The sequence below is a fragment of the Apus apus genome, chromosome 4 (assembly GCF_020740795.1).
Source record: "Apus apus isolate bApuApu2 chromosome 4, bApuApu2.pri.cur, whole genome shotgun sequence".
NCBI lineage: Eukaryota > Metazoa > Chordata > Aves > Apodiformes > Apodidae > Apus > Apus apus.
The window spans coordinates 98384790-98528968 of record NC_067285.1 but is presented as its reverse complement, the minus strand read 5'-3'; the positions used below and the strand labels follow the sequence as shown (position 1 = coordinate 98528968).

At 36.5% G+C, this 144179-nt stretch overlaps 1 long non-coding RNA gene across 6 annotated transcripts; it reads right to left on the bottom strand.

Moving 5' to 3' along the window:
- Nucleotides 1–65685: 65685 nt before the first annotated feature.
- Nucleotides 65686–109110, bottom strand: LOC127383728 (uncharacterized). Of its 6 annotated transcripts, XR_007889265.1 has the most exons (8): nucleotides 108762–109110; nucleotides 99602–99748; nucleotides 89395–89489; nucleotides 84774–86492; nucleotides 82736–82792; nucleotides 79514–79634; nucleotides 71876–71960; nucleotides 65686–66844 (listed from the first exon to the last, which is right to left on the bottom strand). It is a non-coding gene; the product is annotated as an uncharacterized LOC127383728 (long non-coding RNA). The 6 variants fall into 6 exon arrangements; XR_007889263.1 differs by having other exon boundaries at nucleotides 82736–86492; XR_007889262.1 differs by lacking the exons at nucleotides 65686–66844; nucleotides 71876–71960; nucleotides 79514–79634 and having other exon boundaries at nucleotides 80617–86492.
- Between the last annotated feature and the right edge of the window lie 35069 nt (nucleotides 109111–144179).

The window sequence follows — 144179 nt, the reverse complement described above, 5'->3', positions numbered from 1 at the left end:
TTGTAATATGACAGCTTTACTTTCTTCCATTTCTCCATGTGGTTTTTCAATCCCAAAACTAATTTGCTAATTTTAGTAAATTTCAGCCAAGAGGTAAAATTCTCACTTGTTGGAAAAGCACTTTTTATAACTTTGGGATGTCTGACAAGTACTGAAAGAAGTTGAATAAATGACACGGTGGCCTCACAGAAAAAGAAAAAAACTAAACAAAACAAAACCACGACAAAAGCTAGACAAGATCAGAAACATGTTTGAAACTGATAAGGTTTTGTTATTATGGAAATCAATCATATGAAATCAGGCATCTTCAAATCAGTTGCTTTTTTAATGCCATACATGAGCTTCCCTACGTATCTCTTCCTAGATGGGGCACATTCCTCTTCCTTCAATGCTGACAGTTTTTTATAAAACTGTTTTCTCTTCTTGTTCTAGACTTTCTGTTATGTTCATGTGATCTCTAGGCCAAGATTCCTGCAATGCCTATATTTATGCCTTGCAGAAACCACTTTATAACAAACACATGCCCAACAGAAACATCAGAATTATGAGCCAAGTACTTCAATATTTAGAGAGCGAATTAAATTTTAATATTTTAAAAGTAAAAAATATTAGTTGTTGTTGTTTTAGGAGCTGCGAAATTTATCTTTGCAAGCAATTATTTGTCAAGTAAGAGCATTAAAAATAAAAACTGAGCTCAGATAATCTTATGAGTTCAGAATTTGAAGTCTTAAATACAAAAAAACAACCTTCTAAACTCTTCTACATGTAAAAGGTAGGCAATATTACATTAATTCTCTCTTGAATTAGCCTTTTTCTTTTCAATTAGATTCTATAAAAATGGAAATGTTCTATAATTAAAGTATTTTGCATATCAAAGCTAGATAAAATGGTAGAAAAATTACAAGAGAAAAAGATTTTCCAATTTCCAGCTTCTTAAAGACAGATGAGTCATGAACAGTTTCAGCAGAAGGCAAGTATGGGTTCTCAGTATGCATCATCAGAAAAAAAAAAAAAAAGAATCTGAGTATTTCTTCTTTATTCGGGCTGGTTATAGAGACTAAACAATAATATTTTTAATTGCAGGAGTGAAATAATTGGCTTTTCCACATATTAAAGTTAGACATTACTTAAAATTAGTCATGTAGGCTGCCTGTAAGTCAGTTAATACGTAGGACATTCATAATTATAACATTGTGTTAATCTGTCAAGCAGATACCCACAAGATGTGTTTGAAATACCTTGTTAATAAAATAAAGTAAATGGAAAGTAGTGAGGAAAAGGCTTGTTTCTGTATGCAGATTTAAAATACAGAAGTAATAGAGAAGAGTTTTGAATGTGCCACATATGTCTTGACCAATGACCACATCTTGCTTTGCTAAGTGTGAGGTGGTATAGGACAATTCTTGTATTAGGCAGTTGATAGTTCTTTCAGGCTCTGAATTACCAACATGTTTAAGAGCACATTGCATTCTGCAGAGTTAGGAGTCACTAAAAGAGGAGGAAATGAGAGAAACTCAAATTTTGACCATGATCACTGTTGAATGTCACAGTTCTTGGAGATGTTCTTTATACAGTTGTAAACTTGGAGGCAGAGGGACTTGTGCAGTAACCCTGTCTCAATCTGGCATTACACACATAATAGAAACTCTCTCAGTAAACATAAAATTCAAGCTATCTCTGTGAGATAGCTTATCTTTTGGAAAGATACTTAGTCTTGAAAGGCTTTCAGGTGATATAACTGTGACTTTCCTATCTAAGCCATTCCAAAGGATAAGTACTACTGGGACTTTCAAAAAAGAAACACTTATTTTGAATTTGCTTAGCTTCAACATACACTTCCAGTACAACTTCTTCTACAAGATCAAAGCTGGTTGCTGTCAGAGATCTCCTCCTGATGTTTAAGCTTGGGAGTTCTTTGCAAAACTTCACAAATTTGAGTGGAAATCACAGAATGAAGTTTATGTTCAGAAAATACTGATATTGGCTCTGTCTAGACTGCAAAGCAAGTACTTTCTGCACTTAGGCCGTGTTCCAAATACAAATAGAAAATGGAAGTTGTGTACATAGCCAAAGAGAACCCAAAGAGAAACTTGCAGTGTGCTTCAATATGTCCTCAAGACAGGATCACTCAAAACTAAGACAGCTGGTCACACTGCAAGGCATATTTAACCTGTGCAATGGTTGCAATCAATAAAACCTATGCCTTGCATTTAGCATTTACTGGGGAGGAACAGCTTAAGAAGGCTAATTTGTTCCTTCATGGAATATTAGAGTTGCATGATGAAAAAACATACTGGGATGTTTACTTCTGCAATTTCTCAGCCTTACTTTAGTCAAAATGCTTATGCCTTTGTTTTCTTTACTGAAGTGTTCCATCTCATATATACTACATACCTACCAAACATGATTTCTGAACAGAATTGGTGTCTGTTTTCATATTCAGTATCTCTTATGTTGTCTAGACCGTAGGCAGACTTAAATCCTGTGTCAGTAAACTCAGATATAAGTTACCTAGCTGTCTCTGTCCTGGGAAGATTTTGATATGTCATTGTAATTTTAAGGGATTTGATAACCATCTAATTTCAAAATACATTTAATCTGTTTAATAGAAGCTACAATTTTCAATTCATGATAAATAATGAAAAAATAATTCTTTTGGGATAAAAGGTACAGATTTAATGTTTTGCGAGAGGGAATACAGCTTTAAGATACAGGTAGATGAAACAATAGTTTTGCCTAGAGAGAGACATAAATAAACATTTCTAAAATATTAAGCAGGGTCTGTCTCCATATAATATTTTAAATCTTTATTTAGTTTTCTATGAAAGATTCAAAATATGTTCGGAAGTAGTACCCAGTCCAGAAAAGGTACATACTCTTCAGCTTTTCTGAAAATCAGACCTAGCAACTTAACTTTAAATACTGGCTATGTTGTTGTTGTCGTGGGTTTTTTGGGGGGTTTGTTGGTTGGTTGGCTTGGATAAACTCATAATATTTTCTTATTCTGAGGCACTATTAATACTCTAAGCATGAGCATCTGAGACATTATGTTGGCATATGGCATGAAAGCTGAACTCTGTGCTGAGTACCAGAGGATTTGTTTGACAACTCCTGGGGATGTTAACAGTGTAAAACATTCACCCTTTTATCCATCAATAGTCAATTACAAGTTTATTAAAAAAAAAAAAAGTAAAAAAAAAAAAGAAGAAAAAACACTCAGAAAACAGGTTTTAGTTGCCGATAACTTTCAGAACAAACCTACAGACTAAGCTGCTTCTTTTTAGAAAAGAAAGATTACCAGCTTCCCTTTGTCTTCCAGCACAGCTCCCATGACTCCCCTTTACTCAGGAATGTCAAATGATTACCCTGTGAATTTAATTTCTTTCTGATCTTGTACTGTGAAAGCACAAGAATGGTCATAAGGCTCATCTTTAGAAACCCTTTTGGCGAATATTATTTACTTTCCTTAGCTGCACACTTCCCTAGCTGCACACTTGGATAGTAGATACTGGTAACAACTTTTATCTGAGTAAATATTAAGTGTAGTATTTGCAAGTTGATGTAACAGCCTTAATACAATTTATAGATGAAATGCATTAATCTTGGGCAAAAAGAGCCATGGGCAACCATACAGTTGGTTGGAATTCAGTACTTAAAAAGAGGAAATAATTCTATTTGAATATGGCCAGGACACAGGGACTATTGGATTAAGTTTTTGAGCAGAGCTGTTAGGGAAATTAAATGCCTTTAAATATTCATGGCCTCAGTTTAATATTATATCAAGGATGGAAGACAGTGGCTGATTTACCTACCCAGAAGTACAGACATTGCCAAGGTTAAAACAAATTTAGTTCTTTCTTATTCATTTGCTAACTGAAAAGTATGTGACTTTGATGCTAATGCAGTGTAATAAAAATGAAATCTGTGACAGTTTCCTATTGCCAAATGGACTACTCGGCAAACGCTTTGGAACCATCAACCAGGATAAAAAAAATAAGTTTCTTAATTTTAGGAAAAATACATTGACCTTGTTGAGTCTTTGTAACAACTAAATGATGTATGAAATGCTTATAATGCACAGACAGAATATACACAATGCATCTCTCTGTTATTTGCCATAATATTGTTCTCAGAAGTGGCTAGAAAACCTCTCAAGCATGGAAATGCCAGCTAAAAGAAGTGATGGACCATACATATGAGGGAATTGGATTAGAAATCGCATACGATTCTTTTACTTTTTTTTCATTCCCTATCCCCTAGACTGCCCAAATGCCCACACCAGACAATGTAGTCAGTTTTCAGGGTCATTAAAAGGACTTTGAAAAATCTTCCTGAAATAACAAGATAAACAAAGACAGCGCTGATTCTAAAAATTGCTGAAGTCCTTGTTAATGTAGTAGTAGAAATCTCTCTTTTCAAATAAAATATTGCCAAATTAAAATATTTTTCAATATTTTGTATAAGACTAGGACCAAACTAGGAGTAAAAAGTTGAGGTCAGGATAAAAGAACTTCTGGGTTTCAGGAAAGGTGAGTTCCGAGTAATGAACTGTATTGGATGCACTGCAATATCAGGCTTATGGAATGAGGCAGAAATAGGTAGGAGTTATCTGCTATGTGTATATGTGGCCCCACACAGAGATTGAGTGGAAAGCTGCAGTAATCATCTGGAAAGATAATTAACAAACAAGGAGTCTGACAGCAAGAGGAAAAAAAATGCATCCAGTGAGCATAGAAAATCAAGGTGAGGGCCCTGATCCGACAATATTATGTGCATGTTTAAATATACTCTTGGGACTTGTTGGATTTATAAGAAGTACCCACATAAATAAGGTGAACCGTCTGCAGAGTTGAGGCAAAGGGCCAAAGCATCTGTCCTCAATCTTATAATACAGTGATGCAAAATAAATTACCTGAAAAATAATGGAACCTTTAATTCCAGTACTCTGAGCCTTTAATTCCTCAGTGTATTATATGTGGATTCATTACAGGGTATGCACTGAGTCTATTTAAACAGCTAATACAGCATGTAAAATAAACTTTTCTGATGTAGGAAATACATTTGCATCTAAGTGAAAGCTGAACTCATTTTATTTCATAATCTGGTTTATGTCTTCCACATGACCCAAATGATTAAGGCCAAGTGGAATATATTTTTTTGGTAATACTTGCTGTAATAGTCATAGTTTTGGTTTGTATAAACCTGAAATGTCATTACTAATGAAGAAAAAGAATTTTCTTTTTAAGCAGAAGTTGTCCTTTTAAGCTAAGGTTGAAGAAACTGTGCAATAATTTTTGTGTGGTGATAATAACTAATCTTGATTTCTCTTTTTGTTCTATAGTGTTTCATATATAAAACATTGGGGATAATATCTGTGTCTGACAAAGACGGTGTTATTTATTATAGCTTATTAATGTAGAGATAATGTCTAGTATCAGTGCAAATCTACTTGAAGGTCAAGCCTGGGACAATATTTAAGGGGGGTTATCTGTGAGAAATCCATTGATTAACTTTTGATTAATCATTTAGGAAGGATTCAAAACATGATTCCTGGAAAAAAGCAGAAGTTGAATGCTAGACAGATACCTCACTCAGTTATAATAATGCATATTGTGACTGACTTTTTCAATGAAAGTTAGAACTTTAGAAATCAGAACAATGATCAGAAAAATGACATTTATTTTCTGGAACAGCATCTGCAAAAGGGGCATGAGCTGTCTGGGTATCTTAAAGCGGGCTAAACTCCCAAATATAGCAGAAGGCATTTGAAAAATCAGCAGATTATTCCAGTGTATGTGCTGTTCCATTGTTGTTTGATATAATGGAAAATTCTGGTCCAGAGAGAAAGTGGGGTATAATGGGCTAAGCTTAATAGTCTTTGTTTACAATAAATCATCCCTGTTAAACAGATTTTGATGGTGTGGCTGCTACTGTCATCAACGTGCAAGGTTAAAACCCTTCAATAATGTCTGAGATAAAAATGTGAGCATTTCAGTTCTCTTTACCCTTTGTTTTTCTGGACCTCTGAGGCTTCCATTTTCTGCTGACTTCTTTATTTTTATTGCTTTTTAAAATGTGTATTAAGCTAGAGTTATTGCTGGTTTACTCCCTCACCTCACTGCTCACCTCAGGCCTTTGCAATTCTTACCATCTTTTACAATTTCATTTCCATTTTCATCAGGTGCTGGCTTTTCTCCATACTCTGGCACAAAAACAACAGCTTAATACTTTGCTTCCAGAGCCTGATGTTAGAGCTTGCAAGGACATGAACTGTTTACATTAATTTTTAGCAAAGGCTGATTGTTAGTATCTGCTCTCTGTTAACTGGCAAGAAAATGGATACTTTACATTTCCCTTCCTAATTTTTATCCCAAATCCCAAGGGCTGTGCTTTATGTCCTGGGTGAATAATCCTTCAAAATTTTAATTTAAAAGTTATCTGGGCATTTGGACAGAAACCTGGCATAATTTATTGTGAGCTGGCATGCCTCATACAGCAGAATGTCTGCTCTACCCTAGAAATGTCCTGCAATACACCCTACCAGGTCCCACAATTCAGAACGTGATGATGCTCAGCACAGAGGGAAGAGCAGGAGACTCTCATGAAGATATTTGTGAGATCTTGAGGTAAGTTTTACCTCAAGAATAAGCTTGAAGTGAAGACAGTGAAGACTGTGGCTTAGGCCAGATTTGACCTGTGTTGTGTGTTAACTGTGGCTAGCAGCTCAGCCCCACACAGCCACGTTTACTTCACACCTCCACCAGTGGGATGGGGAAGAGAATTAGAAAGGTAAAAGTGAGAAAACTCATGGCTTTAGATATGGAAAGTTTAATAGGTAAAGCAAAATCAGTACATGCAAGCAAAGCAAAACAAGGTGTGAGGGACCAGCCCTCCAGAGCTACATTTGGGAAATGGTATCAAAACCCCATTGTAGCCCCTACTCATATGCATGCCAAAAAGCCTGCCTGGGAGGATGGAGACTGCAGTAAGGGCCTGCATACAGCCTGCAGAGATGAGATAACAACAATGATCGAGGGGCGGAGGGGGCGGAGGTCCACTCCAGCTGCTCACACATGTATGGCTCAGTCACATGTACTAGTTGTGAAATCAAGATTCTAGGCCTATAAAATAGGGGGCTGCCATGGTGGGCTTTGGGAGTTTCATCAACACTGACCATGGACACCGACCCTCCTGTTGGCTGGACCAACATCGCTGGATCCAGGACCGGTGATTTTCCTGTCCTCTATATCTCTCTCTTTATCCCTCTCTCTCTCTCTCTCATCTCTCTCGCCCCCCCTCCACCCCTTTTTCTTCTCATCCCCTTTTCCTTACTTAATATATATATGCAGGTGGTTTTGTTTAGGTTGTTCAATATTAACTCCTACTAGTGTAATAAATGTGTTATTTGTTCTAAACAGACCTTGTGTGTTGCTGCACCTTAATCTGATCAAGGGGTATTGGACGGTTGAGCTTTTACTCAGACCATAATACATTTACTCTCTCTGAGAAAAGACCAGGTCTGAGAGAAGGATTTTGATCCGAGCTGCACCTCAGCTCCTCTCTGAATGAAGTCCAGAAAGCAATCTAATCTCCCTGGGCTGCCCAGTCTGAGTTGTGACACGTACGGGACTGGATCCAGCCACACCCAGGCTGTTCTATTGCAGCAGGAGCTTAGAAAGCAAGGGGGTCCAGTTCTAACCTTCCTGGGTTATTGAATCTGCGCCATGTCACAAGGAATTCATTCAATACTTTGCATTGGCAGGGAAGTGTTCAGCCATCCCTAGAGAAGCAGGGCTATGTAAGTTCTGCTCAGCAATAGCTAAAACATCCCTCTGTTGTCAACGATGTTTTGGTCATCAATTCAAAACATAGCACCATACGAACTACTGTGATGAAAATTAACTGTCCCAGTGAAACCAGTAAAACCTGTCATTAGAAGATTTAGCATGAACTTTGCATTAATTAGATGAAACATATTGCTATGATGACTGATAGTCTCATCATGACAATTAACTTTCCTTATGTCAGTCTTGCACAGTAGGAAAATCTGTTTTCCTTATTTAACATGCTAAGGACACACCGATTAAAGGTCACTCTAACCTGAGGTTCATAGTTGGCTTTGGGCAAGTCACTTGTATTGTGTTTAGCAAGGTACATTTAAAGGCTCCTATGCTAGCACAGAGATCAGAAGCAGGGTGCTGACTTCACTGCAGCATTCTACCCAAGCTTGTTTGAATTGAACTAGCTCCTTCTGAGTCAGATTTTGATATCTAAATGAATCGTAAGGCTTTTGAGAACTGTCATTCACCAAGTCTCTGGCAAATGAAAACTTAAATCTAGGTCCTGTCAGTCTTCTCACTTACGACTGAAAAAAATATCACTGATTTTCTTATTTGAATATTTCACAAATTAGGTGTAATATCTTTTCCCCCACCTCTACCTGAGGCTAAGAAGAGGGTCTTATCTGAGTAAAAGGTATTAGCCTTTTAATTTCACACAATGAAAAATTCTCCCTGTGAGGTATTCTTTTATCAGATTCTGGGCAGCTCTGATAGACCCTGGACATTAGCATATGAATTCCCTTAAACTTCACTACTACTGCCAAGCAGTTTAAAAACATTGTTGATACAGAAGCTTATTAATTACTAGTAGAGTCTTTGTAATTGCCTAGTCTAGAAATTGATGAACAAAGTCATTTCAGAAAGCAATCAATTTGAAATCTAATTTGTTGGCGAAATGAACCATATAAACAAAATGCCACTTGCAGTTTGACTAAAATGAGATGTGCTTAACGAGCCTATCATCATCTGTGATATTCATCATGATGGGTCACAGTTACATAAAATGTTATAAATCTGAACCAATGCATATAGAGCTGAAATATAATATTGTATTCTGAAAAGAATAAAACATAAAACAGATGGCTACCCCATGGAAACATCTTTAAATCTCACATGTTCTACTCATTGACTTTTGGGCAAATGAACAGCAACTGAGTGTGGGGGGGAAGAAGGTGTCCTTTTTGCATTGTATTTTATCTTATTATCCACATTATATCTTACCTTATTACCCACATTGGAAGCTGGGACCAGGGAGGAAGAGGTTCTAAATTTTAGCAGCCAAACATGGGCACTTTAGGAGTAAAGTGATTAATAACTTTCCTTCTTTATCTTGCATAGCTCCAGAGCCAATGGTTTGAGGCAAGAAATAGATTACTGCAGGCAACATGGTGGAAGCTTTAGAACTTGCCAGAATGTTGTGGGTTTTTTGGTGTGGTGTGGGTTTTGTGGCTTTTGTTTTGTGGTTGTTGGGGTTTTTTTGCTTTTGTTTTTAATTAGTAGTGATGAATAAGAGTTATAACTTAAGTTGTAAGTGAAATAATGAGATGGTTGGGTACTAAATAGACACTGAAGGGCCTAAGGAACTGACCTGCCTGAGATAATATGAAGTCTAGTTTCTGTTTTTTCAGTGCTTAGTTAACCAGACAGCCTGTCTCTTCCCTTCTGACTCATGACTCTATTTTTCTTTGGATTGTGTAAACCAAGAAATCATCACTTATATCTTTCTCATTTAATATCAGATGATAGGATATTTCCCAGAAATCTTTTTTTAGAGAATTATTTGTTAAAAGGTACCTGGAAGTCTAGGAAAAGAAGGGATTTGCTTAAATATGAAACTGCTCTCTTGCAAATAGTAAGGGAGCAAAGTCTTACTTAGAAATACATTTTTAAACTTTACATGGAGCTCCAGAAGAGGGAAAAAATATTTAAAAAGGTGGAGGGAAATAAGAGAGGAGCAAACATATTTGCTGCCTTCTACAATAGATATTTCTATGGGGATATTTATATATCTATGGATGATGTATGCTTATGTGTATATGTTCATAATATGTGTGTGTAGACTTACCTGTATACATGTAGAATGTCCTATATACTTACATATGCACGCATGTGTGGAAAGACAGCTGAGATTACTCTGCTGAAGCTCTTTGCAGCTCTTTGTTCTGTGAAAAAACACACTCTCCTGGTGTACAAACTAAATAAAACATGTACAATGCTGATGACACACAGTAGCTGCTAAAAAAAATCTTAAAATCAATGTGTTCAAAAGACAAAAGTGATAATTTTTGAGATACTTTTGTCTCACCCTCTGCTCCTACCCCCCCCCCTTTTTTTTTCCTCCCTCTTTCTTTCTTATTATAGCATTGGGAAGCAAAGGAAATAATCTTAGGTAGGAGACCGGATTGTGATCTCAGAACATTACATATTCACTGGTTTCAGTTCAAGTATTCCACATTGACAACAACACAACTGAGAGCAGAATCAGTCCCCTAATCACTGAAGTGTTACCTGATGGTTTTTAAGATATCAAGAGTCTATTGATCTCTGCTGTCAGAGGACAGTATCTCAAAGTAGTGTGTGTATATAAGTGAGAGAGACAGAATAGCAGATTAAAATCAGTATTGGAAAATGATCTTTCCTTTTGCCCAGACAAATGCTTTTTAATGAGAAAATAAATACCAAAGTATAGAGGATTTTTTTTCTTTTTGGCTGAAATTATAATTTTCTCCAGTCTTCACTGACAAAGAAGACAAACAGCCCCCCCCAAAAAAAACATACAAAACCCCCCCCACCAAACCACCACCAAAAACCACAACAAAACCCGCCTATTGAGTAATATGTGTCCTAACACAGCAAAGAAGGAACAACTCCCATCAGACTAATTCTGGTAGAATTAGACTGAAAGAGTGATGTCATCCTGCCTCTGGTCCTCTAGCTAGCCAAGGGGTGATGGAGGTATCATCTTGGTCCTCTTGGGGAACCATAGAATGGAAACTGCTTGAGTCTGCCCACTTAGGAGATGGATTTGTTACAGGTCCTGGTGAACTTCCCAAGCCCTGGCAGTTGAGACTAATTAGGATCTTTCAACAGAGATAGTCTTTAGGTTACTGTGTGGGGACAGCAGCAGGGCACTTGTAGGTGACACATTAGCTCACAGACCCCTGCCATGTCTTGTCAGAAGAAAGTGTTAGTTTTCTGACATCCAAGGGACACTGCCAGCCTTACTTATATAGCTGGATTTATTTGAAGGAAGCAGTGTGATTAGCTCAGATCCCTGTTTAATTTGGAGGAGAATTCTTGAGGAGACAGCTTTGTAAATTGTTTAATCAATTAGCTTTTCATAGGAAAATTGTGTTTTATAAATTAAATTAAATCAATGACCAGCTATAATGATTCTTTTTCCAAAAATTGTGTTTTTTTCTAAGCAGAACTACAGAAATGTCTAAAAATCATGCCTAGTTAATATTCCAATAAGAGACATGTAACTCTGAAATTGTCCTCTATGTCCCTTGGCTACTTGATCATCTAGAGGAGTGCAGGGAAAGGTTTTCCTTTACTTTGCTTAGGGTTTCTGCCTCACATCTTCTAAAATGGAGTCACAGATGAGGGAGAAATTTGTTTTCCAAAGGAAAAAATAGTAAGAATGTAACACTCTGCCTAGTAGGGTTGGAGCCAAAGAACATCCTGCTTGAAAAGCTGTGTTAACATCTTGGACAGGAAATCTTAGAAGTGAGTTGATAAAAATCACCTGCCTTAAAAGCTGTGTTCCTTCACTATCACATCCCTATGACCTGTGTGTTTTCTGCAGGTACAGCTAGCTTCTCAGCTTCAAATCCTCAAGGAAGCAGCTGGAAGCTCAGCTGAAGCCCAACCATAAATACGCACAGCTTTAAATGGTTCGAGCAGCATTGTCTCTCCTGTTGTGTTGATTGCATGCTTTAAGCAGCACTGCCTGGCTAAGCCTGCAGATACTAAATGGAAAAACAGAACTGGGCACTACTGTATTTTGATATTTTCTGCTGAAACCGAGGAGGTTTTATAATGAGGGTATAGTAATATAACACTGGAGCAGAACTCATCATTTTATATTCTTCAAATTATTCTACTAAGGGAAGACTAAATAAAGGAATTTCCTGCCTTAAGAGTAGGAACTTAGTTAGACTCCTTGTTGTATTTAGCTTTCTTGAGCGAGTTCTCTAATTTTCTAGTAATTAATGATGCTGAAATTATTTCTTGCATGGGCTGGTTCATAATTATAGCAACTATGGGAATAAACAGTTCTGTTTAATTTATGCTAAGAGCAAGGGCATCAGTGGCAGGTAGACAGATACCAGAATAACACCATCACCCTGGTATGGGCAATTAATGTTTTTCCTAAAGTACACAAGAGCAATTTATGTGCATTAGTCCATCCTTCCCTAATTTAAGGTTTATGATCCTTGTAATATCAAGATATATGAATTTCAAGGATGCATGTCCTTGGATCAAATTTCTCAATAGTCAATGAAGTGTAACAATTAATTATAATAAATAATGCAAGTAGAACTCATGAAAAAGCTGTGTCAGTAACTGAACAAGGCTTCTATTCAGCTTATTTAATATACAGAAATACACAAAGAATTTACTGCAAAGAGAATGAGGAAAAAAACCTTTTATTTTCACAAGGTCCTCACTTAGATATTGAGAAGGCTATGCAGCATGTCTGAGAGGATTCTGTTCTTTGCCCTCTTCCAGGGAGTGTTCAAGGCCAGGTTGGATGGGTCTTTCAGCAACCTGGTCTAGTGGGAGGTGTCCCTGCCCACGGCAGGGGCGTTGGAACTAGATGATCTTTAAGGTCCCTTCCAACACAAACCATTCTGTGATTATGACTAGCTCCTGCTCTAGCATCTCATGCATCAAATGACTGCATAACCCTTGATCTACTGCTTGCTATTACTAGCTATGAACTGAACTTTAACATCTACTTGCAGTGTATGATCTGTGTAAGCCTTGAGGTTCAGTTACTAGTCATTTAGCTTGCATCAAGAATAAGGCATTCAGAGACAAAATCAACTAGTTCAGTATATACAGATGTATTATGTCACTTTCCTTCTCCAAGCACTGTACTCTGAAGAGTTCAGAAGGGAAACCTTCGCAGGAAGACTAAACCTCATGGAAGCCCCTGTACTCTGGCAGCGTTAGAGTGCCTGCTTGTGTCCTTTTTAATTGAGAAGGTTTATTAGCCTGTAGTGTCCTGTGAAGAAGACATGTCCTGAAGACAAGACTTCTTGCATACAGCAGTGCTGTGTGATGGGTGGAGTTTGCACCTAGCACCTGGAATTTGTCGATCCTTATTCTGGTTTATCTTGTGTTACATCTCTGGACACTAAAATTGGATAAATCATGGTTATTTCTCTGCTCCTCCCTGTGTCCCTTATTTAATTATTATTATGCTATTCCCTGTTTTGATGCTATGGGTTTCCATGAGAACAAACCTTTGTATGGAATTTTTTTCTCTAGGGATGCAAAACCCTCTGTATTATTTCACTATAGCACATCACCAACATGATACTAATCCATACAGACATACATTATATTTAATGGTTTTAAAGTTGGCAGTATCATAAATATGCATAAATGTTTTAAGCATAAAGAAAATAAAGCTTGGGAGTTCTATCTAAAGACATATATTGTCCTTCTGGGACTAATATTCCAGGCTTTGTCTACAAAATAGCAGTCTATTGATCTTCTGTCCTTCTTGAAATCTGATTTTTCACTTGCCAAAGCTGAGCCACTCTTCTGTTTTATTTATAGACTCCAGGGACGGCCACAAAAATATAACTTGGGAAAAAAAAAAGAAAAAAAGAAAAACCTCTCTTCTTGCAGATTCGATTTGGTTAACTTTTCCCTGGTTCACATGCAAATCAGTGTCAGTATTTCTTCATTGAAAATTAAAGCAACAAATTACTGTGCTTTGAAATCTTGATTTCAAAGTAAGATTTCTGTGAGTCTCTCTGTAAACACACACACATGGACATGATACTCCATAAACTGCGAAACAAGAAACTGAATTTTCAAACTGTGTTTGTATAGATAAAAAAGTACCCAGAAATGACATTAGCTTATAGCTGTTAAAATCTCTAACTTTGGTATGAACAAACAAAAAATGTGCTAACTTTCATGCTTGTGAGGTCCATGTCTAAAGAAATCTAGCCATGCTGTCTCCAGTTCACAGCCAATCTATTATTTACCTGTTGCCTTAGTGCATTCAGGATTCATAAAATATTTGGGAGCTGGGTAAATTAATTCCTTTGAGGCTATTTCAGTATGCAGTATAATGCAGTGCACAAGTTTTGTAGACTTTTAAGCACCAATATGCTCCATAAGATAGTGTGGTGAGAAAAAAAGTAACTGGTAGGCAGTGTTTTGTATTCCTTGAAGTGCATTGTGCTTCAGGTTCCATTCTGTAAGGGTTTTAAAAGAGCATTCTAAAGATAAGTGTTCACATTTTCACACTTGGCCTTCACATTTTGCACAAACACATGCATCTACACCTATACACATATGTATACATATACATAGATATATATGTATATGTATATTATTTGCTGAAGCTCAAAGATTGACTCAGTAGCAAAACCAGGAAAAGGACTGATCTCTCCTAATTTTAATGGCACTTCTCTCCTCAGTGAAGTACACATAATAACCTCTGACTTAGCTTCAATTCTGATATTAAGCAGACAGCATTGAACAAGATTAGTCAGTCTAAATTAAATCTGATTCCCTAACATGTCCTGTCATTAGATACTATAGCATAAATAGCCAGTTGCACTTTTACCCACAAAGATGATTCAAAGTATACAGTTATTAAATGTTCATGAACAATTCATAATGGAGAGAAGAGACAAATCTTCTATTAAAAAACATATCATAGTGAAGAGGTGATTTTTTTTCTCACTTGTTCTCTTAATCTTTTCTATTCCAGGATACATTTCTGGCTTGTTTGCTGTAAGGCAAAGTATTGATTCAATGCATTAGCTCATAGATTCTGCTAGCTCTCTTATTTTCTTTCAAAACATGTTCCAAGGTTTCTGAAGTGGTTTGGCTGATGTACCTATTCTGTTATTTTGAAATCTGTTCTTCACCCCACTGCAGTATCTAAAGCATAGGAGTGAATACATTTACTCTAATAGGCACGTTTAGGAGATAAAAGGCTTACACAACAGCCTTAAGTAGAAGATGTTTGGAGTTGGCTATTCAACAACATGACCTCATAAGACAGAATTCAAAAGCAACATTTTTACTCCAGTTGAGCATGCAGTCATAATTTAGCTTGCTTTTCGTACAAATGTTAACACTAGTTTTAATAATCGGAAATTGTAAGAATATTTAGTCTCTGAATTGCTCTGCATATATATTAGAGCTAACCCGTAGGTTGGAATTTTTAGTAATCCTTCTGGAAACCATTTTATAAATATTAGTTTTAGAAAACTGATTTTCCATAAAGTAATTTATAACCAATTGCCAATAATTTTTCACTATCATGTAAACAAGGAAAAATATCCATTTCTCAGTTTATTCTTTATTTTAATTTAAGCTTACGTGTAGAACTTTCTGCCACTTTCTGCCACTTCCTTCAATGCCAATGCAGGGTTTTTATTGAATGGTTTGTCTATCCACATGACAAATTGATGAGTAATCCATCAAGACCTGTAGAAGGTTAGGGTGTACTGTAATCAAACCTTGTTATTTCAGCATTTTTCTAACACCCAATTGGAATAATAATTTGGTTAAATTATTTGCCTTTCTTAAAATGGATTTTGTTTTGAAAGAAACCTGGGAAGCATGTCCTTGTCCTAGGCACATATTAATTACAGCATGTGTAGAAGATATCTATATTGTTCTCAGCTAGCATGAATGATGATGGCAGAGCAGTTACACAGGTATTGAATAATTACCCAAAGGTCATGGGCAGGATTGTGCAGACTTTTTTTAAGCCTTGTGGCACTTTGTTATCATGATACTATTGGAGATAACTGGTAGGAACCTATGATAGCAAAGTAGAAAAATGTTTGCAGTCACCAGATTTTCTCTATGTGTATGTGAGTCTGTGGATGTACATCCAAATTTATCTAGTGATTCCCATTTAGTGAGGAAAAAAATGTTAGCTTTTTACTGTTTACTGTCTCTGTTCACAGATAAAGGTATAAAAAACAGAAAATAAGTCTTATCTGGGCTTTCTTTATACTTCATTTTCCTGTCAGTTTGAAGCAAAGTGTAAATTCTTCCTTTAACAATTGCATTAAAAACAATGGAAAAACTGCAAGAATATAAGGATTCAAAACCAGCATCTGCCTAACAGAAAACTGATTATTTTGCCTCATAAATGAGGAGGAAGGAACACCTAGGACTTAGCTGAAAGAAATGGTGTTTGAACAATTGAAAGAGATGTGCTGAAGTGACCAGATTTTCAAACTAATAATAATGATACATACCAAGAATGGACTTAGTCTGTGGTGTAGGGTTTATTTTGAAGTAGATTGAAAGGTTCATGTGAGTGGTGTGAGCAGCAGAGTTATGAAATGAGTGATGAAAAGGCTTCTGTCAGTTTCCTGAACCAAGACCTCATTCCTATTTGACTTCTTGCCTTTTAATTTAGAAATTAAATTATTTAAAAGAAAGGAGTGAACATGTAATTCATCTTCCACTTTCCTTTTTCAATATTATATTTATATGGTTTGTAATACTGAAGTATTTCCTAGTTCAAGCCCTTTGCTATTATTTTTATTAGGCCCCAGTGCCTTCTTGTGTTTTAAAAGCTTTTATTCCAGTTGCTTTGAAATTCCTCTCTTCCCTTTCCCAAGTTTTCCATCAACACCTTCCTGAGTAGGTCTATTTCCTCACAGTGATCATTAATTGCTCTTTGCTTCTCTCCTTCAGTTTAGCTTCGATTGTTCATTTCTCATCCACCCACTTACCCTCTTTACTCCTGATATTAACAATTGCCCATGTACATGATTTTACTTCATTCATCACTCTGTCTCTTTCCTGTTTGACTCAGTCACCTTCATGCCTCATTCTGCCTCACACTTGCAGGTGCTCATTCACTTTGTTTTAGGAATCTGAGGGAAATGTGAAGAGAGTAAATTTAAAAAGGAGGCTTAAGGAACAATAAAAAAGACATAGGCTTTGAAAAGGTTGGAAGTGAACTGCTAAAAAAGAGACAAAGTGATAGAAAAGCAAATCTGCTGGAGTGAGAAATTCTTGGGGTGTCAGGAAAGCAGTTACCTTTGGGGTGAGCATGTTTGGGGGAGCAGATGGTGGACAGTTTTGGAGAATTTATAGATTGAGTGGAAAATTGCTATTCCAAAGAACATCCCGGTCTTGTTTGGGATGCACTTGAAGTGTGAATTCTGTTGGCTAAACATGTTCTAAAGCCTTTATTTTAAAGGTGATGACTGACTTATAGCTTTTTAATTCAGAAATTCACATGGTCATTTTAATAAAAAACAGTAACAACTGTCACAAGACTATAATGGTGAACACCAGAAGAGTCACCAGGTATTTTTGTTCATCATCCTATGTAGACTTCACGTATGAGTGCGTGTTCCCCTGGAGCAGTACTGAAACATATTGCACTATATCAAAACAGTGAATGGTAATTCTCAAATCTTACTGCAATTTGAACTCATAGGCTATAATGATCATAACTTATTCTATCTCAAAAAAGAGCTGCCTTCTCACAGAGAAGCAGGATTGGAATTTTGTATCTTGCATGCTAGCAAGTTACGTATAATGACCAAATATACATAAAGCTGAGATGTATCTCATGGAACACACACAAGTGCAGTGAAAGACTTTCAAGTAGAAAACATTAAATAAATAAAAAAATACATATATCTTCTTTTAGTATAGTTCTATCATTTAAATATGCAGAAGAAGCAGGCAAGAGGGATAAAATTATCTTTATAGGTAACACTCTGCAATATTTCACTGAGCTGAAGGGCATTAGTATGCCTAGGTAATATTTCAAATTTATCCATAAATCCTACAACTGCTAAAGCATAAATTATTTTCAGTGAGTCTTTGCAAAGCTATGTATATTTATATTCAACATTAATTTACCAAATGGACAGTATTGTAGGAAAAGCTGTGACCACGAGATGGCAGAATTCCCATACAAACCTGTGAAGTTTTTCAGAGAATTGCACATAGACTTAAAAAAAGCTTACCCTGAACTTAATTTCCGAAGCTATAATATGGCACTGATGATCCAAATTTCCATTTAATTTTGCCATGGGAATTCTTGAGAAGTCTGTTTTTGTGTTTCAGCTGTCTTATGTATTTTTGAATCATTCTACCCTACATCATTGGTAATAATGCCATTTTTCTTATGCATGTATTAATCTATTGAAAATGCTGTTTTAAAACATAAATAAATATCTTCAGAATAACTGGAATCTGCCCACGTTGTTTTACTCAACTGAGAAATGAGAAGAAGTCACATAAGTTTTCTAAAATTAACAAGAAATGTTAATGAAAATATTTCCCATGGATGCTGTCCTCCAGACAGTTTGATGGGTAGTAAAGAACTTCCATTTTCACACACAACTGGACCTTGCCTTCTGCACAGTGGAGAATCCAAGATACTTTTGTTTGTCACTTTTCATACCATCTTTTCTTTTAGGTTCTACTTTATCAAAGTGGGATTTTTATAAAAGATTGGTGTTGGCTAACCTCTCTGTCCCTGGAGGCAAGGTTAGCAAGTCTATATTTTTGGGATGCAAATCATAATATTGTATGTATTCATTATGATTCATCTCCTTGCTTTACACAAATATTCAGAAATCTCAGGTTTTGTTTAAAATAAATTTTTCTAGCCCTGAGGACTATGGGGGAAAACATTTGGATAGCAGATTGGTAAATGATCTAAGACACAAAACAAAAACATCCACCCATCTATTATTTAAATAAATAACTAACTTAAAGGCAGTCTATTTTTCTGTGGCCAGACTCGTAGCTTTTCTCTTTTTTAATAGCATGACTTAAAGCTGTCATTTACATCAGTGAGTTTTGCCATTGACATTCAATGAACTTAGCAAAAACCCAAAGTTGAGGGTTTTTGAAACCTCCCCAAGCATGTTTTTAGAGCAAACAGAAATCTTCCTGCCTCATCTTAAACTTCAAGAATAACTACAAGTGCTAATGTACTGATTGCAGGTGAAAGAAAATACTTTTTCTGTGAATAGAGAGGATACATTTTGCCTTGCAAGAAGGAAACACACTCGCTTATACAACAAAAAATACAGAGAAAATGACTTTGAAAAGCCATTGTCTGGACAGTTTTAAAATAGTGAAATTTTAAGAATTTACACTACATTTTTAACTTATTGTATGATGATATTGATGCCAAGTTTCTAAGATCGTGGACATTTATATCACCATATAGTTCTAGCCATAATAATATGAAGACTAATATTAAGTTCTTTGAGCAGTGCATCACTTGTCTCTAGTATCATCTATACCATGTAAATGACATCTCTGTTCTGAGAACATTCCATGGCTGATATCTTGATGTATTGTTTTCATGTATCAGGAGTACATGGTTATTGCATTTTAATTAATCACAGTGAAAGAGAGCGACATGCCAGGATAATTACCTTAAATGACACACCAGTGCTTTTATAAAGGCAAATCCCTCAGTGTGAAATAATAAAACTGAATAGAGTGTCCTTTGATGCACTAAAGAATAGCAAACTCTACTGGGTAAATATTTGTAAGACAGTGGGCTGGATATTAGAAAAGTGACCATATCTGTATCTGCTTTTCACTTTGTTTTTTCCAGGAAATATCATTTTAAGCTTCATATCCGCAAAATGTGACGCATTTTGGGAAAATACAAAAAAGGATCTAGTAACAAGTTGCACGTTAACACCACTTTCATGGTTCTGACCAGTCATTAGAAACCTAGCATATATCCAAGAACAGAACCCTAACTGTACTAAAATCTTAGCTTAGATTTTAAATCCAGACAATGATACTGGACTCGGAACCTCACTAAGCAACAGTTATATTTTTGTCCCATTAGTCCTTTCCGTGAAAACTGTGTTTCCATTAGCACTCAGCTAGCAAATGAGTGTCAAGGAACACAAAACACGGCTGAGTTCTCCTGTAGCCACTGCTGACTAATCTTTTTTGTACCTTCATTGTAATGTCATCATTCGTTTCAGGTCTTTGTCAGTAGCAGTGTTAGTTCCTCTACAGATGCCAGTGTTTACCAGAATAGTATTTAAGCTACTGTATTTTTTTCATAGTGTTAAGAATGCAAAATAATTTCACCAGAGACATCTCTTAAAAAAAAGCTGCATGCAACGAGAACAATAAACTCATTGAACTGTGGTTGATGAATTAATCTTCACAGTTTTTCATGGTTTAAAAAAATGCTTGAATAATTTAGTACAGGAATTTCTGTAACTGGTATATGTTAAGAGTCATCAGTAAACTAGGAACTGAGCTGCAACAGGCAAGAAAATTATTTTACTCAGTATCTTCTATAAAATATTCTCTTTTGTGATGTAGGCCTTTTTCTTTCAGCCACAGAAATACGAAACTACATTCAGAAACAGTCACAGATATTCACATATATATGTGTACATGTCCAGGCTACCTTTGAATTATAGTTTTCTTCGTGGTACTTCTCAGGATTTCCAATCAAATCATAAAACAATAGGAAAGTGACTGTTAGAGGTACACAAACATCCTCACAATAATTTACATTGTGAGATTTTAAAACTAGCTTCGCTTCTTCCAAACTGATAATCCAAAGTATGGTTAGTCAGAAAAAGAAGCTGATGTGAGATGTTTCTCAAGGAACTAGTTAAATTCCTAAGGAAACAAATAGTATGGGCAACTGCTTTGAAATAATGTTAATTCTTGATACAGGTATCTGCTAAAGAAAATCATATGTGATTTAATTTGATATGTGGAAATCAAAAGTTTATGAGTCTATGTAGGTCATTCTTCTTGGTAACCTTGTTTATTTGTTTTCTCAGTAGAATAAATATTTACATAATGTCTTCTTTCTGGGAACAGTAAAATTTCAGGAACACTTGGAAGATGAAGCTTACATTACACTTCATGATTTAAAACATTTTTCCAAAAGCTGGTCCAGAAAAGTATCCACAGTTTTCATATGATAGCTAAGATAAAATATAATTCTCAGTGATGGCAGTTGCTACATTTTTATCAAAGTATGCAAGGATATGGGAAAGATTTCACCAGTTAGCTGGTCATACATGTGAAGATATCTATCTTGTCTCTTTCAAACAGCAGGAAGAAGGTACAGGAAGATCAGGGACAAAAGCTTTAAGTGCACAAGAGGAGCCATTCCAGAAGATACTAACAGCTTTTTATGCAGTTATTCCATCTCACGATGGCTGTTACCAGATGCTTTAAATGCTGTAAGAAACCCTGTAGTGAGCACTTATGAAATATTCTGCCCATAGAGGAAATTTCTTGTTAATCTCTGTCAGTGATGATTGGTTTATATCCCAGAGCATGATGGCTTGAAGGTTAAGTATAAAATAACTGTAGGACTAGTACAACTCATACTGTCAATAAAAGAAGCTGTTTTTTTCCTGAGATACTTTAGTTTTATAATGTGATAACAGGCACTGGCCAAATGATGTTAGTCAAATTCCTTAGAATGTTTTGCCATTTATTGTACAAGTTGGCTAATGAAGGAGATCTGGGATAACAGCAAGAAATTAAGTCTAAGTGATTTTCAAAGAATTAATGAAAACAAGCATGTATTTTTTAAATGACTTTTCTTGTTTTAAAAAGAGAGAAAAGTAAAATCTTCAAGATTTCTTTTCATAGTATGAAGAGACAAAAGTCACACATCCAAACATCTTTGCCCCACTTTAAAATATGGTTAAATAAAGAAAAAGTGACACTTTTTCTTTTTTAATAATTTGCTGGCTTTTTTGTAGTTTTGTTGGTGTTTTTTTTTTTTTTTTGGGGGGGAGAGGGAGTTTGTGGTGAAAAAAATAAAGCTTCTATATAATTTAGAATGTCTAATCTAAACAGGGTCACAAGAAGACCCTTTCCAGATCTAACAGTGCTGAATGAGGATGTTACTATACTCAGCTCTGCAAACCCATCTTTCGCCAGCTGGAAGTTGCCATTCCCACAGCTCTGCCAGACAAAGGAGTCTGAGAGCTTTGCCTCACTCACTTCAGGCAAAGTCAGTTCACTTTTCAAACTGCCTCCATCAGCTGATTAATACTACTGTGACTCCATATGGAGTTCTCATATGACCCATTCTGCCAAAAAGCTGCAGAGCTGGCAGCCTCTTGGGAAGAGACAGGAAGAAACTCTTGGGGTTGCTAATATCTTCAATTGTCACTTCCCTTTGCTAGATGAACATTTGTCTGCAGCCTACAAATGAGCTCTGTATGAGCACTCTGCTAAGAACATTGCTATTATTATGCCTTTGTTTTTGTACACTGCTTCTGAACTTTTCATCTCCCTGCTAGCATGGCTATCTTAATCTTACTGGATATCTTGAAATTAACCCACTGTTGTATAGCTCAGGTTTTGCATATCCTCAGTGCAGGTTTTCAGCCTAAAAATTGCCCTGCATGTCACAGGGGAAAGAGAGAGAAGATGAACTAGTTGCTAATGAACTAAACAATGAAAAATTGCTCAGGATTGCAAAATAGTCAAAGCTACAGACAATATTCTTTTTACTTACTTTTGATCCAGGCTTTCCTTGAGGTAGCATAGCAATAGGAACTAGAACAGGAATTAAAAGTTCTCTGTCTTTTAAGTTATAGAGGGTTCGGGTTTTTTTTTTTATCTGCTTTATAATACTTTAATATAACTTTACAATGCTTCATATGTGAAAAGATTGTAGAGGAAGCTGAAAGTTAGGTAAGGCAATGTCTGAAATAATAAAACTGTTTCCCCAAGGATATTCAGTATTCAGTAAGACTTCCTAGAAATTTTGCTGTATGTAGTAATCCTACTGCAGGTTATTTGTAGAAGGCTTATATCTGTGGGAAGATCAGCTATCCAAGTATCCAGAAGTACTTCTTAAAAAGTTGATGTGCATAAGCGTGCACACATGGTGTGTAAAACAGTGATATCTATTCCCATCTTATGGGAGTGAGAGGAAAGGAGAGATGTTAAATCAGACATAGACATCAACAGGCAGTTGGTGTGCTGCTCTGCCTGCTGCTCTTCCAAGGGGAGTTTTGTAACTGAAGGAATGCCGACTCGGGTACTTGCTGGATCAAGCATGATCCTGCTGCTATTCCCATGGAAATGCTGACTTTAATTTGCAATCTGAAGAGAGTCCTACATTGAAAAAAAATCAGATGGCCACTTAACAAAAACTAGAGAGAGCAACCTGTCAAGGCTGAGCTGTTCTTACCGGAATATCCAACCTGTTCTAAGACTTAGTATTTTTAATTGCTGGTTTCTCTTTGACCTCCTCATTGACACCTTTGCCTCATTCATTTGGTTTACTTTTTCATTATATGTAGTACTTTAAAAGTATTGCTCATCAGTAGGAAAATGGACTTGGACAAGCATTTGCAGGATCAAAACTAAAGGCAAATCTCTGATGTTATATAAAGACTTCTAGCTGGACTGATTCTTAGATATAAATCTGAGTGTAAGGATGGTCTTTATATATATACATATATCTGGGAGACGTATATACATAATTTATAGTAAGAAGTAATAATTATTTTATATATATATATATTTAAAAATACACATAACTTCAAATGCAACACGAATTTGATAAAAAGTAATATTCACATCTGCTTAAAATTGCATGTTATTATACATAGAAATGTGTTTTTCAACAAGAAAATAAATAAATGTAAGTAGTAAAATTTCAAATGAAATTGAAAAATGTTGAAGTAGACCTCCAAAGTGTTATTAAGTTGAAAATACATTCTACTATAGTTATTTTTTTAATTTAATTTTATTTTTTTTTCTGAATGTGGATTCTATAGAGAAAAGAACTTGGGGAATGTAGAACAAATTAGCATTAATACATTGGAAGCATGCCAGCTACTACCTGCTGAAGTTCTGCTCCCAGTTTTATTTTGATACCATATGGCTAGATGGAATGAGATTTTTGCCTTTTTCCTACTAATTGCAATCAATCTAACTAGACCGGAACATCTATAGTATTTGCATTTTTCTTTAATGGCTAGGTGTCCTGGTTTGAGCCAGGATGAAGCCAATTTCCCTTTTTACTGATTTTTTTTTTTTTTTCAGTGAGCTTTCTTTTAACTATCAACATTCTGTTCTAGCTAGGCTGATAAGACATTGGAATGTTTTTCTGACTGCTGGGTCTTCAAGGTCGCACCTTCACTGCCGGCTCAGACACTATGGGGAGATCTATGACCCCCTCGTAGGAGGCTGAGTTAGACAGACAGCAAAATTGGCCAGAGATATTCCATTCCATGTATCTACGTAAGCTCAGAGGAAGGTCAGAGATCACAGAAGACAACTTCCTTCCTACTTCTTCTTCCCTTCTCTTCCGTCCATGGCCAGCATCTGGGGAGGACTCCGTCCATCCATCACCGTCAACCCTTAGGCTCGAGCTCCCCTGACCCTCATAACTCTGTGCTTTCTCCAGCAGCAGCTCCGGGATTTCTCAGGACTGTTCCAGCTCAGGGGAGTGCGGTGGGAGTTGCTGGGGGTGGGGAGGCGAGAGGTCCTTGCACATACCTGAACACATTTGTATATAATTGTATATATTTTCTTATATCATTAGTGTTTAATTAAAGCTGTGTAGTTTAGTTTTCAAACCAGTCAAGTCTTTCTTTTTCTCTCTCTCCTTCCCTACCTGGGTGGGAGGGGGAGGGGATCAAGAGCATTGTTGTTGGACCTGAGTCAAATGGTGACACTAGGGAAAGTCATCAGAAACAGTGACTGGAGAGAAATTCATTCCAAGGTAGGGTCTGGCTCCCAACAGGCTTTTTCGTGTTAATCACAACAGTAATTTGCTAGCATACTCAGGTGTAGACGAATTTAATATCTAGGTGGATTTTCAGTTTTAGCAGGTCATAATTAGATCTTCTAAGTGGGAGAAGTTTGTCTAACATCTGGCATGAATCAGACTTTTTTTCTCAAGTTCATTCCCATAGTAGAACATGCTCTGAATCCCATTTCTGCTTACATGAGACCAGGAATGCTCTTCCAGTGTCAGTGGTCTGTGCTGTGCATAGATCAGACTATAGACATTGATATCAGCTATACTGCATTTGTACTTTTTGCTGCTGATTTTATGCTGTTTAGTTTTAAGGGACATGAAGTGCTTTTTAGAGGCATTGCTTTCTGAAGATGATGCATTAAATTATAGCCTCTTATATATTCATGTGCATAAACAAACTGGCATACATAAATTCTGCCAACTGATATACCTCTGCATTGGACCCTGCCCTTGGCAATCTATTTGTGTAGGTTATAGCTGTTCTAGTAAAGATCAGCAAACACTACAATTAGAAACTAATAGCAAAGATGGCAGTGGGTTTCACTCGCATGTCATTTATACACATATATCATTGCTTAAAATTCAGTTGCTTTCAAGGGGTATGGGCTCTGGATTATTCTTATTGCCTCCACTTAGCAGTCTTGAAATTGAAAGATCACCGAGGCCTCTTTGGACCCCAAGGCCCAAAGTCCAGAAAATTAAAATTTAACATAAATAACATTTTATTTCTAGAATGGATAGAAGCGATTAAAGTAATAAAAAGGAGTCAAGACTGTAAATAAATAAATACCAGTGCACTACAGAAAGTCGTAGCAACTTAAATCAATACAAAATGGCACCAGAAACAGTTTTCAGGTCAGCATAGATAACAGAGCAGTGCTGCATAGTGCTCTTTGAATGTATTGCTAAACAAGCAAAGTTTGCAAAGTCACTGAGTGCAATAGTATAAACTAGATTTCCTGAAATAATTTACTCGGGAACAAACCAGGTAAACAACCTGAGTTTTCTTTCTGGTCAGTGCCTCAGTGCTACTTGGACTAGCAACTTCCTTCAAATATCCCACATTGTGACATTTGTGTGGATTTAAGAGCGACTACTGGCGAGCTACTCAAGCAAGTGGTGTTATTACAGCCTGTGGAGAACTGGCCTCCACAAAAGATATTTCTCTAACCAAATTGACTGATAGAGAGACTTAAACAGAAGAAAAGGAAAAAAATATATAAAGAGACAAACAGAGGCAACGCTGTGGGGAGGGGGGCTGCGGGAGGGGGCTCACACACACACAGAGCCCTTGTTTGTGTTGATGCGCGCACATCTGGACAGAGTTTTGTGCTCTAAGAGACAACCAGTGTAGCCCTCCGGTCCCAAGTTAGAGATGAACCCACTGGGAAAGTAAAACCAGCCAATTTGGAGCTATTCCTCCTCTAATCGAGGAAAAAAGAAGGGATGATCCGTGACTCAACCCGAGTTTTTCTAGCCTGGGTGGAACTCGGACCACAACACAGCCTTCTGCAAAGAAATAGCCTCAAAGCATCTGGGTAACAATAGCTTTATTAATCATGTGATCAAATACAAAAGGATTGATTTTAGCATGTATTGTCAGACTAATGACTGAGAGCTACATCCACTCTAAGTCCAAATGATGCAGTTCTGTAATCTGAATTATTCCTGATTTGTATCAACTGAGTACTGGCCCATTCTTATATAATGCTACCCTGAAACGAGATAGCTTTGGTCTTACTTCTGAGAAAAGCCTTAAGAACCTTACTTTTTATAATGGTCATTGCTAAACAAGTAGTTTGAAATTTGTACTAAAAGTGGCCTTTTGTGAAAAGCATGCAAATTAACTGGGAATTTAATTAACTGTAACCTCTCTTGGGAAAGCTGTGGAAGCCTAACAAAACCAGGTGACATTAACTGCTTCTTTAAAGGCCAGCCCTAGAGCTTTAGAGCTTTATTTTTTTAATGCAAAAAAGGCAATTCATTGAGCTCCAGAGTGAAACACCTAATAAGGTCCTAATAAGGCTCAACTGTTTACTGTCAGCTCAGAAGGCAGGTGGATACAGTATTCCTGAAAGTTCTTAAGGAGTTGGGGGGCTGATCCCTCAGAGCAGCTGACTTTGCACTGAAGCTTATCATCTGGAGTGTCCAGGCTGATTGGAACTGTTCTGTTGTAAAACAAGGAATCAGTGTCTGGAGATTAACCTAAAAGCAGGTAGCAGAAAAATGCACTCTACAGGTACAGTAACCCCTATTTGGTACAGACTGTTGGATGAAGTTGTTTTGAGACTGCCACAAATGATAATGGTGTTCCCTGCAAATTAGGATAGACATTTAATTTGGGTAAAAGACTGATTTGCCAAGCAACTATAGGAAAAATACATTTGCAGAGTAACTTATTTCAGCAAGTTTACTTCTTATCAAGTTTTTATCTCCAAGGTCAAAGGCAACCCCCTTCTGAAGTAAAGTGATGAGCATAAATATAATAACACATTGAAAAAAGTAGACCAGTATTCTGATAGTGGCCAGTAGCTAAAGCTTTGGAGGAGAACAGCAAAAGAAAGCAAGCAGAAAGTAAAACTTTTCCTGCTATTGCTTCTAGCTTCTGCCAGACCATAGCTCATGCACTTAGTGAGTGGGAAATTCTTTGCGCATGTGTTAAATAATAGCCTTTGATGAATTTTTTCTTCCGTATTTTTTCTAATTGTTTGTTAACACACATAAGCTTTTGACATCTCCAATGTTCTGTAGCTGAGTTCTACAGTTTAATTATGTGCTTTGTGAAAAGTGTTTCCTTTTGTTTGCTTTAAGCCTGCCACTTGATAACTAAGTCTCCTAAGTTTCTTCATGGTGGGAACCATGAAACAGTTCTCTGTGTACTTTCTTCATTTCAGTCAATATTGTATCTGATTTCATCATATTAAACTCATGGGTATTTTTTTTTTCCTAGTAATTTTTCATCTCTCCCTGTTAAATAACAACTTCTTAATATCTTAGGCACATTTTTGTGTATCATCTTTGGTTTTCCCTAGTCCATTTTCAGATGTGTAGAATTAGTACTGCTTTCAATATTAAGTATATTTATTCTGTATTCCTTTTCCAACTATGTCTACCACTTTGCTGCTTTCATGACCTCTTGTGAGTATTGAGCTGAAGCTTGTATAGATGTGGTCATAGAGACTCCCTAAACTCTTTTTTGAGTGGACATAGCTAATGTATAGTCTTCATAGTAATAGTTGTTTTGTATGAATGGATTTTGGAATTTGTTAGATAGTTTCTTGTCCAGACACTCGTTAGTATGACCAAAAAAAAAAAAAAAATTGAAGTTAATTTTTAAAAAATTGGTAGGTCAGATAACCTTGGTGAGGAACTTTGTTAAAAGCTTTCTGAAAATTCAGGTACACTATATCAGCCACATCTCCAATGCTACTATGCTCTTGAATTTTTCAAAGAGCTTCGATAGGCTTGTAAGACATAAGAATACACTACCAAAGCTGAGCTAACTTTTCTCATTATACTACATTTATCTGGCCTACCAATTAAAAAAAAAATTAGAATCAATTTTTATTTATTTTTTTTTCTTCCTGATAAAGAAGTCAGGCTTACTTATGCATATTTTCTTCTACTCTAGCTGAAACCCATGGTACAGCTGGCTTATTTTTGTTACCATTGATTCAACACTAAGACCACTTTCATCAGTATTAATTTCATATTTGACTTTCTTTGACTAGTAGGTGAATGTTGTTGTGATTTGTTACTATTCGTTTTATTGATTTGTTCTAAGAATTTTTTGACTGAGAGTCCAATTACAGACAATTCCCGCAATTCTCCCTCAATAAAAAAGGCTCCTGGGTGGAAACCAGTCTAATCTCATCTATAGAGAACACCAATATGAAGGATTAATTTAACTGTTCAGCTCTGGCCTTATCTTCTTTTATAGCTAATCAATCATCTATTTGCCCCACAGAATCTTTGGCAGACTGCCTGCTTTTGATGCTGGAAAGATTTTATTCTTAGTTTTTATAACTTCATAAAAAGTGCCTTTTTTTTTTTTTTAATGGCATTTTATTTCCCTTTCTAGATTTATATTCTTTTCTACTCTCCCCATTTGCACAAACATTTTAATTTCTGAAAATGGCCTTTATACTAGACACACTTCAATAAAATTCTTTTAAAAACTTGTTCAGGATGAGGAGGTTGATTAAGCCTTTTACAGGCAGCTGAAAGTAGCCTCACAATCACAGGCCCTGGTTCTCATGGGGGACTTCAACTACCTTGATATTTGCTGGAAGGGCAACACAGCCAGGCACACACAGTCCAGGACGTTCCTGCAGAGCATTGGTGACAAGTTTCTGATGCAGCTGGTTGAGGAACCTGTGAGGGGATATGCACTGTTGGACCTGGTATTAACAAAGAAGGTCTTGTTGGGGATGTGAAGGCTGTGGGCAACCTTGGGTGTAGTGACCACGAAATGGTGGAGTTTACTATTTTGTGTGGAAGATGTAGAGAAATGGGTAAGACTACAGCACTGGACTTCAGGAATGCAATCTTCAAAGCATCTTCAAAGATCTACTTGGTGAAAAACCATGGGACAGGGCCCTGTAAGGTATGGATGTCTATGAGAGCTGGGCAACTTTCAAACACTACTTGCTCCAAGCTCAAGACTGGTGCATCCCTATGAGGAAATCAAGCAGAGGAGGTACGAGACCTGCGTGGATGAGTAAGGGTCTTCTGAAAAATATTAAATGGAAGAAGGAAATTTACAGAATGTGGAAAACAGAACTGACCACTTGGGAAGAATATAAGAACATAGAGAATGTAGGGATGCAATGAGGAGAGCTAAGGCTTGCTGAGGAATGAGGCAGGTACCCTAATGGTGGAAGACACAGAGAAGGCAGAGTTATTGAATGCCATCTCTGTTTCAGTCATCACTGCAAAAGCTGATCCTCTTGAATCCCAGACCCTGAAAGTAAGAGACAAAGTCTGGAGAGAGGAAGAATTTCCCTCAGTAAAGGAGGACCAGGTTAGTGGCCACCTAGCGAATCTGGAAATCCATAAATCCATGGCCCCTGATGGGATTCATCCATGAATTCTGAGAGAACCAACAGGTGTTATTGCTATGCCACTCTACATCATCTTTGGGAAGTCATGGAGAACAGGAGATGTGCCTGAGGACTGGAGGAGGGCTAATGTCACTCCAGTCTTCAAAAAGGGCAAAAAGGATGACCCAGGGACCTACAGACCAGTTATTTTCATCTCTGTCCCTGGTAGGGTGTTGGAAAAAAATCATTCTGGATGTCATCACAAAAACAAGTGAAAGCAAAGAATGTTCCTGGGAAAAGTCAGTATGGATTCACAAAAGGGAAATCATGCTTGACCAATCTGATTGCATTCTACAGTGTTGTAACTGGCTACATGAGGGAAGAGTAGTGAATGTTATCTACCTTGGCTTCGGCAAAGCTTTTGACACTATCTCCCATAACATCCTCAGGATATGTGAGCTAGGTGAGTGGACAGTGAGGTAGATTGAGAGCTGGCTGTGTGACAGAACTCAGAGGGTTTTGATCAGTGGACCAGGGTTCAGCTGGAGGCCTGTAACCAGTGGTGTGCCCCAGGGATCAATACTCAGTCCACTCTTGTTCAACCTATTCATCAATGACCTGTATGAGGGGACAGAGTGTATCTTCAGCAAGTTCATTGATGATACCAAACTGGGAGTGGTGGCTGATACTCCACAGGGCTGTGCTGCCATCCAGCATGACCTAGACAGGCTAGAGAGCTGGGCAGAGAAGAGCCTAATGAGATTCAACACGGGCAAGTGTAGGGTCCTGCACCTTGGGAGGAAGAACACGATGCACCAATATAGCTTAGGGGTGGACCTGCTGGAAAGCAGTTCTGAGGAGAAGGATCTGGGAGTCCTGGTAGATAGTAAATTATCCATGAGCCAGCAGTGTGCCCTTGCTGCCAAGAAGGCCAATGGAATCCTGGGTAGTAGGTCAAGAGAAGTAATTCTCCTCCTCTACTCTGCCCTGGTGAGGCCACATCTGGAACACCGTGTCCATTTCTGGTCTCCCCAGTTTAAGAGAGACAAGAAACTACTAGAGAGAGTCCAGTGGAGGGCAACAAACATGATTAGGGGTTTGGAGCATCTCACTTACAAGGAAAGACTAAGAGAGCTGGGACTTTAGCCTGGAGAAGAGAAGGCTGAGGGGAGACCTTATGAATGCCTATAAATATCTGAAGAGTGGGTGCAGGGAGGGTGGAGCCAGACTTTTTCCAGTAGTTCCCAGCGACAGGACGAGGGGCAAAGGGCACAAGTTGGAACATAGGAAATTCCATTTAAATATGAGGAAAAACTTCTTTATGGTGAGGGTGACAAAGCACTGGAACAGGCTGCCCAGGGAGGTTGTAGAGACTCCTTCTCTAGATATTCAAGACCTGCCTGGCTGCAGTCCTGAGAAATGTGCTCTAGGGGATCCTGCCTTAGCAGGGGAGTTGGACTGGGTGGTCTCTAGGGATCCCTTCCAACTCTGACAATTCTGCAATTCTGTGAAGCTCCAGAGTGCTGCCTACTTACAGCAGGAATTTCTTCCATCTTTACTAACCCCTGCTTTCCTCCATACAATACTTTAGAAGCAAGAGTGGGTTTGATGAACAATAGATCAAGTAATTCGCTGAGAAAATGGCACAAATAATGAGAAAAGGGAGATGCAAGTCCCATTTCTTCCCAGGGTGATATTGCACCTTAGACTAGTACTAACACAGCTATTACTGCAGGCTGAATGAGAATTTGTCTGCTTTCAGATCATCTAGGCTGATACCTGCACTATGCAAAGTATTATCTGTTTGTATATCAAAAAAGCTGAAATTTACTTGTTGGGGGGTGTTTCTTCCTTTTTTATCCCTTGTTATCTGCTTACATAAATAGAATTTTAGTTTCCTGTCTACCTTCTCTTAAATTTATCATCAGTGTCTGCCATTTTACAGCAAAATACCTTCTGTTCAGATAAGGGTATACAATTTTTTAAATTGGTTCATAAGATGAAGTGGAATTTCCAAGGTGAGGAAGGGAGGTGCTGCTTTCTTCTAGTTCTTTTTCCATCCACTATAAAAAAAAATGAGAGGATGCTTTTAGTCTTCTTACCTAAAATATCTTGGAGAATTCAAATCATAGTGAAGCCAAAAACTACTGATAAGCCTCTCTGTATATATTTCAGGTCCCTCCTACTTCATCTCCAATCTGCCTAACCTGACTGTGTTACTTCACTCTTGAAGAGGAAGATACATGGTGATGCTTAAATCAAACAGCTAATACTGCAACACAATTATTTAAAGTGTACCATATGTTTCTAATAAAAGCTTGAAGCATTTGTATCTGTCATTGTACTATCACATCTATATCATTTTGGTTATAGGGCCTAAAGAAATTTAGTTCAGTTAGATGAAGAAAGAAGTGAGAAGGTTTTTCTGTATTTACAAATAATAAACCTTCATAAACATGGTATAGAGGAGCTCAGGATTTTTAGTGACCTGATGGTAATTAGCCTCTATACAAGTTCTTTGAGCCAAACCCTTGCCTGTGCTGAAATATGACCCAAACTTATTTTTCTAGGCCTCAAAACCCTAGTTTTGAAGCTGAGTTTCCCAGGTCTATTTTCTATTTTACAATTTATTAACTACCTTAAAACTCTTCCTTATAGGGTTGGGAGTTTTCTCCTATATGGGAGAAGATAGAGGGCTAAAAAAGAAACAACAAAGGAATGAATACTGTGGTATCTCCTGGTAAAAAGCTGCCATGTGTTTTATGCTGCCACATTTACCCCTTTTCCTTACAGGTCATTACACACATTGTGAAACTTGGTGTATTTCAGTAAGGATTTACCTGAAAATCTGAGCTGGTTAACAAAACAGTTGTTTTTAAATTTTGTAGTTCCCTTGGGCTTTCCAGCAGGGTTTGGGGGAAAATTCCCAGTGCCATTAGAATACTTTACTGCAATATTCCATTTTCTGTCCTTCTGAAGTGATCTCTCCTCCAGACCGCCAAGAAAGTATCTTATTCCTATGAATCTTTCAATCATTCCTTCTTGTGTTTTTTCCCTTGGAAGTTTGGAAAAATCTCCATATCATCACATTTCTCCTTCACTTTTCCCATTAGCAAGCATTCAGCTGTTGAGAATAATCATCAGCAGAGATGCTGGGGTATGTCTAATGTTAATGGCATGTTTAAAATATGAAAACAGAGGTTTCAAAATTGCCTAGAAAGTTGGAATTTTTATATATAATTTCATCAGTCAGTAGAATAGTGTAGAAATCCTCATTGGAAAACTGCTGATTTTTATGTAGTTTATTGCAATACTAGGCCTAACTATGCCTTCTTTTGATATTAATTTCAGTATGATATTTAGGTTCTCAGCTAACACTCCAAACAGTACACAAGTAATTATATTGTCCTGCCAAAGAACCATGTAAGCATATTTTCTTCCAGCCTTATTTAGAGATTGTGTATGTAGGCTTGGAGTTGACTCGGTGTTTGTTCATACTCCAGCTATTTTAATTTGTCATCCCACACAGTTGTATCCATTTCTGATTCCTGCTGAACAGCCCTTCAGACTTCGACAAGTTTTATGGCAACCATGAATTTTGACTCACTTCTAGATCTTAACTTGGCAGTTTATCTTACTGTATGTGAAGGCTGATCCCCCAGAAAGCTGATGTGTTTAAAAAGACCTTTACACCACTTTTCACCATAAACTGACAAAGGGGAGAAAAGGCCCATACCTATTTAAGATCTGTGTAGAAGGTCTTGAGAACAATAAATCGATCCTTCAAATTTTGTGTGGCTTTCAGATCTTCACAGGTGAAGCAGGAGAGCTAGCACAAACAAAGAGAAGCTCTACACATAATTCTGAGCTATGCAATGACCAGGCATGCCAGAGGATCTGAGCCAGTACTTTAACAAGTATTTCTCTAGGGTACTGTTTTTCAGTATATGAATGCCATAAATAATCAGTCATAAAAGAAAATTACTGTTGTAAGCTAGTTTTTTTTTTTTTTTTTCTTAATGAATTGAGAATAACATCAGATGAATTCTTGTGAAGATTGCCACCACAGATATTTTCATTTACACAAAGCGGTTTTTTAATACAGAAAACCTTAATTACTGCTGAAGTCTTAGGAGTACAGAAACATGATTTTTCCTAATATAGTGTTTGTTCATTCAGATATTTAGTGAATAATATGATAAAAGCTTTGCCTCAATACTATAGAATGTTCTTGTAGTTTTGCCAAAAATGCCACAAGTTTTCTTTGGAAATTTATTATGTGTTGGAAGTATAACTTTTCCCCTTCTTTCATGTACAGTTAAAGTAGTAAGTCACTATGGAAGACAAAATAATTTTAAACTTTGAGTGAAATCCCACCCCTTTCTGTCTATAGTTACTGTGATATTTTTGCTTTTGATACAGAGTTATGCAGAAGCATCTCACAAATATGATTATTGTGTTTATCAGTGTGGTAAAGATAGTTAACTTTCAATGGCCAGCACATTTTTAACAACTTTTCCTCCAGATTTAGCTGTTTTAAACTTTTAAAGTCTGTAATCTAATAATATCTTAATATTTGTTTCATTTTGCTGGTGTTGGTGGATTTACTATCACTGAGAAGCAAATGTGACATAAATGTATTATATACTAACATAAAGCATTTACTAATATTACTGTCTATTGATATTTTCCATGATTGTTGGATTAAATTTGAAAAATAAAGCTCTTTGCAGGAAGGATAAGGCCTAAACAGCTGTGGTTGTGTTAAGTGTTTCTAAAAATGACCAAAGTGCATTGTGCACTGTTATTTCTTTTGTGTTTAAAATTGTGTTAGCTCTATAAAACTCAGTATGCCAAATTTGTCATGAAATAGTTTGGAACTTGAGGGGCTGTGCAGCTCAGGTTTATGTGTTAGAGAAATGACCATTTTATTAACATTGGAAAATGGCCACACTGATTCATGAAAGCTATATTGTCTTTCTTAGTTTGAAATGACAGGAAATATTTTGCTAGGATTTCACTTCAAAGTGTTCAGGACGTACAACATCAGCCTGGCATGCAGTCCCTGCATGTGTGGGCACAAGCAGGAAAGTGTCTGGCTCCAAAGATGACGGACTTGGATATCATTGCATTTGCTTGGTGCTCTGTGACTTAAGAAAATGTTGATCAGAATGAAGACATATTGCAGATGGGTTAAGATCTCTCAATCTTTTCCCGGTGCTTTATATGTATAAATGCTTATATAAATGATTTTTGAAAGTAATGGTTGCATGCTGTGGAGTTTTATATCTCTGTGTGCACAGAAGAAAGAGGAGGAGAAATTTAACTGAACAGCTTTTAAAATTGTTATTATTACTATAAAAAAAGATTACAATGGGCAGCATACAAAGTTTAAATGCATACTTACTACAAGCTGGTACAAAAAAAAAAAAGAGAAGTGCACCATCCTGTCATGGAAGTGGACAATGACATGACATTGGAACGTACATAATGATGACAATGTCAAAACATATTTCCATTAGTGCAGATTTAATTGAGAATTTTCTGTAAATACCAGTGGTGCTCTTGACTAGAAAAACGTTTTTTTTTTTCTGCAGCCTTTACTTGTCTCCAAGCAAATGATTAAATATTTTTCTTATTTAATACTACTGAAAAATTTTATTTAGGATGCTATTCTGCAGTTATGTGCACTGAGGGTTGCATGCTCCTGCAATGCTAATGGCTTGGCTGTTCAGCTTGGGAGAGTGTTCAGCTGTGCTCCTCTTTCTGGCTTTCATGCCCAGGCCTCATCCTAACACAGAGCTGGCTCATGGCTGAGTGTGCAAAATGGCTGAGAGTTTAGAAACAATCTGTGATCCCGTAGGGTTAGTATGCTCTGGTTTGCAACATTTTTGATCACTTTGATTTTAAAATGTGTTCTAAAGAGTAGCTGTAAGTTACTTTTTTTTTTTTTTTTTTTTTTTTTCCAAGTGTGGCTCAAAATTATTTCAGGCTAAAGCAGTTTAATCTTCTAGTAAGATACAGGCACATACTTTCGACATAGTTAATAAAAAAGCTTTTAAACCAAAGTTGAAACCTTCTTCTGGGCTCAGAATTAAATACCTCTCAAGTGCAGTTTTCTCTCATCCATAATGGCTAGTTAACCATTGTTAAGCTCATTTTATTCTGAAGACACCTCTTGTTTTAATATATCTGGCCTGCAGTATTGGTCAGAAAGCAACTGCTGTTGGCAGTTATTTAATATCTAATGTGCAATAACACAGCAGAAGCAATTCAGTGAAACACAGAAGTAGCTTTAGGGAGCTCATAGGCCATAGAACTAATTTCAGCCTGTGAGTAAATAAAAGATGTGAAAATACAGTTCCTGCTTTCTCAGTGGAATCAGAATGACAAGGTCAATAGACACGGATTACTGAACTGTACATGTTTACAATATTGGTACTTGTACCACATAGTGTATGAATATACAAATACTTCCTACTCTGTCAGTCTAATGAGAATTATGTTGTTTACAAAACACTGGTACAATACTTCAGAGAAAAACAACATAATTTGCTTTTGGTTCAATATGCAAATAATTTCCATGGTTAAAATGAATTAATTTTGGAAAATATCCTGCTAATGGGCACAGAGATTGCTTTTTATTTTCTGATTCAGCCAGAGCAAAATACTGGGATTTGAGGTAAAGTTGTCAGTATGAAAGTAAGAAATAAAATATTCCACCCATTTCCCCATTTTTTACTATGTTTCAATGTTAGTTTATTTATAAAAAATATTTCACAACATTATGAACAAATTAAAAAAAAACAACAAAACCCCCCCAATAAGTTAAATGAGCACTGGGACAGGCTGCCCTGAGAGGTTGTGGAGCCTCCTTCACTGGAGACATTCAAAACCCGCCTGGACATGTTCCTGTGTGATGTGCTCTACGTGATGCTGCTCTGGCAGGTGAGTTGGACTAGATGATCTTTCCAGGTCCCTTCCAACCCCTAAGATTCTGTGATTCTGTGAAAAAAATCAGTTATGTGGAATTCTGGTGCCAGTTGTTGTCTGAGTTATGAGAGTTAGCTGCTGGGGTGTGTAGTAATATTGTCTGCAGCCATTGTCCAGGTGTATAAAATTAGGATATAATTATTTTTTCTTGCAACCTAAGAATTTAAATATTCTGGGAATGTGATTCGTAACAATGCATCTAATATAGCTGGAGCTACTGTATTTGCAATTGCTCTGAATTTTGTCCTGGATTATTTTGTTCTGTTCTTACCTCAACGAGTCTTTTTTCCTAGCTGAGAGAGCAGTCCTTTCCTTCTCTTCACAGCTCCTAAACAAAGAGAAAATCTTTCTGCCCAGCAAATGGAACAACCAAAAGCCAATTAATTAATAAAAGCCCTGAACGTTGGGAGTGATCAGTGGCAGTGATTTCCTTTTCTAATTTATCTAGGCAATTAATAGACTACTATACCCTCTCTTGCCCCACCTATCTTGCTGACTGTTTAGACACTGAAACCTTTGCAAAGTCAGACAACAATGAAAACAAGAAATTAGACTGCAAGAAGTTAGGACCTCTACACTTGACTTACGTTGCCTAAGTGCTTGATAATGCCATTTAATTGCATTTCTCTCATGAAATCTTATGACAGGGCTACTTATTAACATTTACTATCTTGGAAATCTATCCTTAGTGCTTGTGAGACACTTTTTTGATGGATTTGAAATTAAAATCTCTGCCATTACAGTATATATAACATAGAGAACTCCTCTTAATTGTCTAAACCTTTACATGTCATACACTTTGTATCCTCGTCAATTGACTCAGTAATTAATATTTTCCTCCTGCCTTGCTGAATAAAGAGTCTCTGCATCTTAGCAGAACTCATGAAGTGAGAAGAGCTATTGTTTGTGTACTGTCTGCCTGATTTACTGCAGAAATAGGTAGATTTGCCATGACTGAAGGAGAAACCCAGTGGAACAGAAAATAAATCTTCACAGTTGAAGCAAACGAATATGCTCCTCTGAAAAAAATGAATTCTCACTATGTCTGGATTTCTGCAATGGCAAATGAACCAGTTAAACCAAAATTTTCATCTATTCATTTTCATTTTCTTGAACATGTTGTGTTTGTTTTGAAAATGTTCTATCTTGTAATCTCAGCTATAGCTAAATCCAAAGGGCTTCTGTCCTCAAAGTATGTGGTGCTAAGGTTCAGTTCCTTGAGAAAATCAGGTGTATTAGGACTGGCATTTGATGTAATGGATGCTTTTACCTTACATTTTTTTTTACTTCTCTATTTGTTAATTGGAGAGTATAATCCTCTTTTCTCACAGGACTGTGCAACAATACTTTAATTAAGGTTTGGAAAGTATTCAGATTCTAGAGTAGTGAGAGCCAGACTGAAAAGCCCCTGAGAAAATGAGTCATTCTGTCCACAAGGAGGATTTGAATACTGTCCAATAAATAAGGCCTATAGATACATATTGAAAGGCACAGAGAAAGTATTGAAGAATTGCATGTCAAGTAACGACTGTCTCTCTGCTGTTCTGTGCAAAGGTGGAGTATGATCCAAGGTGGTGGATTTGCAGCTTGCAAACAGGGATGTGTGTGTGGGCGTTTGTGTGAAAATGTGAACTTGCCACAATTGGACCATCAGTTTAAAGAATTTTTTGAAATCAAACAAAACAGGAACTTTAACTGAACTATTAGAGCTAGAAAGGCAGAAACCAATTGAAATATTGTCAGTATTGAACAATGAACAAAAAATAAATCAACAAGTTTGCTCTGGAATTATCTTCCTAGATTTTTATGGTTATATGGTGATGATTACTTTCTGCTTTCAGTGGGTTTTTTGTTGCTGTGGTAGGGGGTTTTTGTTGCTGTTATTTTTTTCCTTTCCCCCCCCCCCTTTTCTTTTTTCTTTTTTCTTTTTTCTTTTTTCTTTTTTCTTTTTTCTTTTTTCTTTTTTCTTTTTTCTTTTTTCTATTTAATTTTTTCTTTTCTTTTTTCTTTTTTCTCCTTTTTTTCTTTTTTCTTTTTTCTTTTTTCTTTTTTCTTTTTTCTTTTTTCTTTTTTCTTTTTTCTTTTTTCTTTTTTCTTTTTTCTTTTTTCTTTTTTCTTTTTTCTTTTTTCTTCTATATATGTGTGGAAAACCATCAGAAATAAAAAAGGAAATGCATTATTTTGGCTTCCCTCTGACAAAGCTATTAGGCAGTTACTTAAGTTTAAGCATGTGAGTAATATATGCTTAAGGCTAAACATATGTTTGGGTGTTTTAGTGTTGCCTTGTAGATGACATCCAGGAAAACCCAAATGCACAGATGAAGAATTGTTTAAGCGAATATGATATTCCACAAAGTGGTGGGAGTTTCCTTGTATGGCCCTTATGGAGGAAAAGATACTATAGCTATGTTTCTAAGAGCTGCTTTGCACAGGTAGAGAAAGGCAGTTCCCAAACTATTAGCTCAGGCAGTGCAATAACCTTCCTCTCAGTTTCCATCGCAGCTCAGAGAAATGTCACCTTAATTTCACACAAAAATAGAAATGCTTTACAACTGTGTTATACACAGGACACTGCAGTTGTTCTTTTATTCATTAATTAAATAAGTGATCTCCAGTTTATCAGGTGTACTGTGTGCTGACACCTATGTTGTGGTTTTGTATATTAGATTAACTACGTTAATTTTAAAATATACTGAACTCTATTCTGTTTTATTTGACTTTGATATACAAATGTCCAAAATTATAAAGATTATAGTGAGGCTTGAAAAAGTTCTCTGCTAACTTTTCCATAACAAATAGGATAGTGTCAAATGCATTTATGGTGTATGTGGTTCAATTGTATTTCATTCAGTCATTGATTATCTACTCTGTGGGAAGTGGTAGCTGTATTATCAGTAGTAGTATTGACCATTTACAGTTATTTGAGAAATTATAGGATACTGGGTTTGTAAAGAAGAGGTACCAGAAAGCAATTGCCTAACAATTGATTCCATCGTTGACTGATCATTTGATTAATTCAGTAAACTTAACTTCTACCTATCAATGTCAAATGTGAAATCAAGGCTTGTAAGATGATAATGAGCCTTATATTGTTGTTTACACATGTAAGTGTGTAAACACTAGTCAGAAAAGCCAGATCTTTAGTTAAAGATGAAGTTCATAGTGGTTTTGATTTTTATTTTTTTCAGCCATTCTTGTACTCTTAAGAGGTAACAGTGGTCTCAGTACAGTAACTGGAGTGACAAGATGGATTTTCAATGCATCATATTTAAAAAACAAAAACCAAAATGCATTTGTAGATGAAGATACATCCAAAGTCTTGCAGAGGTTCCTCAAGATGATAGAATAATAATAAAAAAAGGTCTCTATTAAAGGAGGTTGTCCCCTGCCCTTAAGCAGAAAGTGTCAGCTCACATTCTGCCTTCTCTGTGACTCCAGATATTGAACAGCAGCACTGTGGCTAGGCTTTCAGTTTCTGTTTTTATAAAAGTGTCAACTTCTGTTTCAAATACACCAGTTCTTATTTTTGCTTTCCCATTCAGCCATGATAGTTCACCAGTCAGCTCAAGAAAAAACAGTTTTAAGAATTCATGCCTTGGTGATATGAACACCTGAGCTCCCTTGTGTGTTTCAGTGCAGGAGCTAACTAGTGAAGACGGGTGATTTGTAGTGTGGATAATACACAGTTGGGTACCCCAGACCTGTGTCTGTTCCTTTGTCAATGATGTTAACAAAAGGCAGGCATGCTGAGTAGTCAACCAGTAATAATAAATATTTTTCAATTTTATATGTTGGAAAGAAAATATTGGTTTTTGCTCTACTAATATGTTAGTAAAATGAATAGATAAATAAAAATCACAGCTGACTGGCACCTTTGCTATGAAATTTAATAATTAATTGGTTTTAACTGAAAACAGAAGACCCAATCTTTCTTCCGTGTTTTTCTGTTTAGCTTGCTCTAAAAATGTCTGTGGGTCTGAATTTGCCAAAAATGTGTTTGTGTTTTTAATGTGAGTGAGACTAAAGCCCAGAGTTTTGGAGATTAGTGGATACAGGTGGAAAATATGTTTTTATCTTAGTATCTGCAGAGTATATTGATAGGTCATACTTTCATGTGGTGGTATTTCTCAGTTATAGCACAATGAAAACATTAGTATAATAATACATTTGACAAGTAAACATGTACTTCAGAAGTATATATTGTTAAAAAATGCTGAGGACATAATTTCAAATTACTTCTAGCTTACCTTTAATTTCTTTCAAAGTTTAATAAATAGTATATAACAAAGCCTGTGTCCTTCGAACTGTTACAGAGAAGAGAACAAAAGGAAATCAAGGAATGCTGTAAAAATACTGCTGTAAGGAGAGCGAGAACCCCTAAATTTTTTATTTATAATATTTGTGATAGTATTTTTCTTCTTGCCTTCAGCAGAAGATTTTTCTAACACAGAACACGATGCATTACTCATACTGCCTTTCCAGTTTTATACACTAATTGTAATCATCATGTGATGAGAGTGCAGGTATTGTTAGGGTCTCATGAGGGTAGAGGAAAGAAAACAGTTACAAGAACCAATTTAGAAGGCTGATAGGCCTATGTCTAGGTAGGAATGATTTTCCACTCTCACACAGTTGGAAGCCATATATAAAGAAGAGACACTGGGGGGGTGTGTGTGTGTGTGTGTGTGTAAAGACTGACAATTCCATAGCAAATTTGACTGCATCTATCACCACTATTTCATTCATACTGCTTGTTTGCAGTTCAGGAAAAGCATACTATATCAAGTAGAAAAGGAAAGACATAATTACAAATGTTCCTAAAGTCTGACTGCATTGCTTTGAAGTGGTAACTACTTTTGGCTAAAATAACAGTAGACCACTTAGGAAAACATTTGTGATATTTACATATACCTTTAATAGATGAATGCATTATTCATGAATGTAGCTCTGCTAGTGAATTCCTCATGGTGAGTTATTGAAACTACCTTAAAAATGGCTCCAGTCAGGAAACTGATGATATACATAAGACAAAGGGGAACTGGATGTGGGGTTTTCTCAGTACATGAGCTCTTTCCCTTCTCTTTTCTGTGGTACTCTGTGCTAACACAGCTGCTACCATGTCAGGAACATCCTATAAATGATTTCTTTAAAATACAGCAAATTTTGAAAGGTGGCACATGTGCTGTATGGGAAATAACTGGGCATTTCCTAACTAATCTTTTCACTTTCTGACTAGATGTCTGCAAGGCTTTGTATTTCCTGGATGCTTGAGATCTCTTCTAGTCTTCAGGCTTCTGGACAGCTTGGTGGACTTTGTAAAAGAAATGAAAAAGTATTTTATTCCAATCCAGGCTGCCATCTGTGGCATCATTCACTGTAGACGGATCACCCAAGAAAACATCAGGAATGAAAGAGGATCAATTTATTACTTACATTATTAGAAAAGGGTCGAGGGCACCTAATTAATGAACATTTTGTAGCAATGAACTTTCATGTGTGTAAACAGAGTTTGCTATGCTGCCAAGCTGTTGACAGCAATGTCCATTCTGCAAGGGCCATTACAACTGGACTCTGTAAAACTGTTGTGTTGAAGATTGTCTGGGTCACAGGTCTTTACAGGGTGTACATTTTTGTAATAGTTTATGCCTAACAAGCCAGATTGCATTCACAACAACAAAAAAGAAGAGCATACTAGAGAAGCAATATAAACAAGATTAATACATGGGACTCAATCTCCAGCATAAACTGTACTATTTTTTTGTAAAAAAACATGTCTAAAAATAGCTTGGGTAGAAATATAGTGGTTCTACTACAGAATAGCTACTAGTACCAGCAGATCGCTGGATTTAAGGAAACTCACATTTTATGTTTTTTGTAAAACAACTGTGTCTTCAGACTTGTGCATCATGGATGGAGTCCCACCAGATACACATGAAATCAGTTCTTTAATCTGGAAAAGCATTTGCCCTCCTTTGTTCTTGCTAGTAACTTGTTCCTTCCCTGTCATCTCCCAGATTTTTAAAACTATACCATTAGGGAGGAGGACTAGCCACAGATTTTGATTCACATGGAAGTTGGAAGACAGGATTCTTGACAGTACCCCTAGCACCATGCTGGGCTATGGTGTCTTCAGCCCAGCACTGACTTGGAGGGAAGCATGTCAATTGTTAAGTCACCAACACCACCTCCTTCACCATATGGTTTTGCTTTGAAGAGTTCTTCTCTTCAATGTCTGGCATGGCTCACCTTATGAAATCTGACAGGATCATAGCCTAAGAGAGTACAGCTATGGGCCTCTTTTGCATTACTTAAACAGTGCACTGGACTTAAAGTTTCCTGTCACAGGGGGTGATTTTCAAAGGCAATTTAAACTCTACTCTCATGGAAATTCAAGAGAAAGACTGACCAGTATGAACGCATTGCAGTAATTTAATTTACATAATGCAAATAAGTGCTGTTTCTGCAACTAAGTGTGGTCTTAAAATACTTACAGAGAGAGGATTTTTTTGAAACCTTGCTTACATCAGTGCTGCATCATGAGCAAATCTCCTGAACTACTGTCTGGTTATGACTTTGCTGGATTCGTTCTATTCCTTGCTGTTCTTTGGGTTCCAAATTTATCTGGAGATAACATCTAATTGCAAGGTTGATTGCCTCAGGTAACAAAGCTTCCCAAATTCATCTTCTTCTGTGGCAGCATTGCTACGGGTACGATTTTGTCAAAGTGTTCATGCCTCATCAGAGTGTAAACTCTTAAACAGTATTATGTTGTCTAGAAAAAAGGCAAAGTAATGCTTATAGATTGTTGTAGGCAATTTGATTCAGGAAGATGTAAAGAAGAAACATTTTAAAGTACTGAATTCCAAAATGTCGTAGAATGTACTGATGATTCAGTATCACTATATGTATTTCAAGTGCCAGAATTGCACACTGCTGATGATTGCAATACCTCTTTTGGAATGCTAAGATATGATTTAAAAAACTTAAGACTTAAAAGATTAAGTTCATAAGGTATATTAATTTTTCATCTTTATTAGTTAGTAAACTCAGAGAGCCATGATTCTACTGGTCATGGCACTACAGATTCAGAACATCTCATTAGAAGTTTGTGAAATATATATAGTTAGAAGGCCAGACAGTACATTTGTGTCACAGTTGTGTGTCCAAGATGTACAAGCACACATTTGATATACGTACATTTGCAAATAGGATGTGTGAGCACATGTTTAAAACAGAATAAAATGTAACTTTGAACTCTTTATTCTCAGTGTCTGTAGTTGCACTCTGTTCTTGAATTTGAAGATTTGATGTGGTGCTTAATCAAGCCAGAGGTTGCTAGCCATGCCTTCAGTTTTCATTTCAACGAGTAGCACTTGACAAGTCTACTGCAAAGGATTATAAGTTTTTACCAATTCCTGAATACTGCTAAGTGTGTTGACATAAAAAATGTCTTATACAACTGCATGGATACTGACAAGTGACAGCTCTAGGTCAATACTGAGGGAAGGGGGAAGGTCACTTGCCTTAGTTATTGTCCTGTAAAAGTAAATAGCAGGCAGAGAACCTTTGAAAATGGTCATTTTGTATTGCATTTGTTTGTATTATTGCAAAGCATTATAAAGGGACTGCCATATAACTTCACTGTGTTATAATTTTAAGTTCTTTATTCTCCAGCCTGCCTTTAACTGATTATTTTTGTGCTCTGTTTGGCACTGGATTTCTTCACCTGTGTTGTCGAGATATCTGTCTCTTTGCTGCAAATGTTCACTAATATGAACCAGAATTTTCTGGGTGCTGTCACTGTACTAGCATGAAGCAAGAAGGCTAATGAAAGTCAACATTACCACCCTTTATACTCAGCTGCATCTTTAGTTTGCTGTTTTAGACACTCACAGATTTTTTTGCCAAAAATAGGATTGAAAAATGTTTTGAATTTTCTAGATATCTTCTCAATAAAGTGACCACTTCACCAGTAGCCAGAACAGAAAGCAGATAATTAGATTAGCAAAAAAATTAAAATAAATAAAATACAAAAATCGTAGTTAAGGTTGGAGAAATGATCATTATGTAGAAGACAATCTAAAATGCACAATCAGAAAGGAAAATCAAAGATGCAGTCACTTGAAAAGCACATAAAGCTGATAGAAGTTACCAATGTAAACTTCTCTAGCTTTTTTAAATGAGAAGTTTTGTCATATATGTATGAGCTGTCTTCATAAATTGCACTAGCATATTTTCTGTAATTCTGGTCTCCACATAGTGTTGCTAGGTAGGAAATCCTAAACTGGTGTAGTTTACTTTACCTTTAAAAAAATACCTGTGCACTTTCACACACACTATATATATCTGTATATACACACAGGCATGTACATATATGTCTTACTAATATTTAGGTCATTTATCCAGAAGTAGAAATCTTGGACAGATTTTCTGACTCATCGTCAGGGGTTTGCTGTTGGTGTTTCTCTTCACAGTAAACTAATCATCAAACTATAAAACGGTCAAAAGGAAAGCAGCCTCCAACAAAAGAGTTGTTAACCCAGTAGTCTGTCTCCATCTAGACCAATAACAGCAACAGAGAGTAGTCTTCCCATGGTGTACTTCTAGCACTCTGGAAGATTGCATTTCAAAGGTTGTGTTTAACAACCACCAGTAAGTGTAAAATAATCCACAACTTTGACTAACCCTTTTTGAACCAGTTTGCCCTTTTGGCCTCTACAACATCTTGTTACAAAGAGTTCTACAACTGAGCTATAGGGATTATGATTTGATTGATACACATACGGTTGTGCTCCCTCTTAAAGGGTCTTTTAATGCAAGAAATAAAATACACAGAAACATTTTTTTTTTTTTCTTATTCTCTGCACTATAATATTCTCTACTTAATCTCTGTCAATGTACTTTGCTCCTGCTGTTCTCTCTCTTCCAAATTAACATGTCCAGACTACTTAGTCCTTCTCTGGACAGAATGCAAAACAACCCCAGGAATATGTGCACATCCAGGCATGTAATTTAGATGTTTAGGGAGTTTCTAGGCAGGTGCCAACTGGATTTTGAGTTTTCCTAAGACTGGTCATCACGGAAGTAGATAGTACTGGGGTCATTTTCTAAGTCTTAGTTAAAGAGCAGCCAGTTAAGTTTAGAATTGACACAGACCTCCCCTACATAAAGACATAAAGCAATTAAAAGGAGAAAATACTATATGTTTTATGCTATTTCTACTGTTTTGGGCATATAATTTTCTGTAAGAGAAGATAAATTCCATCTTTTCTTGAGCTTTGTCAGCTTATCTTTCTCAGGTTTTTTGCTAAGCATTTCAAATGAAAGCTAGAATGGTTGTTTACTGTTCTAGCAGTGAGGTTGTTTTCCTACAGTTTTCTACATATTGTCTCAAGATATTTTCCCTTCCTTTCTCTGTTTTATCCAACTATTTTTATCTTTTGCTAGTGCTGCAAGTCTTCATCATACTCTTTAGGTCTTCATTCGTTCTACAGTGCTGCTTTTGTTATGTTATTTATAATGGGTCAAAATGTTTTCTGGCACAAAGCCACAGTACTAAACCAGGAATTAATATGAACCAGTATTGTCAGACTGAAAAAATGCTTACAGTTATTTGAAGACCAAAGATAAGAGAGAGAGGCGTATTTTGAAAATCTTTGCAAATGAAGGGGACAGGACTGCTGTTTAATGGAGTTTCAGCTGAGCACAGAAACAAACTGAATGCAATCAATCAAAAAAGATTTTTTCAAGAGTCATAAATTAGGCTCTACCTTAGATTCCTTCAGTCTCCCTTTCTTATATATCATCTCTTGTCCTGACATTCAGTCTGAAGTATTTCCTCCAGCCAGTAAAGAAAGATTTTCCAAACTCAAGAGTCCAATTAGGAAAACTGTTCCCCTGCCTTTCAGCATTGCATTATCTGAACCAGTTCCCTCCAGAGCACTGTCTACAATGGAGGCATTTATAGTGGAAAGTATCTCAGTAGGAAGGGGTACTCATATATTGTATGAAAAATTGAAAACTAGAGACTGAAAACAGGCACAGCTTGAGTGCTGCAGTATACCTGCTTTGTGTCTGTTTTATGACTGAAGCAGTATTCAACAATTGTGAGGAAAAGACAGGGTGAAGATGGGCTGAAAAGTTTGATAAAAAGTAAGAAGAGTGGTTGCAGACCAGCTGCTATGAGAAGGGTCCATGGTTACAAGCACTCAATCCAGTTTTCAGTAGGGAATTACTTTGGCAGCCTTTGTCTTAAGCATTCCCTCAACTTTTGAAACTGCATCTTTCGTGGCTACTCTCAATTCCTGCAACAGCTCCTGTTCTGTGAGTTAGCTAGCATCTGCTGGCCTGTAAGGGGAAGATTTTTAAAATAACAAACTTTAGCATCTTTGCCTCCATTGTCGAGGGTTTTTCAACAATCACAAGAGGTAAAACCGTTCTCAATTGCTTGTTCATCGTGCTGTGATGAATGGGTCTCTTAGCTGCATTGGCACAAATGTCTGTGCACCCACACTGTCAGCTTGCAGGGAACTGATTTGGCTCCAAAACCCTCCTTTCTCTCTCTCTCTTTCCCCAAGTAAACTTGAAGCTGGAGCAATCTCCCAGATTTGCATGCAGCAAAGGCATAGAAGTGATTCTGCTGGAAGGGCTGAAAGGTTAATATGATGCACAGACAGGAGTTTGTAACTCAGAGAAGCCAATATTGCTACTGAAATCACAGCCTGAGATACCAAAAGTGCTTTGTAAATGACATCAAGGGTTGGAAACACAGAGCCCACATATTTTAATTACATGACATATAATTTAACTGTCTGTTGGATGTTGCAAGCGTATGTTGGGGAAATATCACTGTATATTTACCCTGTTTTCAGAGACAGCTTTCTAGGCTTGATAGACATATGCTGTAGTTATTCCTGAGTGCCTTTTACGCCCTTCTTTAAACATGGTATTTCTGTCTAATCATCAATTAAAATAACTAGGCAAGGTCTGACTCTGTTATTTCCTTTGAGTTTGTCTGCGCTATTGGTATTCTCCACCGTTCCCATCTCTGTAAGTTCATTTGCTTTCTTTTGTGACAGCTGATGTTAAGCTGATCTGTATTTATCATCTCACCTTCAACATTTGCTGGGATGTGCCACAATTAGAGCAACTGACATTTTGCTGTAGGCAGAACCAGAGTTACACTGTGTGCTTTCTCTGTGGGTTACTTGTCTGGTTACCCTTTACAAACACACAGAGTCATTGCTAGGCAGTTCTGTATTCTGTGCTGACAAAATACACCACACATTTTGGCTCCTGGGTTTGGTTCCTGCTACTCTGTACTACAAAGTGATAATGTGGCTGAAGCAGTAGAGAGAGAGTGGTGATGGAACTTAGAAGGGGCAAGATAATAGAAATCTCAACCTGAACCTGAGCAATGACTAAGCCCATTTTTGGCTGGTCAAAATGTTGTGATACGCAGCTCTCTGAATTGGTGGGAGGTTGAAGGTTGCAGCAATGTGTGAGCAATGCATCCCTGATCCAGGCAGACTCTGAAGATCTGAGTACAGTAGCTGGGCTGAATGTCAAATAATACTGCACCTGCTGAGGACACATTGCTGAGGAGTGTATCAGCAAACTGCCCTTCAGGGAAGGAAAAAATGGCTTAGATGAGAAAGGTGAATAGGTGAAAGTGCAAACCTATTTTAATTTCACAGAAATAATTTGCAAGTGATTTCTATGGCTTCAGTATAAGAATTTGACTATTTTGGAGACTAATTTAAAAGAAATATTGCTGACCTGGAATCTGAAGAAGGAGCACAAAACCAATATCATGTTTTTATAACTTCCAGGTAGCATTGGATAAGCATCTGAACATAAAATTCCCCATAACTTTTAGCATTAACCTTTCACTGGTTTAAACACACCACTGTGTTTGCAATGCTGTGAGATCCACTGTCCAGTTGCATAGTGTCACATGGAGTTTCATGCCACTGGACATGATAGACAGAGAGCTATGCCATGTCAATGGCCGATGGAAGCTGGCAGAATGTGGTACAGTAAGTACACAGTAAGTGTACGGACAGTAAGTAACATACAGCAAGTTTCTTACAAGAGATGTCTCTTGTCGAAGAAGCAGATATCCTTCCATGTTTCTTTTCTTTAAAATGTATTTGGAAGCAGCTCTTTTGTTCAAACTGTTACACTGGTTGTCTAATGATGATTTAATGAGGTGGTAGAGGATCAATTGGCATAATGGCTGCTAGGAAAGTGGCTTTTAGCAAAGTCCTACTCAGCAGTTAGAGAATAGAGTCCACAACCTCAACTATCAAAAATTGGTTACCATAATAAAATTATGGTTGCTCCAGCCTTCAGGGTGCAATGCTCTCTTAGCCTCTGGACATTCTACTCACCTTTGCATTGTTATTAGTATTTAGTATTATTTCTTTTTCAGAAAACATATAAAGACTCTAAATTTCCTTCAGAAATTTCTCTTTTCAAGAAAAGTTGTGTTGCTTGCATGAAATGAATAATTTCAAGCATTTATTCTATGTATATACTGTGCAGGGAGTATAAAAATAACACATGAAACCCATTTATGTACATGGGCAACATCTCCAGAAAGCAGACTCAAGTCTTGAACTCTGTCTGAGTTAGACACTAATATTTACTGTTTGAAATTATATTTATATCTTGTTTTCTTTGAAAAAATGAAGTCCAGGTGCCAAGCAAAAATGCTGTAATCTATTGGTAGCCACAGTCAGAGATAAGTTAGGGACAGACAATGAAGTCAATGGTTAGACATAACAACTCTTGTTTTCATCTGTCTCTTAGTATTTAGAACTCTGGAGGGGTTTTTTTTGCCTTTTGTTGTTGTTGGGTTTTTTTGTTTGTTTTTAATTAAAGCAAGCAAGAGCTTATAGCGAGAAAAAAATTTTCTCTTGGAGTAATTGTTCAAATTATCAAAATGAATAAAGCTTGAGAACAATTGCTCTGAATTTATCCTAATAGTAATAACTTGCTGTTTTGTTTGTATTTAGTGCTTAAGGTGACATTTAAAAGCTTGTTACACGGCAAATAAGCAGAGGTAAATTTGAAGCTGTATTGAGCCATTGTGAAACAGGACAAATCAAGACTAGTGCATCCTTCAAGTTCCTCACAAAGAGATTAGATGAACTAGAGTATCTGGGGATAGTTATTTTAGTACATTCTCACTGCAGATAGACTTAGTCTTAACCTGAGTGTCTCACTTCATTGAGTCTAGAAGGGCAGGCAGATTTCAGTGGGTTCAAATGGACTGAAGCTCCAGATTTGGCCATCAGCTTAGCATTAATGGTAAACGTTATATATCATGCTTTTAACCTAACCTAAGAGATAAATACCTAGTTTTCCTTTCATAGTGCACATTTTTATGGACTTCTAATTAGCGACCTTTGGCATGTAACTCCTTGTATGTTTTAGCCTTTCTCATTGGTGGGCTTTGCTGGTTGTCTTGTTCATTTTCTGCTTCAACAATCAACAAAAAATTGGTTGTATTTGCTGACTATTTCAGATTTGTTGGTACATGTTCAGAAAATAAGAATTTTTTTTCCTCAAACAAAATATAAGATTTTAACAATTGCTCCATTTATTATCAAGGCAAAAACTAGATTTCTTGAGAAAAAGAATCATTCCATGATAGTCAATGTGTTAATACCTAATAGTGTTCTGAAAGTACGTCCAAGACTCAAATCAGTAATAGGAAACATATATACATGGGGCAAGGTTTGTCAGGAGAACTCCTAGCTTGAGAAGAACTTGGCTGATACACTTACAGTAGCAGACACTCATCACAACATCACTCCTATTTGTCCACCATCTAACCCCAAGCTGCAAGGTCACACCCATCCCTAGGCAATGAGCCATGCATCCCTGCTGCTCTGTCACATAAGGGACAGCTGCCCATCCTTGCCATTCTGCCCTGGAAAGTTCCTGTATCTGTGAGCCATCTCACCATGTCTCTGTGATCTCCAAAAGACTGTAGCCATGCAATCACATGTAGAACTCTGATTCCTCCTATTCATTGTCCATTCAGTGTGTGCATTATTGTCCAGGTATTTCAGGTGGGCTCCACTCATGCTGGTTTCCCACCAAAAGTGTGAGCACATTCCTGTGCATCCTGTGCATTTCCTTATTTGTGTGTATATTCTGGGGGTGACTTCCTTTCAGTCCTGGGTCTCTCTTGTCCACAGGACAAGGAGCAAGGAGCAAGGCATGCTTTGCTAGCCAACCTATTTCCTTGTGTGTTTTTTAATGAAAGTTTTTACCAATCCTGGTCACTGTGGGTGCAAACTGACATCAGAGCACCCACACTTGTGGGTGCAAAGTGACACCAGGACTAAAACTGACATCCATTTATGCAGTTCATAACTTGCAGCATAGGCGAAGTAACTGTGCTTATGTTATTAGACAAAAAATACAGGATTTTAAAGACCAGTAATGGTCATCTTTCAAGGCTATCTTGCTTATTTCATGGAAGCTTTCCCACCACCCTATCCAACAGGACATGATAAACAAGTACAGTATTTTTAAATGGGAGGATTTAATAACTTATTCTATATGAATTTACAAAGAAAATGAGTTACTATATGTTCCTTTGAGGTAATAATTTAGTTTTATTTAATTTTTATCTAGCAGTCTTAATTCAGATTGTAACACTGGGCTTGTCTCATATGTGTGCCCTGCAGACTTCATTACCTTTTAATTCATTACCTGAGTGGTTTATGATGTTGGACGATACTTTAAATCTTTGGACCATGTTTATCTTTGATTGCATGTTCTTCCCTGCAGTCAAGGCATGGGGTGATCTTGAATACCAGAAATTTAGAGCTGTCTTCAAGACAGATGTTATGACTAGATACTAAAAAAATGCTATGCAATTCATCATGGTTGAATATGCATATTAGATGTAAAACTCTGTCCATTCAAATGAGTTATCTGAGTTCCAAATAATATACCAGTCAAAAATAGTGATGAAATAGATGAGCCACTCCCTTTGTTTGGGGTTTGGGGTTTTTCTTTTGTTTGTGTGTGGGTTTTTTGTTTTCTTGGTTTTGGTTTTGTTTGTTTTCCTACTGTTGATTAAAATAGCCTGCTGGCACTTACTTCATTTCTAGCTTTTAAGAAATCTAAGATGGCTGGTTAATATCAGACACCCACTGAAGTTTTAGTCGTCATTTGAAGAATATTCTCTTTGTACTTTTCCAATATTTATTCATCATTTGATAAAAAGGGATACTAGTTAGGTTTTATTCTCTTGTAGGTATTTTCTGCCGTACATGTTTCCACCTTTGCCATTATGTAGTGAGATGAGACAGAAGGTAAAAAAGAGGTAACTAGAAGAGGGCTGTTGAGAGTCTGAAAGAACTTTAAATGTTTCCTTCCAGTGTTTCAATATACATGTTACACATACATAACTTTTACATTGTGCACTTACATCTAATGGCCTATTTGGTTCCCCAGATTACAGGGCATTTAGACCAGGAAGGAGACAATGAGAAATGCTTCTATTTCAGAGCAGCCTCATGCTTCAAAGGAACCAGAAAAGTTTGCCACAGCAACTTTGGAAGATGACTTTTTTTGTTTTGAAAAAGCATGTATGATTTGCATGCTATCTTGTTGACTAACCCTAGAACAGGAAAAGTGCAAGCTAAGTATTTTCTTCATTCCAGAGAAAAAAGAATAAAGGGTATCTTTTCACTGCTATGTGGATTACAGCCTTTGACAGCATTGTTTTTCAAGTTTGGCAAGTATCTAAGTAGTGATAAACCTAGGTAGCAAGGAGGCTAAGAGGTGATCTGAGAGCATACAGCAGTCACAAAGCTGACACAGTCATACTCTTCTCAGTAGCACCAAATGACATAATAAGGGACAACAGCTGCAAACTGCACTTTGAGATATTTAAGTTACCTTGCTCTGAGCAAGAGGGCACCAGTGGTGCCTTCCAACAAACATTTCTTTCCTTCTAAGAAGAGGAAATGCACTATACCAAATTAATTATTACACAGCTAAATAGAATAGAGTTTTGCCTTCTTGCTATATTTTATCAGATAGCTGCATTAAACCTGAGCTTTAACCTCCTAATGACAATTTTTGTGTCTTCTCTATATTTCACATAGAAATTTTGTGACATAAACCCCAAAACTTCTCATTTGTTGTCAAGGAAAGCTCTACAAATATGAAGAAATAACTATACTAGAGATTCGTAGATTGTAATGTCAACACCTAATTTAATCTCCTGATGTGAAGGCTTTTTCAAATTACTATTTGTGTGAGCTAGACACATAATTTAGGAAAAACTTTCAAATGTGATATGGCACTTCTGGTGGAATTCTAAGACTGGTAACTGCAACAGTGACCGTGTTTCTTCAGTCTTTGTATTTCCTCATTCATTAATTTTTCCAGACATTAATGCCACTGATGTGATGTTTCTTTGTATTGTTCAATGATAAATATACCAATTAACTTAAATCTGAGTTCCTATCCCATACAGTCCTCATATGAAACATAACATTTTGATTATAATTCACTATTCACAACTCTATATAGATCTATCCATTAAGATTTTAAAATGTTATCTTTTTGATTTTTTTCCCCCCTAAGTAAGTGATTTCTTTTAGAGCTTCTCCTCCTTCCTTTTTGATCTCCTAAAAAAAAGTGGGGCATGAGCTCCAGGTCAGCCATGAGATCATCCTCCCATCTCTCCCCATGCTGATGAATGTAGTTAAATCTGATGCCCTTTGAGCTCACATCAAGTCTCAGACTTATTTTTGTCTGCAGCTTTTCTCAGTATATCTTTTTTATTTGAAAAAATACATTCAAGTTCCATTTCTATTAATAAAAAAGACACCAAAGCCCCTACAGATTACAGCTTTAAAAGCTATAAAGAAATTTGAAGGGAGCTTAAGGAAACAAAGGCAGATTTTACAAATGAAGATACACTTAGCTATGAAAAAAGTTAGTGTAGAGCCAGCTTAAGGAAATACTTTCAGATAGTTGTGCAAATCAGATTCTGGTTTCTTTTATTTAATATTTTATTTTCTCCTGAAACATCACTCCTAGTTTCTATTTGCAATGTGTAATTCTTAACTGTCATGGAAAGTTTTTGATTATCTATGACTTCGTCTTCTAAAGTGTGACCAAATGATGGGTTGTGAATTTAAAAAGAAAAAACTGTCCTGATGTCTCACTGCAGTAACTTCAAGTGATGGAGCTTCTCCTTAAAGATGCCTTAAGATATTTGCTGACAGAGATTTATCTTGATTTTTTTCAAGCTTGTTTTTTTTAAATGGAAAAAAAGATATCCAGGAATGTTTTAACTTATTCCTAATTACATTTTCATACTGTTCTAATATATTTCTCCTGAGAATATGAGGAAAAAGTCCAGATATGGATCTCAACTGTACTGTGAAATGCAAGTAAATCAATGCAATGGGTGTAATCATTCTACATTTGTATTGCTTGGCTAAAAATAGAAAGTTCTATTCTTTTTGGCTGGTAATTTTTAAAATCATGCCCAACTCTTAATCTTGTGTTAACTTTTTCTTGAAGTTTGAGACCTCTGATGCAGTGATTTAGAAAATACTGCATGAAGGAAGCATCACGTGATTATCCTTTATTGCTGCATCACATAATGCCAAGTCATTAATCATTAGTAGAAAGAGTAAAGGTCCCTATTTACTGCCCTGGGGAGACATCTCTATTAATCACTTGCCAATTGGAGGGGACACAATTGACTTTAACTTGCTGGCTATGGTCCATAGGAAAAGCTCTGACCCATTTAATCAGCCTGGAATGTGTTCCATAACCTTTCAAGTTGGATCATCGAATGTCAAGTTCTGTTGAAGGCTTTATTTAGTCAACCATGAGTGGTAACCCCCTTATCTTCTGCTTTTCGTGTCAGAAGTACAATAGTTCTATGAACACATGTGTGGCTATTTTCTTTTAAAGTTGCCAAACTGTGTTCTGTCCAAATGGTTATCAAAGATTTACGATAACTGTGCTGGTGGTATTTTATGCATGAGCTCAATGAAAAGTGAAATTAGGAATTGCTTTCTTTTTCTGTCCTTTAGTCTGCACTATGAATAATAAACATATTTAGTGAGCTTGAGTCAACAGTAATTTCTTCAGACTTGAAAAATATTAATAAAAGACCCTCCTAGTTTCTGATATGTCACATGTACTTTCTTTTTCTCTTTTAACCATAGCATATGGTGCCATCATTACTGCACTTTATGCCACTGCTAACAAGGAATAAATGAATTCAGAACTTCTGATGGCACTGAAGGACACAGTGGATCATGATGTTGCTGTTGTTCTTTGTTGTTTTGTTTTGTTTTGTTTTCATTTTATTTTTGTGCACTCGCTTCATCTGCTGGTTTAGGTCACCTAAACAATTTTGTGGTGTTTTATGAAAATATCCAGTAATATCTGCTGTTCTGGAAAGAGTAAATCACAGTCTCTTCTGAGGGATGCACTGACTTTGGATATTGGCTTATTCAGAAGGAGCAAGCCAAATGCAACTGCGGAATAGTGGCAGTCCCAACAATAAAACCTCTGTTTATTCTGTCTGATGAAACAGCTATCTGACATCTACAGCTACCTCATAAAATGGGACCAGATTGATGAGCTTAAGTTATTAAAAGTTTCTTGGTTCTGTGAGCATTTTGTTGCTTACAGCCGCGTAGGCAGTTTTCTTTCTCTCTTTTGCTGTTTCTCTCATTCTCAACTTTTGTTGGGAAAGAATGCGTTATGTTTTCAATGTTTTCATTTCACAAATTGGTCTTTAAAACACCTAGCTACCTGACTGATAAAAACAGTGTAATAATTTCTGTCTAACTGTAGGTGCATTCATGAGCCTTGCAGAGTGAGAGCAAGGAGCAAACTGTACATTTAATTAGTGGAATTTAATTTAATATCATTTTCTGACTTAGGATCAGCATCAGTCTGTCATTAAGTCAAAAAATATGTGTTTAAGAAATAGGATTGCATTTCCTTTAAAACATCCTTACTAGATTTGAATATAACAGCCTAAAAACACATTAATAATAACTAGTATGCAAAATGTTCTGTACAGAAAGAGATCTGACAAGCATGAATGGTGACAGATGATGACTGGAATTCTCAAAATTTATGTTCATTACAATGTGAAAAGTAATTATGAATAATAAAAATCTGTTGCATTAATTATCTATAATGAATGCTCATAGCAAGGTAAATGAACTGGAAAAATATAAGGCAATAACACAAGATTTGCATTTTATACTGTGTCAGAACATTTTATCAGTAGACAAGTCAGCAATATACTCTTATATAATCAGGATTTTCAACATTTTAGCCATGCACCTCATCTTCAAGTGTCAGTGTGTATTTTAAGAGACATCTGTGACGACCTTGTGAAATTTTCTATGTATATTAATTCACGCTGTTCATTCTGAAAGCAAGACCAGTTTGAAATGGTCAGGTTCCACTTCTTTGAAACTGCGTTTTAACATGTGAGAATGTGCAAGTGCTCAGGGACCCCAGAGCCAGGGGATATATTTGGAAGTACTTTAAAGTTTGTAGCTCTGTCTCTTTCAAATTCTTTCCAGCAGCAAACCATGAATTTCAGGATGATAAGGTTACAACAGACTGGCTCTCACTGTTGGATCAGAGCAGTCACTCCCGGGTGGACTGTCATCACTAGCATTCAAGGTCACTTTTTTCATTACAGTGGACCTTTCCAAAGGGCTGTAATTCATCATTCTATAGACGTGTGATGTATCAGATCTAGGGACATCTCTATGATTTACTTCAGTTCTAAGTCTTCTTCACTGTGCCATCATTCTACCAAAAATAAAATAAGAGAGCTTGCTGAAGCCCACAAGGCAAACTGGCTCTTTTTCCTGTTCTGCTATTTGAAGAAAATGATTCTGAGATCACTGAACTTCTAATACTTCTTAAACATGGCTAATGGCTGGTTTGTCAGAAATACTGTTCATTCTTGCATAGGAAAACTGGTTTTTGAAAAGTTTATTGCTAGTACCCTGCTATGAATCTAGGTGCCATCAGTTTTATCCTTAAAAAAAAAAATAAATAAAAATTTTTATACCTAAGTTTTGCTGTATCTTGGTATAGCACTTGTAACACTCTCATTTCTGAAGAAGTTTATGGTAGAATAAGCATACTTATGATATAAATGTCACAGCAAGTGACTTTTTTTAGTAAAGTTGTTACCCAGCTGATGTTAAAGTCAGTGGAAATCTGTCTGCTAACTATAAAGAGAACTGAATTAGGAATTCCAGAAACATGTGGCAAAAAAGTTCTCTCCTTACCCTCCACTGGACACAGAAACTGTCCTGGAAGCTGCACTGAATTTTGCTATTGAGCTGTCTGCTTTTTCAGTAAGTATTCTGAAGGTGAATGAAGAATTCCTGAACTTGCATTTTGTAAGGTGTCTTTGGAGCAAGAACACTTGCCAAAGGCTTAAGAGTAGTTTAAAATAAGTATTTTTTAAAGTGCAAGTAAGAACTCTAATTTATTAAAAGAGAAATGAGAAATAATATAATTTAGGGAGGCTGGTACCATCACATTTGATGCAATCTCTTCCTGTTATTTCAATTGAGTATGAATGGGTATGTTTTCATACAGAAGAAATACAGGCTGATTTTGCCCTCAGGCCACTTCTACCCTCCATTAAAAAAACAGGTTTCCAGATATACTGTCACCTATGAAGCTTGTGCCATATGAATCAACCCCCAGGTAGGGACATGAAGAAACCCATTCAAGACATCTGGAAGTTAGAATCCTTTGTTTTTTTCCTGTGGTTTTTTTGTTTGTTTTGTTTTGGTTTTTTTATTAGGTTTGGGTTTGTTTGTTTGTTTGTATTTGGTTTTGTTACAGAAGTGCTTGGGTAGTAGCATGGTACAAATGGGACACATTTTAATTATTCACTGCTGTTTCTTCTTAATTCACTTCAAACAGACAGTGCAATGTAATACCGAGCATATCACAGTCCTAGTCCTTGTTTTGTGTGTGGGTTTTTTTCCCCGTTAGCTCTGAACAATTTGTTTTTTCTGGGTCAAATGAATTTCTAGATAGACCAAATACTTTCATGTGTGACAAGGACAGTAGAACATCAAAAAATATATACCCCAGGGAATGGCTTTAAACTTCTCCTTTTGATAATACTCTTCCTGACATGTTCAATGCATCCATCACATCAAAGCTTTAACTTTTTTTTTTCCTTAAAGAAACAGCTTAAGTCTGTTTTTCTTAGAAAATACATGGAGGTTGTTTAAATAATAAAAAAAAGAATTATATACTTTCAGCACAGAAATGGCAATGTGCTTGAGCAGAGACATCTGCTATTTTTATTTCCAATTCCCCAGAAATAGAATTTTGTTGTAGAATATGGTAATTTAATGTGAAAGTCTACAGAATACTGAACATTTAAACCAGTGGGTATAGACATAATAAAAACATTAAATAGTTCTGAGCCTGTAGCTCCGCTCTGGATTAGAGCATGCAAGAACCTGGAACAAGTTTACTCAGAACTAAGCTTTGAAGTGGTGCTTATTTGGGTGTCCTGTCTGCACTGTGTATGACACTAGACATACTTTGCCCTTCTCATGACTTCACTTTCAGCTATGCAGAAATCCTCATTTATGACTGAATAGAATTTATATGTATACACTGCTCAAAGTGCAAAGAAGGATTGCAAATAAAAGGATAGCTATTTTGTGAAGGAGCTTATAACTTCCTCAGGATTGCCTTTTCTACACTCTGAGTTGCCACACACCTGCTTTTGCAAGCTGGGTGACAACCTACGAAACCACTGAGGGCTGCTGTGCAGGTGCAGTAACTCTGTAATATGCCAAAGCACTTGTAAAAAGAAATGCATTGGGAAACTTGTAATGATGACATTTTTTCCCCTGTTTTTCAGTGTTTAACAACTAAATATACTCTTGTTGATATTGTCTTGATAATGAATACCTTACCCTGATTCTTATTTTTTTCTCTGATGCCCCTGGTTGCCTTGTACTGTGTCTGCATGTTACTGTTAAGAGACAACAACAAAGAAAGTTTTTAGTCAGGGTTGTAAACCTCCCATGGGAATGGACCCCTTTGTTCCCAGGGTTAGAGTCAGCCCTGCCAACAGGAACGTCAGTAAGATCCACTTCTTCAGCTGAGTCACTTGGGCATTTCCCCCAGAGGAATCTGCTACCAGCCTCCAGGCTTCTTCAGGCATGATAGTAGTGCTGCCTACTCTGAGAAGCAGGAGGACCAGCTTTTAGTGAGCTCCCACCTCAGCCAGCGGACAGATACCCTTGCACGTAGGGATGCGTGGCTTTCTTCCTATCCATACTGGGGTCTTGCAGGTTCTGCTGCATCAAACACCTGGCAGGGGTGAAGAAGAGAAGCAGGTTGCCTCACCTCTCATGGGAGGGATTGCATGACCTTTGGGAGAAGCAGCTGCTGCTGGATTGCAGCCTCTGCCAAGTTCAGCAGTAGCTCCTGATTTCAGAGCTGAGAATTGTACAGCCGTGCTTTCCCATCGCCTGTGCTGGACATGGTCAAGAGCGCATTGGCTGGTAAAAAAGAGGCCAAGGAACACTGCAAGTAGTAGTTGCCTGTGCAGGTTTCACACAGTATTGATTACAAGTGATCAGTGACTGCGACAAAATTAGGAAAATTAGGCTGATCAATGTTATAAATAAATTACCCCATTTGAGCAATTGATGTTGAGAACTCTTGTTCCATGGTTACTTAAGGGTATCTTCATGGAACCCGTGCTGCCATATTTGTAAATGCTGTTTGAATAATTTAAGAGAATAAGATTGTAACAGTTTGATCCAGATTCAGAAACGCAAACTCAGTTATCAGCTTCAATCTGATATATTTAATTTGCAATCTACAGAATCCCAGTGTTTGACTCTCATTTCTCTTTGTGTTATGTTGCTTATATTGTCATATTCTCTGCAGTTGGCAAATTGTATTGCATAAAGTCAATGTTATTTAAAGTAATGATATACATGAGAATACAGAATTTAAACAAATTTCATACTGTTTAGGACAGAAATGCAATTTGACTAAACAAAGGACTTCTGCCACATGTATCTCTGTGCTGTTTTTCTCTTACTGCAGTTTTCTGACTGGACGAAAGAAGAGACAAACTTCATTAAATATTTAGATGTAATCTTTAGTTCTATGGGATGACTCTGATTTGTGTGATCATTTGTCCTTTGGTCACACCTTTTTTTCAGTAATGTTCCGTGGGCTGTGTTGTGAGGATGGCTGGTGTTATGATGTGCATTATGGTATATATATTATGGTATGCAACTGCTCTATAAGCACTGAAACATGAAGACTCACATTCTCAATTAAATCTTATCTAGCTGATAGATTTTATTGACATTTCCTGACATAATGTTTAAAGTTTTGATTAATCAGTTTAGGTGAAGTAGCAGCTCTCCAAGTTGCTTTGTTAAGAGAGGCAGGAATGGGAGGGGGAGAACTGACTCAGTACCAGCAGTCTGTGTAGGACAGTATATAAACCAGCAACTTAGTAGCACTTTAAAACATGAGCAGAATTCCGAGTCCCTGCAGGCTTATGTGGGATTTATGGCCTCCTGTAGACGAAAGGAAAATAATCTGCTTTTATGCAAGATTGTGATTCATGCCAAGTGTTGTGGCTTTGATGAGAACAGCTGAAAGGCGATACTTTGCCTCCGCAGGTGGCAGGAGTGCCCACCTTGGTCTTTTTGGTCTGCCTTGCAAGCTGTAGTCTTCATTTCTATGAATTAGGATACTTTTGTATGCCATACCATTGTTCCTGCTGTCCCCTTACATGCCAAAACTCTCCTCTGTTGATAAAGATAATGAGTTCACAGCTCCCAGATATCAGAACATCTATTTTGTTTGCTAACTGGGACAAATAATGTATTTGCAGAAATGCATTAAGAAAGGGAATTATATCAATGTTTTGCCACTGTTTGATGCTTCTTAACAGTGCTGGTGATGGTGGAGCACTTCTTTTGATGAGCAAAATTCATTTAAGTACAAAGCAGTAAGAATCTTCCTACCATAGATTATCAGATTTTTTTTACAATATGTGTGACTGTGGGAGCCAGTCTGGTCATATGTTAATTCTGCAAGACTTTCAGGCATTCACTCAGCTCTTCAAAATGTCCAGCAGTGCTTTCTCTCTGCCTTCCTTGGACATATATAGGCATTTAAAAATGGATATATCCTCACCTTTCCATCCACAACAGATTCGAATACATGAGAGAGGGAGAAAAAAAGGAAATGCATGCTGGTAGTGTTTTGCTTCATAAAACACTGGTAATACATATGACACTAAGGCTCTCTCAGTGAACTTGAGTCCTTATTCCTGCAAGCCTGGAGCCCAGGGATTCTGTGAGAGTGCTGGGCCTGACTGCATGCAACAGCTTTGCAAGGGACTTTCTGTTTCCTTTATGCTATTCACTATTAAATCCATGGGAAGCCAAAGAGATCCAGAATCCCATTGGCACAGAAGTACTGTATTTCTCAGTTTAACCTGTGCTTTTAATCCGCATAACGCCTCGTTAGTCAGGCTTTATGGGTGTAATCCAGAGCCCATTGATCTCAGTGGAAAATTGCCCTCTGATTCCACTGGGCTTTCCATCACTGCCTGTACATGTGGTGTTAATTTCACCTTTAAATCTTGTGTAAACCTACCAGGTTTGTGAGTGGCCTAATTTTTCAAGGTTATACATAACTGAAAGTTAAGTGAAAAACATGCTTCCCCCCATGTACCTGAGATGAAATCCTGCCAATTCCAGCCCAAAGTGGGAAGAAAAGCAGGAATTTCTGGATGTGAATCTTCCCCTCACGCCGCTTCAGTTTCGAGGCTGGAGGACCTCTGTGCAATGGAGGTTCACAGACTTGGCTTCGACACCTGGCCATGCTGTCTAGCTCCAAACTTGGCCTGGCCTCAGAAGTATTTTTCTTCAGAACCATGGGTGCCTCCCACAGAGAGCTGAAGGGGATGGAAGGCTTAAGCAGTCCCACGGGGAACTTAAATCCTAATTGAGGAGTACCAAAAATTGATTCTTTGCAGCTGTGGAACAATTTTTTCTTTCCTGAATTGAGAGAAGAAAAGCTCAAGGAGCTCCAATATATTTCTAGGAGCCAATTTTTTATTGTACTTGGAAATTTTTATTTGATCAGCAGCCTTGAGATTTGAAAAGGATTATTCACCTCCCTTCCTTGTTTTGAGAACTAGCATAAATAATCCATTTAGTGGTAATGCTGTGCCTCTGAGTGTTCTTGTTTATCATTAGAGTTCTTCAGCTTTCAGTGGGCTAGTGTGCTCTGATTCCTGGCTGGATTTATGATGCACATGTCAGGCAGGAACTCCATCCGTCTGTTTTCAAGCCAAATCTGTTTCCTCTTTATTTTTACATTGGATTTGAATTACACCTTTATGGAATCATTGGGAAATATTTTAAAATATTAAAATTCTCTTGACATTTAAGACCAGGTTGGAAGATAGCTCCAACCTGAAAGCTAAAAATACATCCATAAGAGTATCATTTATGTATTGTTACTTTCACAAAACTCGATCTAAGGGTCAGCATGTGGATTTTCAGCATGTATATCAAACACATGGCCATTCTTTCCTCACTTCACAGTTTTTTCACTTATTTTACTTATATATATATATTCCTTCTCAAGGAGAATCTGAGACTTTTTTACAAGTTCTTTGTAGGTAACAAGGCCCATTTACAGGAGTAAGTTTATCAAAATAAGGATCAATCAATGAAAAAGATTGCAGTGACCAGAAGAAAAAAGCTGTCTTCAGTAGTAAGATCTATGAAATTAACTGTAGGAAGAACTTATTTCAAAAAACTTTCACACACTGCTCAGTGTGGTATGACTGGCATGATCAAAATCAACATGGAAGACACTGAACAGATTACCAACTATCAACCTGATAGGTCTTCAAATGTAGTTGTTGCTGGGGATACAAAAGCAACTGTGTGATTTCAGGACTTCAGTGAAATGCAGGCTTCCATTGTAGAATGGTAACTGAAGAGGAGGTACTATCCTTGGAAGCAGTTTAGTAGCTTAAATCATTGAACTAAACTATTTAGTTTTAACTATTATTTACTGTTGTTGAAAACTATAATTTAAACCAAATAGTTCCATCTAATAGAAAAAACATTAAGTAGGGTTATATTGCTTCTAGTTAGTACTGAAGTATCACCTCTACCAGAATTATTATCCAGTCTCAGTCTGATAAATATCTTCTTAAATTAGACATCTACAAGGTAAGATCTACAAGAATGACACAAAATTTGAAAATGTACCTGGCAGTAAGAATTATGAGAAGCTAAATCTATTTAGCTCAGACAGTGACAGTTAAGGAAGACCCTGATGGTAACTAGGGGTAAAAGTACTTGTGACCCAAGTGCAGGAGGGGCATAAACACTATTACAAAGCAGAAGATGAATCTGTGCACCCTATCTGCAGTGCTAATATAGGAGATAAAGTCTTCCTAGCTTCTTCAGTAAAGGAGAGCACAGACTTGACAAAAGGCAGCTGTATTCTTTAACAACTAAGATGGAAAGAGTAGTTAGAAAGAATATTGTAGACATTGCAACTAGATAAATTCAGACCAGAAATGAATCATTGGAGAGTAGCCCACTGAAACAATTTAACAGATCTTGCTGTGTGTTTTCCATTACTGCAGGGTTTTCTTTTCTTCATCATCAATTTGGATATTTTTAAGAGTTGTCTCTACTTCTCAAGAGCTAGTTTGAAAAAGCCCAGCATTCAAGACATCACACTGGAGGAGAGTAACAGACATCTGGATTCATGTTTCTTACAAGTCTGTTTTCAGAAGCCTTGATTTAACAAGTAGTTCACTTTCTGTCAGAAGTAAGCATTGTGCCTACAAGGCATAGGTACAGATAGAAAAGACTCAAACTCAGACTTTTAATTTTTGTATGGCAGCTTGATTTTTCATAGGTAGAATATTAGGGTTTCCTTAGCCTTTATGTGGGCAGGCTGTTCTGAAGTACCATTAATTTCAATGACAGTTGTAACAGTTCAATGTTACTAAATTTGAATTGGGGATTGATTTGTCTTTTGTCTCATTATATATATCTGTAGAGACCAAATCTTCATCTGAGCTCTTTGCAAACTTTCAGTTGGTACTTGAAAGTAAAGCAGAAGAGTGATCTGGTGCTTAAACAGAATATGTCCAAAGTTAAATTTATGTCATCTTGTATACTTAAATCTGTCACCAGTTACCATGATGATGTGTAATCAGAATTACATGTGTCATTGTACCTGAATAATAGTGTTGTACAAGTAAGTGAATGCAGAAGTTTCAAGACAAGAAGACCATGGCCCTTGGGCACATCCTGTAACCCCTTATATATATATATATATATATATATATATATCAGCAAAAAGATTACAATACTCTAAGAAAGGTATCTGAGCAACAGCACAGAAATTTACCATTGATTTAAGAAATGTCAAAGTTTTTGAATGTTATGTAAAGTAAAGATACGTAATAGGATGAGGTAGGATAAATTAAAGTAATTGGAAGGCTTTTTGTCTGAAACAACACATACTTGGCAACAGAATAAAAGTTCTTAGCTGATGATTTTTCATGTTTTGTACCACTCTTATTTTCTAGTTTGTAATTTATGTGGAAGTTGAAAAATCCCTGGGAAAGCCTATTCTTATGAAATATCAAGCCTGGGAAAAAGTGAGAAGGTGAAATCCTCTCAAGAACAATTGAGTGAATATTTTCTCTCCAGTTGTGCAGAAGCCCGTCAGTTTGAAAAGAAATTAAGGCATGTATCCAAAGTCAAATTGGTATAATCATGTACACCTAAATCTGTCCCCAGTTTCCATGATGAAATCTGTAATCAGAATTACATAAAAACATCTGAATGGGTCCTTTCTATAACTAAAGATGTTCCCAACTACTTCTGAAAGTGAAAACCTGAAATTTTTATTTTCAGTCCTTGTCTATCAATCTTTTGATTTTTAAGCATCATCAAGAATGAAGGTAGGGAATTATACATGTGACATTTAAATTCATGCTTAGATAGGCAGTATTAAGAACAGTATAATCTTTGCAAATAACACCTGTGGACAGATAATCACCAGTTACATTGATATTCCTGCTCAGGATATTAGTCACTGGCATTAGTTAGAGCTTTATAAAGGAATAAACACTTCTTGATCAATAGATTCTGTAGATTTTAATAGAAAAATTTCATTTTAGAGTAAAGGGAAGTTAGACTGCATTGTGCTTCTATGTTCTTTGCATGAAAACTTTACTTACATTGCTTATTTCAATCCTGAAGTAAATGACAAACGCTGTTTAAGTATTGGATCACTTTTCTGTTTTCCCTTCAAGTACTAACTAAAAGTTTGCAAGGAGCTCAGATGAAGATTTAGTCTCCACATATCTTCATGTACAATTTTCACCTTGGGGATCCAAATCCTTTGGCATTTATAGCACCTCCACTGAGGCTCTGAGCACTCTTGGCCATGTGTATATGTATAGTTACAGTAAGGTGATTGGTGCTTACTTCCATGAAAAAGACACTGGGAATGGTTTGAGAAACTACTTCTCCAGTGACCTCAGCTGAGCTGGATTCAGGCCTCAAAGGGAGGTATAGTTTGCTCTGCCCTGAGAAGCTCTACATGGCTGAGAGCAGTCTAAATACACTCAGGAGCTGTTTTCAGGAATGAGATTTGAAAATATGACTCCTTTGTGGAGGCAGTTCATTGCTGAAGGACAATATGATGCTATAAAAATTTATTAGTTATTAGGTGTCATTACAGCTGTCCATTTCAGTGCAGGAAATGGCATTTGTACATAGGGGATAAGACCCAACTGAAAAGATGAAGAGTTATGTAATGTCCTTGTCCTGAAACAAATTAGCAATGCCATCAGGAAATTTCCTTTCCAGTCTCTACTATATACTTAGGACAGATAGGGATGTCACTCCAGGTCTCTCAAAGACTGTTTCTTCCTCCTTTTGTGTGCTGAGCTGAGGTTCAGCGACCACTGTGCACTTGAAAGTCTTGTTAAGAAAAGGTCTCTTCTCAAATAACCTCTTCTGGGTAGACTGCATTCCTTATAAACAGGTTAAACAAAGCCAACACACCTTAACACCCCTGGTAAGCAACAAGAATTTGAGACTTTTTTGCCTGAAGGCTCTTTTTACTGAAAGCTTGCATTTAGTGTTTTGCTGGGGTTTTTTGGTGTGTTTTTTTTTTTTTTTACCTTCAATTTACATTATTTACCCCAAATCTGCATATGTTTATCTTTGATGGCTTTAGTTCTAGGACTTTGGAATCTTCTTCCTCTTGTTGAGGCAAATGAGTTTGCACCGAGGTCTAAAGTGTTTGAGCTTCATAAAAATCTAAGCCACTTACAGCATTATAACTCTGTCTCAATTAATTTTATTTAAGTATTTTAGCATGCCTCTTATTAGAAGAGAAGGTATAGCCTTTCTTCGTTAACACAAGCTGCATTGCAAGCACAGCTTTGATGCAACTTAAATCCATGTAAAGTCAATACTTTCATAACAACAGATACTGAGTTGAAATGTCATGGTCCCTTACTATATGAGGTCAGTCAAAAGAGAATCAGAGAGACATGTAAAAATGGAAAACATTGTTTTAAATTCAGAAATAAATTTTCTAAAATTTTATTTTCCAAAATACAAAATTAATTACAAATATATTAAATTGAAATGCTGAAATAAAGATGGATGACTAATCAACTGTCTTATCCAATACATTGTTTGTTGGGAAGAGCTTCCCCACCTGCAGTAATTTTTTACTTCTGTTGACAGATGGAGTGCAGCAAATTCTGATCTAGAATGAGACACTCTCAGCTTCACATCACCCAGCAAATGTCTGTAATTCTTCTTATACATGGCCTTTCTAGTGACCTGAAATACAGGTTGTTGCCTGATCACTACATCTTCACTACAAATCAGCTTGCTATTAATCTTCTTTAGCATAGAGTTGCAAGCGAATATTGGGGAGCATGTAAGGAAGTGTTTGGAAGTATTATTTCCTTGAAAACCTGTTATTAAATACAGCTGAAATGTTGTGATATAGGTCATAAGAGAAATACTTGCCTTTGATTAAGTCAGGACATTTGAGGACCAGAGGACTAAGGCATAAATCCTAGAGATGTTAATTTATTTATTTTTTTTTCCTCCATTCTTATTTTAACTCCTTGTCACTGATTGAAATATTCAAGTATATTGTAATGTTCCATACACAGGGAATTTGTGTACTTCTGGTGCTTTTACGTGGACCAGCATTCCAGCTCTACAGTAACATGAAAAGATGAGGTAAGGTTTATCACCAAGGAATACTTAGCCTTGCCTCAAAGTCTTATCACACAAACCAACAAATCTTTCACATCCCAAAGGAGATGGTGGATAAGATGAAACACTGCAGATGAGGAAAAAAACTAAATAGTATAATTAAAGAAAACATTTTTCTATTTCACCATACCCTTCTGCCAGGGTTACTAGCTTGTTCCAACCATATCTAAGTTTTGATTTCCAAGTGAGGGAAGTAGGAACATAGATTTCATATACAAATATTAAATAAATGCATATTTTTATACATTTCTCACAATTTATGCTGAAGAGATTAATATGGTCTGTGATATAAACATGGCTATATAAGTGGTAATGCAATGCATGCACCAGCTGTGGAGCAGAACTTTCTGAACATGTTAATTTTTTACTCTATCCATCAGTTAATAATTTTAAATCAACAACTGAAGCAACATCTGTTGACATGCAGTTTTATCCAGAACACAGAATTTCTTGATCAATGTCATTTACAATATTTAATTTCTAAGTAGATGAATACTTTCAATGAGAATGACATACAGACAGAAAATAAAATAAATAAAAAAATAAAAATAATGAAACAGGTAATCTCCTATTTGGGTTAAAGAACTGTTCTTTTACAGCAAGGGCCCCAAGGCAATGGGACCTGAAGAGCCCAAGTGAGAAAGAAATGGCAGCACGGTTGCATAGTACTGCATAGTTTTCCTTTCCAGGGGGAAACAAAAGAAGTCACAGTGATGAGGTGTGGGGAAGAAAGTTGCACGTTACAATACTATGTAGGGTGAAATTAAAACAAACTCAGGTCATGAATAAAATAAAAATATCAAGATTAGCCACAGGAAATACCCATTTAGAACTCGTATTAGCTGCATGGTCAGACTGTCAAGTGCAGTCTTCACATTTTGTAGCTGCAGCAAAGGATGGACTATGTGGATTAAGTAATCTTTTATTACTTCTGGCCCATTGAGAAATTAAAAAGGAAACATATGATTTCTCCAGAAACATCCAGACTCTGTTAAGTTAGGAAAGATGCCTATGCAGAATGCTGGTGATGTGCAGTGTTAGAACAGTCATGAGGAAAAAAAATATTTCACTAACAACTAAAGTAATTTTATTTCCCCACTCCCCTCCTGATGTTTATCACAGTAGCCTCCAGCTGTTTTCCTTGGGATACAACCCTGCTCCTCTGGGTCATCTAACCTCCAGGGTATCAATCTCCAACACCTGCATGAGGGAGGGAGCTTTGGTCCTCAATACCATTTAGTCATTAACTTCCCTGAAAATAGGATTGAGTCATAATATGCCCCTGGACAGCTAGGAGACATTAGGGGCTAATAAGTCTTATGATATATGCACACTATTGATTTACCATTCTAGCTTTTAAAATCTGAATACCAATGGCGTTTAACCCAGGGATACATGTTAATCAGGTCCATATGGAAATATTTTCCATGCATCAAAATCATGTACTTAGAGTTTTTGCATTGCACAGTTCATAAAAATCACTCAGATTTTTCTCAGATTTATATATAAATAGATAAAAATATATGTTGGGCTAAAAAGCTTTAAATAAAAAACAAGTGTTCATAGCCCTTTGTTAATTTTTCAAAGTGAAAATTCTCTTTGTCCTTTACATATAGGTTTAGCAGATAAGGGAACTGAAGATCTGATCTTCATCTGATAAATGTCTCCTTGGTGCTGCACTTGAAAAGACGGGCCTCTGCCCATTCAGAAGTTAAACCTGAGGAAAGACTGTCAGTGACATGAAATCTAGAACTTCCTGTTGAGATTGTATGCATTATGCTATCCCAACAGAGCAGTTTTGTTAACAATTACAGCCAAGGCATGCAGCTTACTATTTCCTAATGTGCATTTTAATTTCCGTTGAAAAGACTTGCACTTTAGGATGTGGTCCTGCTGCCATATCCTGTCAAACCTATACATTATACTAATTTAAAAGCTTTGCTTTAATTTCCAAACCTGTCTTACAACAGCAGAAAATTACATTAAGGTGCTGTCCTTGGGAACATTAAAGCCAGTAACATATAAGGAGAAGGAGTGAAGATAATAGCTTTTAGTGAAAAAACTCTCCAATGCCTAGGCACAGATCCAGTCAAAGAAGAACATTCCACCACCTGCCCCCTTCCTCCCTGTTAAATGTTAGTCTGCTCCTACTGGTATTAAGGACTTCTTAATAATAAAAGATATATCCCAGCAGAGAATACCCAGCTAACTATCTGATGTTAGAAGAAAAAATTTTATATGATCAGATTAGTTAAACAGACTTTTCTGCAAGGGAAAAAACTATTAAAATATGTAATTTTTATAACTGACAATCAGCCAGCCAAATGAGTGTTTCATATAAAATCTATTTTCCTTTTGGGACACAATTTGTTCCTGATCTTTCTTCCTAGCAGACTGGTTTCCAAGGAAGCTAAAAATAAATAGTCTCCTTTAAAAACAAAACGGTGACTGCATTAGTATGCTCCTGTGAAACAGCAATTATTTCTGACAGGTGAAAAGGCCATTAGACATGAATTGATTTTCAGAGGTACTGTGAACTCTTCGTCTAGTCGACAGGAGCTGCATGCGCTCAGCACCTCTGAAAATCAGGGTCAGCCTTGCAAGGTGCTGAATGACCTCAACCCGCTGAAAGTTTTCCACATATTTCAGAAACCGGCCTTTGGAAGTGAGACAAGAAATCTGTAAGCCCAAATACATACTGTGAAAATTCTGAAACACAATCCCTGAGCTGTCATGTTCTCTGCTTTAAGTGGCATTGAACTTGGAACCATGAGATTCTAAGAAAACCACTTAACTTCCCTGTACTGTTTCCATTTTTACTCCTTCTGTGTCTCATCTGTCTAGATCCTACCATGACCTCGATTGTCATCTGCTCGTGAATCACAGATTCGTAAAATGGTTTGGGTTGGAAGGGACCTTTAAGATCATCTAGTCCAACCCTCCTGCATCAGCAGGGACACTTTCCACTAGAACAGGTTGCTCAAAGCCCCATACAACCTGGCCTTGAACACTTCCAGGGAGGGGACATCTACAACCTTCCTGGGCAACCTGTTCCAATGTCTCACCACCCTTACACTAGAGCACTTCTTCTAATGTCTAACCTAAATCTCCCCTTTTCTAGCTTAAAACCTTTAGCCCTCATCCTAACACTACTCACCCTAATAAAAAGTACCTCCCCAGCTTTCCTATAGACCCTCTTCAGGTACTGGAAGGCCCCTAGAAGGTCTCTTGGGAACCTTTTCTTCTCCAGGTTGAAGAGCCACAACTCTCTCAGCCTGTTTGCATAGCAGAGGTGCTTCAGACCTCTGATCATCTTCGTGGCCCTCCTCTGGACTTGCTCCAAGAGCTTTGTGTCCTTCCAGCGTTGAGGGGTCCAGAACAGGACACAGTACTCTAGGTGTGGTCTCACAAACATGGAATAGAGGGGCAGAATCACCTCCCTCGACCTGCTGGTCATGCTTCTTTTGATGCAGCCCAGGTGTTAAACAGCACCAGTCCCAGTACCGACCCCTGAGGAATGCCGCTCTCCCTGGTCTCCATCTGGACAGCAAGCACTCTCTGAGTGCAACCATCCAGCTAATTCCTTATCCACACAGTGGTCCATCCATCAAATCCACATTGTTCCAATTTTGAAACCAGGATGTCATGCGGGACATTTATTGATTGTCCCAATGCGATTTGCCCTTTCAAGCCCATTGTCTGAATGCAGGGCCTAACACTGCTGGGCTCTAGTATGAGTCAGACCCACTTACTACTATGAAATGGTTGTTCATAAATACAAAAATTATGAAATACAACTGTTTAGAGAAGGGGTTGCAACTTCGTTAAAGCTATGCAGTCTCACAGTGGGAATCCAGGTATGTTGGGCTCTTAGCCCTCCACATTATTTTAAAGTAAAAATAAATTCTGAAACTGTGATCCACTCAAAACATTGTAACCTAATTAATATATTAAAAAGTCAATACAAAACAGGAGAACAGCAATTTGAATGAAAGAGAACAACTAACACAGATTATATACATCAAGAGTCATGCACAGGCTAGTGTGTAATTAATAAGGTTTTTTTCCAATGTTGTAATTTTCTTTGTCTTCCTGCAGAATTGGATTAGATCCACCTGTCAAAGATCAGTGAACCCTGGAGTCCAAATCTGTCTGCTTTTTGGGGAAGCTCAGACAGAGACATGATTCCAGAACTTTGAGTTGTGAGCATCCCTCATTATCTCATGATCACCTTTTCTTTCATCCTTTCCATACATCACCACATATGTTGCATGAGCTGTCACCAGTTAATTTTCTAGTAGCAAAAAAAAGCTACGCAGGCAATATCAATATGCTTGTATGGGTCAAGTTTTAAACTACAAAGGCCTTATAATACTGACTCTCTTCTGACTGCTGCCAAAGATTTTCTAGTCACATCCTTCATTCCTTTCCTATATAAGGGGAGGTTTACAGCATTTTATTAAGTATATATATATTTATATATATATATGTATATATATGGTGAGACAGAGTAAAAGTTTGTAGACACTTTTGGTATTCCCAGGCAGCAGATAGTTTAAACAATAATATGCACTGCTTACTTACCTGTCTGCATCTTCAGGAATTTTTATGTGTAGTTTTCCAGTGATGCTCACTGACTTTTTTTGGTGTTCTGAAACCATAAATGTATCTGAAAGACAGCAATGTATATGATTATGATTGCAATAGTAAGGATTTTGTTTGGTAAAGTGTATTAGATTTTACTCTTTCTTCCATCAGATGGGTAAGGAGGATATTTAAATTTCTGGTAAGGTACTTAATAAAACAAGGACCAGAAAGAAATTGTTAAAAAGATGAAATTTTCTTAGATTTATGTTTCCTGGATTATAAGGGAAAAACTTGTTGCTATGTTTGTGCCTTGGTTCTTGCAACATTCCTCTGTAGTCTAGACTAGAAGTATGTCTTCACCCAGGTACCAATATTTGGAAATAGACCTAAAAATAAACTCCTTTATCAAATCCTTTACGCTACAGCCCCCAGACAGGAAATACCAACATGGAAAACCTTAATCTAAAAACTTTGAAAAGCTTGACTAAATTAATACTTTGACTCTTTGAAAAGGACCCTTGAGAGCTCAAATGTATGCATTGAACATTTAAGACCTATAGTTCATGAAATGAAACTTGACTCCAGACAGGTTTCATTAATTGGGAGAAGTTATGATGATAAACATGGCTTTACTTTTCTTTCTTCCTAGCAATAAAGTTTGCTAAGATTACAATGTGCTCTGTCTTAACTGTTGAAGTAGAGAGACTTCATGTCACTAAAGTTTTCACTTTGTATAATCATGATGAAAGTGTACTAAATAATTCCTGTGAGTGCTCTGAGCATTCTCATGACTTCCACACAGTGTAACAGGTCATATGAAGAAGTTAAGGCCTGAGACCAGTGCAGCAACTGGTATACCTTCACCCAAGTTCCTGTCAACCTATGCAGAGCTAGTCTTTTTCAATGAAATGAGGCCTCCATTCATGAAGGGTAATGCCACAGTGACAGTTATAGTATTTTAATCTATGATCACAGAATCACAGAAAGTCCCTGGCTAGAAGAGGCCTCCAAGGTCATCCAGCCCAGCCTTAAACCTAACACTGCAAGTTCACCACTAAACCATGTCCCTAAGCACCACCATATGCTGTTTAAATGCTTCCAGAGATGGTGACTCCACCACCACCCTGGGCAATCTATTCCAATGCCTGACAACCCTTTCAGTGAAAAAATGCTTTCTAATATCTAACCTAAACCTCCCCTGGCACAGCTTGCCTCCATTCCCTCTGGTCCTATCACACGTCAGCAGGGAGAAGAGGCTGTCCCCCTCATTGCTCCAGCCTCCTTTCAGGTAGTTGTGAAGAGCAATGAGGTCTACTCTCAGCCTCCTCTCCTCCAGACTAAACAACCCCAGCTCCCTCAGCCGCTCCTCATAGGACTTGTGCTCTAGGCCCTTCACAAGCCTCGTTGCCCTTTTCTGGACAAGCTCCAGCACTTCTATGTCCTGCTTATAGTGAGGGGCCAAGAACTGAGCACAATATTCAAGGTGTGGCCTCACCAGCACCGAATACAGGGGGATGATCACTGCCCTATTCCTGCTGGCCACACTGTTCCCAATACCAGCCAGGGTGCCATTGGCCTTCTTAGCCACCTGTGTGCACTGACTGTCAATCAATACCACCAGGTCCTTTTCCAACCTGCAGCTTTTTAACCACACATCTCCAAGTCTGTAGCTAACCATGGGGCTGTTATGGCCCAAGTGCAGGACCTGGACTTGTTGAACCCCATGATGCGCAAGTTTCATCCACAAGGTGTCTTTATAATGAATCACATTTTTTTAAAAGTACACATTATACTTTAAGGATTTGGGACAAAATTTCACCTAGCTCTAACCCTAATGAGATGCTTACTTACACAGTCATTCAAAAGTGCAAGAACTGTAATTTTTTTTTTTTTAAGTGAAGTAGACAGGAGTAATTTACAGAAATTTCAGCCTAATAGATTATTTTCTTTATGAATAAGTTTGATGTAAGTTTAGATACTGCAAGAAGCATTTTGTTTCTGGTTAATACAATTAGGAGGGTTGATGGACTAATTTATATGGTTGCATTTTGCTTTCATCTATAGGAAATTAAAGGAATAGAAATAAGGTAGTATTTTATGTAACAAATGCTTTGCAATATTAAAAAAATATACAATTAAGCAAAAACTGTCTGATACATTCTGTCCTTCGTAATTCAGTTACTTTTTTCCTGGTCTGATTTTGCAAAATGAATGCCTTTGTGTGCACAGCAGTTTTCTTAGTATTGCCTGATGGATAGGTCAAAAGTTTCAACTATGACCAAAGCCAGAACCCAAGTTTCAAAGAATTTTTCCTCACACTCATCAGAGGAAATGTCAGGATACACTTCCCAGTGACTGAAGAGCAAAGGTCCTTTTTTTTTTTTTTTTCTCCTCAAAAAAACAGGTTACATGTTACATTAGAGGAAATTCAGAGAATAAAATTCTCAATATAAGTAAAATAAGTAAACAGGTTACCATTAGGGCATTTCTTTAATTTGAAGTAGGAAACTCATCCCAGCAGACAAGAAAGGTTAATTGTCACAGAGATCAGAGTAGTACTGAAGATAAATTTCTGTGGTAGCCATTACAGTATTTTCTTCCTTTCATCATCTCCCCAGAAAATAACTCATCGAATACACATGGAATTGTACAACTAGTAATGTCAAACTCAATATATGTTTTAAGCAATAAAACCTTATAATTGTTTGGTCTTAATCTTGCTTATTTTGACCAAATTAATTTTGTACCTGGGAATATAAAGGATCTTTATGAGAGGAGAAAAATGCCCACTGAATGCTTACTGCACAAAGGTACTCCCTGGCTGAACGGGAGTATTGACTTGACAAATGCTTTTAATAGGAAAACTTCTGCTCCCCTGAGTGACTGGGAAAAATAAGAATGTGTCATAGATGGGGTGAGACAGACTACACTGCATTCCAGTTATTGCCTACTGGGCAGGACCTATAAGAGGCCCCAGGAACTAAAATATAAGTAGAAGCAACTACAAGATCCTGACCTGAATGTATTTTAAAAATGCTTCAAAATAGGTTGGATTCTTCTTTCCAACCTTAGGCCAAACATAGGAATAATTGGAAGTCAAGATTCTTATATTTCATGTTGGGTTTTCTGAAGTTCAGTCTTTAAAATGGAAAAGGTGGTATTCTATAAGAGCTTTTATTCTGTGTATCTGCCTCCCTGCATTGATCATGCCCCTTCTGTAGAACTAGGGAGAGTGGCACATGGAAAGAGAGATGTTTCTTTTGAGGTGAATTAGGCAGGGGAAGACAGAAGGACATGATTATTAAATCAGGGTTCGTTTGAAACTGGGTTGAAAATGTGGAAGCATAGTAAAAAAAATTACACAGAGTGTGTATATGAGGTGAAGTACTAGATGTGAAGAAAAAGCACAATTCTGTGATTTGCTGCAGGGAAATAAAGCAAAGACCTAGATCCACATGAAGATCTACTTGAACCTGGTTGACTAATTGAGAAAAGGTGGTTAAGGAATCCTATTTTCCAGATGAAACATCACACAAGTAATGTGACTAGTATTACCCGTGTCTACTCTTAATTAGCAAACTATAGTGGCCAGGTGCCCTCTTACATCTGGGTGGGTAGTTTGTTACCAGCCTTGGCTGGTGGGCCCACTCTCATCAGTGTCCCAGCAACTCCCACAGCATCTCCTGAGCTATGAAGAGTCCTGAAAAGTTCCAGACTGCTGCCAAAGAGAGAGCAGAGTGATGAGGGTCAGCTTAAGGGTAGATGGTGATGGACGGACAGAGTCCTCCCGGGACACTGGCCATGGATGGAAGAGAAGGGAAGAAGAAGCAGGAAGGAAGTTGTCTTCCGTGATCTCTGACCTTCCTCTGAGCTTACATAGATATATGGAATGGAATATCTCTGGCCACTTTTGCTGTCTGTCTAATTCAGCCTCCTATTGGGGGGTCATAGATTTCTCTGGAGTGCCTAAGCCAGCAGAGTAAAGGTGTGACCTTGAAGACCCAGCAGGTAGAAAAACATTCCACCATTATCAGTCTTAGCTGGAACACTCTGCTACTAGTTAAAAGAAACCTTATTGAGGGAAAAAAAAAAAAAAAAGTAAAATGAAAATTGGCTTCATCCTGGGTTAAATCAGGACAAAGACATATTTATGAAAAATCTGATTAAATTATCTCTCTATTAGTTTTTCTTCTCAGCTTTACTAGTGAGAGATACAGTATCTCTTGACAGTTGTTCAAATTCACTGACACTAGCAGAAATATGAAGACAGGCTGAGAGAGTTGGGGCTGTTCATCCTAGGGAAGAGAAGGCTCCAGGGAGACCTTAGAGCGGCCTTCCAGTACTTGAAAGCTGGGGAGGGGCTTTTCATCAGAGAAGATAGTGATAGGACAAGGGGTAATGGTTTTTAACTGAGAGAGGGGAGATTTAGGTTAGATATTAGGAAGAAATTCTTCACTATAAGGGTGGTGAGGAACTGGAATGGGTTGCCCAGGGAGGTTGTTGATGCCACATCCCTAGAGGTTTTTAAGACCAGGCTGGATGAGGTTTTGAGCAACCTAATCTAGCGGCAGGGTTCCCTGCTCATGTCGGGGGGGTTGGAACTTGATGATCTTTAAGGTCCCTTCCAACCTTAATGATTCTATGATTCTATAATAATATTTAGGATTTCAGTGGATGTATAATCAAGGTCTTAAGAGTGTCCATTGTATTTTATTGTGTGTATTCTGGTATATGCGGTTATTTTGCCTTCTTTGTTGTTTCCCTGACAACACTTTTCTATTTGTATGTTGCTATTAGGAGGTTTTATTTAGAAGGCAAATATCTCTGCAACACAAATGTATCACAAGAAAGTGCTCACGCAGCACACTTTATCCTACCCAAAGTACAGGATAAATAGATAAGTCATAACACATAGCAGAAATAATTGCTAGTGAGATGCAATTTTAAGGATATTACAAATTTAGCCTTCACTACAAATGGATATAATATTGTAGCAAAATTTATTGTGAATTAAGATGGTAAGTTCTCTCTGAAGCCAGAGTACTGATATCTACCATGCTGCTTTGAACATTTACCATGTAACACATACTATTTTAGGTTTTCAAGAATGTATTTTAGCTTTCATGTGGTACAGGGAACAAGGGGATTGGAAGAGAATAGAATATCAATAATTTATAACAGGATTTTCTATTTCTATGTAATAGAAATTAATTCCTAGAATAAACTTGATAAATACATAAACACAGTTTCGCTGCATTTCATCACATTGAGATACAAGCAATTAATGCTGATGTTGTGCCCTACACAAAAGGAGAAATTGATTAGTGTTTTTATTAATTCCTGCAACAACAACAAAAAACATGTCTCTCCTTCTCTCTAGTATTCTTGGGTGATTTAAGGAAACAGTACATCAGAAAAAAAAAGACAAAAATGTAAGTAATGTATAAGTTATTTGGATAAGACTGACGTTTGCTCATACAATAATAAAGTAATACTTTGTCTAATCTACTTATCTACCGTGTTATCTGACACTTTTCAATAATAGACTAGTATGACCTTAGAGGTTAGCAATGACATTGCTTTTTGAACATGATTGTCCTTACCATGCCTTTCCAAGCCTGTCTGAAATGTTTTCATTTACATAATCATGTGGACACAGTGATTGCAGTATGACAAAATGAAGCTTGCCAGTCTTTAGAACCCTGAAATCTTATCTGCCATCTGAAACAGAACGTGTCTGCTCTGCTTGCTATGAAGAGCTTGCCTACAGGACTCCAAAATTTCCCTTTTATGGCTGACACATGGCAGTTATACCAATAAAGGATGCAAGAAAAAAAAGAACACTCTTACCATGTCAAAATCCATTGCTTAAAGCTATTTTCAGTAAATAAACTTCTTTGTTATTCTTTCTTGAAGAAAACTTTTCTATGGTGAAAAACTTGGAAAAAATCAAATATCAAACTAAATTTTTACCTTTATTGCTGTGAATATCTATTTTGTTTTCCTCACCATTAGATGTGTGACTAGAGATGACTCTAAGAACATGTTTTTCAAAAGCAGGTAAATAAAAATTTTAAAGTACAGTGGAAATTGATTTAATAGTTTCATGGACAGTTACTGACCAAAACATACATATTTCAAGATTTTCAAATGGACAAATTTCTTAAGATCAGTAAGTTTTGGTTGTCTAACCTTATTAAAGGCCTTTCGACAACCCTACTAGATACTTATTCACAACCTTCTGCAGTTGAAAACATTTGAAATGTGATTTTTAGACATGTGGAAGTTTTAAAAGTGGAACTTGGTTTCTAAGGTGCTTATTTTATTCCTATTGATTGAAGATAAAACATCTGGTAGATCAAAATGCTATATACTGTAAGCTAATGCTTAAAAATTCTCATGCATTTTATTTAGGGAACATAATTTTTTTTACCGAAACTCTATCTGACTTTTATTTTTACAACCCGTTAAGTTTCTAAAGCATTCAGAATTTCAGTTATATTTGAGGGAACAATTTTAACAATATTTGAACATTTTAACAGTAATTATTTATAATACTTCTCTCTCTTTCACTGTTGGTGTAGACAATGCTGGATCTATGCTTCTTTCTTTGTATCTTGCTAAATACTCACTTCAGTTCAGTTTTTGACTTTCAGATCTCAGGACAAGACCCTCATACTAAGGATCCTATCACTACTGCCAAAATATTTGGTTACTTGTAGTCAGTTTTGCATACAATTCAACATTTCTCTAGAAGTTTGCAAAACACATAACTTATTAATTTATTTTATCTGACATTTCTGGTTTTATTTCTCATTTACTTTTCTGGATGGCTCAGCCATCATCAATTTATCATTTTTTTCTCTTATAATACTTAAAAAAAATACTTACATTTTAAAGACTAGCCACTGAATTCCAGCTGTGTCATATAAAAAGGTTTTATTCTTTTTATTTTGACATTAGGTCTTAGCTAATCCTATTATTTCTCATCCTATAATTATACCTCCCTCTTCTTCTCTTACTATAACTCTTCTATCTGAGTATTAAAGTATCCATAGTGCCAGCCCTTGTCTCCTGTAGGAGTGGTATGGGAAGCAAATGGGCTCATGGTAGCTTTTCTGGTGAGAGATCCTCAATTGGAGCAAGTGTTCTGGGTCTGAGAGAGGAAAAGTCTTGTGTTTCGCATCCAGATTAGTTTTCTGGAGGGTGGCATATTGTAAGAGTAGTGACCCTTCCATGGTAAAAACTAGGAAGGGAGTATTTAGAAGTCTCTGTTGCAATGTACTACGGACAAGATGTTTACTGACTTGCAAAATCAGCTGCAAGATCTGATCCCTGTTCTGACAGATTTTCAGGTGTCTAGTTTGAGACATCCTCGAAAACAAACTTGCATTGCTTCAGCTCTGCAGTTATGCTCTTTGGCTCTCTTGAGACTACCTGCTGGGGCACTGCCAGGCTTGTTTCTGGGGTCTAAAGAAGGCACTGTGTGTCTGCTTTATCCAGCCACCTCCTGGCAAATCAGTCTTGCTCATCTTTAGGGGAATTTCAGTTTCATCTTCTACAGCTGCTGGAGTGATTCAACTTGGCATTCTTTATCCAGAAGGGCAACTAAAATGTCATGAAAACTTTTCTCACCAAGGCACCGTATGTGATGTCCAATGGACAGGGAAGATAGAACCACTGAGAAGAGGAGCTCTCTGTCTCAAATGTTGTCCTTTGTGCACAGATGTGATAGAAGTGATACTGGTGGAAATATCTGGAAATTAAATGATTAATTATGAATTCACAGTATGAATTGATTAATATTTGTAACTAAATTTTTTCTGTGCCTTATTCTCACTTCCTTTTCTTTTCCTGTAGACCATCCAATTTTTAATGTACTATAGGATTATACTTCAGTGATACATAGTTCTGGGAAGCAATATATAACCAACTCACCTTGATCCAGCTTTGATCGAGTTACATAAGCTTTAGTTTGAGATACATGAGGTACAAGTGGCCTGAATTTCTTCCAAAGCAATTACATTTATAATACCACAGTGCAACAGGTTTCATAGAATGTACACTCTTAGGGGAAACAAAGTAATTTTGTTATGTTTCAAGAGGTTTATTGGAACGTAAACTGTTTATAAATGGTATGGGCTAGGTTGTCCATGTATATCAAAATAGTTGTATTGAATCAGTGAAGCTACATTATTTGATACTGTTAAAGAAATGGTTCTATAATTCCATTTGTTAACGGAGGTACTGCTCTGACTGATTATAACAATTTTATGGCAATATCGTTTCAAACTATAGTTCCTTTTCACAGAAGACTGATTTATCATGTTCAGCCCTGAGTGAGTTGCAAATCTAGGTGCTTTTCAGAGAAGGTTCAGCTGCTTCCCGTACTGCTTTGTCTTGGCTGGGAGCAGATGTACAGTTGTTGAAAACTATTCGAAAGAAAATATTGGATTTTTTCACTCTTACATCTAGCAAGTGTTGACCAGAGTTATTTGGTGTGTGAAAGTCAAAACATCTCAGGCTTCTTGCTTCATTTTGAACGTGTTTTGCTCTGATTGTGCATTGATTACTTTTGTCAAACATTCTTTTTAAATGTGTTTTGATTTTTTTAGGCCAAATCTAATCAGTACATTTAATTGTATATCTTTTCATACATTCCCCACCCCACCCCCCCACACCCCCCCCCAAATTATAGAAGTATTTTAACCCCATTCTGCAATAAAACCAACTCAAAATTTTTGAAAGAAAATTATTTATTTTTTAAAAAAATCCCATGGAATAGTATCGGTGCTCATTTAGGCTGGCATCCTATCCTGAGGTTTTACATTATATTACGTGTAGAAATCTGGAGTTTCTGAGTGACAGAGTGGGTAGAATATTTTTCATCTCTCTGTAACCCTTTCTGTCTCTTAGAGCTTGGTGCACATATCCCCACAGAATCATAGAATCACAGAATGCTAGGTGTTGGAAGGGACCTCTAGAGATCAGATTAATAATGATTCTGCCTAATAAATGTAATAGATTAAACTGTTTATAAATGTCCTTAATGGAGAATTTGAAGAGGATTAATTAGAAAAACCAAGAGAAAAATGGATGAAAGTGGAATCGGTTTTGTGCTTTTTACGAGCATTTGTTTTAACATAAAACTAAATAGACATGAGGAGGGTGACATGGCCTCCACCTTCCCTTGAGGGAAACCCTGATCTGCTTAGAGAATGAAAATCTCTTCAACATGGCTGACCCTTTTCCTGAGCTGGTCATTCATCCATGGAGCTGAGTGCAGTAACTTTCCATGGATCATTAAGATTAGATATAGCCAATAATGATTAGCTAAATCATTTTTTCTCTGAGCCTAATGATCTGTGAGATAAAAAGTGTAGAGCTCTGGCTAGAAGAAGGAAAATTAGACGGAGTGTTTGGACTTTGAAATGAAAAAGGCTTTGTACATTTCTGAGGATTTTTAAATATGTGACTGTGGTAAACAGTCTCAAACAAAAATAAAAATAAATGTTTGATGGATTGAGTATTAGATGTATAAAATAGCAGAGTTTTTTAGAGTAGCGTAGTCTTAATCCTAGAATTAATGAAAGTAAGAGAGCTCAGTATGTTAGGAAATTGTGTAGATCAGCAAGTTTTAGTTTCCTTGGAGTTTGTTATATATTGGGAAATTGGTACCCTAATCTTAGTATTAAATCTTCAGTAAGATATGGCTGCAGATCTCTTATGGACTCTCAGGCTTTGGATCACGTTAGAAATAATACTACTGAAGAGATGCAATATTTCTTGTGCAGAGTTATTTGAAATATTTCAAAAGCTCCTGGACATAGGTTGGGAAACAGTAGGAATAATTCAAGTCCTTACATATTCCTAGCGATAACTGCTGAAGTGTTATGAAATAACTGTCAAACTAACAAACTTTGTTCATTTGTGTGCATGCTGAAGAAGATTTTAAATTTCTTTGTAAACAACCCTCTCCCCCATTGGACTTGAACTGAGCGATCCAAGGACAACTCAGCTGAAATTAGATGGAAATCTAAAAAAACCCAGCACTTCACAATTTTATAGGACTGAGTTTGACAATGTGAAAAATTACTGAAGTCAGTTCATTGGAGAAGCTTGGGGCAAAAATTACTGAAAACCTGAAAATTTTCTTTATGTAGAAATACATAGGTTATCTCAAATGTGGACTCCAAAGAAAAGGAAAAAAAAGAATATGAGATCCAGATCTCCTTGGATGAACTGATACTCTCAGAAAGGATATTGAGGCTATAAAAAATGGAAAAAGATTGGACTGATCAGCAAAAATATATCTATTTTAGGGGATTGGAGATAAAATGAAGAAACTCCACAAGAATTCAATCTGAGGTAGACCTTGCAAAGTATATTAAAACTGCTATTCAGAGGCTCTATGAACACATAGATAAGAGAAAAAGAGAAAAGAGAAAAAGAAAGAAGAAATGGATTATGAAAGAGAAAGGACAGGTTGTGCCAAAAGAAAAAAAAAGAAAAAAAAAAAAAAGAAAAAAATCTTATTTGGATAAGATCGTAATCTAGACAGAGAAAATACACCAGTGCTAATTTGTCTGGATATCCATGAAGCATTTGATATGGCCTTACACAGGAAATTCACAGTCAACTGTGTCATGTTCCAGAGGCTTAAAGCAAGTAGTAATCGTTTTAGGACAATCTAGTTTCATTAATCACCTTGACAGAAAAGGAAGGAGAATTCTACTAAAATATGTTGTGACAAGTAGTTTGGAATCTATGTAGAAAAGAATTTGAGAAGACCTGAATGTGCTTGCATATCAGAACAATAGTAATAAATTGAATGCATGAAATACAAATGAAGGATACATTTAGGCTTTGAGTTTATCCCAGGTGTTCCACTTCCTTCTGAAGGGAGTCTGGATTCTGAAATAAAATTCATGAACAAAACAACATTACTGTTAGAGACTAAGATGGATAATTGCACCTATGGGACACAGGAGAAGGATTTCAATGTTAGTGAATCGTGTGCTGCTGCAGCAGAGAAAGCCAACAGAATGCTGGGCTGCATCAACAAGTGCATCACCAGCAGAGAATTCTGTGAAGTGTGGTCTTTGAGTTTGCTGCACTTGGAAAGTAATTGTCTCACTTCAGCTGAGAAATGGACTGAATAAGTCCTGAGGGTCTTTTATTAGTTGCTATTTGTAAGTAAATTCAAATTGAAAAGAGGAGGCCAAATAATTGAAGAGAGGAAAATCCCCTTGATTCCATGCTCCCAGATATGTGTATGTGAAATGAAATCCCTAAGCCGCTGTGTCTCTGTAAAGTTTAAGCACTGAGACACAATAAATATATCCATTTACAGTTTCAAATGAACAGCCACAGAAAATCAATAATCTACAGTTTAGGTATGAATTCCTGGGTTTGCTACAGCTATAAATACAATTTTTTTCTGAACAATTTGAACTCTCAGCACTGATCCAGTCTATATAAACTACGCAAGATATTTTAATCTTGAATTCTTCTAATTAACATCAATTACTTCCCTCATTGCTTGGAAATATACAGCTATACTTTCAATGTAGATATATGCTATCATACACAAAATACTGGAAAAATGATAAAAAGTGGAACCACTTTTTCAAAGACAAGACACCCCAGCTGAAATATGTTGTATTTATTCACAGTTTGGGTGCCAGACTCTCTGTCGTGTCACCTGAACTCTGACCTAGAATGACCAAACACTAGTCATGCAAGAAAGTCTTTTATCATCCCAGCTTCTCCAGTCCTTTGAACAAATGTTGTCAATTATGTCATTTAAATATGTTGGGCATGGTGAATAATTGCCTGCTAAGGCTAGTCTTAAAGGTGAGAAATAGTTGTCTCTGAACTCAGAAAATGAGACTCCCAGTCCCAATCTCCTCTAATTTACAATGTTCTTTTTTTTTCCCCATTCCTGCCTTCATTAGGGCTTTCAGCTACATTATCAGGACAGGCACATTTCTCGTAGTGAAAAGTTAATTCATTTTACAACATTCTACAACATTCTACAACACAGTGCTTTGTGAACTTTTCAGATGTAAATTCTGTTGTTACGCTTATTAGAGAACGTAACTAGAAAACATAAGCCTGTTCCATCCTAAACCATCAATGTAAAAAGAAAAAAACAAGGATTCTTTCAAGAAACATCACTAATTAGGCAAATGGAATTAATCAGGAAAGGGTCTGATCTGCAAAGTTGCTTTGTAATATGCTGAAGTGCTTCTACTCAGTGGTTCTCGGAGAATCATGTTTTTCTAAGTACAAGAATTATAACTTATGCTTGTAATGAGGATTCTTTGGGTTTTATGAAAAGAAAACAAAGAAAAAACTGACAGAAAAATTTACCAATGAAAACTAACAGGTGTAACTATACTGATTTCTTTTTCTTTTTTTTTTTTTTGGGGGGGGCGGGGGGGCGGGGCTGGGGTAGATTTCTACAGTAATGTTTTACATTTGAAAATGTAATATATTGAAAACATAGATGTTCCATGGCATTTGCCGAATTTTTGATTCTGGAGAGATGCATGATAAGCTTTTTTGTGCAGGTCATATCACAGTAGACCCAAGTGTTTTTAAGCTTCCCCAGACAGATATAGTTTCTCTTTTCCAACCTCTTCATTCTATTTCTGGGGACGGATTCTCAGTTTAAAGCCAGTGGCCAGTACAGGAACATCTTCATTTCTGGTAAATGTCTCAGAACAAGAAGTAACCTATTTCATTACTAGCACCTATTTTTTTATTATTTTTTTTTTTCCCCTTGGACAGTACAGAAAGAACAAAGAGGAAGAAGATAGAACCTAGATAAATCCATAAAACATCTCTATGTAATTATCTTCCTCAGTTTCCTAGCTTCTCAGTGTCTTACAGCATTTGGGTTTGTGCCATTTCAGATTTCTGAACCCTCTTTCTTGATCACAGCTTCTCTATGTCTTTGATTCTCTTTGTACTTTATGAAGGCTTTTTGTATTTGAGAGCACTGACATCCTGTTTCTTTGGTATGGTTTCCTCCAAGTGAAGTCTTCTGCAAAGAAAGTATACCTAGATTACAATCAGGACTGGATTTTTAACCATGTTTAGATCACTAAAAAAGAAAATTAGAAAACTACTTATCTTAAAAAAAGCTAGTTTCATTCCTTTTTTCTCAGTTGAAGTCTAATCATGTGATTAAAACCCATGATGATGGCATACAAATGGAGTTCTCAGTCACTTTAGGCCAAGGCTGTCCATGGGACTAGGAGCACAGAAAGATGTTCATAATTGTACAATCTTCTGAATAGAATTCAAATGCTGTGTGAACTGTGCAGTTTCACTCATCTGGCACACACAATGCTGCTTCTCCTTTCCTGTACCATGAAAGGCAGGACTCATGCAGGAGGAGTTCTTAGATTGTTGTGAAAACTGCTTTTTTTCACCCTTACTGGTGAACAAATTCTGCTCCACTGATTAGGAAGAAAAAAGCGTCTAAACTGAGGATACACCTGCTTTGGCTTGGAAAAAAAAGAAGGAGGAATTTGAAGAGGAATAGAGCTGCTTCATGTCTTAGGCTATAGGTGTCTGTACTGACCTGCAGAAGGCATCCACAAGAATAACAATTTGAAATATGTGAATGCACAACAGAATCTCTTAGACCCAGTTTAATACGGTTTCTACAGATAGTTGTGTTTTCTGTAGCTGAACTTCAGAGATTTCATTAGATTCAATTACTGTTTTTTCAAACTATGCAATTACCATCACAAGATTTTTGTGAAATCAATATGACCTTTTATTTCCTCCCTTTTGTGGCAAGCATGTTTCTATCTTATAGAAGAAGTTTTAAAAGGTAGAGGAGCTGTCTTGATGTATAAATGAGTAGACAGAAGAAAGGGGCTTGGGTCATCTGAATCTTTATTTTATACTGCAACAATGTAAATGCATTTTAATTAATCAGATTCATCTGAAGTTAGGTTAAGGGCAACTAGTTCAATGTTTTTCACTTCTCGTGGTAAGTCAATTTACAGCTTTTGTTTATGAAGCACTGTTGTTTTTTTTTTCCATTAAATTTTGTGGATTTAAGAGGGGGGAGAGAGCTCTGACATAGGATGAAAGAAATTTTGGAATAACAGAGCACTTATTTAGCAATGGAAGGTATTAGGTGTTAATGGGCAAATTTAGTGGGACCTGATAAGTAAAGAAGGGTGTAAAAACCAGCTACAACATCAGCTACACTCATGTGATGTTGCAAAAAACCACCACATCTTCACCGCACCAAGGCCATGGGACATTGAAGTACGAGTGAACTCGACTTTTAGGAACAAAGAAAGATTAAAAGAAAGAAAGTGGTTCTATTTTGTTGTTGTTGTTGTTGTTGTTTTTTGAGAATAGAATATTATGTTTTATATTAAATTATACTGAAATATCTGTGCTTCGCAGTTTCTGAGTATGTTGCTTAGTAATCTCCGTGTAAGCAGGAATCTCCCATCGCTCTTTTCATCCTGACCAGCTTCCTAATTTCTGTGTGACAGGACCCTTTACTTCAGACATTACTTTGTTATGTTCCAGTGACTTCAAAATATGTTTTTAAAAACCACAATGTAATATCCAGCACCTGCAAAATATTGTGAAGTATTAGGTACAGTTGTAATGAAAACTGACTGCAAGCGTCATAACAACAGGTGACATTATTCATAACCTGCAGTTATCACAAGGTTATGATGTAAACTCAGTGATCAGAGATGAAATAAGCCAGCTACAAATGTGAAAATATCCTGAACTTTAGAAGTAATACAACCAAATATAATAAATCTTGCCTGCAAATGTAATAAGGCCCTTAACTGAAATGTAATAAAATCTATCAACAGCTGCAATGTATATGGAACATATTATATAGCTTTACTATGAATTACACCCCCTGCTGTTTGTGGACTCCACAATGTCATGCTTTGTCTTCTTCCAGAAAATCAAGTGCTATGGGACTAAGTGTTTTGCAATTTATATTAAGTATGACAGTGTGTTAATACAAAAATGTTGAGGGTGAAAATGAAATTTTCAATCCAGATGTGCTCCTTGTCATCCTGCTAGCATAAGAGAAAGGATGTGGTCTACCACATACGGCTCAAACACTTCCTCAACTAGACAAGGTAGGAACCAAAATGGATGTTCTGGGTAACTAATATGTTCCTCTACTGCTGGCAATATAAATAGGTACACAAAGAAAGAAGGAATTTTGATGAGTGATGTAGCATGGGTGAAAGTTCAATTTGCCTGATCTTTATGTGCCTCTCTTTTTTTTGGCTTCTGACATTTCATTTGAGGATAATATATATAATTTCCTAGGAAGTGCCAGTTGTGACTTCTGTAATGATATAGTGTCCCAACAAACGTACACAAAGGACTGATGTGATGTGGTTGACTGCCAACTGTTTGTGATAATCTTGTGCACCTCTACAGTTCCTGAAATGCCAAAACACCCAATGGTGTAACTCAGAAGAAACCTAGAGGGTTCTACATTAAAATATCAAAGGGAAAGTTTTGATGGTTTCTTTGTGTACAGAGGTGATCTGATCTTCAGTAATGCTAAATACTCTGCTGTGGAGGACCTCTATATGTCATGATGACTTTATACCAACCCATTCCAAACATGAACATTTCCATTGAGAACGCAATGTACAGAAATAAAACACTGTATGTTTTCAAAAGCTGTTTATATTGTGCCATCTCCTGCCACATTCCTGATTTGCTTTCTGTCACTTTGTGACATGGATACAAATGTGATATCATATGAAAGCAAAATGTTCATTATAGTGTCCTGACATTTCCAGCAGCCCACAGCTCGCTGAAAATATCACAATAAATAAGCCTAACAAAGCAACCTCTTAAAAAAAAAGTTATTAACATTTTTGGTAAAATGTGGATTAAAGTATCTTGCACATCCTGCAAAGGAATTAATACATGTAATATTTATATTTTCAAGTTGTTGTAAAGTAAGTTGCTGCAACTCTGTAAGTACAGAGGGACAAATTAAGTTATTTTATAAAATTCGAACTATGAACTTCTACAAGGCGCTTTTTTTTTTTTTTTTTTTTTTTTTTAAAACAAAATAATTATGGACCTAAGTCCCACTAGGAATCTCTGTACATATCTTAAGGTGTTTATAGAAGTCCCCCTGAATCTCAGTAGGTAGAATTTGAAATTAGGAAAATAAATTTTAAAAAATTATATTAAGTTACCATAGAGAAGAAACAGTAAAAATGATGATTAAGAAATTTACAAAAAAAAATAAATTGGAAAATCAATAACACTTTAAAATATATTTTTAAAGTTAATTTAATGGTTATGTGCAACAAAAGATGATAAAACATTTTCAGTTGCTTTACGATTTTAAGTTGACAGTGCCCTTTAAAGGCTGTCATTACCATAGGACTTGCTTTCATTTGAAGAGCCATCTGGATTTAATAACTATTTTAAATTTTATTGTATTTTGATTTCCAATTTGGAGCTGTGGAAGATAAATGACTACCTTACTAAATTAAGCCCTTGTCTATTTATTTCACAAATGGTATTCCAAAAGGACTCTAAATCAATTGTAAGCAAGTCACATACAGTACACTGTTTATTTGGATAGTATTTCAATGTAATTTGTTTAATGTTTTCAGTATAACTTTTAATTTTTGACATATTTTTAACTCTTAAACATTCAGTTCCTGTGAAGTAGAGCTGAGAAGATAGGTGTGTTTTTTAAAAAATAAAAAATGAAACAGACAATTATCTTCGCACAAAGTGTGGCATGAAGAATTGTGGAGGCATGAGCTCAGTGGAATCATCTGTCAAAAGTTCAAATTCAAAGATCATGTCTATCACTACTGTTCTAGGATTCTTCTAACTTAATTGCTCAACATGTTTGTGTCCTGTGTGAGTTGACATGATCACAGTAACATTTTGCCTTTCTGGTTAATATTTCACTAACAGGACTTGGTGCTCTGAAACCAGAGTGATCTATACTTCAGAGCCTTTTTGGGATATAATCCAGATATTAAACTAGTTTTGTAGATATATTGATTAACACACAAAGAGTAAAGACTGTGAAGTGAAATCTACTGAAACTTTTAAATCAGTGAATAATGATTTCCAAAAGGCATTGATCAGTACATGGAAAGAGCTAAAAATGGCATGAGGAACATTGGTTTTAATATCTCATTTTCAATAGTAAAACTTCTTTGGATTAATTTTGTGATTACAATCCCCAGTATTCAGAAGCAAAGGCACATCTTAAAGAGTGTGTAAAGCATGGGTGGGAAAAGGGGGCTGCCTCTAGTGATTGTCTGATACAAAATATTCCCTCCTGGAACAGAACAGGAGCTCCAAAGGCATTTGAATTCCAGGAATACGTTAATTTTCTTCCTGTCCAAAGAAACAGCTGCACTACAGCACAGTGCACTGCAGAAGTTCAGGGATGTCCTCATGAGATGTTGCTTTTTCCTAGAACTCTTTGGGGAGGTGTAACTACTCACCACTCCTGACTCCCAGCTGGCATGAAACACAGTGAAGTTTGAAATGAAATGCACAGCACTGATGTTTCAAATCTTTGTGCCAGAAGATGGAACACCTGCATTGGACAATAGGAAGTGGATGATTAGAGTAAAGCAAATTTATAAATTTTTAAGCATGACACTTTACTCCAGATCCTGCAAATAAAAGCAGTAAATGAAAGACTGTGGCAGTGAAAATCCCTCTAAACCCGATGTGTGTATAACAACTTAGTTGTATGGTTTAGTCACGTTTTTTTGACTAATACGTTGGGGTTTTTTAATGAGGTGAAAATAGGAAAGAATATGAAAACTAATATCACTTAAAACTCCTCCTAAAGATAAATGATATTTAATAACATCCAAATCACAGGGATTGTGAAAATTCCCTTATGGCAGAGTTTCCATATATCTGCTGTCAATAATAATTGTTGAAGTATTATGGTTCAACTTTAAAATTTAAACCAGGAATCCCCAAACGCTTATAACAGAAAGGAATATTCTGCAAATGAATCTTGGCTATAATCCTTGTAAAGGATTATACACCTAAAATTTAAATCTACTCCAAGTTTAGTGTACAAGTTAGGTAAAGGGATGATAATGGCAATCTAAACCACAAATACTGTAATAAGTGTGGGGTTTTATTAACTGACATTTGCTGGAGACCAGTTTCAGCACAACATGCTATTCTATTAGGTTCTTCTTACAGGGTACCTGTAGCATGGCAATAATATGAAACTCTTCAACAGAAGAGTTTTTAGATACATTTCAATTTTGCAATTATAAAAAAATGGAAACTGCCCTTTGCTTCTGACTGGAAAGCTGTTGTTATTAATAAGTTAAGCAGATACTTTCTGTGATCTAGAGAAGTTCTAAAATCTTTCTAATTTGTATTATTTGTAAGGAATTATATTTGTCAAATTCAGTTGGAACCTTGTAGGCAATTCATTTTACACTTTGTTCCTTGGGATTATAATAGTGACTTCTTTTCCTTTTGGCAGGTTGCCCTATATTACAGATAGAGCTTGTGATGTGGAAAGGTAAAGATATTTCTAAATTTCTTATAATAGTGTTTCTATGTATGATCATGTTCCCTCTTACTAGGTGGATAGTGCTAGTACTCAGGCTAGTAGTCATGTGTGAGTGGGACACATACAAGAACACTCAAATAATGAGGACAGGTGATTTCTTCTTTCCCTTCCTCTGTCAGTGGCTTTCACAATGTACCAAGACACTCTTCTCTGCCATTAGTTATTCCTTTATATTTCTAGCTATATTTATGTATGTGTATGATATATTTATGCATATATATGTATGTGTATGCAAATATGCCAAGCAATATTTACAGGCCACTGCATATATCTAAATACCTGATGTTGCTGTGGAGGGATTTTATGAGAAATAAAAAAATAAATGTCACCGGAGGGCTCACAAGCTGCTTTATTTTTGATATCAAAACCAATGAGTGTTGAGACTTACACCTTTCCTGGGATTCAATTTCCCATGTTTTTAATGTTTCTGAACAGACATCAAGGTGTCCAGATACCAAGGTGAGGGTGCATTATCTCTCCTTCTGTCACCAGAATCTAATTTAAACACTGGTATCATTTTTCTGCTGATTAAGTGTTCACTCTCAGCCCAGAGTTTACTTCTCTGTGGATAAGCAATTGCTGCTTGGAGTTTACATGTGCTTGAAGTGTAATATACTTAACCTGTGTTTATAGCCTATTTATCAGGTGTGCATTCATACAAGCTGATGGACACAGAATACAGTCCTGTAGTCTGTTTGAAAATGGACGTGGGTGTAGGTACCTGAGTTGCTTAACTTAAGCTTTTTAAAAAGGTATTCAGATGACTTACCACCTCCTCTTTTATGAACTGCATATGTATTTCATTGCCTGGGTCAGTCACCTCTTCCTTAAGCAATAATTCTAATCACAGAGCTTTTCCATGGCATAGAGCTTGCTGAACCTCCAAATCCCTCTCAGGGACGCTAGTATAGAAGTAGACTGACAGCAGAAATGGAAACAATACAGTGTATTGACCATATGCTAAAAAGTAGGAAGAAGGAAGACTGTACATAAGAGAATGACACTGATACAAAAATAGAGTAGATTTGAGAGAGAAGAGGAGAAAAAAGGAATTCCAAATCAGATAGACTGAAAGAACTGGCTGCATATATGCAGAGATCAACAGTCATAGTAAAACCCTTTCTGCAGGGCATAACGTGGGAAAGTCTTAGAGATTCATCTTCACTTGTTGAAATCTAGCTCCAAATTATCTCCAGTCCCTTTAATTCCTCCCCATAACGACCAGCATCCTTCCCTTAGTAGCTCTTATTCTCCCTTCCTTCTTGGTTTTATTCTTTCCTTGTGATCTCTACCGAAGCTGGCTTTGCTCTTAAACCTCTCTTTGATTTCTCTGCTTCTCTAATTCCTTGCCTTCCTTCTTTGTTTTCATTCCCTTTGCTCGATGCCAGAGCCTGTATTTTCAATTCTTCCCACCCTTGCGCTCTCAGCTCCTCACTCTCCGCTCAGTGCTCTCCACCTGACTAATCCCCAGTACTGGCTCCTTACCAAAAGCACTACTTCCACTTCTGTTCTCATGCTGTCAAACACATCTGGAATAAACTCACTTCCTCAGCTTAAACATAATTCTCTTATCTGAGCTTGTCTAAAGATTTTTACTTTTCTTCCTCAATGGACTCTTACGATGCAAATTGCCCATTATCTTTCTTTACTTTATAGTTCACCCTAAAATCTTCTGCCTTCAGCACTCTGCCTCCTTCAACAACACCTCTTCCCCCTCCCCCCAGTCTTTCCCACCTCATCCCTCAGCCACTGCCTCATTTTGTGTCTATACTCCATACGGCTGCAATTATCTGTAACTATGGGCCCACGACCCACATAGTGCAGGACAGCTGTGCTGCCCAACATGCTTGCTCCCTTTTTGGTGGTTGCAGAGCATCGTCCAGCACAGAGGATGCCACTGCATCCCCAGATCCCTGTGCAAACTCGAGGAGACAGAAAAGCAGCTCCTTATACAACATACAGAAAAAGGACAGGTCACCTGTATGATGTTACCTCCTTGTGTAAACAGAAGATTTGAGTGAGCAGCATCCAACACAATTATTGAATTCTGCTCTTAATGACTGAATCCAGATATCAGACCTTTAGAAACTCTAAGTAACAAAGAGATATGAATATTAACATGTTAGATTTCCTTAGCACTTTCAATAGGTTTAATTAACCATTAAGAAAAATAGTAATTCTCCATACAAATATTCCTATTCAGTTATCTTTAAACATTCAGTTTCCATCTGCTTTTCTTAACAGCAGACAAAACAAGAGTGTGCTTAAAACTTGCTTTTATTAAGAGTATGTAATTGAAACCACTTCAAAGCAAGAATTATGAAAATATAAACTAGATGATGAGCATTGAATATAATTACTTTTGAGTTGAAAGATTTGTTATACATTTTGGATCGACAGTGCTTTACCCTAACACAGTTGTTGTTTTTTTTTTTAAACTGTGACTGGTTTTATCTCATATTCTTTGGTTTCTGTAGGTGTTTTGCTTCACAAGATAATAATTTTCACAAGAATATATGAAGTTGTTTTTCTAAATGTCCATGATATTTGTAGGCATAGGATTTTACTGTGGGTTTTTGCTACTTAACTGTCTTACACCTACCAATGAAATTAAAAATACATTGATGCAGAGAAGAATAATATTTGATAAGGAGGAAAAATATGGAATGCAGGTACAACTGAATAGTAATATGAAACAATATATTGTGATTTTATCTGCATTGGTTCAATGAGGGATATATAGTTTTCCTTTCCTTCAGAAGTGTCTGTATCTATAGTCTAAATTTTCACAATCTTTATGACATCTAAATTTTCCATAAGGTTTCTGTCTACCTTCTATTCTTATTTTGTACAGTTAATTCTTGAGTTTAATTCTGGTTAAAATGGTGGTCTTTGTTTACTTGACTGTGGTGACATGCATTTAAAAGTAAACGTAACTAACAGAAAAGATGAAAAAACTGGGCGCTAGGGAGAGAAAGATTTTTGTTTAGATTTGGATTTTAGCTGCTATCCATGTTGAAATTAAAATATATTAGATGTGAAAAAAACCCAACAAAACTGATTAATGGAGGTGAGGTTCATGGACATTTTCTCAACTGGACCTTCATTGCTGCAAATATCATCCAGCAATCAGTTTGCTACTGTTCTTTTAATCAGTTTTAGCATGCATACACTTTTAGCAGCCAAATATTGCACCCAAAATCCATTTGGCATATGCAAGATAGGAGCAAAAGACAGTAAAGGAACAAGTACAAAAAGTTGTGGAAAAGTAAAAGTTGCAACATGTGTTCAGCATTTGATGACACTGAATTAACAGTAAAGTGTATGATAGTAATTTGTTGGCCTGACCCCTTAGCTTAACTTCTTAATCCTTGGCCTTTGTTTCAGACAGTTTCTGTGGTCTCTAGAGCTCAGTGTATTAAAATGCCCTGGTCTTAATTCAAACAGTTTAAAATAGTGCTGAATATAATCACACAGTCATGAAGAAGTCAGTTCAAAGCTTCTGCTCCTTTGCTTATCCCAAGACCTCTGCTGAGATGGTTAGCCCACTGAACTTCCAGTATGACCTATGATATTGGCCATTTGCTTTTTAGGTGTACCAAAAAAATGCTAAGGCACATTTTCAACAAATTTAAATGCCCTTTTACGTCAACTCCTATTGCTCTGACAGAATGAAATTCCAAGGGTAAACATCAGTATAGATAAGAACAGAAACTGGAGAAGGAAATAAAATTGTATAGAGCAGAGTTACATGCACAGGACATGACAATGGACAGTGACAGATTTACCAGAGGCCTTCCTTTTTCTCTCCCTTGCATTACTGCTTCTTCTTGTGGTATGTCATCTATGTCACTTGGCTGGGAGGCAGCCATGTCCCTGGGCAACCACTTGTCACTGTAAGTGTTTGCATCCAGCTCAACAGTCATCAAGTGACAAGCAGCACTGCTTTTTAAGCCCAACTAAAAGATTTCCAGAGTCCACACTTCTTAAAATGCTTTTTCCCTGTACATATCACTTGCATTAGTATATGTAAAACTTATCATTAGGAAATGGATTTTTTTTAAATTGTTTTTTTATATGTTCATTAGAAACCATTTTGTTAGTGAGTAAATAAGAAAAATTTTACCAGAAGCAGTAGCAGTAGTCCAGTCCTTTGAGAGCTGTAGGTATTTCCAGTGCCATCTGTATACTTTTCATGATGGCAACACTAAATATTTTTTTCATAATATTTTCCAGTTGTCATTTTTTTAACTTTTGTAACATCAGGATGTTTACTTTTCTTTATAGGAAGAAATCACACTTTTCTTAGTAACCAGTCTTATAGAGAGTTCTGAAACCCAAGAATGCTGGAAACAACGTAATAAGTGATTTGGCATTGCAAGCTTCAAAAGTTTACCTGAATTCCGACTTTGCATTGAATTAGTCATACTTGCCACTTCCTTTGTAAATTAAACTTTGATATGGTATCCTTCTGGCTATTTCTTTCATGTATCATATGTGATTTTTGCATCTTGGTAGCCACTACCATTACCATTGGGAAAAGAGATTCCAAGTCTTTAATTTAAGATGCAAAGTTCAATTAAATCTTCACTTTTGACTCTTGACACCTGACAGTAACTGAATATTTTTATCAACCTTATTGTCAGCACCAAAGCCTGCCATGTTTTTATTTAGAAGATGGCAGAATGAAGGAGTATAACCAAATATTCAGAGGTCAAGATAATAAAGAATGGGGTTTTGCATCAGATATTTTTGTGTCCAGGTCTCTGAGATAAAATTTGTTTTATACTCCATTGTATTCTGAACTGAAAAGTATTAGCGATCTTCTGTTTATCCTGCTTTTGAATCTAGAGTGAGTGGATGGTAAGTGAAATATTAATTCTTCATGTTACCTGAGCTTGTGAAAAAACAAGAAGTAAATTTCAATGTAACTGTCCAAGAAAATTGTTGATTTGTGTGCTTCAATTAAAATCTCTTAGCTTGAAAAACACCTTATAAAAGCAATTCCATATCTTTTTCTTATAATTCACTATCAGCTTGTTCCAATTAATTTCACTTTTGATTCCAGATTTGCATCAGCATTTGTGATTTGTGTGATTTGTGAAGTGTTTATGTCATCCCTGCAAATCTGACTGATCTGCAGACATTCCAAGGTTTTAGTATTTGCTCTGAATGGTTTGGGTTATGGCAATGTTTCAGGATTTAGACTGTAAACGCCCTGGTTTACAGGGCTGGTCTGAGTTTCACACTTGTATAATGTGTAACTCCAGTAGGCCCTATTTGGATATATTAGGCATGATTACAAGAGAAATATTAATACTCTCATGCTTGCAGGCATGACCTAAGGATGTAAGAACAGATGCAATGCTCTACTGAGTTAGAGCAGCAGTATAGCTCAGTGCTGTGTCTCCAGATGTGGCAGCAGGCACCTCTATTTGGGGAGAACACGTGAGTTTGGCTAATCTCTGCAATGCAGTCTTCCATTCCCTTCCCTTCCCAGCATCACCAGTTGGTGGGTTAAGGATAATAGAGGATACCTTCTGTTTGCTTTAGTGTCTCTCTCTTTGGTGTTGATCTTCCCCAACCTGAAATGGATGCATCTTCCACAAGTTCACCACTGGCTGCACAAGGAAGCAAGTTCCTTTAGCTATTATAAGTCAACCTGTTAGTTTAACTGAGTGCTATTCAATTCTACTATTATGAACTTGAGTGAGTAAAAGTTTCACATTTGCCTTACTCACTACTCAATTAATGGCTGATGTCCTCATGACGCTGATTGTATAAATGTCAAGGATGAAAATTACAGTGCACCACTCACACAGCCCAGCAGTGGCTCTTCCCCTAATCTAGCAGCTCAATATCTCTCATTCCTTTACATAAACTTAACTATTTGAGATTAAAAGTCCAATAGCAAACTTCAGTGGGCAGCTTGGCCATTTGTAAGCTTGACCTGAATGGAGTTAACCAAGAGGCTGGGAACATAAAGAATCTGGAACCTTGCCACAAACATTGATTCAGATAACACAGATTGTCAGCACTGCATTTCAGTCCTTGCCTGCAGTGCAAGAAGTGTGTGCCTTCTTGATGTGTGTGCCAGGTATCCTTTATTTTTCTTGAAAAATACTACTATCTCTAGTTGTATGTCCATCTGCTCGCAAGTTATGCAGTGAGTGAGCACTCAGGAGGTCACATAAGCCTTAAAAGGGGGAGATGTGGGATTAGAAGTCCCTTCTACTATACCTACCTCACTGTGAAGCATCCACTGCATAGAGGGGTTAGGATAATAAAGCCAGAGCAAGAGCATCTGTACTAGAGCCTTACACTCAGGAGCAAGGGGTTTTAGGGACTAGTTCTTTCCAGAGACAGGGTGACATGAAGGCGATGCTGTGTGAGGCTGTACTGCATGGATATGGGTTATAGAGCTCAAGTCTGACTGTATAGTTTGCAAGCCCATGTGGCATGTGAAAACTTGGTTTCATACTGAATGCAACTGAAACAGAATATGAGCAGAACTTTATTTCCTTCCTCTTGTATTTATGCCACAGAAGAAGGAAAGTGCTCTAGCATTAATTGGCTGGAAATAGTTAAAAAAGAACAGGATAAATTTAAAAATCCTTGAGTATGCTTCACTTCACATTAGTAAGCATAATCTGGGATCAAAAAGCATAAGAATAAAATTGAATTACAATAATTGATTTCTCTGTTGCTTTTGCCACTCATGTCTATCTTATTTCAGTTTCTGGCTCTTTGCTCAGCCAAGGAGGGGCAGAAGGGAAATAAGAACCTTTTCGTCTTTGCACTGTGGCATGAGGGCAGCACATAATAGTGGTTCCTGGGCTCCCCTCAGTGAGGGGAGCTTGGGAACCACTCACTCCAGTATCCGCCTCACTTTAGCTGGGGGATTGAGATGGGTGACATGCAGAGAGGCCTCAGTGCCATGGGACAGGCAAGTGCAGTATGAAGAGCTGCTCCCCACCTCAAGGGGCCATGCATGCAGGAAGGTCTGGGGCCTGCCCGAGGCACACGCGCTCCAGCGCTCCTCCTGGGGCGGTGTCTTCTCACCACCAGACAGCCAGAACTTGCAGACAAATGGCACAATTTACCCTTCCTTTCATCTTTAGGACTGTAGCAACATTATGCAAATCCCAGCAATGCCCCTAGCAACCCAGTCCAAAGGCAATTTTATATGCTTTTTTTTCCCCTTGACAGATTTCATCTCCAAAGAGATGAGTCCAGTAGAAGACAGAAGTGAAGGCTGCTAGAGTACAGTGTGTCTGGTTTTGAATGCGATGTGTCGACAGCTTCAGCCTAAGGCACTGGTGTGATTTTGTTTAAACAAACATAAGCCAATTAAAAATACAAAGAGATTCAAGGAAAAGGTGCTCTTAGCAGAAAGACTCATGGGAGAATAATTTAAAGAACAGATCAATAGCAGTGAGAGAGATTTGTTCCCATAAGACTAGAAGACAGCATGTAACAAATCTTGAGAAAAGCGTTTATAGGATTTGTTTTGTGAGTGGCTGTGGCATAAAAGAGTAGTGCTTTAGCATAATTATAGTTAAATATTTACACAGTCTTAGCTGTTTCAGGGAAAGCAAATATCCTTGCAAAGATTATTTTCTCCAATATATCACTGAAAGTGCTTGCTGTGCGTATCTTTATTACAAACAAAATAATTATATAAATATAATTTTGTGTTCAACAAAAAGAGTATTGGAGAGCGCTGTCTTTAAAAAAAAAATCATAAACCAAGAACAATATACACCATTACCTACAGGTTGAAATATTCTCCCTCTCATTTTCCGGTTCACAGCATTGTAACCTCTTCTTCTCTCAATTACACAGACAAAAAAAATCTTAAAAATCTAGTAAGAAAACTCCTTTTAGTAAATGACTGGAAAATATTTACTTAAATAGTATTTTTTAAAATCTCCAACTGTAATGGGCAATATTTCGGGACTGTCCAGGTGTAGAAACAGTACAGGATATTTCAGCTGCCTTGCTCTCTAGACATCTAGTTCAGGTGTCTTAGTTAAGACAGTATGTCCTCTAGCTTTCAAATATTTCAGGTGGAAAAGGGGAAATCATGGGGACCGAAAATATTTGTGCACTTATGTGTCTTCCAGAGGATGATTCAGAAGTGCAGTTCAGTTAGAAATTATATACCCCCTGGAGAAATATCTCTTCTGCTCTATGAAATGTATAGGGACAATAGAGGGATGGGTATCCTATACTGGATCATTAAAGTTAATAATATAAACTTAGACTAAACTTAAATTCCTATAAACTTAGACCTTTGAGAAAATAACAGATGTATTTATTTATTTATTTATTTCCAAAGGAACATATTTATCTCCCAGACATGGGAAGTCTAGAGAGATTGCTCCTGAGCTATAACATTTATTTTTTTCAGCAGAACAGAATAACTTTGAAGAAAATACTAAAATTCTTTATTGAGATTAGAATAAAGAGACTGTTTCAGTAGTAAGATGACTTAAAAATTAAGGCATATACCAGATCCTTGGTGTACATCTGTTCAGTTCCGCTGCTTTGCTCTCTGTTCATAAAGGAAATGGTAAACAATGTTTTTTATCTGCTGATGAAATGACCCATTGTTTTACACTGCTCAGAGGGTAAAGTGGGAGAAAGATTAATAACACAGTGCAGCTGTTATAGGAAAAGCTCAATAGCCCAATAACTTCATTGTGTTGTTGTGTTTATCAGAACCATCTCAGTTCTGGTAAAGCACGTTTCTGCTGTACATGTAGCTAAAACCCTCATAGGTAACTCAAACATTAATGACACAGTTTGAGTCACAGCTCACATATCCCACTCTTGGAGATAAAAAATTAACTTGGAAGTGACAAGTAAAGTGATTTCCAGTGTCAGTAGCTACTAAGACCACTTTGTAGTAGAGGCCGCATGCTCTTAAGTGGATCTTACTCCATCAGCAGGCTTGAACTTGAGGATGCCACTTAATGTGTTTCATAAATGCAAGATGTATTGCAAAGCATTTAGAACACCATTTTTCATTTGCTCTGAAGCATTCGCTGGAAGGTCTAAACATAAGTTTCTAATGAAAGCTAAGAATGTGACTTTACCTCAGGTGTTTTCTGCTTGCCTTTCAGATTATTGATGTTTGTGGTCAGGATTTCTCTAATGGCTTGTGACAGGTGCAAATTTCATTAGGAAAAGTTTCCAGTTGAGAATGAAAGCATGAAAAGTTTTCAGTCTCCATATTTAACTACCTGGGGAGAAAAAGAGAGAAGGAAAGTAGAGAAAAGAAGTCCACATAGAAGTATTCTATTACATTTGCTGAAATAAGTAGTGGAATGAAGAAGAATAAGAATAACAAAACAAAATAATTTCTTAGCTTTGCAAAATCTGTTAAAAAAATGTACAAAAATAAGAGAGCAACGTTAAAAAGAATAACAAATTTAATGAGGATGCAAGATGTTGTAAGAGAGGGTATTTTTAATACATCATAATTGCAAGAAGCATGTGCTTTTCCATGAACTTCCTGCTGAACTTGAAGAAAGCCAACCTAAGTCTTCATTGTCTTTTGATCAGACCTCAAATATGGCCAAGTGTTTATGCCACTGGGCTGTATCTGACATATCACTTATTACAGGGCAGAGCAACCGTCCTTTAGAAAAAGACACCTTTTAAATTTTCACAATTAATCCACCATAATGGTATTAATCAAAAGAAGACCAGCAAAATATAAAAATTTGGATAAAAATATAGAATTTGAACTGCACTATTTTTTATCCATACAATCAATACAAATATTTACCCATAGAATTAAAGAAAAATACCAAACAGCACTGAAACTAATAAAATTGCTCAATTCCAGAGTATTAACCTTTAAAATTCATTGGTTGCTAAATACTAATTTCTGTATTTATCAATACGTGTAGAGAAAGCTTTTTGTTAAAGAAAGGTAATTTAATTGTTTCGAATTATTGTTATCCATGATGCAGTATTTTTTAATCACTTACTAAGGAAAAATAGTTTTGTCTATTTTATGGAACACTTCTATAGATTATTAACAATCCAAATGTATACTGTGATAGGGAATTTACATCCATATTTGTATACTATTTTTATTTGGCAATAGAAGCAATTATTTTAATCACTGCATTAAAAAATAAATCTGTGTTTAACTGCCACGTAAATGTCTGAAAGTTTTTTTCTTAGCTTTCCCATTGTCTTTAGTCTGAGTTTCAGTCAATAGTTGTTAATAAAGGGATAAAGTAATAGCCTGAGAAATTGCGTAATGTGATCTTCAGAGAATGATTGGGCTTTTGTTGTTTAGAGGCAAGACTAGGCATCAGATGCTTCAGTTTCTTTCATGGGCCTCTGAAGTTTATTTCATGGAACTAGCACATTTTGTGTAGAGCTTTCCCAGTATCATTTTTTCAAGCTTGGAAATAGTGACAATGCTTGTTAATTTTCTTTTATGTGGTATTAATATTTCTAAAGTGCTTAAAATATGCTGGGGGGTGGGTGTGAGTTGGTATAAATGGCAAAAATTACCTACATTTTAAATGATCAAAACTGCCTGAGTGTGAGAGAAAAATAATTCAAATGACAACCTAAGAAAATAAACAAATTCCACCTTTGGCTATATTTCATACACAACTGCAGGACATCTAGGTGCATTTATTTTTCAATTGTAGTTCACTTTTCAGCTACACTCAGAACTTAGTGGAAATGACTGTGGGGAATATGTATGAGTACCTCTTCAAAGTATTTCCTCCTGAAGTGCCAACCCAAATCAAGACAACGTGTTGTCCCCCCTGCTGCACCTCTCCTATTGTGAGGGTTGAAGAGTCCATGCCCTCCACAATTCTCAGTGACATTTCTGTTTCTTGATTTGGATATTAATATACTGTGAATGTGGTTCCATATGTTTTCCCACATTTCTCTTTCACTGCAGGTTAACGATGTGCCCAGGTTTGGCCTTTTGGAGAAAGTTATGACTTCACTATCTATTCATGTGGACTCTTAAATTAAAAATTGATTGGGCTACTTCTGTTCTTTGTTTTCTTCCAAGGAACAGCAACCTATGAGGAGGCAACTTGAAGAGCAGACACCCGGGAAGTAAAACAACAAAGTACGCTGTGTATATGATAGGCTTTACTATCTCAGCATTATAGAGATGTAACTACTAAAATGAAGTCTGGCATTGTTTTTTCTCATGGCTGCGTGAGTGGCAGGCCCTGGGGAGAGTGTATTAGAGTTCTCATCTTGTAACTTAACTTCTCCTTTTGTTGTTCTGCATAATTGCTGTCACCCAGGTAAAACTGGATCATTTCTCCCATGGTAAATTCTCTCCCATAAAACCCTTTGACCTTCAGGCAGCAAAAGCAGCAGGGTTTCTTATCTTACGATTTAGCTGAAGAAAATAACTACTTGAAGAGGAAGCGCTTAGAAATAAACAATGTCTGAATTAGAAAACTAAACAACTGCTTTTTTTTTACCACAAACTGGGGCTCCTGGCAATATTTTCCTGGAATTAAGGAAAGATACAACATTTGAAGAACTAAGGTGCTTAATCATGTGAAGAATTTTAACGGAAATTTGAGTACAGCTGGGACAATTGCTTAATTATGAGTAGAATTCTGATAAATGTAAAAGCTGCTCATGTTTTGTCAACAGACATTAGAATGACTTATGAGCTCATATTGGTTCTTCAACTCTGACATTAAAATGTCCAGGATATTTTTGAAATGCTGAAAGCAGTGAGGTAATAGCCCTTAACAATGGAAGTATGGAAAAAAAAAGTGTCCATTTGGACATTAGATATCTTAGAAAAGAGGTTTTTTGCTGATTGTTGTTCTGATAGCTTCTACCTCAGCAGAGTGGTTGAGCACATTTTCTTGGCCAAAATTCCCGTAAATCAGTCTTTCCAGCCTTTTTTTTTTTCCCCAGAGCTTCTGGGGAAAAAAGAAATCCAATTTTCATTCAGGAGGTATTTTCACCAAAAATCTGTTAATTTGATCAGATTACTTGCTGTATTAATTTGGTGATTTAATAATTCAATCTATTGAATCTATTGGTATATGGATTCATTTTTAATTGAGACCTTAATTTGATTATTGTGTTACTCTCATTTTAATTAACAAATTAAGACTGTAGTGTATTACTTCAGTAATTGCCATATATTGCTCGTCTTTGCTGAAGTGTCTCTTGGGCATCTAATTATTTTTATTTTTTTTTAGAAATCCGTAAAAGCACAAAGAACTATTTTATTTCAAAATACAATGTTGGTAAAAAAATTATGAAAGGGTTTGTAATTGGAAAAAAATGCAAGTCTCTTTGGGTCTAGCTGCATGATCAAATTTAAATCATTCTCTCTACAGAGTGTCTTTTTTTCAGGAGATACCAGGCAAATTTATTTCAATGAGATGCATGTGTAACTACAGAGAAAGAAATACAATATAGCTTATTCTTTGGAAAGTTAAAAAGTACTGAAGTATTTTTGTACTATCCATAAAACCTATGCTTTGCCAGAGCACCAGTTTTTGCAGTAGAGATATCTCAGTTTTCCAATGTCTTTCACTATAGTTGTAGATTAAGAATGTGCCTTTAATTCACATAACCTTGAGGACAATAGTGATGTTGACTTCTGTTAAACTACTTGAGTAAAGACTTCTATTATTTTAGTTTGTGTGTTTTCACATGTCATGATTTTTCAGGAAGAACTCAAGTATTTCAAGTAGATATCTAGAAAGCAATGAATTTACCATATTACCTTCTGTTCCACCATTCCTGTCTTTATGTACAAAACCTGAAGTTCATCAGGGGTTTTAAAGTGATGAAAACAGAAGCACATTTCATAGAAAAGATGAGAAATGTAGTGTGTACTGGCATTTCTACTTTTATTGAGATCTGTTTGTTAAAAGCCAAATTAAGGACACTGTGTCTGACCAGACAATGGGATGACCATACACTTCTGCACTTTTCCATTCTCTTCCTGCCTCAGATTATACTTCCTTTTTTGTGACTGCTGCTGCTGCATGTGTAAGATGTAGGATGTGGTCAAGGCCCTGGCATGCCAAGCAGAACTCACCTTCAGGGGCCAGAACTGTCAGTCCGATGTAGATAACTGTAGAATAAAGTACCTCTGACATGCTGTACGCATTTTTCTTGAAGTGTAGGCAAAAACTGTGAGGGAAATGAATAAATGTGCCCTGAAGTCCAAGGGAGTAAGCAAGCTGTAAAGTAGCTTGCTAATTCTTTGCAAGCTTGGGCAGCTTTGTGGTTCTATGGCTGAAATTAAGTCTTTTAAACTTGCTTTCATGAGGTGTAATTTTTTTCCCCTTCTGTTCGCATAAAGTACAAACTATCTGTTTCCAAACAGTCTAAGCAAATTAAACCAGCCCTGACTGTCAGGAAGACAATAACTCTTCATGGTGTAAATTGGAACACTGATAGTAACGTACATGTATTTTAGAAAGTCCAGAAGAACAAATTACTAAGGTTTTAAAAATAATTTAATTTTTAAAATTATAATTATTGACTCTTCTTTTAGGTAATAGATCAGAAGCAGTTTATGTAGAATTTGACATTCTATTCTGAGAGTTATGAAACAATCAGAAGTGAGGTTTTTTTCCCTTTCCCTTTTCCTTTTCACTTTTTTCTTCTTTTTTTCCTTTTTCTTTTCCCCCCCTTTTTTTTTCCCTTTTCCTTTTTTTAATTTATTTTTTTATTTTTTTAATTATTATTATTCTTTCCCTTTTTTCCCTTTTCCTGTTTTCAAGTGTACTGGATAACTGGTCCTCACACTCATACACATAACCTGACCTCTGTATTGAGTAGACTAGATCAAAGTCAGTCTGCCTTGAGGGTAAGCATTTGTTAGAGTCTCGGATACATCCTTTGAAGGCTGAGTTATTGCAAATACCGTCATTGTGGAAAAGGGACAATTAACTTGGATGATCTGTGGGTGGTGACTATTGCCATTGCTGCATGTTTTGGATTTACAAACAGCAAGGGTCAAACACTTCACACCCTTCAGCACAGAAATGAGCCGTGTAGAGGACTCAGCGTTCTAAAACACAGCACAAGCCTGCATTTTTCTGTCTGTCAAAAGATTTCAGAAGTAATTCATTGCTACAGCTCCCTGGAGTGAGAGTCTGCTTGTCCATCTGATTTTCCTGACTGAGTGCTTTAAACATTCTCCGAGGTAAAAACTGTTGTAGTCTTGTTTCCAACGCATAATAGTAAAGACAGGAAGTGTGAAACCATTTGGAATCTTTCTTCCCTGCTGTCATATTTTATCACTGCTTGGGTGTTAGGTTCATGATCAGCTCTTGATTGCAAGCTTCAGAGCTAATATTATTTCTAGATGCTGTCGGGTGCCCCTCTGAAAGATTGCTGCATTCCAGAAATCAGATATACAAGACTTTGCTTATCAGATATTTCAAAGAAAGTGAAGAAAAAGGCTCCTAAAAATGTAAGCTTGTGCCAGACTATACTGCACTGTTGGACCAGGATTATTCTGAGAAAAGTTTTCTGAAACAAATGCCATTCACCAGCTTTGCAGTTATTTGGCTGAAATAAGAGTCTAATTTTTAAGGAGTGACACACTATGGAGACCAGAGGCATCTGCTGATTCCTACTCTATAGATGTGGTTGTTGCAAATAAAATTTTGCCTCAAATAGCAGGTCTGGTCCTGTTCTTAATAAAGAAAAGCACAAATAATATTCCTGTTAATTATAATATGAGAGGTCCATACTGATTCATGTCTTTTTTTTGCACCACAATTGCTGTGATAATTAGAAGTTAGTAGAAAAGATAGTATTTAGGATATTAAGTTAGGCTTTTGCTTTATTTAAGAATAGCCAGAAAATCTGGATTTCAGGTGAACCTGTGACTGAAAAATGCATGGAAAAAGGACACTTTTAAATCCTGTATATATATTTTTGCAGTGTTTTGATAGTAGCAAGAGCTTTTTTTGAATGAAGTGAAAATCAGTTTTCATGTGTAAAGATATTTTTTCATCCCTCACTACAGGAAAATTTTAAAGTCTAAGTAAGCTATTCTGATCAGCTGAGGAAGCTTAAGTTTATGAATTGTAAGGAGAAGTCAGATGGCTCAGCTGGCAGATTTTTTCAGGTTCTCCCTACTCTGACTGAAATCACCTTCATATCTGTTTTTTTGGGGGGTGTTTTTTTTTGTTTGTTTTGTTTGTTTGCTTGTTTTGTTTGTTTTTCTTTGCGTTTTTTTTTTGGTGGGTTTTTTGTGTTTGTGTGGGGTTTTTTTGTTTGTTTGTTGGTTTGGTTTTTTTTTGTTTGGGTTCTTTTGTTGGTTATATTGGCTATTGCTTTGAAACATAGCCTAAGGGAAATCAGCTAGCTTAGTGCAAAATGCAGTCAAACTGATTACTGTTAAAAAATATCACTTGTAGGAGACTCAGTGCTGTGATTCATAGTTCCTTATAATCACTTTGTGCTGCTACTACAGATATCTGATTTTCTTGACTGATTTTCATATTGATGAATCACCAGTTCTGTGCATTAAGTGACGTACTAACACACATTATTAAAGTGCATCTTTCAGGAACAATGATACATCAGAGCTATACGAAACAATGTAACGTATTAGCTGAATAAAGCCAAATGGCATCAACTTACTTTGTGTCAAGTTTTTTGTTTGAAAAATCTTCACATTTGCACCTCTAGCTTTTGAGCAGCTTATCATGGAAAAGAGAATAAAAATATTTTAAAAGGCCTTTTCTGTTATGTTAAGGTTTTCTGTTGTTTGTTTGGTTGGTTTATTGATTGTTTTAAACTGATGTTTCCATCAGCCCAAGAAAATCTGTGATCCTGCAGGAAGATGCAGCTCTCACTCCTATAACTATCCCAAAAAATCAAGATTTTTTTTTAATTTATTTTTTTTTTCTGAAAATAGGGGAAATGAACAGAATGGGAGGAGAGAGGTGAAATGCACTGGAAACTCTCCAGCTGAGACAAACATGCCTGCCTGTAGATAAAGGTGACATTCTTCTTGTCAATAAATCACCAGCTTAACCCTTAGCTTGCTTTAATCAGTTATGGAGTACTTCCAACAGGGCACAACAAACACATTGGTTCAAAGCTTATTAATGAAATTACTTGCTAATTCAACATTAATTAAATTGTAATGTGAACAATAATTTCTCTTCTGTAAATATCATTTTGGTTTGTGATGTAAATGGAAAAGAGGAATAACTGGGGATAAAGACTGACACTCCAATGAATCTTAAGAAAGAGACAATGGCTTTTTAGCAATTCTATCTGTCAGGAGGGTAGCAAACTGTAACATTATGCTTTGCAACCTTGTTAAGCAGAAAGTTGTGAAGGAAACAGCATGGTTCTTTTGAAGGGAATTTTATTCTACAGTCAAAGAGAAGGTTGCTAAACATGTGTAACTGATAATTTGAAAACAATTGTGAAGAAAAGGTCATTATTCCATTTTCATGTTTTGCCAGTATTAGATTCCAGCAGCATCATGCTCAGCCCACGAAAAAAATGAATTAATAAAGGCAAACTCTGTTTTTAACAGTTATGTAGTTAACAAGGTATAAACATAGGAAAAAACAGTGGGAACTGTTTTTTTTTAAAATCAGAAAATTTCTGAGATTAAAAAAAATATTGTCCTTTTCCATTGTCTATTGTCCTTTCATTGCACAATGAAAATAAGTTCTTTTATCATTTCTTCAGTGAAACCAGATTTCATAGTACAGTTCTGCTTTTACTATCTTGTTATTTGGCCAAGTCAGTTTCATGGAATGAGGGAAAGCACCACTGATGCTCATTTCTTCTGGAACTTAGTCTCACTTATATTACAAGAAGTGTCTTAACTGACTGGGTAAGTTTCATTTTTATCAGCTGACAATTTGAAGATTATAATTAATTTTGTCCATACATTTAATTGTTGACCTATTTTTTATCCCAGATAATTTTTTCTTGAAATGCATAGTTCCATGTAACACATAGAAGTTGGTGAACTGGCATTTACCAATGCAGTACAGGTTTGTCAAAGCCCTGTATAAGTCTAGAATTTAAGATCTGTTCAAGCCATATAAAGATTTTTTCATTTATTACCTTGGGAGATTAGCTAAAAATCAAGATCAGTTAAAAATCTTTTATGTAGTAGTTGAAAATTTACCTACTGTCACAGTAAATAATTTGAACAGTGTTTCGTTAGAACAACTGGATTTGCTAAAAGGGAAATGTCCATGTCTTCTTAGTATGAAGAAATGTCCATATCTTCTTAGTATCCTCTCCTCTCTTGCTCTCTTTCTTATGAACTCTACAATTCATTTATTTCATCTGAATATCTTATGTGATGTTTAGGTTTTTTAGCATTAACACCCCATTAACTGTAGGAGTGAGGAAAGGCATCCTCATCAGATCTGTTCTTGCACATTTTAGATTTGGCAGATTTTCTTTTTTATAAAGGAGATGGCAATTTTTTTTAATGATCTCAGAACTCCCAAATGGTCCACACAGCTTGTCTTCTAGCTTCCCTATGGACTGCAATACTAGTATATGCCTTAAATAAATAATATTTAACCCCTTCTTTTTACAGATCTCAAAGTACTTTACCGTAGAATTGTTATCCATTATTTCTTGTTCTAAAACTGAGAATTAAGAAATAATGAGTAGCATGGTGATTGGGTAGAAATATGAGGTTTAAAATCCAGATCACAGAATTATTTGATCTAAGAACAAACCTTAGATCATGCTACCTTTTATCTAAAAATAAGAAAGGTGAACTTTATTTTGAGAAAGACCATCAATGCTGGCTAAAGGGCATGGAAAGGAAAAACACTGAAGAGCAACAATACCATGACTCACTACAGAAGAGGAAGGGAAAAAACATTTTTCTTCCAGCTGTAAACTGCTTGCTGGCTGTGACTTTCAATAACATTTACCTGTGACCCTGTCAGCTTTTAACTTTCACTTTTTATTTTTAAAAGAACAGATAAGTAATAGATATTACTCAGCTTTTGATTTAGCTTTTTTCAATGAGAAGTGAGAGTAAAACTCCACCGCTGCTGCTGTAAGTGCTATTGAAAACCACCAGTTTCAGTAACAAAACAAATCAGGTGGGAGCAGACAAGCATGAAAAAAGGCCTGGAAACATCTTTTATTAACCTTTTGTTGATATTAATACTCTGCAGTAGGAGATCCACACAATGCATATATAGAAACACATTTAAGAGTGAAACGTGTTTGCTTACACAGGAAAAGGTTAGAACTTACCTAAGAACTAGAGGTCTCTCCCAGGATTTGTCTTCAAATAAAAGCCACAGTCAAGTCTATATGAGTTTCCTTGACAAAACTTTGGGACCAGATCCAACAAGAGATGAAGGCAACTTTTAGACCAAATTTGCCTTTCTGAAAGCCTCTGATTAGCTGGCTCCTAACAGTTGTATTGCCCAAGCTCCCCAGATTCCATATGTTTTTACCTGGCATTGCCCCAGATTCAACCACAAGATTTTCTTTACATGCATGTAACAACATCTCTGTTTTGGTAGTGGAGGCATAAAACCAGAGAACCTTCTCTCAATATAAAGTCCTCATTGAGGGAAGGATGAAGCTACATCTCTGTTTTCAGATATATTAATGATTTTCATGCAATGATTGACTAAAATAAATTGGCAGAAATTTTCTAGGAACAGGTGTCAAAGCTCAAGGCTAAAAATTTCAGGTGGTTGTGTAAATAGCAGTCTATGAAATCAGTTGTTAAATATTGCCTACTTATAAGCCACTGACTTCTGGACATTATTCTGCACAGTGGTGGCAAGAATTTAAGTAAAGCATACTACGGTATTTCAGTCTCTTTTCAGCAGCCATGGAGAAGAAATAAGGAAGATGCAGGTCTTCTAAGGCAGGGAAAAAACCTGAACATGAGCTTCCTTGCTTTGGGGTAAAAAGTGTTTGTCTTTCTCCTTTCCCTTCTTCCTTGTTTCATGGTGTGTTTTAAAATAAAAAGATATATTTTTTCATTAAGGGTGAGAGCCATGCATTGAAAGAGGGATGTATTGCACAAGAACACAACAGTTTACAGATGGATCAACAGAGGCAATGGAATTCTGAGTACCATGGCCACATGTCCCTGCTTTTTCATGACTGTGGTTTAGCAAAAGACTGGAGCATACTCTGGCTGTATTGTGGGCATTTGTTTCAAGGGAAAGGAGACAAAGCACAGGTTCAGAAGTGAGGACAAGTATTTTAGCATGTTCATAGAATCATAGAATAGTTTGGGTTGGAAGGGACCTTTAAAGGTTGTCTAGTTCAATCCTCCTGCAGCGAGCAGAGACATCTTCAACTGGATCAGGTTTCTCAGAGCCCCATCCAACTTGCCCACGGATGTTTCCAGAGATGGAGTTTATGCCACTTCTCTGGGCAATCTGTTCCAGTCTTTCACCACCCACACTGTAAAAAGTTTCTTCCTTAGAGCTAGTCTAAATCTACCCTCTTTTAGTTTAAAACAATTACCCCTTGTCTTCTCACAACAGGGCCTGCTGAGAAGTCTGTCCCTACCTTTCTTTTAAGCCCACTTTAAGAACTGAAAGGCCACAATTAAGTCTTTCTGGAGCCTTCTCTTCTCCAGGCCAAATAACCTCAACTCTCTCAGTCTATTCTTAGAGGAGAGGTATTCCAGCCCTCTAATCATTTTTGTGGCCCTCCCCTAGACTCACTCCAACAGGTCTATGTCCTTCCTATATTGGGGGCCCCAGAACTGGACACAGTACTCCAGGTGTCATCTCATCAGAGCAGACTAGAAGGGGAGAATCACCTCCCTTGACCTGCTGGCCATGCTTCTTTTGATGCAGTCCAGAATATGGTTGGCTTTCTGGGCTGCAAGCACACATTGCCGGGTCACATCACTTTTTCATCCACCAGTACCCCCAAGTCCTTCTCCACCAGGCTGCTCTCAATCCCTTCATCCACCAGCCTCTATTAATACCATGAATTGCCACAAACCATGTGCAGGACCTTGCACTTGGCCTTCCTGAATCTCATTTCCCTGTGTGCCCACTTCCTTCTGGAAGTGACAATTCAACCAACTTGTCATCCACTGAGCACTCCACATAGCCAAATACAGCTAGTTTTACCTTATTTTATCTTCCTTTCTCTTTTGATGTTACTAAAGAGATAATAGTTGTTTAAGTAGATGTCCACTTTACAGCTCAGCTGCTTCTTTGCTTGTTGGAACAATGCCATGGATTAATTAATCCCAAATAGACCACATGTCCTGTTTGTAACTGTGGTATTATCTGCAGAACAGAGAGCTGAAGAATTATGGGATGATCTAACTCAGAAACTTAACTACTGAAATCTGTTCAAGTGAGATTGTACACCTAATTAAATAGACCTAATTTTACATATAAAAATTACTTTTTGCATGAGAACCATGCCAATGTGGAACCAAAGTGTTTGGTCTGTAGGTGTGCCAATACTGATGCTGATTTTTTTTCATTGACTGGTAGAGGAAAAAAAATATATTGTAGCTGAACAGAGTTAATCTGCTCAATTTTCTATCCCCATTCCTCTCACATATAGTCCTCCATAGAATTTTTTTTTTAATGTTGGCCTCTTATTTAGGAATAAATACTCCTAGCAGGTTTTGTATCACGCCTAGACTGAAAGTCAGTTGAAGAGTATTCAGGCTTGATTTACTGTAACTGTCTTGGAATATTAAGAGACTCCAATTAGGTCACATAATTATGACACAGCCCTTTATGTGCTGGTGAGTGCTTTTCTTTGTTGTTGCTTCTTTAAAGCAAAACAAAAGCTTTCACTCATCTTATGCTGACTATTCAGCAAGTCAAATAGGATAAACTTCAGGGTTACAGAGGAACAAGGCTGTATTTATGACCTGACAGGCTAGACATCATTATATGTAGCAAGAAAGATCAGGAAATCCTGTGACAGTTACCTCAGATATATAAGGCTAAGGAATTAAAAACCTTTATTGGGGAAGAATTTTCTGGGTTTATTTTCTCTATTTTTGTGGAATTAAGTCAGTTTCTAGTTAAGATTCTCAGCCACATATCTCTATCCAGTAATTTAAAGTTCATTTTCGACAATAACATCTTATTTATCTGACTGTACATCACTGCAGGTGTTGCAGATGACATGATTTCTTAAGATTTAAGAGTAATTAAAAAGCAATTTATTGTTGATGTTCACCATGTACATTAAATGCAAACACAGTGTTTTAAGACATACTAATTTGTTACATATTAGTTCTCATTCAATATTGCAGCATATGCTATTATTTATTTAAGAGCACTTTTCTCTTACAGTTTTAGAAACATGTTCTGAAGTGCCAAAGATAGCTAACTGACATTATTTAAAACTTTGATGAAGTTTTTACCAGTCTTCTGTATTTTTTGCTTTATTACCTTCTTGGTCCTATTGAAAAGCCATGACATGTGCATATACCCATGGAAACTGGTGAGGAAACAGTACTCTTATTCAGGGTTCAAATTTAGACTCACAAGTGTTAGCTGGAAGCCTGTAAATATTTCTCACTGTTTCTTGGTCATAAATGGTTGAAATTCTCCTCAAATTAGGTTTCTTATGAGGTGACTGCTAGTTTGGTCTGAAATCCTGTTAGCATGATTCTTCTCACATGATTGCTATCATGTTCAATGTAGGGAAGGGAAGCAGAGATCCCTTCCAGTCATAGCCATGGAGATACATCAGTTTAACAAGCCCTTGCTGACATTTGGAAGAGTTGGATGGGAGCTTCATTTGCTCCATCTTTAATTAGGGCTAAATGAAATAAATTTAAAATGTACTTGATATGTAGAAACAGGAAAATGGATATAAAACATTTTTTAAATTATTATTTTGTTTCTTTTTTCTTTTTTCCTTCCTGGTTGTGTGTGGAAAAAAGAAATGAAGCACAACTCTCAACTATGGTAATTAATAGATGCTGGATAGTAAATGCAATATTGTACTTGCTAACATTTTCATAAATGTTCTTCAAGTTAAACATTGCTCTTTGTTCTGAGTAAATGGTGGCTGCCTAAGTACAAAATATGACTGCCATATTGGAGACTGCACAACTGGGAACAGAAACAGCAGCAAGAGTAACGAGATTTAGAGCTGTTTATGCTACCTAACTGCACTAACTCACATTCCATAGTAAAAGAAAGAGGTGTTGAAAGACCAAAGCTAGTTCTTTCTGCCTGGAGTGTCCTGAGGTTGGTATAGTACTTCAGTTGAGAACATAAAAAAAAATGTTACTAAACAAAATCAAAGGCTGTGACAAAGTGTATTTTTCCACTCAATATAGTTTTTTGCTGAGGTTCCATTTCCCCCCCTTTTCTTATAAATTTTCAATTCTCATTTACTGCAAGTAAATTAGAGAGATGCTTTCTCTTTTACAGTCCATGGCAGTATAAAAACTGTTACAGTTTTATAGCTTCATGTCCCTGAGGAACCTTGGAGCTGAGCATTTATATTGCTTAACAGCAGGGTTTGGATAATATGAGACAACACACTATCTCTAGGATCACACTGACTTTTTCTTAAGGAAATACAATTAAAGTCTTGGCTGATGTACTCCTAGTTGCCTTTCTGTAATGTAGTTATTTTTTAATGAGATTATTAACCTTGTCGTTTAAACCTAAATTGAATGGTTTAAAATTATTCACAACTTTGTTTTCTGTTTGCATATAATATTTGTATATTATATATATAATAGTACCTGTATGTCTGCAAATCCTTTTGAGAAAAAAAGTATTACATTCTATAACAGCACTGCATCTAAGAAGTATTTTACAGGACACACTCTGAAAGATCTCTGTTCTCTTACTTTAAGAAGCTGTTCTGTTAAGAGCAAGTGTAAGAAAGTCTTTACTTAAGATTAAATATTTATATTCACCTGGCCAGTAGGTCATGTTCTATAATAGCTTTTATAACTTTGTTATTAAATTACAATTCAGCAATCAAACATTTTTACATTTCACCCATTGGTATGAATGGCAGCAAATAATAAATTCTTAATAAATGAGACCTATTGTATAGAATTCCAGCACTATCAAAAGGATTGGGGGGTGCTCAGAGGAGAGATCCTTGGCCTTTGACAAATTTATGTTTCAAGTCCAAACTGAAACACAAAACAAAAAATTAAGCAAACATTGTAATCTCTGTGCAGATCCTTTATTGAACCATCAAGCCATATAAATCTTTGCATCATGGCTAGAAATGTGAAATACTCCCTACTGAAGCTGGCACAACTTACTATATCTCTTTTTAAAAAAGTGATTTCAGTGTACAATTGAAAAAGCACATCAACATCTTTTCCCCAGTCAATTCATGTTGTGATAAATTTGAAATAATCACAGTGTCTATTATTTTCCTTAGACATAATAATCTGTTTTGAGTTCTGAATTAAAAGCACTTATCTTTAAATCAATAAGAAGTTCAGAAACAATACATGGTGGCACCTTGCCTTCCAAGTAGTTAATGCTCTTATTTCTCTTCTGAGTGAATGCAAGTTGCAGAAACGGTGCTCCTGAGTGTTTTCCTCTGCACCTTGGGAGGATCAGCCCCGTAAAGAAGCATTTTTATAGTACTGAGCTCAGGACAGCACTGTTAAAAACTCTTGCACATTCCTGGCTTTCACTCTTTTGGTGCCATGGCAGACAGATTAGCAGAACACTGCTTTAAAGTGAGCCATCAATCAGTGTGACTGTTTCTCAGTCTGCCTCTCAGTTTATTAGTGAGCTAAAGAAGTATGTGGTATAATGACAGATGTAGTATTTTGTGTATTTGTGTGTGTGAAGATCAGCTCATGCCTTTGACAAGGAAGCCCTTTTGGAAACTGTTGAACCAAGAGTTCTTAGAAGAGCTATTGTTGAACTGTAGAGACATGAATAATACACAGAAAGAGCATCTTCTCCGTTCTAAGAATACTTGATCCATGAGCCTATTGCATAGATATATTGAGAATAATATTTAATTAATGAAAAAATAAGTTTTCAGTATTAGTTGCCTATGACCCTGAGCCCAGACTGCGAGTATCTGTCCCTGCTCATGTATCAGCAGAATTATCGTCCCAGTTTTTATATGTAGCCACACAGCAGTCTCAGGTGTGGGACTGAAAGATGAGTAAGGGAGAAAAAAGCAGCTTGACCTTTATAATTACACAAAATTTGTCTGGGCAGGTGAACCATGAAGATATGGAAAAATTGATGTAATAAGAAGAATGGCACTATAGGAAGCTTTTATTTTTAGGCAAGTAAGTAATTTCAAAATTTTAAATAATATAAAATATATGTTATAATTTTTTTTAATTTGTATTCAGACATTACTGGCAAAATGGTGGACCTTAATGTACAATATATTCCTATGTTTTAAAAGTTGTTATGGATCTTTTCTAACATGTTTATTACTGAAATTAAAAGAAATATTTATTTTGGTGAAAAATATCTAGAAAGAAACTAATTCCTTCTCAGAATGAAAGTGCCATTTCTTGGATTCCTGAAGTGATTAGCATTGTTTAGATAGCTGATCAAGCACACAGGCAGACTAATTACAATGCACATCAAGTAACCAGGAATGTATGCTGCATATTTTAGAATAGTAAGTTCAGGCACAATGGTGACATATAGCAAGTTCCTAACAGCTGACACTGCAATTCTTGAAACAGGCTTTGACAATAGGTGGGTTTAAGAGAGTCAAATGCTTTGTTAAGACATCTAAATGTACATGCTACCTGTATCGTTATTATTTTGTTAAATGGGTTTCTGAGAGAGTCCTACCAAGAAATCCTGCGTAGGTTTGTTCATTATGAGAAATAGCGTAAAGAGTTTTTCTCTCCTCCAATACCTGAATGGGTTTTTAAGCTGTTATTCAGGAAATGTAAGACAATGTTTAAATTGCACCTTATGGAATGAAAGCTTATTTTAATATCTTTGCTTCTTAATTTTGTATGTGTAGTAAAATCCAATAGTATTCCCAGAAAATTTGGGTAAGCAAATGATTTATGTTTCTGTTTTCCTCTGCTTCTTTTTTCCCCACTTGGTTACTTCGTCATTGTTCAACCTTTTGCTCAAAACATTGTCAACTAAAAAATCAAACCGGGTTGCTCAGGACTTGATCCATCTGGGTCTTGAACACTCCCAAGGATGAAGATGATACCAACTCTCTGGGCAGCCTTCCTGCCTGCTGGCCTCTATTCATGGGGAGAAAAAGCTTTTACTGAAATCCAGCCAGAATGTCTTGTTTCAGCTTGTCATCCTCCTGCCAGACACCACCATAAAGGTCCTGACTAGGATTTCTCAGTAGACTCCTATAATGTATTAAAAGGCCCATTAAGCTTTCCTCAAAAAAAGAACGCAGAAAAACGTGATCTTCTCAGTCTATTGATTTGTTGCCTAGTCCATGATTAAAATAACACAGCTAGATAAAATTAATTGAAAGAAACCAAGCCTTTAGCTATGTTATTAATGATTTATCTCAATGGTCCCATGATGGGAGACAATATTCTGAACACTTCTCACAATCTTTGGCTAAGAATATTTAAGAGGGATTGTGATGATCATTTAGGAGTATAGAAGAGCATAAGAATAAAAGATGAAAAAGAACTGCTTAGGTTAGTCCAATGGGACATACTGAGAATGATATGATACACTATGCAAAGAAAAAATATAGGCTGACAATATGCTCAATTTACTGAATAATTTAAATTTGTTCTAGATACATCAGTCAAGAACATCCTGTCAGCCTGCAGTAAAATGAACGTGATTTAATAAAAGCATTTTGCATCTATTTCTTCTTATCACCATTCTGAGATGTATGACAATATTCAGATACAGTTAAGATATTTATGTTAAAAATACAGTTCCCAACAGAAAAAATAACCAAATACCCTACATATCTTTTGTACCATGGAGGTTTCTTCAAGTATTGAAAAATTGATCTGGAGCCTTCTGAAGTCTTGTGTAGACTAGTAGCTCACACAGACAGTCTTGATAGCAATCTTTTGCTATTTGCCTCTAGCAGTGAAGTCTTATCACTTAGGTAAGTTAGCATAGTGCTTCATCAAATGTATTCTCTCAGCACAGTGGATAAAAGATATCTTAAAAGATGAGAAGCAAAACAATTATTCTGTTTTAGAAAAAAAAGGGCTTTTTTTGTGCAAAAATACCTCAAATGAAAAAAAACATTGGACTTGAAGCACGATAATACACTATTAGCTACAAACTCGATGTTTACAGAAGTGGGTTTTTTGCCTTTCATTTCCTGGGTTAATTGCCAAATGCAGGTGAACACGTATTTTATTTACTATTGTATATTTGTGTTCACTGGGGCCTGGGTGAATCATATTGATGATAAGGATTCTATTGACCTGAATAGATTTTAGACCGACCTTTAGAAAATCTAGGAAACAATGCTTGATATTGTAGCGTGTTTTTACTAAATAGACACTGAAATATATAGTTACTAAGATATTCCTGGAATTTTAAGAAGAGATAAGCCTATGGTGTTGGAAGAAAACACATCTATTATAAGCACAAGAGAAACTATTATTTCACTAATTGAATAAAAAACCCTACCTTCTTTCATATGAAGAAGTGAGACGTACTTTATATACTAATAGATATACAAGTAGTGGTGACTCATGAGGTCTTCACTCCAAGCAATACATGTAATTATCTCCTTATTGGAACACCTTTATTTTCTAGTCTGATCAAGGCAATCTATAGTTCCATCTAGGTCCTCCTACATGAGAAACCTTCTATACTAGGTGTCGCGTGTGGAGGAATTGACAAGATTGGTATTTCATGTCACTTGCAGCTTGCAATGGGATAACAATACTCCCTTGCAAGTCCTGTCTGACTCAGAGGGGTGAGGGAGCCAGTGTTAAACGGTGAAAGGAAAGCCTGAAATTGCTTACTGTGCAGTAGCTCTCTGCACTGATTCAGTCTCCCATTATCAAAATATCTCTTTTTATTCAGCTGTTGTACTCAGTGACTGGCTTGAAAGCACAGAGAAGCATCTCCCAGCAGAGGAGTTATATGACCAATGGGGCAGGAAGTTTTTGTTTCATCATCTGCCTGTTGCTGCCTCAGCTCCTATTTAATTTTAATTCCTTCCTTGGAAATGCTACAGGGTGGGCTTGGACCAGATCAGCCCTGCCCTCCTGGTTGTTAACCACAGTTTATGGGTGGTTTTTTTTCTGATTTCTGTGGCTGTCACAAATTCAATGGCAGGTGAAAAAGAGTCACAGAATTTGCATAGGTCTGTTGTCTTATAGATGGATAAGGCTTACCAGGATAAACACAGCGGAACTTTTAGGAACTGAGAAAGAGGAAGAACAAGATAAGTACAAGGTTTTGGGGTGAGAAGAGCCAAGTGAGAATAAGAATTTTTAAGGGAAGAGAAATATATGGTAAAATTAGGGTAAAGAACACAAGAGATTGGAAAATAAGTGGTAGAAGGATAGAAATGGAAAGGATTTTCCATCATATTCTTACCTTCTCTTTAAAATATTTTGAGACTCTCTGGTGTTATCAGACCTTATCCTTAGTGAATAATTATTTTTTCATGTTTGTAAACTCATATCCAGGTCTCCCAGAAAATGGTGGCCATCCTCCTTCATCTTCTTCTGAGGTTGTTGCTGAAGAAGACAGAAAGAACAGTTTAAGAAATAAACATGTTTTATGGTAAATCTGATGTTTTGGAGGGTTACTGCAGAGAAAAATAAGATATCCTTTGTGCAAGTCTGTTTGCAAAACAAAATAAATGTTAAGTCTCATTAGGAATTGCAGGAACAAGTGAAATTTTATTACTTTAGAAAGCTTCTTTCTCTTACCAGATTTCACCAATGTTCTAGCCACAGGTTGTTCTATAGCTTCTGAAATATCTAATCTGGAAATAATAATAATCAATCAAATAAATAATTAAATGGGGAAAAAACAACCAACCCAACCAAAAAAAACCCACAAACAACCCCCAGAAAAACAAAACCCTCTCTTATGTATTAACATTCTTTCCGTGATTCTTGGACATAGTTGAAAAAATCAATCCACTGCATTCTAAACAGCAATAGACATTACTAACAAAAAGGTTACTTCAGAGATTCATTTAATTAAGCAGTTTATTCACCAGATATATTTAATGCTGTGTTGGTTGTTTGCTTGTTGTACTTGTTTTTCATGGACTAGGGATGATTTATGAACAAAATAAGTTAAAGTGCATTGAGTGTCAGAGTACATGTGTGTTCATGTAAACCACAGAACTTGGAAATTAAACTTGTCTCAGATAAGATTTCATTTCTTATATATAACAGGATAATAACATAGATTTAGTATGGCCATAATTCTGCAATGTTTTGTCCAGTTCTCGTGTCCAGACTTCAAAAGGCTGTTGCAGGGTTGGAAATCTTTTAGAAAGTTATTGGAAGAAGTCTTTGTCTTCTCAAAAGCTGTCTAACATTAACAACTCGAGAAACTCATAAAACTCTTTCCCCAAAACAGTTGATGGAAACATTGATTTCAAGATTTTTCTGGGCTTATTTAGTTTAGTTTCCATCTACAAAGTTATCCTGTTATGGTTTAAGCTGGACTGCTGTTTTTCTTCCTCAAAATTGTCTAACTCATTGCACAGGCTAATGGACATGGCTCCATGGACACAGAAATATTTTGCTTTTTCTACATTGTGCCTTTATAGTATGATTATTTGATACTATTCAAAGCCTATACTCTAAGTTGAATTAATGGTTCTGTGGCTGGTACTACCCTTTTAAATACGTGAATGAATTTCCAAACATATGTCATGGTTCAAGTTGTCCAGTGTCCTTATGTTCTCAGGATGTTGGCGTTTACATATAATATTTTATGTTCAAATTACTGCTCTGATTGTCTTTGGTGGTGTTGGGAAATACTGAGCATTTCTGCATTTTGGCTCCACAGCTTCAGAAAAGAAGGACTATACAATGAGTAAGGACTTGTAAAATAATTCCATACTTGGAGATATTAAAAACCTAACTGGACATTGACCTGAGTAACTTGCTCTAGGTGACCATCTAGGCAGGATGGATGAGATAATCTACAGAAGTCCCTGCCAACCCCAGCTGTTCTGTGATCCTGTGGTTCATATTAGCCATGAGTCTTTTCCTTCAATTCTTCAGACCTTCACCTCATCTAACGATACAGCATAATCCAGCAAACTCCTGGATTTGTGAAGCAAGTAGCAAGACTTTTCGCACAGCGAAACATCATTCATTTTCTTACATTCATTTTCAGGAAAGCCTGAACTTTGTCTAAAATTTTGATCCTGAGTCAAACATATGATATGCAAAAAGGACAACTTTTGACAAAGACAGAAATAATAATAATCAGGCTCTAATGAGCAAAAAAGATCAAATTGCCTTAAAGCTATCAGACAATTCCAGTATTCTCTTTGTAAGAAGAATGTTTGACATTCCATAGGGACTCTTTACAGACAATAAGCATAATGAGAGCCAGGAGACAGAAACTGGAAAAAAAAATAATGCTCAAGATAGAGATAAGGTGCATATTTTAATAAATGTAACTTTTAAAATATGTGCTTGCATTTATTTGCATTTTCAAATGAATTTTGGTGTTTTAAATACATAAGCTGTAAGCAGAGCAGAAATTGTGCTTGATATAGGCTTCATGGAATGAAAACTATGGACCGTGCTATGCAGAAAGTCAGATTAAATCGTTATCATGGTCTTGCCTGTTCTTAAATTCTATGTTTATGAAGATACTTCTCCAGAGAATTTCCAAGTCATGACTTAAACCTGCAATTAATACCACTTTAAGGAAAACTGGGTTTGATTTTTTTATGACTCATGAGAGATAAGAGGTTAAACAATGACAGCAGCACTATTCTAAAGAATAAATCTCAGCCACAGCCTCAGGTTCTTGGACAACCTCCAAATACCACTCATATTAGATAAAATGACCCAGACCATTGCTTAGATTGTTTCAACTTTCTGAAGTTCCACTCAGCTCATACAAAATAGGTTAGTCCTGTTACATATATGATGACTTTAAGTCTGTTAACATAACATTTCTCATCAGTGTCATTTTTTCCCAGCCTGGGTATCTGTGATTCCTTTTAAAATAAAAAGAAATAAGGACAATTTTAGGTACAAAGGATTTTTCTTTTGTATCAGCATAGATGATACTTGTCAGACTAACAGTTCCTACTAAAAAATTGTGATTTGTTTTTCTACTTTGATATTGGTTTTGCTATGATATTATGGTTCACTACCCAGTGATTCAGTAAACTAATTGAGTCAGCCCTTGCTCTACCTTTGCTGTACATCTGAAGAATATTTGTTTTGAATAAAATTATCTTCACTCTCGGTTTCTCATTAGGAGAGAACAAAGATAAGCTTAGGAAGGCTAATCAATCAAAGAAACACTTTTCATCCTAATAAGAAGCATAGTCCAAACCTCATCATGAGATAGGCAGAGACTGAATATACAAGTAATCTGCTGCAGCCCAGTTGCATCCCAGTCCCAACAAATGTGCTGTACACATTTGAACATGAGCAAGTCTTTCCATGTTAGTTAAATTCAGTGTCAACTGCAAAGATTCATAAATTGTCTTAATGGCAAGGACATCCTGGTCAATAACCATGAGAGACAGGTATGTCATGCACAAGCCATTGCTTTAGGATTAAATCCTTTATATCCATTAGTCCTCGCAGGTTAGTTACAACTATCTGATAATTATCTAATTGTCAGATAATTATCAGTTATTTAATAACACTGGAACTGTTATTAAAAGATTTAATAAGCATGTTAGAAATAAGAGACTTGATACTATGGTTAGGAGATTGAAGGAAAGAATGGAACTTCCACCCAACAGTTCCATGGACCAGCTGCACTTGTTTTTAATTAGAAAGAAATTTACTTTAATTATGATATTCAGGATGCTATTATTATTTTTACTGAGATCCAAACTCATTTGCACTATTGGCAGGTTAAGATAAATCCAAATAGTTTCAAATTGTTATTTTTATTATTATTTTGTTAATGGATGTGTTGATTTTTCTTGTTTCAAGTCCTACACAGTGTCTGAAGGTCTGAATCCTGTCTCTAGTGACATATGATAAACTTCAATATTTGCAGACACTATTTTAATTTTAAAAGTATGAAATACAAGGGGAAAAAAACATTCCTGGATGAATGGCATTTCTGCAGGTATTAGGAGTATTTAACTGCAAGTGTTAACCACTCCTAAATTTTAATTGAAAAAACCCATCCAGATCTTAATTTTTTTACATCAGCCACATTTACATGTATTTATTATTTTATACATAAACATACAATACAGAGTCATATAAATTACAAAATCCCACTAAAAAATTACTGACAATAAGTGCACCTTTGGGACTTTTTTTACAGACATTGATTCAGATGAATTAATGTGCCTCACAAATATGTAAACAATTATTTTTCATTTCCCCATGTTTTGCATCATCTTTGTGATCCTCCCCATCTTTCAAATCTCTCTTCTGCATTATTCTTTAATGGCTACACCATTATTTGTTATATGAATATTTCACTTTCAGTAAGTTCCTTGAAGAAAAAACATATATTCTTCAGGTTTAGAAACAGTGTGTTCTGGAACCACAGGGTCCAGAATCTTGAAGGGTATGTACAGAAAGAATTAAAGGAATAAACATTTTTTTTACTACTGAGGATAACTTCTTAAAGTGCTTCTATAAGTGGCAAACAGACTAATCACTCCCAAACTTTACAGAAATTGTAAGCATTATGCCACTTGTTAAATTTTGAGATCCTACTTCATGTCATGGACCACTTATTAATTTCTCCCGTGCTGCTTTTTGCAGGACATCTCTGCAGTACAGCTATGCTCACATTTAGGACCAAGTCTTAGACACATTGTCATTTAATATTAGCCACGTTTTCTCCTAAATATACCGTTTCTTTACAGATTTTGTAACAATTGTGTTTGTTGTCATTCTGAAGCAGTTCCCATGAAAGAATCAGTCTTGTCTTTCCTTTCTTTGCAATTACTTCAAAACATAATTCATCTTTCTCTTCTGTGTATCCACACTTTCTGATCCATGGTGTACTAGGTGGATTACAGTCTTTGTGGTCTAATAGATAAACAAATAATAAAGAAGTACAAACATGGCGAGCTATGAAGAAAATCAGATTCTGCTGGGCAGCATGGGAAAGTTGGACCCATGGGCCTAAAAAGACCTAGGCTGGCCAAGATGGTTAGGCTGGCCAGGATGGTCAGTGTGGCTGCTTGCCTTGTTTCATGATCATTTCAGTGAAATTGTTGCATTCCCACAGAACACTGATTCTCAGCGTTTTCACCACAGAAGAGAAAAGCATTTAAAAAAAAAATAAAATCACCCAACTTTAAGCAGCAGTATGTGGATAACAGGCATTTTGTGACTGCTACTCATCAATGGAATTTCCTCATTATGTGTCCTGCTTAGTTAGACTGAAATTTCTGATTTTGTCCTCCACTGCTAGTTTCTAATTTATTTATTTTTTTCAATCACTGTTTACCCTCATTATTTTGTATAGTCTAAATTCATTTTTATATTTGAGATTATGTAATTGCAGTGTACTCCTTTCTTCTATGCCTTGGGTTGCATTTAATGCAACATTCATCTGCATTGTCCACATACTACTCTATCTTCATTGCTTGGTAACCTTTTTACCCCTGAGAATATATTAACTAACCTGACAAGTATTTCCTTCTGTCACTAAGCATCCTGATATTTTTTTTCTCTTTTCAATCTCAATTTATTTCTAATTATAAACCTTAATTAGGTCATGGTTCCTACTGCTTAGATACTTTTTCATTTGCCACATCTCTAATTGCTTTCTGTTCTGCTTAAAGAGTGTGAATCTTCTTCTTTCTCTAGAAAATAATACCTCACAAAGTTCAGAATACAATCAAAGGAGAGGCTAATAAATCATGGTTTTGCTGATTAGGTATTTGGTTTTATCCTCTAAGTCTATGATACTGAAAAAGATGTATCTCAAGAATAACTGAGTCATAGCCCTACATCCAAATGTTTTGCCAGCTCTGATGAGGAGTAGAGTGTTTGGAGATTGTTCCTGCCATGTGAATCAGAGTTGTGGATTGTGCTTGTTAAATGAGAAATGGTGGGGAAAATCATTTAAAGTATCTCTTTATGTTGCTCCATAATGGAGAGATGATGCTTATTATTTCTTCAATACGGTGAACAAAACTGTGCAAAATGTGGGATTAGAGTAGTGAGAAATCATGTTTGCCACTAGGGTGACTATTGCGTGGAGGTTGTGTCCAGGTATTGGCACTGAGGGGGCTGCAGGGACCTCTGTGAAGAGAGGCTGGGGCTGCCCCTTGCTGGACACAGATGCCTCCAGGCAGTTCCTGCTGCTACAAGAGACCCACCTCATCAGTCAACCTAGAGGTGCCCCTGGGAAAATGGATTTAAGAAAAGACAATGCACTTCATGGTAGTGAGGACCAACCCTGTGAGCACCAAGGTCAAAGCAAAGGGAGGAGAGGAGCTGAGATTCTCTTGCAGCACGCTGAGAGACCAGGATCACAGACTCACAGAATCTTAGGGGTTGGAAGGGACCTTGAAAGATCATCTAGTCCAACCCGCCTGACAGAGCAGGATCACCTAGATCACATCACACAGGAATGTCTCCAGGCAGGTTTTGAATGTCTCCAGTGAAGGAGACTCCACAACCTCTCTGGGCAGCCTGTTCCAGTGCTCTGTCACTCTCACAGTAAAGAAGTTTTTTCTGATGTTTACGTGAAACCTCTTATGTTCCAGTTTGCACCCATTGCCCCTTGTCCTACCACTGGTCATCACTGAAAAAAGCCTGGCTCTGTCCTCCTGGCACTCGACATTTACATATTTGTAAACATTGATGGGGTTGCCCCTCAGTCTCCTCTTCTCCAAGCTAAAGAGACCCAGCTCCCTCAGCATTTCCTCATCAGGGAGATGTTCCACTCCCTTAATCATCTTTGTGGCTCTGCGCTGGACTCTTTCAAGCAGTTCCCTGTCCTTCTTGAACTGAGGGGCCCAGAACTGGACACAATATTCCAGATGCGGCCTCACCAAGGCAGAATAGAGGGGGAGGAGAACCTCTCTTGACCTACTAACCACACCCTTTTTAATACACCCCAGGATACCATTGGCCTTCTTGGCTACAAGGGCACATTGCTGGCTCCTGGTCATCTTCCTGTCCACCAGGACCTCCAGGTCCCTTTCTGCTACATTGCTCTCCAGCAGTGTACAGTTTACTCTGTACATAATCTTTTGAAATGCCTTATTACTTCAGTTCTTTATTGAAAACTGTATCCTTTAGTGCAAATGCTAGAGGACATTTTACTGTCTTCTTCACCTGAATATACCATCCTGTTTGATCTCTCTTCTGTGTCTTGTGTATTATCTTGAAGAGACTTTGATTATTTTCTATTTAGGTAGATCCAGGTTCACAGAGACCAAGTCACCTTAAATGCTTGATGCGAAAGACTTAAAGTTCGTTTAGAGGTTAAAAAAAGAAAAAACACAAACAAACAACAAACTAAAGCAAAATAGATGCACCTTAGAATCTCTCACCTGGTTAGCCATCTTTCATAACCTTAGGCTGTAACACTACATTAAAATGACTTGATGAAAACTGCCTGCACTTTTTCTGCTCTAGAACATAACTTTTACCTATGTTGTTCTGATATCAATACCGTGATCACTATAAATGATACAATTGTTCTGTGGAACAGAAAAGTTTATTTTGCCTCTTACTTCTTTCTTTTTCTCTCTTTTTTTCTCAATTGCAAATTTCCAGCAGGCAGACGTGGGGAAAATTTCCAATTTTAACCTTTATTAGAAAGAAGGAACAAAATAATTGTGTCTGTTGAGGAAAACCATATGGCTTGAGAAATGAGCACAGCTAATTAGAAAAATTTTGTGGTAAATCTATATTTGCAAAACAACTGTCAGTAGCATTTCATGTCATTGCACCATGTAGCGCATTGAAGTAAGATGTGTTTATGGGCATAGACAGCATTCTTTTCTACTGTTATTCTGCTTATGAATATTCTACAACTGTGGTATTCCCAACAGAATAAAATAAATACATAAGTTCTACTCCTTAGGGCAGCACTTAAAAATCTGTTATAAATTCAGAAGTTGTAAAGGACCTATTCTTGTTGCCAGTTTGTGGAAATTAATTAGAAAGATATTTCAAGTGATTAACAAGACTTTATTTAAATCTGTCAACTAACTATTTGGTGTCATGTTTTTCAAGTACCACATACCAAAATTCTACTTACTAAGGCTGCAGAAAAGCTGACTTCAGAATGCAATTATCAACATTGAAAGTGCACCATTTTAAAAGTAAGGAAATACATAGAAGACCCAGCTCTCTACTGATGTCAATTTGTTTAACGTTATGGGATTCACCATAACTGTCATTTTATATAAGGCAATAGTCCAATAAAAAAATTTGTTCCACCCACTACCAGAGATTTATTCAAAACTAAAGTGAAATGTTTCTAATTTCTCTATGTTACTTCAGGCTACACTGTAATTAAAATCTTATTAGTACTTTGCTGAGCCCATTAAAAGGCTATAGTGTTGAATTGGCTATTATGAAGTGTAGATACATAAGCCTAATTGACAGATTGAAAATGCTGATGTGAAAAAATTATTACAAGAAAACAGACCTGATATTTCGGTACTGAAATAACATTGATCAGAAAAATTCCAACAATTAAAAGAGTCTTGTGTTAAGGACTTCTGTAAAGCAGATCAAAATAGTGGATTTTTCATCCCTTCTCATTAGTAGTTCCTTATTGTGAGATATAGAGGCTTTTGCTACAGCGTGTTTCAATTAATATACACCTTTCGCTGCTGTAGATTTAGTTAGAAAAATGCTTTTATGATAGGCAGCTTGGATTCCTGCACTATTCAGATGCTTATGACAAGTTTGTCTAAGAAAAGAGGAGCTCATATTATGAATATGAAATCTGCCCACGCCAGGCTGTTTTCAAAGAACAGAAAATCCTGAATGGCTCCCCAGGACAAGCTTGGAGGGATGGGTCATTGTCCATGAAATGTATATTCAGAGCCTGAAAATCTGGCAGGACTGTTGTTGAATTACCCGCTTGCTTTAGGGAAAGGAACTAACTGTCAATTACATGAATGCACGTTAAAATAAAACTATCTGTATTAACTAGTGTCACTGAATATTATTGGCTTACTTTGCAAACCACCCTTTACTGGCTTAGAGTTATGAACTCAGATTTTTCTGGTAGCTTAAGTTGAGATCAGTAGAACCAAGACTGGTCACAGCTAGCCTAAAGGGGAAGAAAGAGGCTATTGTGGTCCTCTGGTCCTATGTTAGAGTCCAGCCTGTGACTGACGACAGTGAGAAATATTTTAAGGTTTTCATACAGCCTATGGTCTTCCCTTTTAAAAATAATACTGATATTCTGCAAAATGCATTTTACCTGAGTATACAAAAAAGTAGGCAGGATGTCTATTGGTCTGAAGCACCAGTGCTACTAATCTTACAGACAATATGAATTTGAGATCAATTCAGTCATCCTACTTACAGTCCAGAGTGAGCTGGACTGGCCACGCACAAGTTTACACAGCAATGCAAAACTTAAATTTACAGTTTTTCTCCTTGATTCTAGCATCTTGTTCTTTCCTCCAGTTATGCCTCCTCATCTTCCCCCAAATGTCTGGCCACCAAACAAAACTGTTCTGATCTATGCCATGGAACTTCCATTTTAATTTACTCTGACATTGGCAATGAGCTAACAAAGCTGTTAAAAAAAGTAGTCTATGCTGATGGAAATCTTATTCCAGGATGAAGCATTGCTGAATGATGGCACTTCTGTACTCTTATGGAGAAAAATAAATATTTTCTAAAACCTGCAGCTGTTTTATGTCTGCATTTAAAATTCTCTTCCTTGAGTGTATGTATGTTTGAAAACTGACTGCTGAACATAAAAATTATCCCAATGCTTTCATGTCTCAATATTTTAGTGGTATAACACTATAAATTGACATGATATGATAGATTACTAGATTCTTAATCTTAGTACTTAATATGTACTTCCAAATTGCCTCAGTACTGCTGTAATGACTCCTCCCACCTAAAACCCTCAAAGGGAATTAAATGACTGTAATGATATTGAAGTAATAGTTATGATATGAGTTAGTGTAGAGTAAAAAAAACTGAAAAGCTATACTAGTTGTGATAGGTGGACTCTTTTTGGCTACTCCAGTAGAAAGTGCAGAACTGAGAATGCAATCAAAATGCAGTCCTATTACAAACAAATGTGTTTACATGGTGATGATTTAGAATCAGCATCTAAATTAAATCACATGTTGATCTAAAATTCTCTTATTAAATCATGTTTCTACACACTAATTTGGGAGCATTTTGGAGATTAAAATAATATATTGAAAACTGAAGGTATATTTTGGTCTTACAGTTCAAACCTGCAACTATTGGGATGAATGAATATTGCTAGTTGCAAATAGGATTATAGGGAAGAGTTATATTTTGGATAACTGTATAATCTGCATAACTGTGTAATCTGTATAAAACAGATTTTGCCCGCTATCACAAGCCCGTATTGTTCCACCATCGTAATCTGAAGTGTTGTTATTTACACCAGCTGAGAAGCTGAAACTTTATTTACTATTAGGAAAGCTAGGGTCTTAAGAAAATATGAGATCAATTCTGTGCTAAGAACTTGGTTTTTGTCTCTTCCCCATACCTTGTTGTTGTTTTTTTCTTGCTAGCATGTAATTTATTATTAACATCGCAATTGTCTGATAGTTACATTGTGTGTTTTATATGTGTATTTTCACATGTTCAAATATATCCATATTCAACACTAGCAACTAATTTTGTCAAGAGAGAATTCATCACTAGTCCTGTAAAATGTTTACTGAAAGAGAAGGATTTTTAGTCAAAGCTGATATGGATTTACACAAGCATACCTACAGGCAAATTTGATTAGAATTTTTTTTTTTTTTTTTTCTTACATAAGCATATGTAAGCTTATGCATATATACATAGATTTATGCTTAAGCACATAAATCTCTGTGGCCTAGTGGGATTCACCCCAGGGTACTGAAAGAGCTGGCTGATGTTATCACGGGATCTCCACTCTGTTATTTTTCAATGGTCGTGGGAGACTTGAGAGATCCCAGTTGACTGGAAGCTGGCAAGTGTCCCAGTTTTCAAGAAGGGTAAGAAGGAAGACCCTGATAGTTACAAGCTTGTAAGTGCCTGGTAAATTACACTTCAGTGCCTGATAAAAATATGGAGAATATTATTCTGGGAGTTACTGAAAAACACTTTGGAGACATAATCATGGTCATAGACAGCACAGGTTCATGAGGAGAAATTCCTCCTTAACCAGTTCAATTTCCTTCTATGACAAGGTCATCCCTCTGGTTGACCAAACGAAGCCTGTAGATGTATGGTTTTGGATTTTAGCAAAGTTTTGATACTGTGTCTCACAGTATACTTGTGGATAAACTATCCAGCATGCTGACAGGCAGTATGTTGAATGAACAATTGATTGGCAGGTTGGGCTCAAAGAGTTCTAGTACATGGGGTTACATGAGGCTGGTGGCCAGTCACCAGTAGGGTTCTGCAAGGCTCAGTTTTAGGGCCAATGTTTTTTAAAATTTTTATACATCATCTGGACACTGAAATCAAACATACATTAAGTCAGTTTGGTGACAATTCCAAACTAGGAGGAACTGTGGACTCCATCAAGGTTACAGAGGCCTTACAGAGACATCTGGATGGACTAGAGAGCTGGGCAATCATCAGCCATATGAAATTTAATAAGAGCAAATGCTGGATTCTCCACTTGTGATGGGGTAATCCTATTTACACATCTAAACTGGGGAATTAAAGGCTGGAGAACATCCCTGCAGAAAGAGATCTGAGGGTCTGGCTGATGGCAAGTTGAATTTGAGTCAGCAGTGTGCCCTGGCAGTCAACAGGGCCAACCGTGTCCTGGGCTACATCAAGCACAGCACAGCTAGCTAGTCAAGGAAGGTGATTGTCCCACTCTGCACTGCACTCATGTGGCCTCACTTGAACTACTGTGTGCAGTTTGGGTGCCTCAATATAAGAAGGACATCAAACTATTAGAGAGTGCCCAGAGGAGGTGACCAAGATGGTGAAAGACCTCGAGGGCAAGATTTACAAGGAGCAGCTGAGGTCACTTTGTTCAGTTTGGAGAACAGAAGGCTGAGGGGTGACTTCATCACAGTCTACAACATCCTCAAGTGGGGCATGGAACGAAGCTGCATCAGAGGAAGTTCAGACTGGACATTAGGAAAAGGTTCTTCATTGACAGGACATCTGGTCACTGGAACAGGATCTCCAGGGAAGTGGTCATGGCACCAAGCCTGACAGAATTCAAGGAACTTCTGGATGATGCGCTTAGTCATATGGTTAATTTTAGGTAGTCCTGTGAGGAGCAGGGAGTTGGACTCAATAATCCTTATGGGTCCCTTCCAACTTGAGATATTCTGTGATTTTATATGGTAAGTACTTTCAAGAAAACCCCAGTACTGAGGTTTTTCTCTCTACCCCCCTTTGTGTAATTCATTGCTGTATTAGATATCTGACTTTCGTGAAGTCTTAGGTAGAGTGAGTAATTGTGGATGTACTAGGAGGGCATGGTATGTGCATACTATGACTCTTCATGTAACTAGAACTTAAGGAAGCAGCTGTTTTGTGCCTTTAGGTTAACTCAGTAACTGAGTTTAAGAGGAAATTCCTGAGGTTCTCAAGGATCATACAACTCCTCACAATTGAAATTAGAATCCTTAAGATAAAAGTTTGGTTTGGTAAACTTATCTGAGCTGCTGGGAGATTTCATGACTACTCAAGTTGCAAAGTTTATCTCTAAAAGGAAAATACATACATGATTTACATTGGTGTATTTCAGCCATCCATGTTGGTAAAATAGGAAATAACAAAAGGCCCTTTTTTTTTTTTTCTTTATTCTCCATGTTTTGGTGTCTTCTGCTTACAAGAATGCTGAAAGGGAAGTTTTGGGATTTTATTACCATGAGCTGAATTGCAACATCATTTTGTTCAGGTGAGTAGGATCATTTCTTTCTTTGTATATTAGGGTCAGAATATGACCAAAAATACTTTCTTGAATCCCTTCAGCTGTATACAGAAAGGAAAATGATTCTTTGCTCCCTTGCACTAGTGCTATACTTTTGCAACTGACTAAAACAATTATGAAGTTCATGGATTTAGGGAATAATAGGCTCTTAATTTGACACCTTGTAAGTAAAGAATCAGCCAGCACCATGACCATATTAGAAATTTGCTCATATGAGTCATAGCCTTTTGTCATATTTTTCTGTCTTTGTATCTTTGCCACTTTTAAAAAATCCATTACTTATACAATAGCTTTCTCTGCAGACCTCTCCCATAAATAACTAGTCAGGCACAGGTGGTACCTTTAAAAAACATGTCTGAGTGAGAACAAAGCTGCTTTCCTTTGGCTGAATCATTATTTCTTATTTCTATAGTGGTATCATTCAGGAGTCTTCAGCAGGGATAAGAAATCTGTACAAGCAAATAACACGATGATAGCCTCTTTACTAAAAGCTCAGATCTGAATTGAATATTGTTACCATCATGCAGATAAATGCTAAATTTATAAATGCTTTTCTACCCATTGTGCCTGCAATCACTAGTCACTATGTTTCTTGCATCTTCAGAAACACATTCATGTGTTGGTCACTGAGATGACAGCTTTGTAGGCAGAAGAGGAAGGAACTCTACAAGACTTGTTTTTGTTTCTTTTATGTATTTCACTGAGGAGCAAAAGACCATGTGTAAACACAAACTTAATAGCAGTACAGCACAGAGGAAGATGTATTAAATTTGGTCAATAGTTGTTTTATCAGCAAATGTAAAAAAAAAAAAAAGAAAAATCCTCCTTTTCTAATTCCTTGTGAAAACTTTAAAGCATAGTAAAAGATACAGGAGATTTTCTGGTTCCTGCAAACCCAGGAACTTTCCTATGGAAGTCCCGAAGGACATGAGCCAGATTTCACCCCTAACCCCCCCCATCCCCAGGAATTAATGTAATGAATAAATACTACTTCACTCAGCAGATTAATTAGAAGAAATTGGTGGCTGAGACGGAACAGAATACAGAGAAATGTGATTACTTTCTATTTAATTTTTTTTCCTTTCTTCCTATCTGATCTCACTTACAGTCATAGTGATTTTCCTGTTTCTTCTGGTAACAGGATCTCAAATGACACTTTCATGTTAGATGACATAGAGTTATTTAATTCCCTGAGTACAGTAAGCTTAAAAAGGAAGAAATTCTACTTGTATTCTCTTCATCTGCCTACCTGAAACTCAACATTATATTCATACCAGTCTTACAAAAATGACAGATTTATTACAGACTGGTTTTGCAGTTTACAGCAAATATTAAAACAAAAAGAAATAAAAAGCTATTGAATTTTAAGTATACACATATATGAAGTGTATAATGAACATATATATTTAAATGGATATAAAAATATTTGCAGAGAAAATTATGCCTTTGAGAGGCACTGCTGGGAAATCATAGGAATGACTAGTAACAAATGATATCCAAATTACCTTTCAAAATCTATATAAGAAACCTTATGATAAAAAAGTATTGAAGAAACAGTTGCTACATTGTTTATCAGAACAAATTAAAGTGTATTGTTTCAGTCATGAGAGAGGTTTGTGGAAGCTGCTCCTGCTGATAGGACTGCAGTTATCATTTTCTACTTCAGAAGACCTTGATCTATTCTTCGCAGTCTGATAAGCTTATTTCACAGACTGAAACTTAATAGTATTATTTCCATGTGAATACATCTATTGGCAAAATGACCTCCATATCCTCAAACTTGACTGGGTAACATGATTTTTTTCTACCTTTTCTCCTTGTAAACAGGAGCATGGACAAAAAAAGTGAAAAATATTTCTGTATTACTGATCAAATCCAATTGGCATGACAGTTAAAATTAGCAGGACAAGGTCAAACTGTCAAGGATGAGGCTGGCTGTAAGCAGAGGGGCTTCTGTGGCTTTGTTTGCTTGTCATTTCAGCTGCTATGTCAGCTTAAATACCATCAGTAAAAAAACACAAGAGCATAGCTTAAGGAGTAATGGGGCGGAGGGCACATCTGAGCAATGATCAAACAAGAGTAAAATCCAGAGAGGCCATCCTGTCAGGACACTATGGCATGAGTGTTTTTCACAAAATGTCAGTGCAGGCTGATTAAACAAATGCTGCTGCCAAGGCAAAGCTGATCAACCTGCAGTTTGTAGGAAAAGTTCACATGCACTTGCATTATAGTTCTGAAATACTATGGGCAAGTGAAAATTTTACTGTGTTTTAACAAAATTGACTGTTGCACAAAGCTTGAATATTTGCTGTACCTAGGGTACCAGTGTTTCACATTTTTGCTTGATTTGCATTCTGTTGACATGATTTAAAAGCTTTTCAAAATGGCTCTTTGCCCAGACACAGCTTGAAAGTCCAAGCTCTGCTGCAAAAGCAGGTGAAATTAGTTTTGCCACACATACAGTTCCATTCATAAATCTTTGCTCAATGTACTTCAGTCATTTTTTCCATTAATAATTGCTTTTACTTAAAAGTTAGATAATATTTATCTGCCAAAGTTTTTTTCTCTAAATCTAACTCACTCTCTCTAATGTATATTCATATGCCTACACTAATAAAAATAACATTTTTCCAGAGATGAATTATTCTCTTCCTGTAAATAAAAAAAATACTGTACAGTACACAATAATTGTAAAGGAAACTGAAGAGGGTTACATACTTGATTTTTTAAAGCCTTAAAAAAAAAATAAATGTTATAAATACTTCCTGATGTTAGGTTTTAAGATCATCAGGATGTGGAAAAAGGTAGGAAAATATACGTAGCTAAATATATATATTTATATTTATATTTATATATATAAATATATATTATATATATTTTAATATATTTTTATATATTTATATATATTATATTTTATATATATATATATATATATAAAAGTCAGAAAGCAGTCATATTATCTGGAAGAATAGTGTAACCTTCTTTCTGGATGCAGGCAAGCTTCATGTGTACTGTCAGATATTATAGATCCTAAGTTCACACTCCTTAATCAAGTGTCTGTCCTGTAAGTCATTGATTAAGGACTGCAGAAATTGGCTCAAGTCCCTTAAACTATGACAAGACAACAAAGGCCCACTTGTGTCTGAGGGAAAAGGAGAGATGGGCATTATAACCAGGCACAAAAGGTGGAAGGGAGTTCATACAGGTGCAGCAGTCAAGACAGAAGATAGCTATGTGCCAGAGAGAGCAAAGAAGGGTTAATGATTAAAAGGTTAAGCCAGGTAAAGATCAGACTCAAACTGTTGGGTATCAACTGTATCATTGATTAATTATGCAGCAGAGCAGCTACATCCAGCGAAGGCATAGCAGGACAGAGGCTAGAAGCATTCAGTAGGAAAAGCAGAACATCCCACTAATAATAGGCACAAATAGACACAGGTAACAATCAAAAGTGAACCATGATAAAATACAGAAAAAAAACACTTAGAGCAGTCTCTTCTTCTGTGCAAACGACATGGTGACAATGCTAGAAGTCATCTTCCCTTTCTGAGCTGATATATCTTAGCAGAGCCCTCAACAGGATATGTAAGAATGGATCCTGCAGCCCTTCTTTCTGGGGGTTTGATTTATAATCTTTTCTTCTCCTAAATCCCAGTTACATATGGGACATGTATCACTTAACCAAAAAGAGATCTGAATCCACCACAGCTGCAGGAGAGCTTAAAGGGGCTATAGCAATTACTTTAGTGACATGTCCATTTCATTCCTCTGCATGCCCAGTGGAGCCCATTCCTGCCACAGGATCATGTCTGGAGATGCTATTCTCTGCTGTTTCGTACCACTTCCCAGGATGTCCTGCGTACCTTCTACATGCCTAGTTCTGCCTTACTTGCTATGCTTTTTCTGTGGGTTTTGGATCAGGCAGTTCAGGCTTACAGTTCCTGGAATTCAGATTGTGGCTGTAAACCCTGTCAGGCTGAAGACATTTCCTTGTAAATTTCTGTGTTCATGGGGAATGTGTTAGCCTACACTGATTACATGAAACAGAATAGCAACGATGCCACAGCTGTGGCTTTGAACAAAAATGCAAGTAATTGAGGCTGTTTTGTCTGGAGTTTAATCAAATTAACAGGTTTCAGGCATGCTGTTGATGTGCCTGGGCTCAAAAGCGTTATTACTTGTCTTCCAAGGTAAGAGAAAGGAAAACAGAGGTACCTATTTTCAGTTCCTCAAGAAAGTACAAGTGCAAATAGTGTCTTTAGGTGTCTTTGTTGTTGGGTCTTGTAGGACGTATTCTACCTTTTCTAAGGATAAAAGAAATTGAGAGAGAAAAAATAACTTGATGTACATTGCTGGAGTACAACAATTAATTAATTGCTGTTTGCTGTATTAGAGATAATTTTAACCACCTTACTTCATTCTCTCATTTCAAAAGAAAAGAATACAAAAAAACCCCTTTCTAGTACACCTTCTGAATTTGTAGCTATAGTATCTTTTTCCCATGTGGGAGGTCAACAGGACTACATTGCCTTGTTTCACATGTCAGGGTCCCATTAACCTAATGTAATAGTTGGCACAGATTTCTGAGCAAGTTTTGTCTATGAAGTCAGGAGGAGAATCTGAGTGGAATATAATACTCTGCTAAAACAATAATACTCTCATAATCTAACCCTCATTAACTTGTCAAGCCGAGTGACAGTCTTTAATAGCATTCATTCTTTTAATGTTTAAAGTGATTTCTTTGGAGCTATTTGAAAAACCTAAAATTAGACTGTTACTGTATCTGCATTTAATGAGAATACATTCTGTCCTTTTTTTTTTTTTTTTTTTTTTTTTTTTTACTGGGAAACTTGCCACAGATCTCTTTAAAAACTGGATCAAAGTGAGTATATTTAATTTATATTTTTTTTATGTCTTAAATTCTGAAATGCAGCACATATAATTACAAGAATACTGTTAGAAATCTATGGTCATTGGCTCATTTTTGTCACCAAAAGGGAGACTGGAAATTCAGGGAAAATGTTGGGTTTCCAAGGCACAGCTAGTGCCATCTGATATTGTTGCTAATCAGATACCTGAGAGAGGAGATAAACATGGATTTTTCTGTGAGGTGGGGAAGAAAAGACTGGCTTTATTGGCTTCTTGTCCCCTTCCATTAGGAGCAATGTGCACCCTGTGCTTTCTGACCTGGTGTGGTTCATGCTAAGGCAGCCCCTGCCTCTCAGACCAGGGATAAATACAATCTGGCATTACAGAGTACGGCATGCTTGCTTTAGTGCAGTAAGTACTTGTAGCTCACCATGACTTGAATGCAGGCTGGGGAGATCAGCACCTGGCAAGAGTAACCTTTGAATCCCTCATAACACCGTCATCTGTCCAATTCATTGGGGTTGATATTCAGGGGAGTTTAATTCATCACACATCAGGCTTCTCTATGTCCATATCTCTAAACTCTAGAATGAAGTAAAGGCCTCTGTCACTGATTCTAAAATGAAAAATAAAATATTTTTTTTAAAAAATGTTGCAATTTCATTTTGAAAGAAATTAGAAGCATCAAACATTCTGTCCTGCTTAGCTGCTGTTTCAATTCAGAAGAGAGTGTGAAAATATGGCATTTTTGGCTCTTTAAACTTGATTCTTTTGTACATTTAGTTACATAGCTCAAAAAATAAATACCTCTTCAAACTGATATTGTATTAGTTTCTTATTCATTAGGTCTCAGTAACCACTTTCTGCCCAATTGTTTCCCCCACAACTTAGCAATGAAAAAGTAATATACAATTCCTAACGATTTTCTGAAATACTGCACAGGTGCAGGCTGCAGCTGTTATGGGTAAACTACATTTTGCTAAACTAATTCCAATCCCATTGGGGAAATAGAAGAATTGCTGCATTCCCATAAAAAGAAAAATGTTTTCATTGTAGGATACTGAAGTTTCCATGTATACTCTACCTAGTCAAAGGGTCTTTTATAAAGAAAATGTAATGTTATCTTATAAATACTCATTAATTATAGATCTTTGCTTCGATTCTAACTTCATTAAAAGTAGCATGGTGTTAGTTATCCTCTTTAAAAAGCCCCCCTAACATTTTCAAATTGGGATGAGATAGCAAAGATTACATTCCACATACTATAGTAGATCTGAAATAATAGAAATGAAAAGAAAGAGTTGTCCTCCAAACTTACATCTAAAATATACAACTTTCCATAAGAAAAGGGATATTAGAGTGGGAATTGCATTTACCAGATGAACTGGAATTTCACTACACATTCATAAGTGTGTGTTTACATTTGATCACACACTTATATGCAATTAATTTTTGCTGCCAAGCTTTTCAACAGGGAAATAGTCTTGGGGGATTTGGGTATTATTTTTATTTTAAAACCCATGTTGTGTACAATGAGAAAGATTTCATGGAGGGAACACACACACCTTCATCTCCAGATCAACTGTGGGTAGTGGTGGGTGGAGTTCCAGGTGTAGGACACTTTCCCTCTCAGCACCCACTCAGACTCAGAGTAACACTAATCCTAAGTTTTGGATACCTTAGCTGAGGTATCCACATGTGTCAGTGAGAGAGGAAGTTTTTCTCTGCATTGGCTGGCATGATGTAGATTAACTTTGAGTCTCAAAGTTAATTTGCAGAGAAGTGAGAATGGCTGGATAAGCTTCTGTGTTAACGCATAAAATACAAATATTGGAAATGTCTTTTTCACTAGAAAAGGAGATATTTTGAGGAAAAAGCACTATTTCCTTCTCAATCTAAAGTGTTAAGAGCCCTGAAAGTCTGGGATTCCTAAAGCACACTTTTGCCCTGACACCACTGTTGGAGATCCGCACCAATGGTTGCACACTGGTAGAAGGATACATCCTCCATGAGCATCTGCCTTGGTTCACATCAGCCAAGAAACTGATGGTTGAATTACAAATTTAATTGTAGAAAATATGAACCTGCCAGCAGGTTCCTGGTTTGTAGACTGGTAGGTTTGTGTTCCTGAGCCTTTCCTTACCCATCTGTGTTAGGGAAAAAGACATTTTGGAAACAATTTTCTTGCTAGCCTTAGGGAGAGCTCATTCAAAGCACAGTGAATTACTGTAGCTGTAATAATTTTATTAACTTACTAGTTATTAAAGGCTTATTTATGCATTCCACAGAGAACTCTTCAGTTTCTATTTTTGTATGTGTTATCCATTTAAAATGTAAGAATCATCTCAGATTTTAGATTTGTACTATGAAGAAACCTTAAGTTAATATTTTAGCTTCCTGACAATACTGGTAGATATTCCTTTTTTGTTTTCAGCTAATATCCAGTATCACAAGTGTGGAATGTATACGTGTTTAAATTAGTCTTGGGAATGGTTTACACTCTTTTTGCATGTTTTTAAAATTATTGAATTAATTTTAAAACAGAGTTTCCTCTGTTAGGACTTCAGGATGGCATGGTTTTTGTAAGAAGTTCACTAAATTGTTAGAAACATTTTGAAAGTGTGATATAGACTACCAAGTGTCCCGAATGGGGTGAGACGGCAGACAAGACATAAATGCGCTGATTGAGATTTATTGCATGTGACACCAGGATCTTAACCCTTAGAAGGCACAAACACAGTCACATTGTAGTGAAATTGGGAGATTTGAACAGAAGTTAAGGTTAGAATGCAAAAAAACTTAACAATAAATATACTACTATTAGTTAGATTAAACAAGAAAGAACATTAATTATCAACTTTAAAGGGGTTCTAGAATTTTAACATTTAGAAATTAATGATCAACAATTGGTTAATATTAAGCACATCAATAAAGACAATAAAGGAATCAATATCTCTCACCCTTGCCTGGCTGCAGCTGGGTGTCCCTGGGTGGGTCTTAATTCTTGAGCATTAATCTCTCTGGCAGGCATCCCTGCTGGAGAGGAGAAGGTCCAGCACACCTCCTGGGAAAGTGTAAAGGAAGTGTCCAGATCAAAGATGGGACCAGGGTTTTATAGATTGACTTTTGTCATTTAAGTATTTATCTGTACCTGCAAAATCTCGCATTACAGAATAAAAGGAAAACAGTAGAAAAACCATGAAGACCCTGTTCTCTGCAATCAAACTCTTTTGTTTGTCTGTTCATTCTTACTTTATCTTTGTTATGGGCCTAGTTGTGGCTGGGCTGGGCTCCATGTTCTTCAACACCAGAGAGCAGCTGGCGTCATGAACATCAACTTGGATTCTGTTTATATCTTTCCAGGTTTTTCACTAGCTCAGAACTTGCTAGGCCCTTTCCTTTCCCACGGCAATCCTTCCACTCCAGGCCTGGGCTTTCAAAACAGAGAGATAAAAGCAGTTGAATCACAGAGAGAAACTGAGGAAGGCATATTGAGAGATGGAGCATCCTGCTACACTATGTCATATGTTACATTTGCCCATTTGCTATTGGGATCTTTCCATCTCCAAATCTGTTTAGATCACCCTAAGAATAATGTATCTTGAATCACCCTAAAACAGACTTTAGGAGAAAATGAGAAAGGTGGTTTTTTGTTGTTGTTTGGTTGGTTTGTTTTTTTTTCTTCTTCAACGCCTGAAATATTTTGTAATTTTATATTTGAACTTAACACATTGCATAGAAACTGGGTTAGAAATGGGTTTTAGCTTCTGTGGGAATTCTTGCCTTCCTGAACCAGTCTGGAGGAGGTTCTTTCCATCCTGATGAAATAAACCACTCCGATTTATTTAATAAACAGGGTTGTCAGTTATTTCTCTCATTCTGGGCAATCCTATCATCTTTGAGTGTCTTAAAAAGAGAGATCTAAAGCAGTGGTCTGAAGAACAATGGAAAGAGCTGTTCTGCAGTCCAGGTGTTGAATTTTCCTGTTGCATACCTGAATTTTCAGGCACACTTTGTTGCATGTTTCCAGTCTACATTTTGTCATGTTTCTAGCCAAGAAGAGATGAATGTGTGTATATCCAGGGCCGTATCTATCTGAAAAGAAGGTCCTAGCCAGTCATAGGACTGAGAAGTGTTATTAGCTAATTCTTGTGTGTGACAGACTAATAAAAAACGCTATTAGAGGTAATAGTTTATGAAAAATTATTAAATTACATACATCTCAATATGCAAACAGTGAATAGAGTTACTAATGGGTCTCATTATCTTTTGTGTGTTTATTTACTTAGTGTAAAGGTAAATATCCTCATAAATATCTGCAAGAATGAGATTGTAATTTACAAATCTGACACTTTGCAGAAATGCTTCAGCAGGTCTTTATGCACACACATGCCTTTATGAATTGCATAGTTACAATGTGCTTTAAAGGATCAGGAAAATAGATTAAGAATACAAAATAAAAATGCAGGCCTCTACGATAGAACATTTTAATTTTCTAACAGCTTGCAGAGTATATAACCAGTAGAGCCACTCCATATTTATTTTGATGTAATTGTGCCACATAGAATGTGCTTCTTTTCACCCAGTGTTGTAACACTCAAAGTTTACCGTCTACTGTGGAGTAGCAGCTCCAGAATGCTAGAGATGGACCAGTTCCAGCACTTGGTGAGTTGTTAGCCTTGGGCAGGAAAAACTTAGGATATCCACAGCAAAAAAAGGTTTATTCAAATAACATATAAGAAGTTTGACTCTGTAAAGACTGACAGGTGATACTGTGTTCCTTCACATCTCTGTGACTTGTCTTTATAATTCATATCAATCATTTCCCTTCCAAATTTCTTTAAATAGCGTGTTACTCCTTTTTTTGATGTTAGTCCATTAGCATGTAGTGCCTTCCTAGTGTCTAACTAGACCAGAAAATAAACTGTCAGTAACAATTACAACAGCAGTCAGAAGACAAAAGACCATGTAAATAAAATTTAGAATTCTTCAAGTAGAGTTTATTCAATGACAAAGTATGATTCACAAAATGAGAAAGGGGACAACTTGGTTGCATGCCTAATATTTGTATGGTACTGAAATTAAAGCAGAAATAAAAAGGTAAAAATATTAGATATAAAAAATGTTAAAAGCAGAATCATATTTCACCCAATTAAAAATATGGTTTTAAGTGTAGATTATAGATAGTTAATTGTGCTAAGTTTATGTTATAAAAATAAATTTTAAGTTCGTTAGAAGAACAGAAGTCTTAGAAAAGAGAGGTCATTCAATAAATGGAGAAGATTAAGAGGTTTTAAAAAATAAGAAGACTGAAGAACATGTAGGAACACTCCTACACTTGGAAAGAATTAAGATGTCTGTTGTGTAGATAGAAAGATATTGTCTATTAATAACTAAAAAAGATGTTAATGTTATTTAACATCTGGTGGTGATAAACATTTGAAATGATCGAGCTGGGTGAGTTGCATGAGCTGGCTGATGACATGTCTGGCTTGATAGTGTTGATTTGTAATAAATCTCAGAGATAGCAGAAAAAATCCAGATAGTTTATATTGTACCAATATTGAAAAATTATAAGGAATATAATATTTATAAGCCTAGAACATTTATTCTTAGTGAGGAAAACATGGATAAACATTCACTCTTAAGGACATAAAGGAGAACTAATCATGAGCAATAACATTAATTTATGGGAAATATAAATTTTTCAACAAACCTAATTTTATTTTTAGATTAATTGAAAATTATAACAGTGATCATCAAGATTATTGTAGTGTGTAGGAAATGCAAACTGAATCTTATTTTGCTGAGGATAAATAGAAAATAAATATCAAACAGATAATAAAAGCTCCACCCAGACCTCCTGCTGACTTAGGCATTTGGATGTCCCCTCCTCACAAACACACTGACAAGTGAAAACCAGAGGACAGGAAAGAACAGCTGGATAAATAATAGAATCATAGAATCATCCTGGTTGGAAGGGACCTTGAAGATCATCAAGTCCAACCATAACCTAAATCCCTCTACCACAACCTGATTTACCCATTCAGTGCTTAAATCATGTCACTATGCACTATATCTACATTTCTTTTCAATACTTACAGGGATGGTGACTCCACCACCTTTCTGTGCAGCCTGTTCCACTGTCCAACCTCTCTTTTGGTATAGAAATTCTTTCTAATATCCAGGATAAACCTCCCCTGGTGCAGCTTCAGGACATTTCCTCTCGTCCTATCAAAACATGTTTATCAATAAACTGAGTGGTGGTTAATACCACCTCCTCACTGCCTATTGTCATCCTTTGGTGGGAATCCTAACAGAAGGAAGCTTAAAGAGGATTTTACATAAATACTTTTGTGGTAAAAAAACATTTCTAGTAATCCTTGTCCCCAGAGCATTACCAGGTGAAAGAGAAAGCAGAAGGGCATGCAGAATCCTTTCCTCACCCTCTGCAGGAAAGACTCCATGTCATGCAATAATGGAGAAAATTTGTTCACTCTGTTCCCTGTCTCTCATGCCCCATTTCCCTACAGTGATCTCAGAAATATTATGAAACCTATAATTTGGAAATACATAGTATGTGTGAGAGACATTTTCTCACATAAGGGGACATGAAAAGCTAAAAAAATCCTATTTCAGCTCCTGGTTTGCTCTGCCTTTCATTGAATTTTGCTACTTGTCAGGCTGTTCTTATCTTTGACATTACTAAACTCTGCTGTGTTCGAAGCTGTAAATTATAATAAAACTCTTCTATTAATCATTTCAGTGTCATGTGCATAACAATTTCTCTAACTGTACAATAAATGCAAGACCAATTGTTCAGAGCCTTTTCTTGTGTGTTGAAGTATGATTGAGGGAACATTGGAGGAAGTTTAAGATACTGCTGAGAAATTCAGTGATTTTCTAACCTCATTCTATACCACAAATAATTTTTAAGGGATACAACCATTTTTTTCTCACGATAAAGCTGAAAACCTCTCAGGGAGTATGCACTTATTTTTTTCCACTTTATTGGAAGCCAAGTCAGTTTAAGAAGTCTGATTTTTAACAGTTTCAGTTTTTGAAGTTGGATGTCTCTTCCAAGGTAACAGATCTAGCAAGTTTGATTCCTTTGAACATTTTGGTAAAGTAATAATTGTGTTTAGGATCAAGCTTTTACTCAGAAGCCTGTCATATTTCTAAATACTGAGTGAATACTAGTGATGCAGCTTTTCTTGAAGATGAGAAAGTATTTCAATAATAGTCTAATTCTCAGAAAGCTACAAGAAAATATTAGAAGATGATGTGAATAGTAACTTGGTAGCATAATGTCAAACAGAAATAGAAAATACTAATTAATCTGCAATAGAAGCAGCTGTTTGAATTTACTACGCACATGCAGGTGCATTGTAGCAAAGCAAAGACTCCTGGAAATCTCTACTCAGAGACACATCTGCAAAAAGCCCATAGGATTGGGATGTCTGAATTTGAAGGAGGAGAAGATTTGGTCTGATTGGGCAAATGGCAGTATGGCAGATAGTGAGACATCTGCTAACTGGTGTTGGACACTATTTCAGATGGTATGCAAGATTAGAGATGTGATAGGTATGATCCAGACTCTCAAATCCCAGCTTTCTGTAGAGCATTTTTTCTACAGAAATAAAAACCTCAAGGAATACGTCTAGCCATTTTTTATCTTGTTTTATTTTAAAGAAATGTAGAAATATATTATTTTTAATGGTTATTAAAAACTAAAATGTCATGATCTTAAAGAAAAGTGTGCTCAACATTAAAACCACAAAGGCAACAAAAATCTTATTTTGTCTCTATGTGAATTTGTTTCTGTATTAATCCTGTAACTACAGAATAGAGGAGGTCCACTTACTTATTACACAACATGAAACTCTTAAAACAACAACAACAACAGATTTAACCCTTGTGTAACCAAGTGCAGATTGGAAGAAGATCTATGAAGATGTTCTTATGGTTGCTTGAGGTTAATGACCTTTGCACAGAAAATAAATAATTGCAACCAGTTTTGTGTACAATTATCTTCCAGACTGGATATTAGTGAAATCTCTTCCCTTCTCTGGAAAGTTTATCACGGCACTTACCACTGCTGTTAAACTAGTATCAAGTACTCCAGAAAAGTGCAGAGTTCTACATTTCTGCCTGCTTGTGATGCAGAGCGTGTTCAATGCCAGGTGCAGAAGCACACTCAGTTGCCAAACCCCCCGGATCTTGTTATAACTTTTTTCATATGAGCACACTCAGGATTTAACAACATAATTGAGGCTGGTCAAACTTCTAAAGTTTTTGCCCTTGAAATATGTGCCATACAACTCCTCCCTCAAACTGGAGAACTGTCTTTAGTTTTCTTCACAAATTGAATTTGTGCATTCAAACTGAGAATACATTCTAATTAAAATGCAGCTCACCCCATTTAATTGAAAGTACACTTATAAACATATTTGTTTTAGATCAAATGATGCTGCTGTTAGTTTGAGTGCAGGAAAAAAAGAGCTGGCGTCATCAATTATTTGATTGTAGAGGACTCTGACTTCATTCTACCAGCATACTTGCAAATATTAGGCTTATTGCTAACACCGAAACTTTAATAATAATACAAATTCCTGACTACATTCTGATCACA